Source organism: Melozone crissalis, unplaced genomic scaffold (genome assembly GCF_028551555.1).
Source record: "Melozone crissalis strain CALT ecotype California unplaced genomic scaffold, PUWL_Pcris_2 ptg000060l_1, whole genome shotgun sequence".
Taxonomy (NCBI): domain Eukaryota; kingdom Metazoa; phylum Chordata; class Aves; order Passeriformes; family Passerellidae; genus Melozone; species Melozone crissalis.
In genome coordinates this window covers 1222778-1366956 of record NW_026535838.1, presented here as the reverse complement: position 1 = coordinate 1366956, position 144179 = coordinate 1222778, and the positions used below count along the sequence as shown (strand labels likewise).

The window sequence follows — 144179 nt, the reverse complement described above, 5'->3', positions numbered from 1 at the left end:
GTCACAGAGCCTCTGAGACACAGGAAAAAAATTATTGACAGGCTTTGTGAATCAGTTTCTTAACTGTGTCCAGATTTGCTTGCACCTCCTACAGTAAATTTATTTGTTGTCTTCAGGAGATGTCAGTTGTCTTTGTCAGCATAAGTTTTTCCACTGCAATGAACAGCAAGAATGTAGAGGGTTTTTTTCCATTTTTTTTTTTTAATTAAGTTTGGCCATCTGATCCCCAGGAAAGAGTTCTATTCATATTTTTACATCAATACCATTCCACAGTTATTTCATATTTATACTTTCTTGGAGGGAGAAAAAAAAAAAAAAAAAACAAAAAGATGCATTCCTCTCAGTTATTCATGTGGAGTTAAAAATATGTCAGCATGTAAAAAACAATTGTTCATTTTAGCAGGCTGTTTAGCAGGTGAAGGCCAGCTGGAATAACTAGGCAGATGTTACATATCCATGGAAGAAGAGCTTTTCCTGTATCGTGGAATCATGGAATGGTTTGGGCTGGAAGGGAGCTCAAAGATCATCCAGCTCCCTCATCCCTGAGGGATTAACTCCCTAATTAACTGAATTAACTCCTCTGAGCTTCCCTCTGCAGACTGACTGATACCCTCTCTCCTAAACCCAAAATGTGTGACCAAAAGACAAGCCTACACCAAGACAGAAGGAAAAGGAAAATATTTTGTTCACTCCTACTGCACAATATGCTTTTTTAAAGCCCCTCAATACAATCACAGCACTCTTGGCTGGAAGTGAATTCTGTATCTCCAGCCCTGCTCCAGGGCTCTGCCAGCATTGCCAAACCAGCTGGTCAAACCAAAGTGGCTTTGACCTCTTCCATGCCCATGGAAGGAGATTCCTCAGGGTAACCCACAACAATTCTGAGAGACCCTTCTGGAGGAGAAAACCTCCCTGAGAGCAACCCAGGATGTCTGAAAAGAAAGAAGAAAACTTTCCAAACCCCAGGGTGTTTGTTCCCTCTTGTCTTCTCTGCCAGGGCTGCACCTTCAGGATCCCCCTCAGGAAAAACCTTCAGTTTTGCGCCCCAGTTTTCCCAGTGGGACCTGGACATTTCTTATTGACGCTGGCTGGGGGCTATTAACAGATTACAAACAGGACAGGCTGCTGTGGAACTGCCTGGAGCTGTTTGATTTCCCAGCATCACTCTCAGTCCATGGCTGTGGCAATGGGAAGGTGCCAGCAGCTCACATCCCAGGCAGCAGACACAGAACTCAATGTCACAACTCACTTTATGAGCTTTGTGACCAATCACACAAAGCAAAAGCACACTGACAGTATTTATATCTGTACAGTGTATATTCTATATTGACAGTAGTTCTGTCCAACCACTGTGAGCACAGGTACCTTTGGTTAAACAGTGCTGGCTTATTTCAAATGCAATACCTGCTTGTGAGCCCTCAAACACAATGCACAGAGCTCCGTTATTAAGCTTCAACTTTCCCAATATCTTGCTAGATAAACTTTTCTGCAGCTTAGAGAGTTATTCTAGACAAGCATTAATACACAGACCATTGTTCTATTTGTCCTTACTTTCTACTTTTTAAATAATTTTTCTGCTCACTTATCCCATGGCTACTGCTTAGCTCCAGTCACAGTTCTGCTGTCTCTGAGGCCTGCCTTTTGCAGCTTTCCCAAACTCTCTGATTTTGTGGATTCCCCACTTTTATCACCTGAGAGATTGCTGCCTTTTTTTGCAAACTGGAAATGAACATCAGACAATTATAGTAAGCAGGTATTATAAAAGTGGATCTTTATTTGGAGGCCTTCAGGGGCAGTTATGGAAAGATGTCTACAAAAGCCCCCCCCACAGGGGTGAGTACATTTTACAGGTGTCAGGAAATCAGTATCATTGATAAAAGCACCAATTAGGAGGACAAGTGGTGATGCAACTCCTCACCCCAGGTCCAGCCCCTCTCTGGAGCCCTGCCTTGGCACTGGTGCATTTTGTCCATGACATTATCTCCAAGAGCTGCTCTCAGCCTTGGGAGCCAGGAAAGAGCCAAGAAAGCACAGGGGCTTTGTACCCCTGGGGCTTGGAGCTCTGGAATCTGTGTTCTTCTTCTTCTTTAGGGAAGGGGCTAAGCAGAAGGCCTTTCCCTAAACAAAAAGTGGATTTATTAATGATAAATGTTCAAGATCTACCACTATGGGGTGAAATAGGGGAAAATTACTGGGAAAACTGGTCAGTGATACAATAGGCTACAGAGCTACAAATAAATGTGTGAAGAATACAGAGAACAGAAAAGAAGGGAAAAGAAAAAAAGGGAAAGGGAAAAGGAAAAGAGAGAAGAGAGGAAAGGGGAAGGGGAATGTTGTGGTGTGTTTGAAGGGGAAGGGGAAGGGGAAAGGGAAGGAAAGGAAAGGAAAGGAAAGGAAAGGAAAGGAAAGGAAAGGAAAGGAAAGGAAAGGAAAGGAAAGGAAAGGAAAGGAAAGGAAAGGAAAGGAAAGGAATTAGGCAAAAACTAAATGGTGTCAATGGAGTGATCATCTCTGGTCTGGGGCTGACGTGGAGCCATCGAGAGTCACAGCTGCTGCCTTGACAATACCAGCCTTCCTTCTGGCCATTATTAATTAAGTTGGGCTCTTAATTTCAGCCTCTTCAGACGTGACATCACTGCAGTTTTCAGTGCCATTTCTTCCTACATCAGCAAACACCACAACAGCTCCTAAGCTGAAAGATTCACAGCAGCTACAAAAACAAAATACTGACAAGCGAAAACACTAAAATAGATGTACAACAACACGGATGGATTTTCCCATGAAAGATGAGGCAGAATAAGTCTGGAAAAGGGTTTGGAAGAAAACTCCTGTGATTTTTTTTTTTTTTTTTGGTTTTTTTACTACCACCCCGTTTTTCTAATGACAATAAATTTTCCTCACGATTCAACCATGTGAAAAGTCTCTAGGCAAGCTCATCAAATGGAGCAGTCCCTGAAGTTCCTAAGGGGGAAAAAATAGGAAGAAAACAAAAAGTCTTAAAACTCAATGGGTAGCCACTATTACATTTTACTTAGCATCTGTGATGGTGTTCACAGGGGTCCCAGGATGAGGGAAGAGATGAGGATCTGACCCCGTGTTTCAGAAGGCTTGATTTATTATTTTATGATCTATATTACATTAAAACTATACTAAAAGAATAGAAGAAAAGGTTTCATCGCAAGGCTGGCTAAGAATAGAATAGGAAAGAAATGATAACAAAGGTTTGTGGCTCGGACTCTCTGTCCGAGCCAGCTGGGCTGTGATTGGCCATTAATTGGAAACAACCACGTGAGACCAATCACAGATGCACCTGTTGCATTTCACAGCAGCAGATAACCATTGTTTGCATTTTGTTCCTGAGGCCTCTCAGCTTCTCAGGAGGAAAAATCCCAAGGAAAGGATTTTCCATAAAAGATGTCTGCGACAAGTGGCCAAAGCAGCTCCAAACAGGAGGGGGAAAAACAATTTGCTTTTCATTCCTGGAGCCTGGGAGGTGCCACGCTGATGGATCTCCTGCAGTCAGATCAGTGTGACAGGTCTGTGTGCTTTGCCAGCCCCCCTGGCCCCACAGGGATGCACAAACCCTTCCTGCTCTGCCTTTTGCTGTTTTATCCCCGTGCATTTCATAAACCCCCTGAGACCTTCACCTCTCTGGAGAGGAGCAAAGAACAAACCCAGCAGTTCTCCTGCCTGGGTGATCCACCATCCCTGGCTGGGCTGGCTCTCCAAATGAAGGATGGGACCATTTCTGGGTTAGGATTGAGAGGAATGGTGGCTTTGTCTTCACAGACAAGCTGTGGGTCTGCTGGTGGATAAAACCAGCACTGGGAGAGAAAAGAAACAATGGGAAGGATTCCACTGATTGATGAATGGAAAAATTTGCTTTTACAAATTAACTTTAGGTTGGCTGAGAAATGAAATTAGACATTGAAAGATGAAAGAAACAGTGAGGAAGAAAAACCCCTAAATTCCATAAGAATTAAAAATTAAAAGGGAGGGTTGTGCATTAGAGGGGAATCTTTGGGATCAGGTGTTCTGGGAAGGCTGAACCTCTCAAGTGCCTCAGAAATGGGGAAAGAGAGAAGGGAAATGTGGCTGGGAAATTGGGATAAAAAGAAGGCTGAGTCCTCCAAAAATGTGAGACACCCCAGGGGATGCCCCATGGCCTCTCCCTTTATTGGAATAAAGCCAAAGGACTCCTGTGTCTCCTTTTTAGGCATAAACCTCTGCTGTTTGTGGGTTAATTTTCCTAACAAGATCAATTTATTGTTTAGACCAACATTAGTATCAGATACTATGAGATTTTAAAGTTGTTGGTCAGAGTTTAAGATTCGTCACAAGTTTCTTTGTTATAAGGTAATATATAAATTTTTACTGTAATGAATAGTTGTTATAAGGTTCATTTTGCTTTCTTGACTTATCACTTCTACTTAATTTTTTTATCTTGTGGATGCTTTTATCATTAGATAAAGGTATCCATTAGATAACAAAATTAAGTTCTAATGAGCTTCTGTTTTATGTACAAATATATGCTTCTGTTATAACTTCTAAACTTTTGGCTTTTTCACCACCAGAGGTGACCCAGCTGTGCCCAGCTGTGTCTGGGGCTGAGTGAGAGCACTGATGAACCCAAACACAACCCTGTTTGAGGAGTTTCAGAGATGCCAAATGCTTCTCTTGCTCCCTGGCACTTGTAGTTTATTGTTCTTGCACTAATGTGATGTAACCCCAGTTTTAAATGCAAATATTATATTATTATATATTATATTATACAAATATCCTAGACTTCAATATTTTAGTTACACGCCCATTACACTGCCACAACCACCTCCACGTTCCCTTCTGCACCCGATTTTCCTTAATTTCATCCCAAATGTGTTCCACAGGGAGAACCATGGAAGATGACTGGAGTTTATTCCCAGTTCCAGCAGGGGCTGGGGGGAGCGTGTAGCTGTCAGATTTAAAACCATTCTTGATGTCACTTGGGTTTACCTCATCAGCAAAATAACACCCCGCTTAAGGAAAGATTGCTGTCCTCTTCTTTGCTTAATCTCTTCTCTATTATTTTAGCGTGAAAGTCAGCTGCAGAAGAAAGTGTTTAAATGTGCTATTAAAGAAACTGCCTTCAATTTTCACTGCCACCAAAGTGAAACAAAATGCCCAATCCTGGTTTCATGTATATTTTTCATTTTTGTGACTCAACTGCAGCAATTTTTTATAATTTAACTTTAATGATTCAATTGAAGCTTTTTTTTTTTTTGTTTCCAATTTAGATTGGAAGTGAAAAATTACTTCCAAGGGCACAGAAAGTCACAAGGAAAAGCTGAAAGGATTGGATTGGAAGGACAGTGCTTCTAATGGAAGGACTGATCATCACAGTCCAACTCCTATTAAAGGGCAAATGAAAAACACCAAGGTCCCTCAGATAGAGGAAATTTAGGTGCAGCCATTCCACCACCTCTCCCACAACCACCTTTATTCCACGTTCTCACTCTGATGTCTCCTGTAATGCATTTGGTTTGTTAAAAAACAGAAATGTTCCTAGCTATTAATCCTAAGGATGGGAATTCATTGACATTTCCAACACATTTTAAATAGAAACAGAATCTGCAGACAGACTTTGCTGTCAGTTACAATCCTGGAGTTCAGAGTCAGTGAAACTACTGTCATCTATTTCAGCTTCAGCCCAGGAAGGAGCAGAAACTCATCCAAAATAATGTGCAAAGTATTATTTTTGACGTTCAGTATCATCTGACTTTGCCACCAGTTCCAATCTAATTAATTCAGACTGGCACAAAACAAAAGAATGGGACAAATACAGAGGTCATGCCACAAGACAAAAGCCATGGCCCTCAACACTCATTATTTGTTGTTGCTGTTACCCATAAATGGGTTTTTGTTCCCTAAAATTGTTGATAATCACAGCTATATACACAATTATATGAAATAAAGGAATTAATTAATTCCTCCACATGTTGTCCTTCATTTGCTATCAACATTCTGTTGTTTGGAGCAGAAATCAGTGCCCTGTGATCCAGGATAAATCAGTACAGGGGAGCTGTAGAGATCTACTTCCATCTGCATGGAAACAATTGGCTAAATGCAGTCAAATAAACAACTTTAGGTTATAATTATTACTTAAACAGAGATAAGAGCTCTGTTTTCTTAGGCACTGGAAAAGCACATAACAGTCTTCCTCCTAAAAGCTCTATTATTCCAGCCAAGAGAAGACTATTTATTGACTTAACATTTATTTCTGATTTAACATGCGCCAAAAGACAGCAAATGTAAACCAATTTAAGAGAGTCCACAAAAGGCAATTGAATTGGGACCAGCACGCTCTGGCTGAGTCAGCTGGGCTGGTTCAGAGCTTTCCCCTGGAAGGTGTCACAGCTTCCACTTCCTGAGCACGTCAAAATTAACTGCAGGCCCCTCCAAGGCACCCATGTTCCGCAGTTATTTCCAGGAACATTCAGGACAGCTCCATTATTAAGCTTCAACCTTCCTAATATCTTGCTAGATAAACTTTTCTGTAGCTTAGGGAGTTATTCTAGACAAGCGTTAATACACAGACCATTGTTCTATTTGTCCTTGCTTTTCTACAGTTTCAATAATTTTTCTGCTGACCAATCTCATGGCTGCTGCTTGGCTCCAATCACAGTTCTGCTGTCTCTGAGGCCTGCCTTCTGCAGCTTTCCCAAAACCCTCTGATTTTGTGGATTCCCACAAGTTTCTTCTCTTTTTGGATGCATTTTATCACAGAGGCATTGAACAGGACCTCAAAACATCGCTTGATCCAACTTTCATGAGATCATCCAGCACCCTGTGAGATCATTCCACACCCTGGAAAGTCCCAGTGAGGAGGTGCCCTCTGCTTGATCCTCTCCAGAAATGAGAGTTTCTGGGGTTTCCTCCCCAGAAAAAACCTCAATTCAGAGTCCAGCCCCCAGTGGGAACATCAGTGAGGGACTCCCAAGCATACATCCCTTTCCTCGGGATCATGAAGCCAGAAAAAACCTTCTGGGGCTGGTTTTTTGTCCACCCCAAGGATCGGGTTTGAGAGCAATGCAAAGGGATGTGGGAGATGCACCAAGGTGTGTCTGGGGTTCCAACCCCGAGTGAGCACCCAGCTGCCCTTGGTTTGGCACCTCTGTTGTTTTCTGTCTTTTGGGGACAAAAATCTGCCTGCAAACACAATGTGCTGGGCTGCAGCCATGAGCTCACATGCCCAGTCATGGGATTTGATTTTTTTTTTTTTTTTTTTTTTTTTTGTATTTTTTTTATGCAGAGGGGGCTCTTTCTGGCAATGAGAGAAACCCAATTTGAATATCCAGTAGCCCACCCACCAGAGCATCAGGGCAGAGCTCTGGAGGGGCAGGTAAAGGCAGGGATGCAGAGTCCAGGGCTCCATTCAAACAGTCCCTGCAAGTGAGAATGAACAGAAGGTGTGGGAATCCACAAAACCAGAGGGTTTTGGGAAAGCTGCAAAAGGCAGCCTCAGAGACAGCAGAACTGTGATGGGAGCCAAGCAGCAGCCATGAGATTGGGCAGCAGAAAAATTATTTAAACTGTAGAAAAGCAAGGACAAATAGTGCCAAGATCTGTGTATTAATGCTTGTCTAGAATAACTCTCTAAGCTGCAGAAAAGTTTATCTAGCAAGATATTAGGAAGGTTGAAGCTTAATAACGGAGCTCTGTGCATTGTGTTTGAGGGCTCACAAGCAGCTATTGCATTTGAAATAAGCCAGCACTGTTTAACCAAAGGTACCTGTGCTCACAGTGGTTGGACAGAACTACTGTCAATACAGAATATACACTGTACAGATATAAATACTGTCAGTGTGCTTTTGCTTTGTGTGATTGGTCACAAAGCTCATAAAGTGAGTTGTGACATTGAGTTCTGTGTCTGCTGCCTGGGATGTGAGCTGCTGGCACCTTCCCATTGTCATAACCATGGACTGAGAGTGATGCTGGAAAATCAAACAGCTCCAGGCAGTTCCCAACAGCCTGTCCTGTTTGGGATTTGTGCAGAGACCCTGACCTGTGATAGAAGGGACTGAGAATGGTCGCTCCCATTGATGTCCAAACACCGGGATTTTCCAGGGGCACACCCACCTTGGTGGATTGAGAATGTTTTAAATATTAATAAAATTGCAGGTATTTATGGAAAAGGGAGGAGAGCGCGTTTAAATCACCTTGTTTCAAAGGGATTGCTGCTCGCCCCGGGGTGAATGTGTGCAGCAGAAAATGGGATGTTTGTGGGATTGAGGAGCATCCCACTGACATTTTAAGGAGTGCCTGTGATCCTCCAGGGTGGATTTGGGTGCCTGGAAAAGAGAAAGGTGCCATAAAGGACAAAAATTGTATTTTAAAAGGAAAAAAAAAGAAAGGGAAGGGAAGGGAAGGGAAGGGAAGGGAAGGGAAGGGAAGGGAAGGGAAGGGAAGGGAAGGGAAGGGAAGGGAAGGGAAGGGAAGGGAAGGGAAGGGAAGGGAAGGGAAGGGAAGGGAAGGGAAGGGAAGGGAAGGGAAGGGAAGGGAAGGGAAGGGAGCTCTGCTCCACCTGGAAGTCTCCTGCCCTCTGCACAGACCAGCAGAGCTCTGGAGGAGCAGATAAAGCCAGGGATACAGAGGTATCCTTTTGGTTACAAAAGATGAATCTCTCAGCCAATTTAATACCGTTGTCTTTTTTTTCAGTGATTCACAATCCCATGGTGGGATTCCCAGCAGAGATACAAATACCTCCAGGTTTTTTTTCAGGCGACTTTGCCAGGAGTCTCCAGGATTCACGAAGTTCCATAATTTAACCCCAAACCCTGCCCTCCTTTCCCCTCCTTGGCGGACCAGAAGCTTCAGCTCTGCCCCAGATTTTTAGACCTGGCTTTGGTAAGCCTGGAATGGGTTCCCAAGAGAGATCTTTGCCTGCCTTCAGGCTTTGCTGTCAGGGATGCAGTGGGTTTACTCAAGATTGTAAAAATTCTTGCAACACACTCAATTAGCTTTGAAAAAGTCGTGTCGTCTTTTTTTTTTTTTTTTTGTAACAATGACAAACTACTTCCTGAGCAAAACAATGAGATGTCAGCATATTCACAATATTTCAACATTATGAGCTAATCCATTTGTATCCACAATGATGCTTCTAGACAAAAAAAAAAAAAAAAAAAAAAATAGTAGACCAGAATAGTGCCAAGGCTACTTGGACTTATGTTTTTATTTTTCATCTTTTTCCTTTTTTCTTTTTATTTCTTTTCTTTTTTCTTTCATTTTTTTTCTCTTGTTCAAAATACTGCAGGCCTGCCTCTGTCTTGATAATTGAGAAATGAGACCAATTCAGTCAAAATAAACAAAGATAATATCCATCAGTCCTAAAAAGCACTGCCCATCCTCTGAGAGGAGAAGAACCACATCAGAGCCAAGGATGTAAGCCTTGCCTTTTTTTCTCTGTTCCAGACACTTATCACCTCCCAGTTATTGGAGCCCAAATCTGGGGGATAGATTTATTTTCCCCAAATTTTAGGAGGTATCCATTACCTTATGATTTGCTAGTTACATTAAAACATGAAAGGGTGTCATGAAAATATATTAAAACTGGCCTTTTTCTACTTGGTACCTTACACAAAAGGAACAAATCCAACTAACCAACACACTGGGGAACTGGGCCCATGCGCCAAGAAGAATTATTCTCTTTTGAAGAGTTCCATTTGGGAAAACCTTTCCAGAAAAAAAAAAAAAAAAAAAAAAAAAAAAAAAAAAAAAAAAAAACAAAAACGTGTTTGGGAGAAGGTAATCATGAAAGGAAGAAAGAAGACTCAGCTCAACAATAGGAGCTGGATAATTCCCACAAAAGTTGTTACTGATCCTTGCTTCCAGGGGGGGAAAAAAAATCCCCTCTGGATAAATCCAGCTTTCTGGAAAAGGGTTTAAACTTAACACTTCCATTTTAGTGGTGTTTTGCTTTCCAGAGGAGATAAAAGGTAATGATTGACTGAACGGCACGAAATCTCCACGCTTATCCACACCTCTGGAAAATATGCTGGGCTCCACTTCCTTCCCTTCCCACATTTTCACCCTGACATAATCTTTCCCATGTGTTCAAAAAAAAAAAACCCTGAAGGTTTCTTTGTGTCTGGAGGATAACCAAGCGCTCACATGCCCTGGTGATGTAAAAACCAATTTGTGTCCAAGGGAGTTCTACTGGAATTTAGGAGCAACACCCTGTCCGGCCTGATGAAACACCCCAGAAACCATCAGAAATCCTGAAATCATCGCAAATCTGGGTTTTACCTGAGCACCTCCTCTCAGGTGTGTCACCTGGGGCTCACCGAGCACCCAGGGGGCAGGAGCAGGTCCTGGCAGCCCAAAAGGTGCGAGGGACTCACCTCACCTTGCCATCCTTGTCACCTTGTCACCCTGCAGGCAGAGATGATGCTGAAAAGTCAGGGGAAGTCTGGGGAGAAAAGAATCTTGGTGAGAGCACCAAAGTCAGCAGCATTTGGTGTCTTTTGGGGAAGAGCCTGGACTTGAGGCCTTGTTTGGTGTGATCCTGATGCCTAAAGTTTTTAGCTTTTATATTTTTCAAGTCCTGCACTGCATCAGCGCATGACTCCAAGCTCCATATAGAGTGGTAGTTATTGTCTTCACATTTTGGTCACACAACACAATCCTTCCAGGCCTCAGAACCAAGGTCATCATCACAGCCTCAGGTCCCAAAAGGTACAAATAAAAGGGAGTTGTGGGGGGAGCAAACTGGGGGTAGATGACTTCATTACCCAAAGCTGGAATTGGAGGATTTGATGCCTTGTGAAGGCAGGCCTAGAGCAGAGACCAGACAGAATTACAGAATAAAGCAGGGATTTATTCAAAGGATCTCCTCCATGGATGCACCTTGGGCAGCACCAGAGCCCAGCCAGGGCTGCACCCAAGATGAACCAAAATGGTCACAAAATGAACCCAAAATGGCCCCAAAATGCACGAGTGGGCACGGGGTCTGTCCCTGGGATCAGTTCTGCTCCATTTGCACCTTGCAGTTCATTGTCCCATCCCAGCTTTAGCCCAGGCAGTCCCACCCTGCTTGTTTTTCTCTCTCCAGCCCACGGTGTTTGTGCTCCTGGGCTGAGATTTGGGTCATTTGTTCCCCAGCGAGAGCAGGAATTGTTTTGTCTCCCTGCTCTGTGCACAGAGCTCACCATCCTATAATGTCAACCCAGACCCACACACTAAAGCAGCACAGAATCTGACAAATATCAAAGCTAAAACCTGAGATTAACCGCTGAAATGCGAATGGACCAAACTAATAATTGTGTGAAAACCTCGTGTCCATTGTCCATTTTTGGTGTAGCCTCTGGGAGGCCTCTGACTGCCCAAGCTGCACCTTTTGAAGGCCTCTAATAAGCACCAACTTTATTCTTTTTAAACTCTGTCCACCCTCTATTGCAAGCAGCCCCTCCAAGGCCTCAGTGTCCCACCCCTGGCAGCCCCAGGATGATGCTGGTGCTGGGTTCTGTGCTATGCAGGAGGAGAAATGAGAGAAGCCAAGCATCAGGAGCGCTCCAGGACAGCTGAGGCTCCCACAGCCCCCAGCCCCTGCTGCCCTCAGCTCCTGAGAAAGCAGCCCCCCAGCCTGGCTGGAAATGGAGCTGGTGACAAATGAGATCCTGGGACAGGAAATGTAAGGGCAGGGCTGGTGCCTCTGCGAGCTCCTTTGAACTGTGGAGACATTCAGTTCGCATTTCAGGCACCATTTATTTCACTGGCATGTGTGGTTTTGTCTTCATTTGCTTTCCCTCGCTGAGCATCGCCCTTGTAGTTAAACTATCAGTTTCTGGGGGATTTAGAATCAGAGGAAATGCAAGCATCTTTAAAAAAAAATATGCTAAAACTTGTATATTTTTGCACTGGGTTCAGTATTGTAGCAATGCTCCTCTTTCTCTGCTCTCTGAAATGCAGGAGGAGGAAAGGCAAAGAGGAAACTGCCTCACATCCCTGGGAGTGGGATAAATCTATCACAACAAAGGGTCATGGTCACCACTTTCACTGCCTGAAGAAGAATTTCATTGCCTTTCCTGTGCAAGCCAAGGTTCCTCATGTCTGTATTGATGAAAAAACCTTGCCCTCAGGCTGCAGGAGCACTGCTATTCACCCTGGGGGAACATGGGATGCTGAAATGGGCTGGTTTAATCCTAATTTAGAGGATGTGAAATGCAAGAAGGAGTGTTCACAGCACAGGAAAACGATCCAGTGCTCTTTGTTTCTGTTTTCCCCAGACTCCTTGCTCAGAGCTGTACATGTGGGGCAGATTTCTGAACGTCTCTGTCTGCAGCCATCTTAGAAACCTCCATTTGTGACAAAATCCTTTAAAGGAAACAGCCCAGGCCACAGCGTGGGGGAAAGTTGGCACCACCCAGTGCTGCTCCATCCACTGAACCTTTCCAAAAATCTGAATCCAATTTCCAGGATGCTGGATGGCGACAATGTACCAGCAGCTTCACAAGCTTTTTTGTTTTTGTTTTCCATCAAGAAGCCGGGCTGGCTTTTGGGATTTTGGATGGGAATTAAAACAACCCAGCTCCCTCTTGCTGCTTGCTCATTGTTCAGGGGCTGCTCCCCGTTTGCCCAGCCCATTGTTCCACTGCAAACTCCGTGAGCACAAACTCAAACCACACTGCAAGCAGCACATGGCTTTGTTTAAGCCCCAGCAAAGCCCCAGCAGCACAGCACAGGGAGAGTGACCTGCCCTGCTCATTCTGCCTTTGCACATTGCCCACTCTTTTCCACTACCAGGACGTTGTGTGCCCTGTTTTTAATTTATTTACAAGGAGGATGCATGTTGTATGTGTTTATACGTGTTATATGTGTTGCTTCAATTAAAAAAAAATACAACAAAATTATTAGAAATGGTGCGTCCTCAAAAACAATGCCAGCATAGTTGAGCATTTAGAGAAATAGGTATTACCACCACTGCACCCACAATCATGTGATGCAATCCCTGGTGTATTTTGTAACTGGATGTTACTGAGCGCTGCCAACACAGACACTAAGCTTGTGTTTTTACTGGGGTTTCAACAGTGTTGTTTTTCTACAGCACCCTGGGCAGCACAGAGACCCAACAGGTCTACCAAGTAACATGAGAAGGGTACCCCTAAAATGCTAATAATGGAATTATTTAAATTATTATTTATTAGGAACATTAGGTCAGCCTTAATTATGTTTTTATTATTATTATTATTATTTGTTTTTATATATTTTTTATGCTTCTCAGTGCTAACGCTGTCAGGGTTGTGATGCCTTGCGAAAGCTGCCCTAAAACAGACACCAGGTAGACTTAAAGAATAAATCAAGGATTTATTAAAAGGCCTCAATGGGTGCACCTTGGGCAGCACCAGAGCCCAGCCAGGGCTGCACCCAAGATGAACCAAAATGGCCCCAGAATGAACCCAAAATGAACCCAAATGGTCACAAAATGCACTCAAAATGGCCCCAAAATGCACGGGCAGGCACGGGGTCTCTCCCTGGGATCAGTTCTGCTCCATTTGCACCTTGCAGTTCATTGTCCCATTCCAGCTTTAGCCCAGGCAGTCCCACCCTGCTTGTTTGTCTCTCTCCAGCCCACGGTGTTTGTGCTCCTGGGCTGAGATTTGGGTCGTTTGTTCCCCAGCTAGAGCAGGAATTGTTTTGTCTCCCTGCTCTGTGCACAGAGCTCACCATCCCCTCATATGAGGCTCACACACTAAAGCAGCACAGAACCTGAAAAATGTCAAAGCTAAAACCTGAGGCATCAGTTTCAGGGTGCTCTGAGGGTTTCCATGCACTGGTTAAGGAGGCATTGTCCTGCTGAGCACTGCCAGTGAGCACTCCCCTCATTCCAGCCTCCAAACGCAGGCTGTGGATGCCCTCTGCTGCTCCACCAGCGTCAGTTTAGGGGTTTTTTCTGCCGTTTCTGGAGATGTCCTGCTGTTCCTGCAAAGATTAACCTGCTAGGTAACATTTTCATTCCTAATAAATGCATGTGTGTTGTCAACAGGCTTCTGCAAGGATTGTGCAGCTCAGAAATCTATTAACAGGCAGCAGAACAAAGTTCTCATCGCAGTTTAAGTTGTAGGTTTTCTGCTTTGAAAAGCAAAACTTTTGAAAAGGCGACGTGCTTGGTACTTCAGCAGTCCCTACAGTACCATGGAAAAGGAGAAGGGGGCATTATAATAAAATACCACTTGTTAAAACTCTAATTCCACCAGCTTTTACACACACCACCCTGGTCTGGGAGCAGTGAGGAACCAGGTCAGTGCTCTGACAGTGAGGGGGAAACCACAGCAGCCAGGGGAGCAACTTGGCCTGGTCCAGCAATGGGGAGAGAGTGTTAAAAAGTTAATTTCTGTTTTTTCTGTGGATGAGCATGAGGAGAGCATCCCTGTGCAGCAGCAGCAGCAGCAGCAGCAGGGGGGAGGCTGGCTCTGTGGGGTGACCCCATAGCTCTGTCACCCTTCCAGCAGCCAGCCAGAGCTCAGGGCCAGGCATGCTGTTCCCATTAGACGAAGTAATTGATGAAGAAATCAGATACTTGCCCGATGCACTCCTATTTTTCTCCATTTCCCTTCCCCCATTGTGTTTGAACAGCAGGAGAGATGAGACTTTTCCATTCAGAACTCCAGCGCTTTTTACAGCTAGGACCCTTCCTGAGGATTGCTTCTTACCCTTTTCCTTATGGAAACCGGGTTTGAAAATGTGGCTTTGGCTGGCTGTGCCCCCTCTGTCCCTGGCTTTTCCACCCTCACTGCTCTGGCTGCTCTGCCCCACACATTTTGGTGGGATAATTCCAATTTTTGCCCTTCTGCATCTGCCTGGCTCCTGGCCAGCCCCACACCTGGCCTGCACCTTGTTTCCACCAGCTGGATGGAAAAGAGCTCCCTCAGAGGCCTGGTTTTTTCCCTTTTTTTCCCCAAACAAAGGATGTGCCTCCCCCTCCTCGGGGTGAGATCTCACTCCAGCTGGAGGCCTGAAGAGGCATTCTCTGTCAGCGCTTGGTGCTGGAAATACAGATTCCCTCCTGTTAGCAGGTACTAAATTAAAAGGCAATAACCAGGTGGAGAAAGCAGCATGGGGAGATGATTTCTCCCTCCAGGTGTAAAGAAATCTTCCGCCGCAGGGGAAAAAAAAGGGGGGGGGGGGGGGGAAGTAAAAAGCAAATCTTACAACAAAGCAGGATAAATAAACCTTCCCTCCCTCGTGCACACTACACACAGCTGTAACTTCAGTGCGTTCATGAGGAGGTCAGGGAGTCCATCTGCTAATGGGTTTCCTGCCTGAGGGTATTTACAGGGAGAGCAGGTCGGATGGACAACGGTGAGAAAAAATCAGGGTGAGAGCAGAGAGTGACCAGAGCAGCTGAGATCAGCGTCCTTCAAGGTCGCACAAACACCTTTGGGACACTGTACCCTCCTGGATGAGGCTTTTGGGCAAAGAAAGATGCTTAAGAAATGCATCTGACAAGTCAGAAGTGAGAAGCGCAGCTCGGAGCAGAAATCAGGGAGGCACAGAGGGAGGGAGAAGGGAGCAGCACACACTGGATCATGCCTGTGCCATGGGGAGGAATTCAGCTCAGGAGATGGTTTTCAGGGAAATGAAAGCAGATATGCAAGGAAACTGGGAAAATATGCTAAGATTATGGAAAGAAATAAGGAATTGATGGAGCTTTTATCGATAAAGACATGATAAAACTGAGTTTTATTATCACCCTTCATATTGCAAAGTGCTCAGAGCTAGAACTGTGAACCTTTTTCACATGGAAAAAGTGCACCAAGATTTTTGTCTTTCAAAGCACAGGGGCTGCATACTGTGACCATCACTGGCTCTTGATACTCATGTTATCAACCTCTTCAGCTGCCACTCACCTGAAATTACTCTGATCACTCCCCTCTGTCCTGTGCCCCTGCACCCTAGGGAGCTTACCCAGAATAATTCTGCTTTTGAACCTCATTAAACTGCCAGCCAGGTGTGGAGCTTGCCTGCCTGAGCCTGCCTCCATGCAAACCTCTAGCTGGGCAAAATCCAGCTCTTGGCTTTGCTCCTGCAGCCCCAGCCCAGTGGGAAGCAGTGAAATCCTTGTTGTCCAAGGAGATGTCACTGTCACTCTCTGCTTGGCACATACTTCCAGTCTTTTTCTGTCATTGTTTGCAAAATTGTTTGGTTTGGGGTTTTTTCCCCCCCCCCCGGCAATAAACTCCTGCAGCTGGCAGTTTATTTGCTTTTCTCATGTTTCCCCCCATAGTACAGGCATTGTTCCTGCCTCCTTCTCAGGCCACTCTGTTTCTCATTAGTCTGTGTTTGTCTCCTGCTCCATACGTGACAACCAAGCTCCATTATTATTACACTTTCAGCTTTCATCATCAATTCTTTCCTGCTCTGCTGCTGCACAGAGGGACAGTGTGAGGACTGCATCACCAGCTCCACACCCTGGGTTTTGGTTTTGGTTTGGTTTTTTTTTTGGGTTCTGCCTTTTGCAGCTTTCCCAAAACCCTCCTGTCGAATTTTTGGGGTCCCCAGGATGAAGGAGGAATGATGAATCTGACTCCAGAAGGCTGATTTATTATTATATTATTTATATTATATTATATTATATTATATTATATTATATTATATTATGCTATACTAAACTACACTAAAGAATACACAAAGGATACAGACAGAAGGCTACAAAGATACTAAATTAATCTCATGACTTGACAGTCAATACAGCACAGCTTGACTTTGGTTGGTCATTAACTAAAAACAATTCACATGAAACAAATACAACAATCACCTGTGGGTAAATAATCTTCAAACCACATTCCAAAGCAGCAAAACACAGGAGAAGCAAACGACATGCTATTGTTTTCCTTTTTCTCTGAAGCTTCTCAGCTTCCCAGGAGAAAAATCCTGGGCAAAGGGATTTTTCAGAAAATGTGGGCAGAGGGTGACACCCTCTGATCCTAAGGATTCCCACACATCACCCTCCCAAATGACAGGGACCAGGAGCAGTGTCTGAACCAAGGTGTTTGGTGTTTCTTCAGGGTCTCTGGCCCTGTGTGAGGGCACAGGAGGGTGCTGAGCTGTGGGAGCCTGCAGCAGTTTGGGCTCTGTGATTGTGTCTCATTTTCTGCAGAATGAAAGGGCCCCTAAACTTAGGGGTGTCTCAGGGGACAGGTGGCAAGTTGGAGTGGTGGAAACCATGGGGAAAAAAATAACTGAGACAACCTGTGTGGAAGTGAAAGGGCAAGTTTGGACTCTGATTAATGACTCAAACACTGGACCCAGGCTGGGCAAGCCAGCACTAGGCTCAAACAATCTCTGCTCTGCTGGTGATGCACAGAGCAGCTCCCAGGTGCTGCACCTGGGCTGCACACTGGGTTCCCAGGTAAGGGAAGAGGCTGGTAAGAGTCAAGGTGAGCTGATTTTATCATGGCAGAGCCTCCCTTACGGTCTGACTGCAGAATCTCCGCTCTGAAGCACAGGTAGGATGAAGAGCCTCACCTCTGATGGGCCATGATGGGCTCAGGTACACCTGAGCCTGACCTGGGGGACACCTGCAACCCCTCAGAAGCTGCCAAGGACTCAGGGAACATCCCTGATGCTCCATCCATCACCCAAGTATCCCATGGCCAACGATACTCCAGTGTCTAGTGTGAAACTCCACAGCCTGGGGGGATCCCTGGGTGTTCCCCCCCAAACCTGGGTGAACACAAACTCAGGTTTGTGGTGGGTGTTTTTATTTTTACATTTTTTTTATTATTGTGTATTTTTTAAATATTTTATTGGTTTTTTATTTATTTATTTGAGCAGAGCTTCTGGGAGAATTTTTTTTTTTTATTTTATTTAATTTTTAAACTTTTTATTTTATTTTATTTTATTTTATTTTTTGAAATTTTTATTATTGTGTATTTTTAATTTTTTATTGTTCTTTATTTTTTTATTTATTTATTTGAGCAGAGCTTCTGGGAGAATTTATTTTTTTATTTCATTTTTAAATATTGTATTGTATTGTATTGTATTTTTTGAATTTTTTTATTGGGGTTTTTTAAATTTATTTGAGCAGAGCTTGTGCTCCCTGGATTCTCCCCCTCCACCTCTCAAGGGATGCAGTGTGCAGCCACCAGGAGCACTAGAGGAAGAGGATCAACAGGACTTCATCAGAATCCACACAGTGATGATATTTTTTCTGCTTGGTCTCTTTCTCTGTCATTTTCCTTCTCTCTCCACCGCCCCCCCCCCCTTCCCCTTTTTCTTATCTCCCTCTCACCTTCACATTTACTGCTAAATAATAATCCATATTATTGACTTCAACATATGGTCTCGTTTGCACCTTAATTGGGGCAGAGGCATCTCTCTAGTAATTTTAATAGTCAGATCTTAACAGTGAGGGGCCAGGTAAAATGCCCAGCAGAAGAATTATCAGTGCCCCAGCAGAGAAGAGGTCTTTTCCCTCTTTTATTTTTCAGGCCACCCCTGAACCCAGAGGAGCCAAGAGCCCTTTCCCTGTGCTGATTCAGCCTGACTGGAATTTCACCCGAGCATCTTCTCCTCATCACCAAAACCACCCTGAAGAATGGGGTTCCAGGCAGGTGTTGACACTCGCTCTGCCACACAAATGTCTCAGGTTAAACAATATTGATGGGTTTTGAGTGTTTTCCATTAGCACAGGCTGCTACTGGGCAATGCCATCAATTTTCACAGGAAAAAATAATTTTTTTCGGGAGTGTAAAGGTTGTGTGCAATTTATTACCTCTGTGTGATCACTTATGTGCTTTAAAAACAAAAGCAGCCTGCTGCAATCTCCCACCAGCTGATCTTGGTATCCCAGGCTCAAATGAGACTCTGACCCCTGAGAAAAAATCTGTCCAAAGCACAGTGACTCTGTAGGTATTTTTCCATGGAAAATCTCATTTGTGTAGTGAATAATTATATAATATTCTATAATATCATTATATAACATATATGTTATATATTTTTTAATATATAAATGTATATTTTATAATATATATAATTATATAATAATTATATAATATATATAATCATTTTGAATTTCTTCCCTGTCTATTCCTCTTTGCAAAAGAATGCAACTCCTGCTTGATTTGGAAATTGAAATCATTCAAATTTTAGAAAATTTAAATTCCTCATATTTCAGGATGTTTTTGAGATGGGCAAAAAGCTGTGAGAGGAATTAATTAGAAAAAAAACCCACACAAACAAACAAAAAAAGAAAAAAAAAAGAAAGCATGTGAAATAGATGGGGTTTGGTTTTTCTTTGTCAACACATGTCCCCATATTTACAGAGTCACAGAATCATCAAGGCTGGAAGAGACCTTCAGGATCACCCAATCCCCCTGTCAGCCCAGGACCACCATATCCACCCCAAAAACGTGTCCCCAAGTGCCACATCTGCAGATAATGACCCCACTCTCGGGTCTCTGGTGTTGAGATGACCCCCAGGTGTCAGAAAGTCTCTTTTTCCCAGCCAGGCCGAAGAAGAAGGCAAGATGTATCCGTTCTGCTTTCCAAGGTTGATTATTGTTTTTTATTTATAACATTCTTTCTCTGACCTGCTCAGGTCTGTCTGGCAGGTCGGGTTGTGGCACACTGACCACCTTCAGGGCAGTGTTATCTTTTTATACTAAAAACTACGTGCACTTTATTTACCATAACTTCCCAATACCTATCACCAATGTTAGACAGTGAGTTTCTACCTTAAACCAATCCAAAAGTGCCACCATCCCAGCAGAAGATGGAGGCCAAGAAGAAACAGGAGGAAGGACAGGACAGGCCCAGACTCCTACATCTTGCCTACCGAACCCTCATTCTAAAAACCCCAAAATTCTCCATTTCCACCCTGTGACAAAGTCACTAACATTCTACTCAAACCTTTGTGGCTTGTAAATCTTCACACAAAGTTGGTAATTGTTGTTTCCATGGGTTACAATCAAAGGCACGGGTGTGTCTGACTCCGTGCCAAGGCCTCTGAGGCCCTGCCGGGCTCTGAGGGCAGCCAGAGCCATGTCCTGGGCTCCGACACACCCACCACCTCCCCACGCACCTGATTCCAATGCCTGATCACTCTTTCACTAAAAACCAAATTATCAATATCTACCCTGAACCTCTCATGCTGAACCTGAGCCTCACCTGACGAAACAGGAATGTCCTCATGGAATTCTGCAGCTCTGGTCCTGTGGGATGTCAGATCCTGAGCAAGCTACAAATTCAAAGGGACGCCATGAACTTCAGCTGCCCAGAGGACAGGAAAACCCTCAGACTTCTAAATCAAATGCAAAAAGAGATATCCTGTGCTTGGCCCTTGACATACAGATTTCCTCTTGTTAGCAGGCACTAAATTAAAGGGCAAAACCCGGTGAAGAAAGCAGCATGGGGAGATGATTTCCCCCTCCAGATGTAAAGAAATCTTCTCCTGCACAAATAAAAAAAAATTAAAAACTCTTACAACAAAGTTGATTAAATAAACCTTCCCTCAATTCTGCACACAGCTGTAAGCTCCATGTTTTCTGGAGAAGGTCCTGGAGTCCGTCTGCCAATGGATAACACCACAACAGGCTGAGGAGCAAACCTCCCAAAGCACCAGCAGATGCTGGATGCACTTCAGCTCAGGTCCCTAAGCTCTTTGGTGGGAAAAAAATGGGAATAGTTGTGATTTAGGATCCATGACGCTTGTGGAGTTCTGCTGTGGGAATGTGCTTACCAACTTTTTGAAATGCAAAACTTTAGAGTGGTCGTGAGAGGAATGGTGGATTTGTCTTTCCAAACAAGCTGTGGGTCTGCTGGTGGATAAAACCAGCACTGGGAGAGAAAAGAAACAATGGAAAGGATTCCACTGATTGATGAATGGAAAAAGATATTTGCCTTTACAAATACACTTTAGGTTGGCTGAGAAATGAAATTAGACATTGAAAGGTGAAAGAAACAATGAGGAAGAAAAACCCCTAAATTCCATAAAAATTAAAAATTAAAAGGGAGGGTTGTACATTAGAGGGGAATCTTTGGGATCAGGTGTTCTGGGAAGGCTGAACCTCTCAAGTGCCTCAGAAATGGGGAAAGAGAGAAGGGAAATGTGGCTGGGAAATTGGGATAAAAAGGAGGCTGAGCCCTCCAAAAATGTGAGACACCCCAGGGGAATGCCCCATGGGCTCTCCCTTTATTGGAATAAAGTCAAAGTACTCCTGTGTCTCCTTTCTGGACATAACCCTCTGCTGTTTGTGGGTTAATTTTTCCAACAGTCACAATTTTCCAGCTATACCTTCAGCTGAATTTGCAGTTATCACCTGGGGCCTCCTCCTCAAGGGTGCCCCCCATCACCCTTAAACATTCTCTAATATTTAGTGGCTTCTCTTTAAGACTATTGGTCTGCTGATACATTTTTTTGACCAGAAGGTTAGAAGGGGTTGCTTGCTCTTCACCCAGGCTCTGCTCTGATCCACAATCCACTCATTAATTTTTAAAACTTTTTTCTTTCCAGGACCAACCAGAAGCAGCATTTGGGGGGTAAGAAGAAGAGGAGGTGACTGCGCCACTGTCATGAGCAGTCCTTCAGCCTGGTAGCCTGTGGGAATCCACAAAATCAGAGGGTTTTGGGAAAGCTGCAAAAGGCAGCCTCAGAGGCAGCAGAACTGTGACTGGAGCGAAGCAGCAGCCATGAGATTGGGCAGCAGAAAAATTATTGAAACTGTAGAAAAGCAATGACAAATAGAACAATGGTCTGTGTATTAATGCTTGTCTAGAATAACTCTCTAAGCTACAGAAAAGTTTATCTAGCAAGATATTAGGAAGGGTAAAGCTTAATAATGGAGCTCTGTGCATTGTGTTTGAAGGCTCACAAGCAGGTATTGCATTTGAAATAAGCAAGCACTGTTTAACCAAAAGCTAAACAATGCTTATAATGGTTGGATGGAACTACTGTCAATGTGCTTTTGCTTTGTGTGATTGGTCAAAAAACCTTAAAAGTAAGTTGTAACATTAAGTTCTGGGATGTGAGCTGCTGGCATCTTCCCATTGTCATGACCATGTAATGAGAGTGATGCTGGAAAATCAAACAGCTCAAGGAACGTTCCCAGCAGCCCTGTCCTGTTTGGGATTTGTACAAAGACCCCCAGCCAGCGATAGTGGCCCAAGCACATCCCCAGTGGCCACCACGAGCAGTAAGCAACACCCCAAACTATGCTGGGCTTCCATGGCTGGAGAAAAAAGCTTCTTGTGGCGAGTCCTAGGTGGCCACAGTCATTTCTGTCTGGGGGCAGGCTCCTAATGAGATGCTCAGTGAGGAAACAGCCACGCTGGCCACGCTGTGCCACGTACAGCTTGGTCTTGGAAAGAGTTTATGGCTCAGAACCCAAAAATAGCTCCAGCTGAATGATTCCTTTGTACCTCGTGGAGTTAATAACTGCAAGTTAATAAAGGCTAACTCAATTTTCCTTCAAACGAGAGCGTCAGGTCTGGTTTCAATTTGGGCTGCAGTCTAGACCAGGAATATTGTCTAATTAGAACCCGGATGCAGACAGCGCCGGGGTCGCACTTGCAGGTGAACTTGGAACCACAATTTCCTCTCCTCCTCTTTCCCCCCGCCCGCTCCCCAGCTTTTAACCAGCCTGAGATGAAGGTCTCATTGTAAAAATCACAAACCCTTCAGCCATCCCATGCCAAAATTAAGACAGCAAAAATGGTTTACAGCTTTCTGATCACAGTCCTTTTCACTTGCCCGTGCAGCCAGAGAGGGGCTGCACCAGGGGCTGAGCTGAAAGTGCCAGGATTTTGGTCCTGAGCCAATGACCAGCCTTGTTTTCACTGAGTTTCCCTGAATCAAACACTCAAAGGCTTTTTTAAGAAGGACAGAATTACCCAGGGTGGAGAGAAGGGTTGCATTAGCAATGTGGGTGTGCATATAAACCAAATAATTGGTTTATAAAAATGTGTTGCCTTCACTTGGGTGCAAATCCCTGCCCAGCACAATGCTTGGAACACAAACCTTCCTTTAACTTGAGTGGAGTTCAACTAAGTGCAGATTTAAACCCAAAAATCATACTGGTTTTTAGCCTACCACCATTTCTGCTTCGTGAAACCACCAGTGGAAGTAGAGGGTCAGCGCCTTTCCACTCCTTCATGGTAACAAATGTGTGAAATCATCAATAATTTCCCCACCTTCTTGCTCCTTTTATTATAAAATATGCAATCAGATTATACATCTGCAATTACATATATCAAAAAAGGGAAACTTTTGTAAGTGAGAGAAAATGAAGGGGACCTTGTGTTTTGTTGAGTATTTTTCTTGCAAATCAATTTACTACTTTTCCAATGCTCATCAGACATTCCTAAATTTAAAAAAAAAGAAATAAAAAGAAAAATAAAGATCAAAAAGTGAGCTTTAAATAGAGCTAGCATTAAATTAAAAGCATGACTCAGAAGAACTCAGAAGAGATAATGTGTGCTGCTTGACCTGGTTCACTTGTCATATCTTATACTTCATCAAAAGTGATTTTCATGCAGGCTTTTCCTAGAATCCTTTCTGGTTTTTTTGGTTGATTTTTGTGATTTGGTTGTTTTTTGGGGTTTGTTTTTTTGGTTTTTTGTTTTGGTTTTGGTTTTTTTTGTTTGGTGGGGGGGGAACGAATTGGCTTTTTGAAGGGGTTTTGTTTGGTTTTTTGCTTTGGGGCTGTTTGCTTCATTTTTTGGTGTTGCTGTGGTTATTGTTGAATAAATACAATCTAGAATTCTTAGTCTGAGAAAAATACTAATTTTAACAACACCTTTTGGGTTTTTTTGCTTCCCTATATGCATATAACAATAGCTTCTTTCTCTCTAGCAGAACATAAAATAAAGCAAATACTTCTGTCAACGTGGTAGGACTAGAACCCAGAACTGGGAAATATTTATGTTTATCTCAATGCAGTGCTGTCACTGGTGAACAAAAAGTAAAAGGTGAATCTGCTGATGAATCTGCCCAAAGTTTTCCTTCACCAGTTGCGCAAATAACACAGACAAAAACAAGAAAGCAAACCACACCTGTGACTGCAACCAGGTAAAGCATTCAGGGTATTCCAGAGCGAAGTGAAAAATATGATACCGAGTTTGCATGGTGAATTATGTCTATTTCAGCCAAATATTCTCCTCTCATGGAGCCCTTGGGCTTTGAATCTGCTGGTGGAACTCACTGATGCAAAGGGGCAACCAGATTGTGAAATTGGTGCAGCTGGTGGTGCAATATAGTGATTTAGGCTCTGAGTTTATGTTTCTGTTTCTATGAAATGACACTTGTCCCTTTGAAATTCCTGAAACTTCATAGGGCATGGATGTACATGAGGAAAAGAGGAAGAGGAAAAGGGGAAAAGGGGAAAGGGCAAAGGAGAAAGGAGAAAGGGAAAAGGGGGAAAGGAGAAAAGGGAGAAAATGAGAAAATGAAAAGGAGAGAAGGAGAGAAGGAAAAGGAAAAGGAAAAGGAAAAGGAAAAGGAAAAGGAAAAGGAAAAGGAAAAGGAAAAGGAAAAGGAAAAGGAAAAAAGGGCTCTTCTAGAGAAAAATTAGAGTGACAATCTTTCCAGTGCAAAGAATAATCCCTCTTCGTTCAGATTTCAGCGCCTGTGTGTTGTTCAAACATGGTAACATTCACCCTCCGCATCCTCATCCTCCTCCTGCCTTGGTCACTGGGCTGTGCTTTGTCACCTCCCCTGCACTCTGACACAAAATTCCCCCACCTGTGGCCACATCTATTTAACTCTTAAATTCACCACATAAAATTCTGCCCTCGAACTTGTCCCACTCTTTTTTTTTTCTCATGGTTCCTTTAGTTTCTATAGTTTAAGCACAGAGGCTTTATTTCTGCCAACTTTAACACCGCCCTAGTTTAATCAATACTGACACTGTACATTCATTTGGACTTAAAATTATTGCAGGCTCCTTTAAATTCCTCCTTAACCTCTGCTTTCCCTGTGTTTCTTCACAAAGGGAGCATTCACCCAGGGAGATCTCAACCCTTTCCTTGCAAGAACTCACCTTTTGCAGGGATGGGAGCTCTGCACTGGGCAGCAGAGATTGAAACTGGGGTTAAATCTCCAGAATGTCCCCAGTTCAAGTTCTCCACTTCATCCCCTCACCTCTGAGTGCCTCACAGCTCCCAGTGCCTGAAACTTCAAATCCTTCTACAGCACCCAATTTCTGTCAAAGGAGAATTCACATCCAGACCCAGGCACTGGAAAAATTTCTCCACTTCCCACAGGACTTGAACTACACTGCCTGTGAAAAATGTGTATTTTATGATTGGCTTTTCGCAAATATTAGAATGAATATTATATGTGTTATGTTAGAAAGTGATGCTGTATTAATTGTCTTAAGTAGTGTGTGAAATACAGTTTTAGGTTATAACAAAATGTTAAAATAGAAACTATGCTATGTAGGATACTTTTTTAAAGAAAGGACTCACAGCGAGATGGCAGCCACAGGACACCTGAATCTTTCAGAGAAAGAGAATTTATTGCTCCATTATCAGAAAAAACTAACTTCCCGCCTCGCTCAGTCCTGAAGGCACCGTCAGGATTCAGAGGAAGCAGCTGACAGTGCCCAGACAGAATCCTGTGTTTGAATGGAATTTATGCATCATGGATGAGGTGTATGAATATGCAACAGGCTGTTTTTAAGGGTTAATCCTCTGTTAATGTGGGTCCTTTTTTGGGCTTATTTTGCCCAGAAAGAGATACCCAGATCGTCTGTAACTCTTTCTTTTTATTGTCTCGTATTGTGCTAATCCAAATTGTCCAAATTATTATTACTCTAATTATATTGCTATCTTTGTAACCATTTTACTACTATTAAACTTTTAAAATTTTAAAAACAAGTGATTGGCATTTTCCCAACAATTTCAATTGGCATTCCCCCTCCAACAATTATTTGGGCAACCTCACCTGTACACCCTTGTGGTGGTGTTCGCAGGGGTGCCAGAATGAGGGAAGAGATGAGAATCTTGATTCCATGTTTCAGAACGCCAATTTATTATTTTATTATTTTATTATATTAAAAGAAAATTAAATACTTCAAAAATTTAAGAAAATTAAAGACTACATGAAAGAAAGAGAAAGGAGACATCAGAAGGCAAAGAATGGAATGATAAATAAAATCTTGCGACTGCTCACAGCCTCGACACAGGTGGCTGTCATTGGTCATCAAGTAAAAACAATTCACATGCTGGGTAAACAATTCTCTAAATCACATTCCAGAGCAGCAAAACATGGAGAAGCTGAAGCTTCCCAGCTTCTCTGGACCAAAGATCCCGGCAAAAGGATTTTTCAAAAAATGTGTCTGTGACAAGGAGGCACCAAGCAGCTCCAGAATGCCACAACTGATTTGCACATTGCACACCAATAAAACATCTCAACAAAGCTGCGCAGCCACAGCGGGGATGCCTGGCTGGAGCAGGGCAAACACCAGCTGGGGGTCACTTGTTCAGGCATCCCAAAATGTGCCTGTTGCCCTGATGAGCACAGCAGATCCTCCCCACCATCAAAGGCAGGGAAATGCATCCCCTGGCTTAGCGGGGGAGGCGTCCAGGAGGCAGGTAAGCCATTAATGCTCTTTCATTAAACAGGGATGAGCCCTCATCTGGAACAGCCTTTGCTGCTGAGCCAGCTGTGCTCCAAGAGGAGCTGGGAATGGAAGTGGAGCTGGCTGGATAGCTGGATTGGACAACTGGGGAGGATATGGGAAAGGCTTGCTTAGCATATCAAAGTGAGGGAGCGGGATTGATCTCTAAAAATACACCCGTGGGTAAACCCGGGGCAGGAAGAACAGATCTCAGGATAAATAACAGCCCTGGCAAGGCAACAAAAGGGTGGAAAGCTCATGGGGCTGTACAGCCTCCTCCCAAGGGCAGCACAGGGGCAGCTCCCATCTCTGCTCTGGGACAGGGACAGGGACAGGAGCAGGGCATGGCTGGGGCTGGGGATCTGGGATGGAGATCAGGAAAGGTTCTGCTTCCCCAGAGGGTAACTGCTGGCACTGCCCAGGCTCCCCAGGGAATGGGCACGGCCCCGGGGCTGCCAGAGCTCCAGCAGAGCTTGGACAGTGCTCCAGGGGTGCCCAGGGTGGCATTGCTGGGGCTCTGGGCAGGGCACGGGTGGCACTGGGTGATCCTTGGGTCCCTTCCAGCTCAGAAGATTCTATTCTAGTCAGTTCTTATTCTATTCTATTCTATTCTATTCTATTCTATTCTATTCTATTCTATTCTGTTCTATCCTATTCCATTCCATTCCATTCCATTCCATTCCATTCCATTCCATTCCATTCTATATTTTACTTCTATTATATTCCATTCCATTCCACTTAAATTCTGATGGCTCACACACTAGAACTGGCAGAGGCAGTGAAAGGCAGAAATCAGTGACTTTTAAATAAGCATTTGACAAGTTATTCTTAATTAGACCAAGATAATGATCTAGCCTTGACATGGTAGTCCATCATATCTTCTATTTTTTTTTTTTTTTTACCTTGTTGACTCCCATTAACCATGTCATGTTATTTCTAAATATTACATTTATTCAGGATTTGTTCAGGCTAAGTCTGTAGTGGTGGTTTTGCCTGACTAGTAATATGGGACATTTTTTTATCACAGTTCTCCAAGTTCCTACATATCAATCATCAGCCTTACATCCCATATAAAACTGGGAAGGCTGAGAAGCAAATTCTGCAAGGCAAAAGTGTATGAAATAGCATTTTCCTTAAAAAGCAAAATAAAAATAATTATTTTTCATCTCAGCTTATTGAATACAGTACCACAAATGTCTTTATGATTTAGGAAATCCTTAAGTTCATTTAAATGGCATTTTGTTACCAGAGTATTGCTTGACCCAAACTTTCAATGTTCCAGTCTGAAAAAACTTAATTATTTATTTTGGAATTTTGAAATTTGCCTGAACCTAAGCTCTTTGTTGAATTAATCATAAGCTCACAAAATCTTTGGGTCAATAGAAAATTTGAATTGTCAAATAATGATGCAAAACATTTCAGTCAATCTAATAATGATATTAGATTATACAAATGATATACAAACACTTTTACATGACATAGAGCACTCCAAAAAAAAAAAAAACTAAAAGAAAAGAAAAGAACCCACACATGGAATTCATTAAATGTCAGATTTCTAAGTGTAACTGTAAACAGAAAACCAAAAAACAAGATGGGCTTTTGCTGCAAATTACAGAAATTACTTATTGAGTCTATACCATACAACATATTGTGAATGATCCAGGGTAAATATTTAAAAATGCTACTGGCAGATGGCAGAAAGACTGGGGCAGGAACAAACAAGGAGGCAAGAACAGGACATAACTGACTAATTAAGTCATAAAGACTCCTGATGCTGAATGAAGAATAGAAAAATCTTTATGGACCCTTCTAATCCAAACTTCAGTGGTTCTGGGGGGATTTTGTGGGGATTCTGTGTTACCACCAGCCCCACCTGAGGCCCTATCCCATGGCTGGAAGGTGTCTGCTCCCCCCAAACCCAATTTCCACTGCAGGGAGCCAAAGCCACTCCCCTGAGCAGCCCCTGAGCTCTCACTGTGCTCCAGGCACAGGGAAAAGGGACAGGACACAGGGAGAACCATTCTGGGGCCTTCTACCAAGCCAGCAGTCTGCTTCTGTTTATTTGACCATTTCCATTGATTTAGCTCAAAAAAAATACCTCCAAAAATTCTATTCATAATCAGGGTAAGGAATTCATGGAAATAAACATTTTTGGATGAGTTTCTTGTTTGTTCTTTTTTATCACTGGCCGGGGTCTCTGTACAAATCCCAAACAGAACAGGACTGTTGGGAACTGCCTGGAGCTGTTTGATTTCCCAGCATCACTCTCAGTCCATGGCTATGGCAATGGGAAGGTGCCAGCAGCTCACATCCCAGGCAGCAGACACAGAACTCAATGTCACAACTCACTTTATGAGCTTTGTGACCAACCACACAAAGCAAAAGCACACTGACAGTATTTATATCTGTACAGTGTATATTCTGTATTGACAGTAGTTCTGTCCAACCACTATAAGCACAGGTACCTTTGGTTAAAAATTAATTTTAAAAATAAGTAATATGAGTTATCTGAGAATTAGTAGTTTAAGATGACCCAACAGTGCAGCTGTTGGTACTTTTTGTCTAATTGAAGAAGACTCAGCTGCTTAGAGGAAGTCTGTTCCAAATTTCTGTTTGATCTGGTCCAAACAGAAGCTGCCTTGAAGAGCAAAGTTCTTCCTGAATCCACAGTAAAAATACAAAAGCCTCTGCAGCTTGTGGCATGGAGAAGGTTGAATGAACTGGAAATGGCCTTGACACAAAGTTTGACCTCACATCTTTACATCTGCAGCTGAACCTGCTCACCTCCAAAACAAAGAGTGAGGCTCCACAACCCTGGCACATCACTATTTAAACCAGATTTATTTAGATAAAGGCAAAGTTACCCAGGTAAAAATCAATGGAACAGAAAATAATATAACTAAAAATTAATATAATTTTATATATTCATATATATTTATTTATATTTATAAATATTTTATATATTTATATTTATTTAGTTATAATTATATAAATTATAGATATTTTTATAATTCTTAATAATCTTAATTAAATATAATTCTAGAGATAAATTACTTATATTATAGTATATATTTATAATTATTTTATATATTTATATATTATATGTTATATATATTATATATTGATATATATAATTATATAAATTATACTTATAATTTAATTTTTATATAATTTAACTTAGATTTTATATATTTGTATATATTATATATTTATAAATATTTCATATATTTATATATATTATTCTAAATTAATATAACTTAAAATTAAATGCTCTAAAGCAAAACTTCTTTTGTTCAGAGAACTGCAGAAATGCAGTTACTTTGGTTTTACTACGCCCATGCAAACAACCTTGATCCTGGAGACCTAACACTGGCTACGTTAGATTCAAGAAAATCCACGTATTAACAGGAAAAATCCGTTTTCTGATGTCTAGGTTTGCCCTGAGATCAGCAAACACCAAAATCATCTGGACAGTGAGGTGTTAATTAGTGACCCCTTGAGAAATTTAAGAAACATTGATTTGTACCTAAGAGGGAGGCAGAAAGAGAAGAAACAGCAGATGAAGCTGTTGCCGTTCAGTGTTACTGCTCTTTTAGCACTGGTGCTGCAGTGCTTTAATTTCAAGTAGGCAGCTTCCAACAGGAGCTCCAGTTTGCCAAAGAACCAACAGTTTTTTATTTGCTTTGATGTGGATGTGGCATGAGAGCTCTCAGCTGCCTGAAGAGGCAAAAATAAAAATTGTTTAATAATTTAGAAATTAAATATTAAAATTAAATAAAATTAATATAATAAATATTAAAATGAAATATTTGCATTTTTAATTATTTGATTATTTGATCATAAAATAAATACAATAAATATTAAAAATAAATATTTTAATTTTTTAATTCTTTGATTCTTTGATAATCATAAAATTAATACAATAAATATTAAAATTAAATATTTTGATTTTTAATTCTTTGATCATTAGATCAGATTTTATTAATGTTATTAATAAATCAGATTTTATTAATTTTTTGTTCCATTTTCTCTCTGGACCAAAATAAAATCTAGAGGTTTATCTGGCACATGCCTGCAGTTTGCCAGCATTCTTGGTTTCCTGTTGTGGACAAAGCTAGCACAAAATTTCTCTGCTCCCACCCTCTGGAAGGAGCTTCTGTGCACTCAGTTTTCCATAAATCTTGTGTGGAATTGCTGTACTCCACAGTGTTTCACAACGATAAAGAAATTTAAACGACATTTTGACAAGGGATGCTGCCATCAGTGCACCCTGGGGGGAGACACCTGCTTAATTTTGGGGTTCTCAGAGCTGGTGGTGGGTGCAGGGTCAGCCAGGGAAACTTTAACCAGCCTTTCTCTCCTCAATATTCCCTGCAGTCCTGGAAAAAGTCACAGGGGAATGTAAGACACAGAGAGGGAAATTTATGCAAAACATGGCAGATGCAGTAAATTCTGAATTCCAGCCCCTTGTGTCAGCAAGGGCAAGGCTGGTCCACTGCAAAATAGTATTTGCAGCTGAAAAATAAAATTATATTAATTTTAATTAATATAAAATTATTTATTAAATAATAAAAATTATTTATTTAGAAATAATAATATAGTAAATATATAAATAAATATAGCTTATAATATAATGCAAAAATATAAATATATAAAAGTTTTATATTGAAATATATCATATAAATATATGAATATAAATAAATATATATTTAATGAATATGAATATGTATGTATAAATCATAAAAATATGAATATAAATATATTAATATTTTATATGGTTATATAAAATATTTCTATATTTATATATAGGCATAATCCATCTCCTGCTGAACACACTGCCTGCCTCCCAGCCACCAGGAGTGGAATCAGAGCTGCAATTTGCAAAATTCTCCATAAAACATCCCTCAGAGCAAAACAGGGTCAGTGCCAGGCACAGACCTCAAGGAGGGAGGCTCCTTCACCCTGCTCTGTGATGGAAAATGCTGCCACATCTTCTGGGATCCTTGTGATCACCCTCTGGATAAATGGTCTGGATTTGCCACTCCCAAGGTGTGTTTTCCCATCCTGTCTCTCTTTTCCCTTGTCTTGGGTTGGAAATTCAATATATTCAATTTCCATCTGTCAGAGCTGGGGCAGTTCTCTGCTGTCCATGGGGCAGTTGTTCTTTATTTCTCCCACAGCCAATCCTCCCTCCAGGAGCTCTCTGCTGTCCATGGCCCATTCATTATTAATCACCTCCTGTCCCTGGCCCATTCATTATTAATCACCTCCTGTCCCTGGCCAGGGAGTGTCCCTGCAGGGCTGATCCAATCCCAGCATCCCATGGGGAGATGCCCCGCCCAGGGGAGGAGCCAAGCATTCCTACCTGGATCCAATCTGAGCTTTGGGACGCCCCAGCAGCCTCTGCCCCCTGCACTGCCAGAGGAGCGGCTTTCTGCTGCCCCGCATGGCCAGAGGGAGCCCAGGCCCATCTGCAGCAGCCCTGGAGCTGCAGAGGAAAACTCCCCCCTTGTGCAGGATCCCTGCTGCAGCAGAGCCACAGCTGGCACTGCAGGAGGGCTGAGCCCCCATGGGATGGGGCTGGGACACCGCCCTGACACACAGGGGCAGGGACTGTGATCACTCTGACTCTGGTAGTGGTGTTGTGTATTACTGCACTTTTATTTTAATTTATTGTTACTTTTCCCAGTAAACAACTCTTTTTCCTACTCCCATATCTTTGCCTGAGAGCCCCTTAATTTCAAAATTACAATAATCCAGAGGGAGGATCTCAGGGTCTCTAGCTGGTCAGAGTGACCCTGAGATGTGTGAGAAAGTCTCTTTTTCCCAGCCTGGCTGTTGAAGAAGCAGTCAGAGCTCTTCATTTTCTGGTCTCAAGGTTGTTTGCTGTTCCTTACCTATAAAATTCTTTCTCCTGCCCTGCCCTGGAACACTCAGCAGGACAGACAAAGGCACTCTGCCTGCCCCAGGACAGATTTATCTTTTTATACTAAAAACAACCTGTACAATATTTATAGTTACTTCCCAATATCCATCACCTGTGTTAGACACTGAGCTTCTGCTCTAAACCAATCCCAAAGTGCCAACATCACCCAGAAGATGGAGGCCAAGAAGAAGAAGGAGAAAGGCTGGACACGCCCAGATCCCTCCATCTTGCCCCCTCAACCCCCATTCTAAAAACCCCAAAAAATCTATTTTTAATGATAAATTCACTATCACTCTACTTTAACTTTCGTGGCTTGGAATCCTTCATATAAGGTTGGTAATTGTTTTTTCCGAGGGCTAAATCAAAGGCACAGGGGTCTTGGGCTCTGTGCCAAGGTCTCTGAGCGCCCTGACAGGGTCTCACGTCCTCCAGGGCAGCCAGAGGAATTCCCTGGGTTCCCACAAGGGGTGGGGTTTTGCATTTTCCATTTCACGGGAGGCTCCTGCCTTCCTCTGCAGTCAGCTGTCTTTTCACACCAGGACATCCCTCCCGTCCCCACATCCTGGAGGACACCTGGCTGTCCCTGTCCCCACGTGCAGGGGACACAGAGTCGTCCATCCTGGCCCAGAGCTGAGCAATCCTGAGCCACTCAGCAGCTCTGGCACTGCAGGCAGGGTGTCAGGAGCCTGGCTTGGCAGGAGCTGCCTTTGATATATCATCAACCTGCTGGGAAAGGAATCCTGCAGGGATTCAGAGCAGTTTGTGAATCCAGCTCTGTTAACAAATAACGGTTTTTCCCATGTTGTGCCCTGGAGGAATGTGATTTGGCAGATCCTAAATGTTTCTGGGTCCTTAGCAAAGCCCAGGGAAGGTGTCCCTGCAGCAGGCTGGGCACTGGGGCAGGGTGTGTTTGCAGGATCTGAGAGCAGGGGAAGGTGCAGGAGTGTGGTGGATCAGGCTCTGAGACAGCTGCTCACTGCCACTGTCACATTTCCTGAAAAATCCCTTCGCCAGGATTTCTTCTCCTTGGGAAGCTGAGAAGCCTCAGAGAAAAATGAGAACAATAATTATCTGACTGGTGCTCCTGTGTTTGCTGCTTTGGAATGTGGCTTGGACATTGTTTACCAATAGGTGCATGTTTGATTGGTTCCATGTGAATTGTTTTGACTTAATGACCAATCACCATCAGCTGTGACTGATGAGGAGTCAGCTACAAGGCGATTTTTATTAATCACCAGTTGGTTTTTTTAAATTATTATTCAGTTTTTATTAATTCTTGTTAAGCCTTCTGTCTGTATCCTTCTCTTTCTTTAGTGTAGTTTTAGTATAGCATTCTTTTGTATAATATAAAAACATACCATAATAATAAATTGGCCTTCTGAGAACAAGGAGTCAGATTCTCATCTCTTCACCTTGTCATAGGGACCTCACAAACTCAACAACTCCCAGGGCTTTTCTTCCAGGGCTGGAGTGCCCCTCCCTGGGGTCTCCCAGGAATTCCTGGAGGTGGCACTCGGAGCTCTGGGCTGGGGAAAAGGCGGGGATGGGGCACAGCTGGGACTCCATGGCCTGGGAAGCCTTTTCCAACTTCAGAGATTCTGTGTGTCTGTGATTTGGGCAGCAGCCCAGAGAAAGCTTTCACTGTGGAGCCTCTTGGGGTCTGCAAAGGGACCCAACTCAGATATTTGCAGTGGCAGAAGCAAAACTCACAAGCAGAATCTCCTTACTGTGGGGGATGCCCTTCAGCTGCCCAACACAATGAGGAGGTCACTGCAGCAAGACCCAGGCCCAGGTGCAGCCAGGGGGGCAAAAGGACCCCCAAAAATGGTGCATCCCCACCTGCAGAGCCACAGATCCCCTCTCCTGCTCCACCAGCCCACAGAGACAGCTCCCACCAGAGAAAGGAGGAGGAGAACACCTTGTCATTGTGCTGCACATGAGCACAGCATGGGCACGTCCACGGGGGGCTGAACCCCAGGGCAGCTGGAGGGTCCCAGGTCCTGCAGCTGGAGAATCCCAGGTCCTGCAGCTGAAGAATTCCAGTTCCAACAGCTGGAGAATCCCAAATCCTGCAGCTGGAGAATCCCAGTCCCTGCAGCTGGAGAATTCCAGTTCCAACAGCTGGAGAATCCCAGTTCCTGCAGCTGGAGAATCCCAGTTCCAACAGCTGGAGAATCCCAGTTCCTGCAGCTGGAGGGTCCCAGTTCCAGGAGCTGGAGAATCCCAGTCCCTGCAGCTGGAGAATTCCAGTTCCTGCAGCTGGAGAATTCCAGTTCCAACAGCTGGAGAATCCCAGTTCCTGCAGCTGGAGGATCCCAAATCCTGCAGCTGGAGAATCCCATTTCCCAGCTATTTGGGACACACAAGACAGATGATGGACCTTGGACCTCATTAGCATAAGAGATTTAATAAACAGGATGCCTTAGCAAGAGGAAACAGAACTTGGAGGATTAAACCAAGACTTAGCTGAAGGTTAAATCAGGACTTAAATCAGGAATTAAATCAAAAAAGAAAATTACATCAAGACTTCTGCAAGCAAGAGGTGTTGTAAAATATGTAAGATTTTTAATGTGATGATTAGCCCAATCATTGTAGCAAAATATTACTAGCCTTCCTCAAATAGTACATAAACAAGGGTTGCCCACAATAAATTTGAATTCTTTTGACCATCTCACAGTCTCCCTGTCCCTCTCATCATCAGCAACACCAGTTCCTGCAGGTGAGGCCAGGCAGAGCAGCCCCATCCCTCTGCACCCCTGAAGTACACCTGTGCAAGGCACAAATAAATCCAGACACACAACCCTGCAGAGGGACCCCATCTCCTTAGATTAAAGGGTTTATCTGAGAAAATAAATTAAAAAAAAAAAATTTAAAAAAGCTTGTTTGGCTGTTCTGGCATCTCTGAATAAAATTCTTGGTGCTCTGGTGTTTCCTCCTCCTGTTCAAATTCCCGTGGTAAATATTCCTGGTGAATTTAAAGTTCTCCTCATGTGCTTGGCAGTTTCCACTGCCACACTCCAGACCCTTTCTGCCACACAACAGCCTCCTTTAAAGTGAGACACAATCATCTGCCACGAGGATGTGAGGAGGAAAAAAAACCCATTTCCCACGCCTTTAATTGTGATCAGGCTGGGGCTGTAGTAGAGCTGCCTTCTCCCCAAGCATCTGCATTCCTTTATTAAATGTACTGCCTTCCCCAGACTGGCAAGGCTCATCACAGCTGTGACCTGAGCCTCTCCTGGAAGAGGGAGAAGAGCCTGGGGCTGGTGGCTGCCCCTGTGCCTCGCATCAGCACCAGGAGAAATCACATCTGACAGCAGGCGAAGCTCAGACCCCAAGGAATAAATAAATAAACCTGCAGGAGGGGAGGCTTGTCAAGGATAAACCCACTCAGAGTTCAGGGGAGGTTGGGAGTGTTAGGAAAATTAACCCACAAACAGCAGAGGTTTATGCCCAAAAAGGAGACACAGGAGTCCTTTGGCTTTATTCCAATAAAGGCAGAGGCCATGGGGCATCCCCTGGGGTCTCTCACATTTTTGGAGGATGCAGCCTCCTTTTTATCCCAATTTCCCAGCCACATTTCCCTTCTCTCTTTCCCCATTTCTGAGGCACTTGAGAGGTTCAGCCTTCCCAGAACACCTGATCCCAAAGATTCACCTCTAATGTACAACCCTCCCTTTTCATTTTTAATCCTTATGGAATTTAGGGGCTTTTCTTCCCCACTGTTTCTTTCACCTTTCAATGTCTAATTTCATTTATCAGCAAACCTAAAGCTTGTTTATAAAGGCAAATCTATTTTTCCATTCGTCAATCAGTGGAATTGTTTCTTTTGTTCAATTGTTTCTTTTCTCCCTCAGTGCTGCTTTTATCCACAGTTTGTCTGGAAAGACAAATCCACCATTCCTGTCAGGTGGAAGAGAAGGGGAGGGAAGAGCAGGAGGAAGAGGAGGGAGAATCCTTTGCTGTGCCGTGAGGTGGTGCCCCACAGCTGATGCTGGTGTGTAACTGGTGTGTAACAGGTGTGTAACTGGTGAGCAGCCGCGGAGGAGGCCAGGTAGCCTTGTGAAGGCTGAGCTGGAACAGAGACCAGACAGAGCTGAAGAATAAAGGAGGGATTTATTGAGAGGCCTCAATGGGTGCACCTTGGGATGCACAACCCAAAATGGCCACCAAAAAATGGACAACAGGTCACAGGGTCTTACACTTCTTTTTTGCTAATTTTTTTAAATGGAGTTCATTGTCCCATTCCAGCTTTAGCCCAGGCAGTCCCACCCTGCTTGTTTTTCTCTCTCCACCCCACGGTGTTTGTGCTCCTGGGCTGAGATTGGGATCATTTGTCCTTGGTGCCCAGCTGGAGCAGGAATTGTTTTGTCTCCCTGCTCTGTGCACAGAGCTCACCATCCCCTGATGTGAATCTCATAATTACTCACTAAAGCAGCACAGAACCTGAAAAATACAGAAGCTGGAACCCAAGGCATCAAGGAGTGGCGTGGCAAGGGCAGAAGCAGAAACCAGCAGAGGGAAGGGTGTCACCAGCCCTGTGTGGCAGCAGGGGACAAGGCCACAGGCAGGGATGCTCCAGAATCAGGGCAGGTGCCAATCTTCCTGGGTGACAGCCAGGAGGGGACATCACCGGGCTGAGATGGAACAGAAACGAAGCTTTCCCAGCAAACACAGGGCCAGGGGCTCCTGCTCCTGCTGGAGGGACCCACGGAAGGTGGCACAGAGTGCTGGGGCCACCACAGCTCCCACCTGGTGTCCCCACTGTCCCCCACACTCTGCTGTGACCCCTCCATGCCAGCCCCAAAGCCCACTGGAGAGATCCCCACTGGTTTTCCCAGTATTTCAGTCAGACTCCTGTGTTTTAAACGTGGCCAGAAGTGGTAGGGATAAATTAGGCAAAGCAGCACAAACAGCGTCTCAAATGGTTTGCGCACCAGCTGAGGAGCTGAGCATCCTTTTCTCCAATTTTGATAAAGACAACGATACAGTGAAATTTTGCTGCTCTAATGAGCCCTGAACTGTGACTTAGGCTTGTCAAGCAACAGCTGGTGCTGTCCTTAATATATCAGCATTTGACATCTCCTCAAAAAAAATTTTACCGTTGCAGAGAATATGAGCCAAACACTTCTAGCACAAAATTTCCTAGGGCTCAATGGCATTTGGAGTTGGTTCTACTGGGTCTTGTAAACCTGCAATAAAAAAAATCACACATTTACACTCAAAGATTAACAGAATAAACTGAATTTTATATCTATATATAGAGATAGACAGAATAGCACATATCTACATATAGAAAGATATGTGCATGTAGATATAGAAATACGTCTATATATCTACATATAGAAAGACAGAATGGCATTTCTGGATGGGTTGAATGACAAAAAATATTATAAACATTACTCCTTTATTTCAATCAAGTAAATAAATATATAACTTATTCAGCAGAACAAGGAGTTAATCACAACCAAGCAAAGCTCCTCTGTAAGGCTGGGTATGTTCTGTGTATTGGGGGTTTCATTCTCCATAATTTTCATCTTTCAATTATTACCTGCATTTCCTTCAAAATTCCCAGGCATTTCTCCCAGTGTGTGCTGGGGAACAATGAGATTTTTACTAATTCAGGATAATTCAGGCATTATTAGAATAATTCAGGCCTCATAAAGGACCACCAAGAAAAACCCAACAAACCTCTATTAACCCAACAAACCTCTGCAACTTCAGAGTTTGGAAGGATAGAAGAGAAATTTTTGAGGTCCCAGTGTCAAGTCTAGATCCTGCACGTCTTGCGCATAAAGTGAGAGTTCCCCCTAAAATTTGTTCTGTAGAACAAAGGAGAACAAAAAGAAAATATTGTAAAATATTGCGGCCTAGAAATGTCTTCAGAGGAACAGAACCAAACATATTCAGGCAACATTGGAGAATGATGCTCCGGCTACTTCCACACAAATTGCCACCAGGGATTTATGTAATTCACTAAGCAGATTTTCAGGAGAACTGGAGATTTCCTCATCACTTTAATGACATGGAGAATCTGCCTTTGGAGAGGTTTACACTGTCATTTCCCCTCTGTCGCTGACCCATTAATCTTCCAAAGCCTGCAGCAAGATTATATGTGTAATTCTGTGCCTTTTTGATTTTCCCTGCAGAGATATTTGCAAAATTCCAGAATTTTGCAAAATTCCAGGGGCTCCATGGCCTGCCCTGGGGACAGCAATCCCAAGGGACCTTGGCAGACCATGACTTTCACTGTAACTGTGTTTATGCAAACCATTTCAACCCTTAAAAATCCCCAGGCGAAATTCTGCAACAGCCCTGACACAAAAGGGATTTTAAGAATTTTTTTTCCCTTGTGCTGCACCTAGAGCCAATTGGAATAGATCTGAAAAGGAGGAACATTAATGCTGAGGATGAGCTTATTTGGGAGCAGGTTTAGGGATTTCCACCAAGTATAATTTTGCTGATCAGGGGCAGGATTTGTCACGACCCCACTCTCCATTTCACAGGCTGTGTTTGCAGAGTGGTTGAATGTGGGGATTTTTTCAAGAGGCGAAGTTAAAAATGTCCCTTTCTCTCAAGGCTTCACATCTGTGCAGTTATGGAACAACTGGAACAGAGCTTTTCAGTCTCTTGAAGGGCCTTGATTGATATTTTGTGACAGAAAGCTGCAGCTGGGAGTGAAAAACCTGCTCATTTTTGGTAAGACAAAATGCTGAAAATTCCTTTTCACTGGAAAGACCAGCTTTAGCTTGAAAAAAACAATGGGAAACAGGAGCTGAAAAAACTCAGATTTGGTTTTTGTGTGTGTGGTTTTGGTTTAGCGTTGTTTTTTGGGTTTGTGGTTTTTTGGTTTTGGGTTTCTTTTGTTTGTTTTTTTTGGTTGGTTGGTTGGTTGGTTGGTTGGTTGGTTGGTTTTGGGGGTTTTTTTGTGTTTTTCTTTTTGTTTTGGTTTGGTTTGGTTTGGTTTGGTTTTGGATGCTTATGGGTTTGTTTTGTTTTGTTTTCTGGGGTTTTTTTAATGACAATGAATTCTCTCCACTGCAGACATGTAGAAATGGCAGAAAAGCTGCAGACTGGCTCCAGGACACCTGAGAGGCAGCTCAATGGTGTAAGGGACATCATGGGGCCAAACAAAAAGTGTTGCTTCATTCAGCTGGAAAAACTCCTTTTCCAGCTTCCATCCCAAGTGAAAATTCCTCCATATTCCCAAGCAGTTACATCACAAACCTTCAATTATTTGCAATTACCAGTTCAGATACTGAGGCGGGTAACAGAGCATGCTGATGCACCAGAACCAAGAAACTCTCCCAGAAAAAGCACTTGGACAGAGCTGCAAAATGTTCAGGAAGGCTGTTCCAAAATTTATAGGAACTGAAACTCTTTATAGTAATAAATTATAATTATGTATATTTATAATAATAAATTATAATAATAATAATGTGAGTCATGAGCATATTTACACTACTGACTCAGGAGAAACAAGTTGCAATTTCTGATTTATAATAAGTTATCAGCTTGAAGGGGAAAAAAAGGTGCAAATATATATGTATATATATATATATATATAATTGGGCAATTTCTTCTGATTTCCTACAGGTTTTGCCCTACAACATCAAATTTTGTATTGATTTACTGTATTGTTACAGTGAACACATTAAGGGGTGACATGGGAACCATTAAATCAGATTTCAGGCCTGTCACACACCAGTTAAATGCCATGTCACAAGGCTCCCTGGAGGTGGAGGACACCTCAGAGGGTGTTCAGTAATGGTGAAGAACAGACCCACCCTGAAAATGCCCTCTGAGCTCCTGGGGAAAGTTTCTGAAATGAGAGGTGGCACCCAGATTTTTGGAAATCCTTGATTTAAAAGGAAAACAGCAGAAATACCAAAGCTCCTGGGGCAAGAATCAGTGTTTCAAGGATGAGAGTGAAATGCCACCATTTGAAAACATTGAAGGAAGAAATAAATCTATTTCTCCTGGCTCCCTGGAGCTCAGTGCTGCTTGCCAGCTGGTGGCTCATGGTTTGTCTCCCTGCCTTTGCAGAGACAATGGCTCTGATTATTCCTTGCGCATTTTTAATTAATGCTAAGCCAAAACTCCACCACTTCAGCTCAAGCAACAGTGCTTAATGTGCTGCCTGAAAATTGAGTTTCCTGCTGATGTGAAATCACCAAATATTGGGGTGAGGGGCAATTACACAACATTTTAACTACTGCACATGAAATGTATGAAGAACAAATGCTTTCATTTGTTCAATTCAGCCTTATCACAGTCTGTGAAATTTATCCTGTTTGAGTTAAAGGAAGTGAGACTTTTCCTTTCAGCTCTCAGTGGGAGTGGATGGGACCCTGAATTTGGAACATTGAACTGGTTTTAAAAAGATGCTGTAAGGTATTTGTGTGAGTGAACACATACACATTGGAAAGCCTGAGGTGTTCTCATGCAGAAATGGAATTGTGCATGTGGAAAAACCTTGTATTTTATAAACCAGTCTGTTAGTGCCACTGCATCTTATTTCTGTAGCACACAAATAATTTTAGCTTGAATTTTCCTGTTCAAGGACCAAGGCAGTGGAATGTCTCTTTTGTTCCAAAACGTGCCTTTGATAAGGATTTTTTGGCTCACATTTACTGAAAATGTAAGAATGCACAATTTTGTGTTTTTCAGCCATAGGTGCTTGCTTTTACACGTGGCACCAGGAGACACAAACTACAACTAAGATGATTTTTTGGTGTATTTTCCACCAAAGCATCATTAACTCTTTACAAATACATATATATAAAGGCTCATCCTTCCAGTCCTGTGACCAGCAGTCTATTTCCTGTCTAATTCAATTAGTGTATTTATCCTTTCTAAATCCTTCTGTCATTTGAGTAGAACTGTGATGGCACAGGGGCACAGAAGAATATTATGTGTATTCCTTTCCCCAGGACATCCCAGTCATGTCATGGTTTAGAAAAGCTGATAAACTGAAAGAATTTTTTATTCTTGGTTTTTTGGGGGTTTTTGTTTTGGTTTGGTTTTGGGTTGTTTTTGTGGGTTTTTGTTTGGTTTTGTTTTGTTTTTGTTTGATTGGTTGGTTTGGTTTGGGTTTTTATTGTTGGGGGTTTTTTTACCTCAGAAGTTTTCCTTTTAAGTTATCAGGCACTAATTATTGTCTCGTGTTCATGAGGGGCTGAGAGGGACACACACACACAAACCCTGAAAATCTGCACCCAAAAATCTGTCCTGGCTCATGCTGAAGATTTGCAGTGCTGAGCATCTCGAGCACTCAGCCAGCAGACATCCACCCTGAAAACCAGGGAAAAGCAAAGGGAGCACAGCTGGGCTGGAAAAGGGGGTGAAGAATGAGGGACAGGACCACAGGGAAATTCCCTCATTCCCCATCTCACTCTCGTAGAACCTCTCATAAGAAAGGTGTTGATTTGCCCAGTTAAACCATGCAAGGAAATTAATTATCAGGCCAGATTTATCCTGGCAGCACCATCAGACACCAGCCAGGAGGAGAAATGACCCCTGTGGGAGGAAGAGGCTGCCCTGTGCCTCAAGAACCTCAGGGTTTGGGAAGGGCAGCTCAGCAGGGTGAGGATCTCACACCAGGGACTCACAGTGAATTTGTCAGGCTGCCTCTGAACAGTGCCAGGTTTTATTTCCCCAGCCCCAGGCAGGACAGCTGGCTTGGTTTGGAAAGGCAGGAGTCTGCTAAGGAAGGCAGGAGCCTCCCCTGAAATGGAGAATGTAAAACCCCTCACCCTGAATTGCTATAAATTTTAAATTTAGGGGTTCTCAGGCAAAAATATGGGAGCAGGAAATAACAGCTCTTTAATAGGGAAGAAAAAAAAATAAAAGGATAAAGTAAACAAGGCAGTACACTAGAACAAGACTGCCAGAGTCAGAACCCAACCTGACACCCTGTGGGTCAGGGTGTTGGTGGCAGTCCCATTGGAAATGTGGCTCAGCCCTCCTGCAGTGTCAGGGGTGGTTCTGTTGGAGCAGGGGGATCTGTAGAGAAGGATGTGCTCTTCCTCTGAAGATCCAGTGGGAGGAGAGACAGCTGCTGCTCCTCTGGGGAATCCCGTGGAGAAAGCCGTGCTGGTGTCTCAAAAAACTCTGGATTATATCTGGGTAGCAATGCTTGGCTCCTCCCTCTGGATTATATCTGGGCAGCAATGCTTGGCTCCTCCCTCTGGATTATATCTGGGTAGCAATGCTTGGCTCCTCCCTCTGGATTATATCTGGGTAGCAATGCTTGGCTCCTCCCTCTGGATTATATCTGGGCAGCAATGCTTGGCTCCTCCCTCTGGATTATATCTGGGCAGCAATGCTTGGCTCCTCCCTCTGGATTATATCTGGGCAGCAATTCTTGGCTCCTCTCCCTGGGCGGAGCATCTCACAATGGGATGCTGCAGTTCTTATCAGCCATGCAGGGACACTAAATAACTGTTATCAGCAGGTGTCTCCCCAGATGTGGAAAAGATAAGGAAAACTGCCCACTGAACAGGCAACAACTGCCATACAGATGGCAAACAGAACACAATTTGCTTGGCAATCCAGGACAACAGCCCAGCTCTCCAAAGCACCAGGAACATCTCCTGTGTGGCCCTGGCACCCTGGCACCCTGGTGCCCAGCATCAGCCAGCTCTGTGTGCAGGACAGGGAATGTGGAAAATGAGTATTTTATGATTGGCTTTTCACAAATATTAAAATGAATATTATTTGTGTTGCATTAGAAAGTGATGCTGTATTAATTCTCCTAAGTAGTGTGTTAAATATAGTTTTAGGTTATAAGATAAGGTTAAAATAGAAACTGTGCTATGTAAGGTACTTTTTTCCTAAGGAAAGGACTCGCAGCGAGATAGCAGCCACAGGACACCTGAATCTTTCAGAGAAACAGAATTTATTGCTCCATTATCAAAGGAAATTAACTTCTTCTTACCTTGCTCAACCCTGAAGATGCTCTCAGGATTAAGAGGAAGAAGCTGACACTGCCCAGACAGAATCCTGTGCTTGAATGGGATTTATGCAGCATGGATGAGGTGTATGAATATGTAACAAACGGTTGCTTTTAAGGGTTAATTCTCTGTTAACGTGGGTCCTTTTTCGGGCTTATTTAGCCCAGAAAAGGTAGCCAGACCATCCATAACTCTTTGTTTTTATTGTCTCATATTGTCCTAATCCAAATTGTCCATAACATTATTACCCTAATTGTATTACTAATTGCATAACCATTTTATTACTATCAAACTTTTTCAATTTTTTAAAAACAAGTGATTGGCATTTTTCACAGGGGACTAACCTGGGCAGGGTTTAATTCTCACCTTCTCCTGCCAGCCCCACTCAGACATTCCTGCTTTTGCTTGTTCCCTTCATGGAAAAGATAAAAGTTTGGCAGCAGCTGGCCACAGGCAGTCTTGGCAATTCCTCAAAAGCTTGTCTATGACACCTGGTGATGTGTCAAAGATTTTTTTTCCCCTCTGAAGTGCCTTCCTAGATGAAGTAATCTCTGAGGACTCCACATCTAGTCTGTGTGTCACCTGTACTAATAAACAGAATACATGTGGACATCTCTCAAGGTGTTTAAAGACCTCTGCAGCACCATTTGCAAAGGCTTCAAACAACAAATTAATCCTGTAATCTAAAATTTAAAAAGCCCGTTGCTTGCAAATGTGGTTTTGACTGATTTTCCATCATGCTGTAGTTCCCATTATTTGTAACATAAAAGCACTACAGTGATGAGAACATTGCTGTGACTTGCAGGAAATCAGGGCCAAATTATGGCTAATTTGGAATTCCCAACCTTTGCCCCTAACAGAAGAAAGGATGAGTGGGATGGCAGTATCCTAAACTCTCAGAAGCAGCAGTGAAAATCATAGCACAGTATCCTTTTCACTGCTTGCTGGCACCTTCCACCTCTCTGTTTATTTATATTTGTTTGTTTATATTTATCTGTTATTTCTATTTTCCATAGGGCATTCTCCATTCAGGTAGAAGTCCCGAGGGAGACTGATGGGATTTGGTAGAAAATAAATTTACCTGGAATTACAGCACATAATGCTCCTAATCCATCTCCTGGCACAGAGCTGAGCCACGGGGTAAAGCCTCTGTGAGCAGATGTCTGGTGTTTTCCCATCAGATCCTGGGATAAGCCTCCAGCTTAGACACAGGAAAGCACCAGGATGCTGCTGCCCTGCAGCCACCATTTAATCTGTGCAGTGGATAGAAACACACCTCAAGTGGCCCTGAATATTCCAGAGTGGAAAAAGGAGTTTATGGGGGCAAAAAGGAGGGGGTGTGACTTGGGAAATAAAAAGAAAACACACCCTGAGAAAGAAACTGGTGCTCTTTTGTCAGGACACAGAGCAAATATAAAATGAAGGAAAATTTTTCCTTCTGAAAGAATATGCAAAGAGTTTGGTTTGAGGGTTTTTTTTAACCTTTATTTAATTTCAAAGTGTCCATTACAGATTCTCTCTTCAGGACTTGGTAAACTGGATGAAGCCTCTATTTTGGCTTTTTGCTACAGGAATAAAGTCCCACAACACGAATATCTCTAACTCACAATGGAATTTTTTTGTTCTCACCTTCATTCCCAAGGCATCTTCGAGATGATTACCAGTGAATAATTGGCTAAAACAATCTGTTACCTACTTTTCTTTTCATCAGGTGGTAGAAAAATCTGGACAGACTACATACAACAGTGCCAGCAGAAGAAAACACCTCTTGTTTCACTGAGACACTGCTAAATGTAGATTTTACCAAACTGCTGGTTCCTGAGTTCATAGGACTCATTCCCACTGTTTCTCAGGGGCTCCTTCTCATCTCCCATGTCACTGTCCTTCATCTGTGCAAAATAGGCAGGAGGAGCTTTGCACTCGTAGTGCCTGTCCAGGGATTTCAGGTGGATGAGCATGTGCAGAGCATAGGCCAGGACCAGCAGCAGGATCAGGGACATCACCAAGCCCATCAGGATTGCCGGGGAGAAGAAGGATGCACAGTCCCTGGCGTAGGCAAAATGTCCTTCTTGGATGTTAAAACCTTGAATCTACAGAGAGGACAAGAGGGAACATGTTAAATAAAGTACTGGTGTTTCACTAATTTGTTTTTCATTAACTTGTGTTTCATTAGTTTGCTCCTGATGGCAGTGAGGATTTCTGACTTGAGACCTGCACAAATCAGTGTCTCCCACTGATAGCTGGAGCTAATGCTCAGAGTTTATCCAGGTCAGTCTCCTCAAACTGCCAGCTCTTCTAATCCCCTCCACTCTGCTGCCCAAAGGATTTGCAGCTGTGTTTCAAACAGGACCTTCCACCAAGACTCACTCTTGGTGTCTCAGCAATATTTAACTGCAGGCATGCTACCTTTCATATTAACTGCGCATCTCCAGCATCACTTGCTGAGAGTCCCCAGAGTTTTTGCTTCAGTCTTTTTGCACAAAATCCAACATGACAAACCAGGAAATATTCTCAAATTATTTTCCTATGCCCTAGGACAAGATTTTTCTCACCAGTCCCGCATGGGTGGCACGTGGCAGCCAAACTACAGAAACTACAGGAAGCTGCACCCAGTTATGGAAAACACCAACAGGTTTTATTCCTGGCTTCAGTTCTAATATGGATTTTAGCACTCTGCTTCACTAAATCAGTCCATGGACATTTTTCACACAGTGACAAAAGGTTTTTCCATTCCTTTCTCAGCTCCTCATTCCCCCTGACCAGGTATATAAAGGCACTCTAGTCCTGCCATCTTAGGCTCCCTCATTGTCAAGCGCAGAAGAATTGGCACTTTCAGAAGATTATTAATCTCATCCTAAAATAAGGGCTTAAGATGGGTCAGGGGAATTATCCAGTGGCTTTAGAGGCAGGCTGGGGTGACTATAATCAGGGCACAAGGTTAAAATTCCTATAGGCACCAAAAGTGAAGTGAGATGAATACCGTGCCTGGGTGTGTGGTGCTGTTATTGGTGCTGAGTGTGAGAGCTCAGCTCAAAACGATGTAATGACAAGAAATCAAATTCACTCACCACTAGAGGGAACACAAGCAGAAAGACTACAAAAAACAGCCTTTAATTTCCTTGGACAGCAAAAGTCTTAGTTTCTATTTTGTGCTCCATGTGATGCCTTGGGATTTTAGCTTTTATAATTTTCATGTTTTTGTGATCCTGCAGTTCTTTAGTGTGTAACTCCAAACTCCACATTCAGTGTCAGCTGCTGCCGTCCCATTTTGGGCAGACACAACAATTCCCCTCCAGGCCTGGCAACCAAGGGCACCTCACTGCCTCCAACCAGGGCCCAGAAATGCAAACAAAAGTGAGTTGGGGGGAGAAACTTGTGATAAAGGACTTCATTAGCTGAAGTTGGAATCGTTAGATTAGCCCAAATATGCAAACGGACCAAACATAAAAGTTTGAAAACCTGTGACCCGTGGTCCATTTTTGGGTGTAGCCCCTGAGGGAGGGTTTGCCTGCCCAAAATGTACCTGAAGGCCCTTCAATAAATTTAGCAGCTTTTTATTCCTTTAATTCTGTCTGGTCTCTGGTTTTAGGTAGCCCCAAAAAGGCATAAAAGGTGAAAATACTTTGTGGGTCTGACACAGGCCTGTCAGGCCGGGCCCTGGAGCTGAGCCAGGCCTGTGTCCAGAGGCCATGGGGACACAAATGGAGGCCACATTTGTGGGATGTATCCATTTGCGGGTGTAGCCGCTGAGGGAGGGTTTTGTCTGCCCAAAATGTACCTGAAGAGCCTTCAATAAATATAACCACTTTTTATTTTCTTAATTTTGTCTGGCCTCTCTTTTTAGGTGGCCCAAAAAACATCACAAGGTGAGGCACAAGTGTGTAAACTACGGATGGAAGGCGATAGCCTTTCCCGAGAAGTCCAAAACCTCCCCTCAGCCCATCCATGGCATCCACCTGTCTGAAATCCATGGCTGTTGAAGATTGCAATGCAAGATGTTTTCCATTACCATCTGTATGGCAGATTACCTTTGTCAGGTGGGCAGTTTGCCTTATCTCTCTCTTTGAGTGACCACATTCACACCTCCCTCAGGAGGGGACACCTGCTAATAACAGACTATTGAATGTCACTGCATGACTGATAAACCCTATAACATCCCACTGGGAGATGCTCCGCCCAGGGGGAGGAGCCAAGCATTGCTGCCCAGATATAATCCAGGGGGAGGAGCCAAGCATTGCTGCCCAGATATAATCCAGGGGGAGGAGCCAAGCATTGCTGCCCAGATATAATCCAGAGGTTTTGAGACACCAGCACGGCTTTCTCCACGGGATTCCCCAGAGGAACAGCAGCTGTCTCTCCTCCCATGGGATCTTCAGAGGAAGAACACATCCTTCTCTACAGATCCCCCTGCTCCAACAGAACCACCCCTGACACTGCAGGAGGGCTCAGCCACATTTCCAATGGGACTGCCACCAACACCCTGACCCACAGGGTGTCAGGCTGGGTTCTGACTCTGGCAGTCTTGTTCTAGTGAACTGCATTGTTTACTTTATCCTTTTATTTTTTTTTCTTCTCTATTAAAGAGCTGTTATTTCCTGCTCCCATATTTTTGCCTGAGAGCCCCTAAATTTAAAGTTTACAGCAATTCAGAGGGGTGGGGAGACTTTAGATTCTCCATTTCAGGGGAGGCTCCTGCCTTTCCAAACCAAGACAATGGCATCACCTGGAAGTCGATGAAGGTGACCTCCCAGAGGTGTGAGAGGTCGTCCTCAGAGCTGGGCACCAGCAGAGCATCGTGTCTGTGCAGGCTGCTGACGCGCTGGCAGCGGAATGAGTGTGCGGCAGGCGCGCGGATCCCCGAGGCGTTGAACGTCGCCTGTGCCGAGTGGTTGTATAGCAGCTGCAGCCTCTGCAGGCTGAACCAGCTCTGCACCGACAGCTGGTAGTAGCTGGTGGTCAACAGGAGCCTGGGGAGGCCGTGTTGGAGCGGGGAGAAAGGAGAAAATCAGCCAGAGGGTTGCGGACGCTAAATTCACGCGGTGAGCGACTGCGTCAGAGTCATCAGCGTGATCAGGTTGTATCAGAATTATCGGAGTTATGTGAGGTCTTGCTCCTTCCTTGGAGCCTGGAAAGGGAGAGAGTGGCAGAGCCCTGGAACAGCTACCCAGGGAGGGCCTGGAGTGTCTGGAGACATCCCAGCCTCAGCTTCTCTGCCACCATTCCAGGGGACCCTGCCTGGGCAGGGAATTGTACCAGATCATCTCCAGAGGTCCCTTCAGCCCCAAGTACCCCCAAATACCCTGGGTTCCAGTCCCAAATACCCCCAAATACCCTCAAATACCCCGGGTTCCAGCCCCAAATACCCAAATACCCTGGGTTCCAGCCCCAAATATCCTGGGATTCTGTGCTTTGAAGTTGTTCCCTGTAGCAGCTCAAGGAATTTGGTTTCTCCCACAAAGCAAGAAGAATATGATGGGATTTTGGCTAAATACTTGGAAAAATATGAATGTGACACTGGGATTGTACCCCCCACCACCAAGTGTAGGGAAAGTCAATTCTCTTGAAATGCAGTTCTATCACCAAGAAGCAAACATGAAGTGGTCTGATACCCAGACCATAGTGAACTATCAAAGTTCAGCTAAAATCTCAGACACATGAAGATTCTACACAAAAGAGATGACCCAAACTTTTCCACGAGTAGAAAACCTAATGTAGGAGAAAAAAAAATGCCTTAATAAAACAAGTCAGGTGACAGACATGCTGAATGCAGGTGTTTCAGTTATACAAGTTTCTCTCACATTATTTTTGCTTAAACAAACTCTCTTTAATTCCCCACACAACTGCACAACAATATATTTGTGTTACGTTATTATCTGGTAAGGATTTTATTATATAAACTTACCTGATAACAAGTCCCTTTAGATTGCCAATGTCACCAAACTTCAGGGAAAGCCTAGGTCAAAAAGCAAGTAACATCAGGCTAGGAAAAAAATTCAAAGACCTTCAGAGACAAAAGCACCACAAAAGATTAAGCTCAGTTATACATGGAATTTTTTGCTCAGTCTACCCTTAAAGTTAGTGGGGAAAAAAAAACCTGAAAGGATTAAATCTTCCTCTAATGAAATGTACTCATTCACCTGCTGATTGGAATGAGGCCCAGACCACCCAGAAAGAATAGAAATCCATGCTTAACTTCCAACAAAACTCAATCCCACTGCTTCCCACCCTAGCTGACCATTAGGCTCAGTGGATCTGCTCTCCTCCCCCAGCCACCACATCTCAGTCAAGCATCATCCCTGCCTGTCATTGGAAAGTGCAAACAGACACCTTGTCCCCATCTTTTTAAATAACAGAGCATGAAAGGAAGCAGAGGTGAGAGCTCAGAGTTCCACATTCCTTCCTCACAAACTGCCCTGGCTGTGAGGCTGCTCTGCACTGCCTCGGGCACCTGAAGTTCAATAAGGTGAAAGGCCCTCCCAGGTTAATTAATGCAATACATGATTAGGCTGAATAGATTTTTCTAGCTTAAAAGTAATATTTTGCCTCTTAAAACCTGCATGGAGATTCTCGTTGTTCGAGTAAGACAAAAAGAAAACACAGTGAAAGCACGCAGGTTCTGAAAGGCCTCAAAAATTAAAGTTGAAGATTAATTGAGAAAACAAAAACAAAACAAAACAAAACAAACAAAAATCCAACAAAAATATTTAAAAATAAAAAATAAATTAAAAAAAGTAAAAAACAGCTCCACAATCTCCTAGGGGATCTAGACTTCTTGGGTTACACAGGTCCCCTAAAACAGGGCACTGAACCCAGACCATCCCTTGCTTTATTATAAATGTAAGTCAGAGATAGTTGAGGATTAGACACAGGTAAATGTGCCATTCAACTAAAAATAAAACAAAAATGCAGCTTGGATTATTATATCTGATACCATTCCCTGTGTTCTGAAACCCTTAATTTTGCCTTCGTTTATTTTCTCTTAGAAAAGAAACTCTGTTTATTTCTGTTAAAATATTTACTAATCAGAACAAGATTATTTTCAAATTGTATGCCAGAGGAGAGGAGGGAATGTTTGTTATCACTTTTTTTTTTTATCTTTAACATAAGTTCATTCCATTCTCTACCTCTCCCTGTCAAAAGAGTGCTGGATAAGTTCATGTGCTAATGATGTAATATTCAAACTACCTTGTTGAACTGTGATGCTGGGTTCTTTCTCAATTTTGCTTTTAGCTTTCTGGTAACCTCACCAAAATGTCTGTGCACCTTGTGCTGTAAAATCACAAAGAGGTAACTCCTACTTTGTGATTGTACAGCACAAGGTGCACAGACATTTTTGGTAACCACAGACAAAGAGGTTACCAGAAAGTAGAAGTGAAATTGAAAAAGAACCTTGTGCAGCACTGCTGGTGATGCCTTGGGATTTTAGCTTTTATAATTTTCATGTTTTTGTGATCCTGCAGTTCTTTAGTGTGTAACTCCAAACTCCACATCCAGTGTCAGCTGCTGCTGTCCCATTTTGGGCAGGCACAACAATTCCTCTCCAGGCCTGGCAACCGAGGGCACCTCACTGCCTCAGGGCCCAGAAACGCAAACAAAAGTGAGTTGGGTGGGCAAACTTGGGGTACATTACTTCATTACCTGAGGCAGGAATTGTTAGATTAACCCCCAATATGCAAATGGACTAAACTTATAAAAGTGTGAAAATCCCATGGTCCATTTTTGGGTGTAGCCCCTGAGGGGCTGTGTCTGCCCAAAATGTACAGGAAGTCCCTTCAATAAATAGAACAACTTTTAATACCCTTCATTCTGTTTGCCCCTATTTTTATGTACTCCCAAAAACTCATCACTGGCACACACCCCTTGATAATTAGTCATGCACAGCACCTACGCCCCACATTCAGCACAGGATCCCCTCTCCAACCCCACGAGCAGCTGTGTAAAACAGCTGGAGGCGAGACAGACCAACAGCTTCAGGCCCATAGGCACTGAGAGCAGAGCTGGCTGCCCCAGGAGGGGCTGCAGCACTTTAAAAACTGAATATTGAGTGTCCACAACAGGCTGGGCTTAAACTACACAATCCCTGCTGCCCACAGTGGCAGGACATCATCAGAAAAACCTGGGCCTCTTGATGCCCTGGATCGGCTGCCTAGAACAGGAGCTGGATAAGATTAAAAGAATAAAGTGGGTATTTATTAAAGGCCTTCAATAGTTACACCTTGGGCAGTCAGAAGCCTCCCATGGGCTGCACCCTAGATGGACAATGGTCATGAGTTTTTCACTCAATTATAAGTTTGGTCCATTTGCATGTCAGGGGTGAATTCTTCAATTCCATCTTCATTACCATCAGGTAATGAAGTCCTTTAGCCCCAGTTTGCTCTCCCTCAATTCACTTTTGTTTATACTTTCAGGGCGTGAGGCTGTAGGGTGTTGTCCTGGATTACCAAGCAAATTTTGTTCTGTTTACCATCTGTATGGCAGCTGTCTTATGTTCAGTGGGCAGCTTTCCTTATCTCTTCCACATCTGGGGAGACACCTGCTGATAACCGACTATTGAATGTCACTGCATGGCTGAGAAGAACTACAGCATCCCATTGGGAGATGCTCCGCCCAGGGGGAGGAGCCAAGCATTGCTGCCCAGATATAATCCAGAGGGAGGAGCCAAGCATTGCTACCCAGATACAATCCAGAGGGAGGAGCCAAGCATTGCTGCCCAGATATACTCCAGAGGGAGGAGCCAAGCATTGCTGCCCAGATACAATCCAGAGGGAGGAGCCAAGCATTGCTACCCAGATATAATCCAGAGGGAGGAGCCAAGCATTTCTGCCCAGATATAATCCAGAGGGAGGAGCCAAGCATTGCTGCCCAGATATAATCCAGAGGTTTTTGAGACACCAGCACGGCTTTCTCCACGGGATTCCCCAGAGGAACAGCAGCTGTCTCTCCTCCCACTGGATCTTCAGAGGAAGAACACATCCTTCTCTACAGATCCCCCTGCTCCAACAGAACCACCCCTGACACTGCAGGAGGGCTCAGCCACATTTCCAATGGGACTGCCACCAACACCCTGACCCACAGGGTGTCAGGCTGGGTTCTGACTCTGGCAGTCTTGTTCTAGTGAACTGCATTGTTCATTTTATCTTTTTCTTTTTCTTCTCTATTAAAGTCCTGTTATTGCTGCTCTCATATCTTTGCCTGAGAGCCCCTTAATTTAAAATTTATAGCAATTCAGGGTGAGGGGGTTTACATTTTCCATTTCAGGGGAGGCTCCTGCCTTCCTTAACAGACACCTGTCTGTTTACACCAAGACAGATGTCCTTGAGTGTCGCAGACAACTGTTATGAAAAATCCTTTCCTTAGGATTTTTCCTCAGAGGCCTCAAAAACGAAATGTAAACAATGATTATCTGCTGCTGTGGAATGCAACAGGTGCATCTGGGATTGGCCCATGTTGGATGTTTATAATGAATGGCCAATCACAGTCAGCTGACTCAGACAGAGAGTCCAAGCCACAAACCTTTATTATCATTCTTTGCTATTCTATTCTTAGCTAGCCTTCCGATGAAACCTTTTCTTGTATTCTTTTAGTATAGTTTTAATGTACTATATATCATAAATTAATAAATCAGCCTTCTGAAACATGGAGTCAGATCCTCCTCTCTTCCCTCATCCTAGGATGCCTGTGAACACAGTCACATTTCCGTTTCAGAGGGATTGTGTTGTCTGACCAAAACGTGAAGACAGCAACTAATACTCTATATGGAGCTTAAAGTTATACCCTAAAGCAGCACAGGATTTGAAAAATATAACGACTAAAACCTTAAGGCTCCACTCCCATATTCACTGCCCAGAGTAGCTGCCTGCCCCAGCTCCCCCAGCAGAGCAGAATTCCACTTACGTGGCGCTGTCCTCACTGCAGTTCGAGTCCCCAACATCCACGGTGGCGTGGGCTCCAAAGGTCCTGTCTGTCAGATCCAGCTGGGTGTGGTTCTCCATCCTGATCAGGATCCTCCTGGCCCAGAATAGGATGCAGGGGGTGCCGTTGATGGTGACATTCAGGGGGCTGTGGGGGAGCCCAGGGTGGCTCCAGGGTGCTCCTTGCTGTGGGAATCCACAAAATCAGAGGGATTTGGGAAAGCTGCAAAAGGCCTCAGAGACAGCAGAACTGTGATGGGAGCCAAGCAGCAGCCATGAGATTGGGCAGCAGAAAAATTATTGAAACTGTAGAAAAGCAAGGACAAATAGAACAATGGTCTGTGTTTTAATGCTTGGCTAGAATAACTCCCTAAGCTACAGAAAAGTTTATCTAGCAAGATATTAGGAAGGTTGAAGCTTAATAACGGAGCTCTGTGCATTGTGTTTGAGGGCTCACAAGCAGGTATTGCATTTGAAATAAGCCAGCACTGTTTAACCAAAGGTACCTGTGCTCACAGTGGTTGGACAGAACTACTGTCAATACAGAATATACACTGTACAGATATAAATACTGTCAGTGTGCTTTTGCTTTGTGTGATTGGTCACAAAGCTCATAAAGTGAGTTGTGACATTGAGTTCTGTGTCTGCTGCCTGGGATGTGAGCTGCTGGCACCTTCCCATTGCCATAGCCATGGACTGAGAGTGATGCTGGAAAATCAAACAGCTCCAGGCAGTTCCCAACAGCCCTGTCCTGTTTGTGGTCTGTGATTGGCTTTTGGCAAATATTAAAATGAATATTGTATGTGTTATATTAGAATTAATTCTCTTAAGTAGTGTGTTAAATATAGTTTGAGGTTATAACAAAATGTTAAAATGGAAACTATGCTATGTAAGATACTTTTTTAAAGAAAGAACTTGCAGTGAGACAGCAGCCACAGGACACCTGAATCTTTTAGAGAAACAGAATTTATTGCTCCATTATCAAAAGAAATTAACTTCTTCCTGCCTCGCTCAACCCTGAAGATGCTCTCAGGATTCAGAGGAAGAAGCTGACACTGCCCAGACAGAATCCTGTGTTTGAATGGGATTTATGCACCATGGATGAGGTGTATGAATATGTAACAGGCTGTTGCTTTTAAGGGTTAATCCTCTGTTAATGTGGGTCCTTTTTCGGGCTTATTTTGCCCAGAAAAGCTACCCAGACCATCCATAACTCTTTGTTTTTATTATCTCATATTGTCCTAATTGTCCGAATTATTATTACTCTACTTGTATTACTGTATTTAAGAACCATTTTATTACTATTAAACGTTTGAACTTTTAAAAACAAGTGATTGGCATTTTTCACAATGAGTCACCAGAAGTCGGAGCCAGCCCTGAGGAAGCAGAGGCATGGGCTGTTTCCCCTTCCCACCATGGGGATGGCACCTCACAGATTACCCAGCCCCAGCCCAGAGGGTGCAGATTCTCTACAGCACCTCTAAGAATTGCTTCAGCCCACTGGAAAGGACCCAGGTTGTGCCAAGGACACAGCCCACCGTGCTGGAAGCACTCTGAGCAGCTGCCCAGGTGAGAGAAATATCTGAATTTAACCTACCTGCAGGCAGCTTGGCTCACCGTGGCTTGAAAACAGGGAAACAGCTGCTGCAGAATGGGATGGATCAGGCAGGGATCCCTGCCTTTACAAAACCCAGGGACTGCAGCTTCCGTGTCCTCTGCACGCACCATAAAACTGCCACCCCTTGTGAGCCTAATTTCATAGCCAAATTTCAGCTTTCAAAAAGACAACTTGGCTGTGAGGCAAGACAATTTGACTTAGGGGTGAGAAAGAACTGCAAAAATTAAAAGCCATTCTCAAATTTCACCCCCAGATTTCCAGTGACCACCTCTCTCCTATCCAAATAAGATAACACACACAATGTGCATTTTTACCATTTCATATGACTGCAAGTTCACATTAAAACAGAAATGTTTCACGAGTCCCAGTCATAAACAGCATCTCACCAGGCTCCAGAAGGGGCAGAGTTAAGCCCCAAAGTTTTGTCTTGGCTTAAAGGGAGATGTTTTTGCGTGTGTGCTGTTTAGATTAGCAAATCATAACTCAGCTCAGACCCTGAAAGATACCTTTTGATACTGGACCTTACATATGGCACAAGGATGTTTCAGGATTAAAATTAACAAGCACTGACAGCAACAAGCTGAAAGCAAAGCAAGATGATGGCCAGGAAATGTGCTGAGTGGCTATGAGTGTGTTTATATAAATAGCAGGGCTGTCTCCTCAGAAGCTCATATGAGAGAGATTTATCCAACATGTTCCCAACATTGGAATGCATCACTTTTGGTAAGGAACCCTTTTATGCTCGGTTTTTGACAAGACCTACAGCCTGGTCTCAGGTAAAAAGCTCACACTAAAAATCTCAAGTTTTGCTCCAGCTCTTCCTTCAGCACCAGCTGAAATGAGAACAAGAAATCCCATTGCACAGAAGGTGCATATAAGGAATTTGTCCCAAAACATGGCCAGCCAGCACCAGCAACAGCACCCGAGGTGTCACTGCAGAAAAGCAGAGAATATTTGTGCAAGTGGTGGGACAGAACTGTACCACAATGTTTTACACGGTTCTGTTGGGTGTTTCTGGTGAACAAAGTTAATCCCATTTAATTCAGCATTGTAGTTAAATTGGAAGACCTAAATGTGCTGTGAAAAGACTTCACAGATCCAGCCCTCCAGGCATTACCTGTGCATTTGCCTCTTGATTGAGATTAAACTTTGGCTCCACATGACCATTGTAATGCTGACCTGCAGAAGGAGGAGTGTTATTTCATTATTAGCATATTATAAACACCCATTTATAAACACATTTATAAAAACACACATCTGTAAAAACACACCTTTATAAAAAACACACATCTACAAAATTTTGCACGTTCCTATGCAAAAAACAATTATCCCTGCACAAAATGTGTATGTCAGAATTACTGCTTTTGCCATGGAAAATACTTGACTGGCAGCAAATACTGCCTTCACTACAAGTATTTTCTCATTTACCTTTCTTGTTCACCAAAGTTCCTCTTGTTTTCAGTGGACACCTTGTCACCCTCACTGGGAGGAACTCCAGTGCCCCAAAATTACAGGACTCAGTCTGAATCTGTATTTATGCATCTCAAACACATTAAAAACTGCTTTTTTTCCTCCGTGCAGCAAATTCATCGAAGGGTATGTGCTGAAGAGCCTGGCAAAAGTGTGATAACTGTGCTGGGAACTTTCTCCCTGCCCTGCCAGGGACAGGGAGCTGTGACAAATTCTCTGACATCCCATCTCCTCCTTGCCAGGAGGGTGAAATTTCACAAGCACAGATCCTTTCGTGGGCGCTCTCACAGCCCCATCCTTCAAGCACTTAACTCTGTTTTCATTTGGTTAAAAAAAATTGGTGAAAGATTTTTCATTCCACGTTCTCGCTGCGTCTCAGAGTTGGACAGTGAATTGTTATTTTAACAGGCAAATCCTTTAAAGGGTATTTTTAAAGAGGGTTATGCTTCAACAAAACATGTGACAGAAGAGTCTCTGACATCTGGGGATAAAATCTACCATAACAGAACCAGAATCCAGGGATTCAGCCCCCCAAAAGCCTTACCAGCTCTCTGGAGAGAATCTTGATCTGAAAACTCACGTGAACTAGGAGAGAGCAGAAAAACATTTATTGTGCAGCATCTGAATTCAAAGTGTGCAGCAAGTTTATGGGGAAATCTGTGGCTGCTTCACTCCACAGAACATTCCAAAGGCAGCTCGGGTCCTTGGCTGGTGGAGGCCACAGGAACAGGGCAAAACATCCCAAAGCTGCTGCAGCCTGGCTAAAAATGTCCCATTTTCAGGGATCATTCAGCTGGACGAGCCCTGACGGGCACTCTCATGTCCTCACCACACTGTCCCACTATGCAGGGGCTGGACAAAGCCGAGTTAATAGAAGAAATAACAATTGATGATTTTTGAGTGTATCCATAGCAAGGAAGAAGACAATGCCATCAGCATGGAAACAGGTTAGAAAAGATACATGACAATTTTTGTAAGCTTACTATGTGCATAAGTACATGTGTATGTGTTATTAAATTTCTGTATTTATTTTTTGCATTATTTTGTATTATCTTATTAAACTTCTGTAATTTTTGCCAATTATACTGACGTTAATTACTTTGCACCAATGAATATAATCAGTTATTGTGATGTAGTTAATGACTTAAGATCACGCTTTGTTAAGAGTATATAAGCTGGAGAACACGCAGAATAAAAAACTTTTTTCTTCTTGGACCCTGATCATGTGTGTGTGTCACATGCAACCTAATGGTGACATCTCATCCCATGGGATGCCAGTTTTGGGGTGTGTTGGGAAGGATGAAATTTTGATAAGAAAGTCTCACAGATATGTGTGCCCAGCAGAAAGATTTTTAAATGCAGAGTCTGATGAAGAATAGAGATGGAAGCAAGTTTTGATACAGTAGAAAAGAATTGCTGAGCCAGTCTCACTGGATAACCAACGAGGCAAAGGGTGTGTTAGTTAGAAGGGGTTTTATGGCTCAGAGCAAAGGATAAACCCACCCCAAACAAGAAGATGATTTCACCAAGCAGAAAGAGAGCACAGGCAAACAAGGCAGCCAATGTGGCAAGTGGGAAAAAGGTCTCAGAATTTCCCACTGCAAGAAAACTGAAAAACAACTTCCAGCTTAAACTGTAAAGTACTGACTTTAGTGATTGGAGAACAGCAACATGAATATGGTAATTGCAGTAGTTATGATGGGCTGTAGATAATAGTTAAGGTATGGATTGCTTCTACTGTGTTAAAATGGTCAGCAAAGAACAGTATATAATGCATTGTAACCAAAAAAAGAATATATAATGTATTTGTAACCAAAAGAAAAGTATATAATGCATTGCAACCGAAAGAAAAGTACATGATGCATTGTGACCAAAAGTATATAATGCATTTGTAACCAAAAGAAAAGTCTATAATGCACTGTAACCAAACCCAAAGGGTCTCCAGGCTGCCTGCAGCTGGAGCTGACAGCTGTGGGCACAGCTCTGTCACCCACAGCCCTGGGCTGCTGTGACACCTTGGATGGAATAAACTGCATTTTGTATACAATAAACTGCATTTTGGAGAGCCCCTGCAGTCCCACATCCCTGATTTTGGCTCTTACAGTTCCAGGCAATGACAAATCCCACAGGAGTCACTGCAAGGATAGGCTCAGGTGAGGCATATCTCAAGTGACAACCACCAGGCTCGTGCATTTTACAGCATTTGATTTTCTTCTGAGGCCTAAGTCCTCAGCTGGTGTCAGCAGAATCAATGTGGGAATCCACAAAACCAGAGGGTTTGGGAAAGCTGCAAAAGGCAGCCCCAGAGACAGCAGAACTGTGATGGGAGCCAAGCAGCAGCCATGAGATTGGGCAGCAGAAAAATTATTTAAACTGTAGAAAAGCAAGGACAAATAGAACAATGGTCTGTGTATCAATGCTTGTCTAGAATAACTCCCTAAGCTACAGAAAAGTTTATCTAGCAAGATATTAGGAAGGTTGAAGCTTAATAACGGAGCTCTGTGCATTGTGTTTGAGGGCTCACAAGCAGGTATTGCATTTGAAATAAGCCAGCACTGTTTAACCAAAGGTACCTGTGCTCACAGTGGTTGGACAGAACTACTGTCAATACAGAATATACACTGTACAGATATAAATACTGTCAGTGTGCTTTTGCTTTGTGTGCTTGGTCACAAAGCTCATAAAGTGAGTTGTGACATTGAGTTCTGTGTCTGCTGCCTGGGATGTGAGCTGCTGGCACCTTCCCATTGCCATAGCCATGGACTGAGAGTGATGCTGGGAAATCAAACAGCTCCAGGCAGTTCCCAACAGCCCTGTCCTGTTTGGGATTTGTACATAGCTCCCAGCCAGTGATAAATCAGCTTTTCCCAGCCAGAGACTCAAGCCCAGTGGATTCACAAACTCCAGCAAACACCCAAAGATCAGAGCCCAAGACACCAGGACTGCCTCAGGGCCAGAGTCCTCTCCATGAGTCCATGAACACTTTCAGCATTCCAGCACCTTCCCTGCGACTCCATCCCCCTTCAGGGGATGCATTTGCTCCTGTGATGCCTCTCTCCCCTTCCCCAAGGCTTCCACCATCAGAATTCCCACTTTCCCAGCTGTGACCGTGTTCACAGGGGTCTGAGGATGAGGGAAGAGAGGAGGATCTGACCCCATGTTTCAGAAGGCTGATTTATTATTCTATGATATATATTACATTACAACTATACTAAAAGAATAGAAGAAAAGGTTTCATCAGAAGGCTGGCTAAGGATAGAATAGCAAAGAATGATAACAAAGGCTCTGTCTTGGCTCTCTGTCTGAGCCAGCTGACTGTGATTGGCCATTAATTAGAAACAACCACATGAGACCAATCGTAGATGCACCTGTTGCATTCACAGCAGCAGATAACCATTGTTTGCATTTTGTTCCTGAGGCCTCTCAGCTTCTCAGGAGGAAAAATCCTAAGGAAAGGATTTTCCATTAAAGATGTCTGCGACATCCAGCTATGCACAGACCCTGCACACACTGCCCTTGGTGTCCTGCCTCACCTTCCAAATGGAAACACACTTCCATCTTCCTCCCTCACCCCATTTATTACCATCTTTCCAAACCACCATAGCAGGAAAAAAAAAAAAAAAAAAAAAAAAAAAAAAAAAAGTGGAAATATTTACACTGAAATATTAGGAATTAGAGCAGTTTTCAGTGTTTATGTGCAAACTTCACCACGGGTGAATTATTGGGATGGCAAAGTCAGGGCTCGGCTCTCCAGGGTGAGCCCTATATGTATATATATATATATATAAAAACATATAAGGTAACTATATATATATATATGTATAGTTATGCTTAGCGATACTTGTAGCTCCTCTCCATAATTAAATTAAACACTATTTGGATATATGCATAATTAAGCACTCATATCCATTTACTCCAGCTTGGAAATCACCACCTGGACTACAACATTGATGCTGGAAGAAGAATGTTGTAAAACTCTGCAATTCCTTCCATTCCCTGACAGGTTTCCATGCTGTTTATGGAGGAGGAAAGGTTTATTCTGTTTTTTGTGACTGTCCATTAAGAAAAAGGAATCCTGGCTCCTCCACAGCCGCTGTGGGAGAGATGTCACATCTCTGCTTTCAGCATGAAGGCACTCAAACAGAGATGAATGTGCACAGCTGGTGAAATATTCATGTTTTCATGGGGAATGCAGAGCAGAGAGTGACCCAGGAGCCACCACGGACCTGTGAACATGCTCAGCCCTCAGAGGAATGGTGGATTTGTCTTTCCAAACAAGCTGTGGGTCTGCTGGTGGATAAAACCAGCACTGAGGGAGAAAAGAAACGATGGGGAGAATCCCACTGATGGATGAATGGAAAAAGAGATTTGCCTTTACAAATAAACTTTAGGTTGGCTGAGAAATGAAATTAAACATTGAAAGGTGAAAGAAACAATGGGGGGAAAGCCCCTAAATTCCATAAGGATTATAAATGAAAAGGGAGGGTTGTACATTAGAGGGGAATCTTTGGGATCAGGTGTTCCAGGAAGTCTGAACCTCTCAAGTGCCTCAGAAATGGGGAAAGAGAGAAGGGAAATGTGGCTGGAAAACTGGGATAAAAAGGAGGCTGAGCCCTCCAAAAATGTGAGAGACCCCAGGGGATGCCCCATGGCCTCTCCCTTTATTGGAATAAAGTCAAAGGACTCCTGTGTCTCCTTTTTGGGCATAAACCTCTGCTGTTTGTGGGTTAATTTTCCTGACAGCCCCATGCCAGGCACAGTGAGGGAGGTGCCTCCTGCTAATTACTCTGTTAATTAGCAGTCCTGCAGGAGGCAAGCAGGGCCGTCAGGAAGGGAAATCCATCACTCCCCATGGCACAGCCAGGCTGGCACACAGGGACAATCCCATCCTGGTTTTGGGGATGCCAAAACAGCAGCTTTTCCACCCAAAAAGGGGAATCCGCAGGCAGCAGAGCCCTGTGGCCCTCAGATGGAGGGTGTAGTGGAAATAAAAGCATTGAAAGTGAGAAAAGAGAAAATAGCTGCTAAAAAAATATCAATTCCCTTTTGAGTATAAAAATGGTAATTACGTGTGTAAGAGAAAATAAACTAGCCAGCACTAGAGCATTCTCCACAGCAAATAATTTCCAGCACTTTGGGTTATAGACCCTTTCATCACCCTCTCTTGCTATGAAATTTCAGATTCACTTGATCACAAGTGGAGCATGTTTTGATGAGCCACATTTTCCCTTGCCCACTGGTAAACAGCTCTCCCATGTGCACCCAGGCACGTGTGCTCTACCTTGAATTTACCACACCCAGCATGTTAGGAGCCCACATGAAATTGGATTAGCCCTAATACAAAGCACTGGAGTGACTAGTCAGTATGTAAAACCCAATTAAATGGGATTATAAGTACAAAGAAGTGTAAATTTCCTCTTATCAGATGACATTACCCATCTACATAAGATAACTAAGTCCGGATTGTTTGTCTGCAAAACTGCAGGTCTTGAGGACTAAACAGCATTTCCTCCACTCAGATAACCACGTGGATAATCCTGGCACTCAGTTCTGATAAACTACACCAAATGGGAAAATGCGCTCTGCATCTACAGAAACGTGCTGTGTTGCAAATTACGGAAATTTCAAATTTTCTGTGTTTCCATTACTTCAGGGCCATCTCCCTAAGACTGGCAATCTCCAGCTGCAGAATTCCTCACTGGCTGCTGAACTGGTTACAGCTAATTAACAAAAATCCCATGTGACCTCTCAAACGCACTGAAAATTGAATTATGAAAGGTGAGGAGCACCTGGGGGCAATGCACTGTTTGTGGTCCGAGGGACACTCAACACAAGGAATTGCAGTGAAGTTATTAATGCCATAAATGTGTAAGTTTGGAGAGACCAGATTCAAGGAAAGAGCTGTCTCCTTCCAAGAAAGATCCTGACCAAAAACATCACTGGCTTCTAAATGCCTCTGTGTAAGTTCCACCAATAAGAAATATCTACAAACACCACAACTCCTCTGGTTTTTTTAACGATTTGACACATTTGGCACAGGGAGACAGATTTCCATAAATGTTTCAGAAAGCACTGATTGCTGGGGCTGATTTGCAATTTAATGGGTGTCCAACAAGGTCTGGATCAGAGCAAGATGGATGGATGGATGGATGGATGGATGGATGGATGGATGGATGGATAGATAGATAGATGGATGGATGGATGGATGGAAGCTTGATAGATCAGATCAAGCTTCCATTTTTAACACAAAAAGAGAAACTGAGCTCAGAAAACTTCCAGCAAATTTACGCTGTGCAGGCACAGTCCCCCTCCCAATGAGGCAAAATTCCCATTTGATTCACTGGCATCAGGATCATGACTTCATCTGTTAATATTTATTGCAGTACAGTTCAGGAAATGCTCCACTGCTCGTTATCTGTTGGATTTTGGTCCGATTCAAAGGCAAAGAAGTGAAATTATTTAAGAAGAGCAGCAAGAAATCTGAGAGCTGGCAGAGCAGAGCAGCAAGCAAGCTATTTAATGAAAACATATTGTAGCATTTATCAGTAACTGGCTACCAGATCTCCTAATACAAGCTTAGGCAAATCACCACATGTCCTTCCTGCCTCAAATTTTGCACAGACTTCACTGGCAGCTGCGACCCTCACCAGCAAGTTTGCTCTGTGTTTCTGTCTCTGTTTCTGGTGGCTTTGGGCATCATTCAGCTCACACAGCTCAGGCTGTTCTCACTTTCTCAGTGCTTGGCTCCACAAAGTCCCCTCTTCCCCCTGCTATGATCTGGGCTCACTGTTTGTGTTTCATCAGAGAGTGAAACAGCACCACTAATAATAAACCCAAACCTCCAGTAATTTCTTAAGTTTAATACTCACTTGCAATATTGCATTCACACTTCAGATATTCCACGCAAGCAGAATATTCCCGTGCCTGTGTTTCTTGGAGTAGTTTTCACACCCTTGCTGTCATGCTATTTATAACTCCCTTTTCCCAGGGAATGTCAGTATGGGAGTCAATAAAACATAAATTAAACTTAGGGCGGATGCACAGAAAATGCCCGATTTTAAACAATGTTCACAAAATCGTTGCAAAGTTACATCTCCAACACATCGCCTGCTTAAAAATAATTAATATTTTAATAAAATATATTTTATTAATTTATATATATATAATTGTGATATAGATGTTTATTATATATATGTTTATGATATATATTTATTTATAATAAAATATATTTTTAAAAAAGAAATAATAACACCCTGCAATAGCCCGGGGTGTTTTCAAACCTGGAGGGGAAAGCAGAGCCACGTCCTGGCGTTGTGAACGAAGGGCAGAATTGTTAAAACCCTGCGCTCCGGGTACCGACCTGTTCGCGGCGGGGTTTCGCTCCTCGGAGCGGCCGAGCGCGGTGCTGGCCAGGACCAGCAGCAGCTGCAGGAGCCGCAGGGCAGCGATCCGGTCCATGGGGCGGCCGGGAGCCGCTGCCCGCCCGGCACAGCAGCGCCGGCTCCGGGGGCGGGACAGCGCCGGGGCGGCGGCTGCGGGCGGGGCCGCTGCTGCATCTCCATCGCCGCTCCATCCAGGCTCCATCCCGGCTCCATCGCCGCTCCATCCCCGGCTCCATCCCCGGCTCCATCCCGGCTCCACCCCGGCTCCATCCCCGCTCCATCCCCGGCTCCATCCCCCGCTCCATCCCCGGCTCCATCCCCGGCTCCATCCCGGCTCCATCCCCCGCTCCATCCCCGCTCCATCCCCGGCTCCATCCCGGCTCCATCGCCGCTCCATCCCCGGCTCCATCCCGGCTCCATCCCGGCTCCATCCCCGGCTCCATCCCCGGCTCCATCCCGGCTCCATCCCGGCTCCATCCCCGGCTCCATCCCCGGCTCCATCCCGGCTCCATCCCCGGCTCCATCCCCGGCTCCATCCCGGCTCCATCCCGGCTCCATCCCCGGCTCCATCCCCGCCTCCATCCCCGCCTCCATCCCGGCTCCATCCCCGGCTCCATCCCCGGCTCCATCCCGGCTCCATCCCCCGCTCCATCCCCGGCTCCATCCCCGGCTCCATCCCGGCTCCATCCCCCGCTCCATCCCCGGCTCCATCCCCGGCTCCATCCCCGGCTCCATCCCGGCTCCATCCCCGGCTCCATCCCCGCTCCATCCCCGGCTCCATCCCCGGCTCCATCCCCGGCTCCACCCCGGCTCCATCCCCGGCTCCATCCCCGGCTCCATCCCGGCTCCATCCCGGCTCCATCCCCGGCTCCATCCCGGCTCCATCCCGGCTCCATCCCCGGCTCCATCCCAGCTCCATCCCTGGCTCCATCTCTACTCCATCCCTCACTCCATCCCCGTTCCATTCCTGGCTCCATCTCCTGTCTCACCCTTGCTCCATCCCTGCTCCATCCCCCGTCCCATCCTTGCTCCATCCCCCTCTCCATCCCCGGCTCAATCCCCGCTCCATCACCGCTCCATCCCTGCTCTATGCCTGCTCCATCCTCGGTTCCATTCTTGGCCTCATCTCTGCTCCATTCCTGCTCCATCCCTGGCTCCATCCCCACTCCATCCCCTCTCCTTCCTTTACCCATCCCCGTTTTATCCCCGCTCCATCCCCGCTCCAGCTGCGCTGACATTGCCCTCTGTGTCCTCGCACCTCCCAGGTATCTCCTGAAGAATCATCACTCAGTCTGGGGAAATTGCCCCCGGGGAGAGAGAGCTGCTTGCTCAGGGGGAAGAGGGAACAGGATCAGATGGGCTCCAAAATCACACTCGGGTCACTTCCCAACCCCAACCTTAAAGGGAGGTGAGGGTGATGTTTACAAGCAGCTGGAATTTCTCCTTCTGTTCACAGAAAGAATTGCCTGTATTCTTGAGTCTTATAATATCTTGTGTCACCTAAAGATAATAGAGGTGAGATAGATGTTAGTGTTAAATGATAGATGTTATGTTAAATATCTCCACCTAACTGATGTGAAAGCAAGGCACTGCAAGCTTTGGAGCCCAAATATTTGGAAGCAGTTTCCTTTCTTCAGCACTAATTAATTTCATGCATGTCCAGCTCCCTGGACCAATTGTTTTGGTGCTTTGAATTCTAAAATTACTGAGTGGTTTGGCTTGGGAAGGATCTTAAAAATCACCCAGTTCCACTCCTGCCATGGCAGGGACACCTTCCCCTGTCCCAGTGTCCAGCCTGGCCTCGGGGACTGCCAGGGATGCAGGGGCAGCCCCAGCTGCTCTGGGCACCCTGTGCCAGGGCCTGCCCACCCTGCCAGGGAACAATTCCTCATTGCCAAGATCCCAGCCAGCCCTGCCCTCTGGCACCGGGAAGCTCTAGGCCAGGCCACAGCTGTGAAGTACCCACAGAATTGCAGTTTGGTGTTTCAGATCAATGTTGGGGTCTCTGGCTGCTCACAGTGACCCCGAGATGTGTCACAAAGTCTCTGTTCCCAGCCCGGGGCTCAAAGGAGCAGTCAGAGCTCTTCATTTCTCAGTCTCAAGGTTGTTTATTGTTCTTTGTCTATAAAATTCTTTCTCCTGCCCTGCCCAGGTCCGTCCAGCAGGACAGTCAGAGGCACTCTGCCTGCCCCAGGGCAGTGTTACCTTTTTATACTAAAAACAACCTGTACAATATTTACAGTTACTTCCCAATACCCATCACCTGTGTTAGACACTGAGCTTCTGCTCTAAACCAATCCCTAAGTGCCGACATCACCCAGAAGATGGAGGCCAAGAAGAAGAAAGAGAAAAGCTGGACACGCCCAGATCCCTCCATCTTGCCCCCTGAACCCCCATTCTAAAAACTCCAAAAGTCTGCTTTTCCCCCCTGTGATAAATTCACTGTCATTCTACTTAAACTTTTGTGGCTTGCAGATCTTCATCTGAGGTTGGTAACTTGCTCCATGGGTCATAATCAAACCCACACAGGGGCATTTTGGGCTCTGAGCCAGGGTCTCTGAGCCCCCTGGCAGGGTCTGGGCTGCTCGGGACGGACAGAGGGATGTCCTGGCTCCTGACAGATCAAAACACCAAAGCCCCCACACATCCCTGTGACTGCAGGGGGTTGGCTCTGTCTGGGTCATCCTCAAGAGATTTGTGGGTCACACACACTGGTACCCCTAAGAATGGCTTGGGCTGGAAGGGACCTTGGAGGTCATCTAGTTCCAAAATCTGTGAGAGCTGAAATGAGGGATGTGGGACTGCAGGGGCTCTCCAAAATGCAGTTTGTTCCATCCAAGGTGTCACAGCAGCCCAGGGCTGTGGGTGACAGAGCTGTGCCCACAGCTGTCAGCTCCAGCTGCAGGCAGCCTGGAGACCCTTTGGGTTTGGTTACAGTTATAGGCTTTTCTTTTGGTTACAATGCATTCTATGCTTTCCTTTGCTGAGCATCTTAACCCAGCAGAACCAATCTCTACCTTAACTATTACCTACAGCCCATCATAACTACTGCAATTACCATATTCATGTTGCTGTTCTCCAATCACTAAAGTCAGTACATTACAGTTTAAGCTGGAAGTTGTTTTTCAGTTTTCTTGCAGTGGGAAATTCTGAGACCTTTTTTCCACTTGCCACATTGGCTGCCTTGTTTGCCTGTGCTCTCTTTCTGCTTGGTGAAATCATCTTCTTGTTTGGGGTGGGTTTATCCTTTGCTCTGAGCCATAAAACCCCTTCTAACTAACACACCCTTTGCCTCGTTGGTTATCCAGTGAGCCTGGCTCAGCAATTCTTTTCTTCTGTATCAAAACTTGCTTCCATCTCTATTCCTTCATCAGACTCTACATTTAAAAATCTTTGTGCTGGGCATGCATATCTGTGAGACTTTCTTGTCAAACTTCCATCCTTCCCAACAAAAAATCCTCAAATATCAGGCAGGACACAGCCATAGACCAACCTGCAGACATCAGACCCCCAGCCCTGCCCTGTACCTGCTGATGGCACCACCACAGAGGCTTCACTTGGCTGATTAGGAGCTCCTGCCTGTGGCATTTCAGATATTGGAGAATGACTGGGGCTTTAGCATTATAATCATTAAAAAGGATTTGCCGTCTTAATTCATTTCTCCTTATGGGATGCAGAGGGTATCTGAGAAATCCCCCAACAGCTTGTCCTCAGTTGAGCGGCTTCTATCCAATTTAAGGAGGAGTAAAGATGCTTATGTGACAATCCCAGATTGAAAAATGCGATGAGGGAATGTAGGATTTATCAAACACCACTTGAAGATAGCCCCTAAATTTTCTGAGAAGCACCAGCAATGCATGATGCTGAAATTACAGCAATTACACCAGAATGGGCACAGGGCTCATTTAAAAAAATTTAAGCAGCCCAGGGACAGAATGGAGAGAAGTGTCACACACGTTTCTAAACACTGTGAGGTCACCAGTGTCACTGCCCAATGCCTCAGCACTGCTGGCTCCTAAACAAATGGGGGGAAAGGCACAGAGAGGCGTCCTGGTGGTGCCTGGAGATCTGATCCACGTTCATCCACTCCCCAGGCATTCCTCATCCACTTGGGAGTAAAAGCTAAGAAATAAAAACTCTGAAATACAAACCAGCAGGGGCCAAAAGGAGAAAAAAAAAAAAAAGTGTTCTTTCAGGGCACAGAAAGTGAAAGAAAGTGGCATAAACAATACACGGCAGGCCACAGGTTAATTCAACACAGGTTCATCCCAGGTGAAGATCTGAATGCACCTTTAGCTGCATTTCCACCCACTGTGTTTCCATTTATCAATTCATCAATACTTGCTTTCTTGGACCACCATTTCACATCAGATAAACATATTTCAAATTGGCTAAGAAAAAGTGGGGGGATTGCAGAGAACCCAGAAAACACCTAGCCCCAAACTGCCAGCATAGGTTAAACCAGAATAAATCAGAGAACATACAATAAGTGACTCTTGTTATATATTAATGCTCGGGGTAGTGATAATAAATCAATAATCAGCAATCAGCTGGAGTATTGGTGAAGCAAAGAGCAAGAGTAAAAGCCTTTTCTCACCCCTTGACTCTTGCTGATAGTAACAACAAATCAATATTTTCTTTCTAATGCTGCTTTTCTTATGAAGTTCAAGCATAAAGAAATACACTTGGTACCTGAAAATAAATTAGATCCTCGTTCTGGTGAAGAATGACGACAAAATCAGCATCTCTGAGTTACTGGGGTTTGTAACAAATTCTGAATAGAGCTTTGCACACAGCAGTCCTGACAAGGACGTGGTTGGGGGAGCTCTTGTGATTCCTTTTTTGAATTGCTGTCGCACTTTTGCCTGGTTTTTGTTCAAATACCTATAAGCCTTAAAACACAATGCATAGAATTCCATTATTAAGCTTCAACCTTCCTAATATCTTGCTTGATAAACTTTCCTGCAGCTTAGGGAGTTATTCTAGACAAGCGTTAATACACAGACCATTGCTCTATTTGTCCTTGCTTTTCTACAGTTTAAATAATTTTTCTGCTGCCCAATCTCATGGCTGCTGCTTGGCTCCCATCACAGTTCTGCTGTCTCTGGGGCCTGCCTTTTGCAGCTTTCCCAAAACCCTCTGGTTTTGTGGATTCCCACAGAAATCAACCAGGAAAAGCTTCATCCTTGAACTTTTTGTGGCCACAAATGAACCACCTGTAGGGCAAAGTCAGTGGGAAGTCAGCAGAATCCCAGAATCCCAGGGTCACAGAGGGTGGAAAATCCCTCTCAGATCCTTGAGCCCCAGCTCTGCCCCATCCCCACCCTGTCCCCAGCTCCAGGTGCCACCTGCAGGGCTGGGCACTCCAAACCCCCCTGGGCAATTCCAGTTCCTGAGCCCCCTTTCCATGGGGAAATTCCTGCTGTGCCCACCCTGGCTCAGCCCAAGGCTGCTCCCCCTTGTCCTGCTGTTTGCAGCCTGCAAGATGGGCTGTGCTGGGCTGAAAATGGTCAATGCTGGGCTCAAAAGTGTCCAGCATTCCAAGAAAACTGCTGTTTGTCATCCTTCCCCCCCCAATTTGGAGATGTGGTGTTGGTTGTGGTTACTCCTGATGCAGAACTCCCCCTCTGAGGATCAGCAAGGTGCCACTTGTCTGCTCCCCATCTCCCACCAAGGCCAGACATTCCCTCCTCCTTCTAAAGGCGGCACTGCGGCTCTTATTGTGCTTTAAACAATTATTTGTTGTGTTTTTTTTTTTTTTTTTTAAATCTGCCTCGCAGGAAGTGTGGTTACATTCAGTGGAAGTCAGTGCAAGGCTCCCAGCTCTCTGCCAGGGCTGTGAAGCAGTCAGACAGTGACAGGGCCACCCCCGGTGTGTCCCCGCTGTCCAGCCAGCCCTGTCACACAGAGTGACCAGATGGACACCCACGGAGAGCCCGGGGTGGCAGCTGTGCTGCAGGAGTGGGGCACAGGCTGCGTCGGCACGGCACAAAGATGGATAATTCATCCCTGCGGCTGCGTCTCCTCAGGCACACGCACAGAGCAGAAATCATTTCCAGCTGCTTGCAGTTACCTCCCAGTGCCATTTCAGGTCACCACAAAGCTTCCCAAATTAACCAAAGCGAGAGGTGTCAGCCACTTCAAACATCCCCTTTTTAATCTAACAGATCATCGCTGCTCTGATTCGCAGTGCACTGACAGTGCAAGGAAGCAAGGACAGAAAACTGGCCTTTAAATTCACAAAAATCTTGTCTCAGTTCCAGCACCATCCTCCCTCTGGGAAACTAACCAGGCCAAAAAGCATCCTTTTGGGGTAGGATGCAAAAATTAATCCTTTCACAACTCTTTTCTGCATCCCTGGCAGAGATCCCCTGGATCCCTGGCCGTGCCCAGGGCCAGGCTGGACACTGGGGCTGGGAGCAGACTGGAAGGTGGCCCTGTCACCCTGATATTTCCTAAACAATCCCTTTGCCAGGATTTTTCTCCCAAGAAGCTGAGAATCCTCAGAAAAGAAATGCAAACAATAATTATCTGATTGTTTGGAATGTGGTCTGGAGGTTGTTTATCAACAGGTGCATCTTTGGTTGGTTCCATGTGAATTGTTTTTAATTAATGATCAATCCCAGTCCAGCTGTGTCAGATTCTCTGAGTCTGTCACAGGTTTTTATTATTCATTCTTGTCTAGCCTTCTGATGTCTCCTTTCTCTTTCTTTAGTATAGTTTTAGAATAGAACAAAACAGAATAGAATAGAATAGAATAGAATAGAATAATTATTATATTATATTAAAATATAATATGTTATAATATAATATACTATACTATTATATACTATTCTATTCTATTCTATACTATTATATACTATTCCATTCCATTCCATTCTTTTAATACATATTTTTATATATTTTTACATATTATAGAATTTATTCATATATACATATATATAGATAATTTATCTATAATTTATATATATAATATATGTTATATGTATTTATATATAAAAATATAGTACATATATACAATAATATAAATTATTATATTATATTATATTATATTATTGCATGTTTTATATATTTTCATATATCTATAGTATAATATGTAATATATATTATTATATATTATATTATAAATATATATAAATATATATATTATATCTTTTATATATTATGTATATTTTTATATATAAATATTCTATATAATCAATATTCTATTCTATTCTATATCAGCCTTCTGAGGACTTGGAGTCAATTCTCATCCCTCACCTCATCCTGGGGACCTCACAACAGCACAACAATTAATAACCACATGTCCCTGCCATGGCAGGGGTGGGATTTAAGATTCTATCCAACCCAAAATAGTCTGGGATTCCGGGATTACCTTTTTTTGTCCCCCACAAAAAAACCCCACAAAAATCCCAGTGAGTGTCACAACCCAGCTGTGCAGCGGGATGCCAGGCACCAGGGATCAGATTAGAGCGGCAGTTTCAGGATAAGTGGTGGGATTTTGGGTGGATTTGTCTGCTTGGCCAACCGAGACATTTAATTTTAGCAGCGCTTATCTGGCAGCTCTCTCCAAAGCTGCCCTGAGGGCTTGCCCAGGAGGGGAGATCTGAGAAAAGGAAAGAGACTCAGACTCTCTGTGGGTCCCAGAAAACCAGAATAATTCGGGTTGGACACTAATGGTCATCTTGTTCCCACCCCGTGTGCCTCCAGGGACACACCGTGAGGCCACCTGTGCCTGCACACCTCTCCCCCATCAGCCTGAATATTGACTTCATTCTTATTTGTTGTCTCAAATCAGACATGTGCTCTTAACTGTTGTTTACTTCAGTTAGTAAACTGTTCTTACCTGAACCCATTTTTCGGTACAATTCCCTTCCAGGAATGAGGGAGAGGCTGTGTGGTGTTTAGCTGCAATCTGGTGTTAAAACATGCCCTATTGGATGTAAAAAAAAAAAAAAAAAAACATACTAACAAACAAACAAACAAAAAAAAAACCACCCAACAACCCGAAAACCAACCAAAAAAAAACCCACCAAAAAAAAAAAACCTCTGTAATTTTGAAGAATGTGGTGAAACAAAGAAAATTTGTCTTAACAGAACTGTCCCAAAGTTCTAGTGTAGTTTAAAAGGAAAGAGCAAACCCCATAGCAGCTCCATGGCAAACCATCTCTTTCCCAGATCTTCACCTTTTAATGAATATTTGTCAAATAAATAGCACTTTATCATGGTATATTTATGTTATATTCACCAATTGTCTTCCTAGCCAGCTTTTAAGTATTCCTAGCTTTGTAAAGCAAAGCTGCAGCATTTTCACAAAGACAAAATGGTTTTGAAATACCAAACTACAACTGCATTCCAACGCCGGAACTGCATCTTCAAGAGCTGTCTTTTATAACAGTAATGTTTTCTCCTCAAAGTGTTGATGGGATTGCTTGGGGTTTCTTCTGCAGGGGGAGGTTAGATTTTTTTAATATTTAGAAATTTTTGATTAGTTATTATATAAAGATTGAATGTAAAACCAGGACTATGTAAACACAAACACATAAATACAAAGTAAGTATTTTCCACTTCAGCCACGAGCAAAGGCTGTGTTAAAAATGATGTGTTTATATCTAATTACTGCCTCTTCAGAGTCATTCCCAAAAGGGGAAGGGAACACTCATGATTTGGATGGATGCAGCTTGGCAGCGTGGACTGAAACAGCTTTCAGAAATCAGAAATACGAGTTTGTTTCTGTTACAGGACTTCACTCTGTGCAGATCTGCTCAGGAGCAGTGCAGAAATTAAAAAATCACAATGCCTCTGGATGCCTGGAAGTGTGCAAGGCTAGGTGGGATGGGGCTTGGAGCAGCCTGGGATGGTGGAAAGTGTCCCTGCCCATGGCAGGGCTTGTGGAAACCCAGAGCATCACAGGGAATATTTTCTTTTATTTATATGTAATTATATCTCTGTCTGCTCTGGGGTGCCCTGACCCCCAGGGCAGCACTGGCTCTGACCCTCATCCATGCAGAACGTTTCCCAGACTGCAAGACAGACTGGAACCCACAAAAGTGGGAAACAGATTATAGAGGGCAGGGTGGGTGTGTCACTGGGTGAGAAATTGAGGGTTTGGGGTTTTTAGTGTGTTGTGGATGGCAGCAAGGTGGAGGGCACAGGGTGTCATCCTGGGTTTCTTCTTCATGCTGCTTCTTCCTCTGTCTCCATGGGTTTGGGTGGCATTTTGTAATTGGGCAGAAGAGTCCCCATTGCAGCTCTGTGGGATCAGTTATTGGGTTAAAAGGGAAAGAATCCAGGTGTCAGCTCTTAATTGGATGGTTCAGTCTTAAAAGATCTTATAACAAGAGACTGTTGGCCATTTTGTGCCTTCTAATGAAAAGCTGCTGAACTCAGAGCAGTGAGACTGTTTTACTGCTAAGAAATAATGAACACCTGAGTCAGAACATGAACTACTGTCTCAAGTGCCTTCAATGCAGACCCAGAGAAACCCACAACTGAAACTCCCACAGGGGCTGGCACTGGATGGGATTTAGGGTCCCTCCCAACCCAAACCACTCCAGGACTCCATGAAAAGCTGCAAGCAAGAGCCACAGAGCCAGTGAGGTTGGGAAAGACCCGTGAAACCAGTCAGCCCAACCATCTCCTGTGGGAATCCATAAAACTAGAGGGTTTTGGGGAAGCTGCAAAAGGTAGGCTTTAGAGACAGCAGAACTGTGATTGGAGTTAAGTAGTAGTTATGAGACAGGTTAGCAGAAAAATTATGTACAAAGTAGAAAAGTAAAGACAAATAGAACAATGGTTTGTATATTAACGCTTGTTTAGAATAAGTCTTTAAGCTGTAGAAGAGTATATTCAGTGAGACATTAGGAAGTTTTAAGCTTAATAACGCAGCTCTGTTCATTGTGTTTTAAGGCTTACCAGCAGGTATTGTATTTGAAATGAGTAAGTATTGTTTTAACTGAAGGCATGTGTGTTTGTAGTAGCTGGAATAGAACAACTGTCAATATATTTGTGCTTTGCTTTGTGCTCACAGACCCCGTGAGGGTGGAAAGGACGCATGAAACCATCAGACCAACCATGTCCCAGCACGGCCAAGGCCACCCCACCCATGTCCCCAACCCTGCTTTTGAATCCCCCCAGCGATGGGGACCTGCTGGGGTACCTGTTGTTGATTCCCCGACTTCTGGCACTCAGGCTGGGCCCTCCCAGGGGTGGTTTTGTGTCAGGAAAGAGAGACACGCTGGATTTGTTTGATCTTTAGGTTCTTTTTTTATTTTTATCTTACCTGAAGTTTTGCATGCTGTCCACACTCAGCACACTGGAAAAGCACCACAAAATGGCCAACAATCTCTTGTTCCAAGGTCTTTTAAGACTAAACCGTCCCATTAAGAGCTGACACCTGGATTATTTTCCCTTTTAACCCAATAACTGATCCCACAGAGCTGCAATGGTGACTTTTCTGCCCAATTACAAAATGCCACCCAAACCCATGGAGACAGAGGAAGAAGCAGCATGAAGAAGAAACCCAGGATGACACCCTGTGCCCTCCACCTTGCTGCCATCCACAACACACTAAAAACCCCAAACCCTCAATTTCTCACCCAGTGACACACCCACACTGCCCTCTATAATCTGTTTCCCACTTTTGTGGGTTCCAGTCTGTCTTGCAGTCTGGGAAACGTTCTGCATGGATGAGGGTCAGAGCCAGTGCTGCCCTGGGGGTCAGGGCACCCCAGAGCAGACACAGAAATATTCCCTGTGGTGCCCTGGGTTTGCACAGGGACCCTACCCTGTCCAGGCTGGACAGCCCTTTCCAGGAAGGAATTCTCCCAGTATCCAACCTGAACTTCTCCTGCTGCAACTTTATCCCATTTTCTCTCACCCTGCTGCTTCCTCCCTGGGGGAAGAGCAGAATCCCAGCTCAGCATAGGCTCATTCCAGGCAGAAATCCTGTTTAAGCCCCTCAAGCCCTGGGGACAGTCCCTGCCCAGCCCAGACCCTCCGCAGGACTCGAACCCGAAACCTCTGTGTGAGAAAAACCAATCACTTGTTTTTAAAATTGAAAAAGTGCAATAGTAATAAAATGGTTATAAAAATAGTAATATAATTAGTGTAATGCAAATTTGGACAATTTGGATTAGGACAATACGAGACAATAAAAAGAAAGAATTACGGATAGTCCAGGTACCTCTTTCTGGACAAAATAAGCCTGAGAAAGGACCCACGTGAACAAAGGATTAACCCTTAAAAGCAACAGCCTGTTCCATATTCATACACCTCATCCATGATGCATAAATTCCATTCAAACACAGGATTCTGTCTGGGCAGTGTCAGCTTCTACCTCTGAATCCTGATGGTGTCTCCAGGGCTGAGCGAGGCAGGAAAAGGTCATTTCTCCTGATAATGGAGCAATAAATTCAGTTCCTCTGAAAGATTCAGGTGTCCTGTGGCTGCCATCCCACTGTAAGTCCTTTCTTTTAAAAAAGTATCTTATAGTATAGTTTCTATTTCAACATTTTGTTATAACCTCAAACTATATTTAACACACTACTTAAGAGAATTATTCCAGCATAACTTTCTAACATAACACATATAACATTCAATATATGTGTTGAATATTTATTCAATGCATTTTAATATTTGCCAAAAGCCAATCATAAAACACGCATTTTTCACAAACTTTATGCCATCTTCTCTCACCCTGCTGCTTCCTCCCTGGAGGAAGAGCAGAATCCCAGCTCAGCACAGGCTCATTCCAGGCAGAAATCCTGGTTCAAACCTCACCAGGCCCTGAGGACAGTCCCTGCCCAGCCCAGACCCTACATGGGACTCGAACCTGCGACCTCCGGGACTCCAGCCCTCCATTCCAGGGACGCCCGAAGGCCGCTGTGGAAACAAGGCCCATGCAAAAATAAAACACCAAAAAAAACCCCAAACCCTGCGGTTTTACCTGTCAGTGATAACAATCAGGTGATCTTTTATGGGCAGTTCTGCACACCAGTAGTAACCAGGAGCTCCTCTGAGTGGGTTGGGTACTTGGGTTTGGCAGCAAAGGTAAGCAGGCAGGGCCAGGCCAGACGTCACCTGTGAAAAATGTGCATTTTATGATTGTCATTTGGAAATTATTAAAATCAATATTATCTGTGTTATGTTAGAAAGTTGTGCTGTATTAATTCTCTTGAGTAGTGTGTTAAACATATTTTTAGGTTATAACAAAATGTTAAAATAGAAACTGTGCTGTGTAAGATACTTTTTTTCTAAAGAAAGGACTCGCAGTGAGATAGCAGCCACAGGACACCTGAATCTTTCATAGAAAGGGAATTTATTGCTCCATTATCAGGAGAAACTAACTTATTCCTGCCTTGCTCAGCCCTGAAGATGCTCTCAGGATTCAGAGGTACAACCTGGCACTGGCCAGACAGAATCCTGAGTTTGAATGGGATTTATGTATCATGGATGAGGTGTATGAATATAAAACAGGTTATTATTTTTAAGGGTTAATCCTTTGTTAACGGGGATCCTTTTTCGCGCTTATTTTGCCCAGAAAAAGGTATCCGGACATCCGTAACTCTTTGTTTCTATTGTCTTGTATTGTCCTAATCCTAATTCTCCAAATTATGATTATTCTAATTGTATTGCTATTTTTATAACCATTTTATTACTATTAAACTTCTAAAAATTTAAAAAATAAGTGATTGGCATTTTTCATATCACCTCAGCTCTGTGGCCAAGTGAGGGTGAAAAGAGCTGGAGCACACGTGTGCGTGTGCATTAACAGCTGTGACATTGATTGGCATGTGTAGAAAGCTTTTTAGAAACGGGTGTAAACCCTTTGGAATGAAAAAACACATTTTGTAACAAACTGTATATGATCTACAAAAGCGAGCACCTCGGTGTGAGTAACGGGATGAGAGACACCCCTCACGCAAGCAGTACGGTAATAAATCAACGCTGATTTTCCGTGTCTACCTCTGGTTCCACAATTTTCTTTCCCAATCTTCTGTGAGGCCTGAAGGAACTGGCCGCACCAGGACTCGAACCCGGAGTCCCCAGCGGGAGGGGTCCTCACAGCCCCGCCCTGGCGGGACTCGAACCCACGGCCTTTCTGCTCTCTGCGGGCCGCCCCTCGCGGCGCCGGTGGGTATTTGTGTCAGGCGCGGCGCGGGCAGCCCGCGCGGGTCCTGCCGGGCGCGGCTATAGGCGGCGGGCGCGGATCCTCCTCCCTCTTTTCTCGCTCGGCAGCCGCGCGGAGAAGATGGGTGAGAACCGCTCTGCTCTGGGGCCGGGGCTGGGACCGGGGCTGCGGGATTGCCCGCGGTGCTCCGCAGGCGCTGCCCGCCCCTCCGCAGCCGGCCGTGTGCGGTGCGGGCAGCGCTGCGGGCCGTGAGGCCGCGTCCGCCATTACCCGCCGCATGCCCGCCATAGGCCTCAGGCCGCCTTCCCCTCATGGCTCCCTCCCCGCCTCACATCGGCCCCGTCTCGCCCTGCAGGGAAGTGCCGAGGCCTCCGCACCGCTCGGAAGCTGCGCAGCCACCGCCGGGACCAGAAGTGGCACGACAAGCAGTACAAGAAGGCGCACCTGGGCACGGCGCTGAAGGCCAACCCCTTCGGGGGCGCTTCCCACGCCAAGGGCATCGTCCTGGAGAAAGTGTGGGTGATCCCCCCACATGGAATGGGCGGCCCAGAGCCCCTGGGATGCTGCTCACGCGAAGGATGGGGAAAAACGGGGATTCGGGGTGGTTTTTTTTCAAAAAGGGTGGAGGGGGGGGAAATAAAGATCTTGGGCCAGAATTAGTTTTTTAAAAAAATGGGAGGGGTTGGCACAGCTTACAGCAGAATGAGAAACGTGTGGGGTTTTATCAAAAATTAGGGAAAACCAAGATTTGTGGTAAGACTTAAAATAAATTATTTAAACGTTTAAAAAAAGGGAATTATAGTTGAAAAATCTGAATTTTTTTTTTCCATAGTTAATAATCAGGATTTTTTTGGCACAAATGGAAAGGAAATAATGCTCATGTATCATAGATCCTACCTACTTCTTCCTTCTTTTGCTACTTTTAAATAATTTACAAATGTCATTGGGATGCTGCTGCCGCAGCTCTGGTTTTGAGGCAGTGTTTTTTGATTTCAATTCTGGGATTTCTGTTTCTATTTTTTTTTTTTTTTTTTTTTTTAAGAATTTTACCGAATTAATCTGGAGATCATTTCAGTTTCTGTTTGGCATAGGAAGTGTTATTTTATGGATTCAGGCTTAAATCTAGATTAATATATATTAATTATTAAATCAGTACTTGTAAACTATCTCACAGATGTTGAGTACAATTTACAGTGAACACGAGATAAAAAGGTTGATTTAATTAATGCCCCTCCTGGTGCCCCACACTGATTTCTTTGCTGGCTGGTTTCCTTTGCAGGGGGGTCGAGGCCAAGCAGCCCAACTCTGCCATCAGGAAATGTGTCAGGGTCCAGCTCATTAAGAACGGCAAAAAAATCACAGCTTTTGTCCCCAACGATGGCTGCCTGAACTTCATCGAGGTAATTGCCCAGCACCCTAAAACCTTGTGAGGAGAAGTTTGAAAATCAGATTTATTGCGTTGGCACTGGTTCAGTCTGGCGACGGGCTGGGTTTGGTGGGTTTGGTCGGCACCCTGAGCGTTGCAGGCTGTGCTGGGGCAGGTGCAGCTCGCTCGGGGGGTGTGTGGGGCTGGCTCTGGCGCTCACTGTCCCGTTCTGTCCCTGTCCTGTCCCAGGAGAACGACGAGGTGCTGGTGGCCGGCTTCGGGCGCAAGGGCCACGCCGTGGGGGACATCCCTGGCGTGCGCTTCAAGGTGGTCAAGGTGGCCAACGTGTCCCTGCTGGCCCTCTACAAGGGCAAGAAGGAGAGACCCAGGTCGTAAACGCTCACCGGGCTGACAGGAACACAAATAAAATCTTATTAACATTTTAAAGGAGTTCTCTGCTTCTTATTCGGGGCTTGATGCAGGAGATGGGGCAGGCACAAAAATCTTTTGTTTAAAAAATTTAATTTCTGCCTAGATCTGGCCAAGGAAAAAGCCCAAATCCTAATGTTCTTTTGGAGGTACTAATCAGGAATCAGAATACCCCTCAGGGCGTCACAAACTGCAGGAATTTTAAAGCATAATTGTGACAAGGAGCCTTTCTCACATGAAAAATCATTACTGGAGTTCTGGGAATGGTGTCTGTGGCAGCACTTGCAGCCTCAGGTGTGAGCACAGGCACAGAACACACTGGGTTTGGGCCCTCAAGGGGCGATTGAACCATGGACCCAACCCAGAGAGTTTCACCTCTTGAGTACAAACTAACTCAAATTAACTGTGCTTATTTTGGGGCAAGTCTGTCCAATTTGAAGACACCTGTTGTAGTACAGCAGCACTGTGCTGTGACTTGGGTGGATGAATTTTTACCTGCTTAGCCAGATAAGAAATGCATAATTCAGCAATTTCTTAATGCAGTCAAACCTCGAAATATTTGAAGTCAGAGTGAACAATTCCCTTGCTACAACTGTGTAGTGATGGAAAGGCTCTGATACAAATAATTCACTTATTTATATAGGAATTCATGTGAGAACTCAGCAATTCATATGAAAATGGAGAAGGAATCTAAGAATACGTTCAGAATTCCCCAGAGGTTTGGGTAGTCCAGCTTCTGGGGGGAGGCAGAAGGGAAGGGGACCGTCCCCATGGCGGCTCTGGATCTCCGAATTGCAGAGGGGGAACATTCATCGGGCGCTGTCGTGAGGCCGTGGCGCCACCAGGTGTCGCGACAGGAGCGGGGAGGGGACAGCTGAAACGGAAACGCTCGAGACAAGAACTTGAGTGGGCTGTGACAAAGGAAACGGGGAAATTCGGGCAAACGGGGGCTGCGGAGAGGCTGGAGAGCAGATCCGGGCTGGGCTGAGCAGCCCTGTGGGGCACGGCTGGGACCCCAAAGCCCCGAGCCCGGCCCAGAGCCCCGAGCCCAGAGCCCCGTGCCGGGCCCAGCCCAGCGGGGGCAGCAGGGCAGGGGCCATTCTGCCCCTCTGCCCCTCAGGCAGAGCCCACCTGCAGAGCTGCCCCAGCCCCGGCCCGGCCCAGCAAGGAGCTGCAGCTGCTGCAGCCGGGCCAGAGGAGGCTCCGGCACGGGCACAGGGATGGAGCGGCTCTGCCGGCACCAAAGGCTGCCGCGGCCGCCATCGCTCACCTGGGCACCAGAAGCTCTGGCCTGAGCTCGGGGCGGCCTCGCGGGGCCCGGAGGGGCCGCGGCAAAGACGGACACGGACGATTGCCGAGGGCCGCGGGGACGGCGGCCGGGGAACGGCTCCCGGTGCCAGAGGGCAGGGCTGGCCGGGATCTTGGCAATGAGGAATTGTTCCCTGGCAGGGTGGGCAGGCCCTGGCACAGGGTGCCCGGAGCAGCTGGGGCTGCCCCTGCATCCCTGGCACTGCCCGAGGCCAGGCTGGACACTGGGACAGTGGGAGGTGTCCCTGACACGGCATTGGGGTGACACTGGATGGGCTCCGAGTGCCTTCCCACTCCAGCCATCCTGTGATTCTGAGGTTGTGCCTGTCCCCAGGAATAGTTTGTGTTACCTGGACCCTGCAGGAAGAACTCAGAGAAAGATGAGCTCAGCAAAACGTCACCAAATCACTACTAGAGGGGTTTAGAGTCTAAAAAATACGTGTTACATAACCCAACATCCTCCCAGGCAGAGAGAATCCACAGCTGGCCACGTTTTCCACCTCATCACCAAAACTAATTAATATTTTCACTTATTAAAGCAGCTGGCCAGCCATCTGACACCAGCAACACCTGACTGAACAATACAGCTGGTACAGGAGATGCTGTTTTGTAACACACTAGAGGAAGGTGTTAAGAGGGTGCTCCGTAAATCCATTCTCTGTTCAAACACAGCAGTGAAATCCCCTCTGCCTTAAGTTGAATTTGTCTTCGGGAGGTGACAGCTGCAGCAACCTCTCAAGTGGGGAACTGAAAGCTTCCTCGCGGTGCAGGGTTTTAAAGATTTTCCTGAAATCCAAGAGATAAAAACCTGTGTGACACTTCCCTAATCCTGAGCACTCAATACAGGGTTACTTTTGCAGCTCTCAGCTTCAGAGCTTCAGGCTTTTTTTTTTTTTATTCTAGGTGGTAAGAATTTATTCCTAAAAAATGCACTGAATTCCTTGAAAGACCTTTTAAAAGCCCACATGTTGCTAAAAATAGGTATAAATACCCATACACATGCTGTTCTCTACAAGAGAGTATTTCTGAGGAAATAATTGTAACTTCACCATTCAGAGGGAAGAGCAATCGTCCTGCCTTTGTGCTGGCACTGAATTTATTATACGTGGGCAATATAAATACAGATGTCCAAACAGACTCATGAAACCATCATCATAGCAAAGACAGAGGGGGGGGGGAAGTTTTTGAGAAAGTTTCGCTGAAATTCATGGAGTTGCAGCAAGAATTGATACTGATTACTTGGCTGTATTTTGCTGTAATTAAGTAGCTCCACATTTCCTGCCTGGAAAGGAATGTTCCTGTTAGTGAGCAAAGCCAGGCAACCTCAAATCTCCTGGCAGGGGGTTAAATTCTTACCTGGTCACGCTGACATAAAGGAGGGATTATGTATGTGGCTACCAACTGCACTCCCCAGAAAAACACATTTTTTGGCCTAGGTGAACACATGAAATTAATTCCTCTTGATGATTCTGGCAACCCAGGCAGGTACGAGACTGTTCTCTCTTACAGAAGTCCCCAGAAGTGAAGAACCTCCCTTGATGTGTCTTCCCAGTTCAGCAAAGATGAACAACTGAGCAAATTTACAAATCTAAGCTGGAAATTTTCTCCTTGGTAGGATGCAAGAGTTCAGACAATGCATGTAGACAAAACCCAAGCGCAGTCTAAGGATCTTCAATAGTTTAACTAAATAATGAATCATGACATAAAACATAATCACAAAGCAGTGCCACAATTCGCTTGATTTAAAAAAATATATATATATATATAATTTTCAGGCATAAAAATTCAGTTAAGGTATCCTAAGTCATTAAGGCATAAATGTAAACAGGCAGTTGGTTGCTCACCTCTCACCCCAGGCATTAAAAAGGAGATATCCAAATGGGCTTATTTATCTCCTTGGTCCCAAATATTTATGTTAGCCTCTATTTTTTCTCTATCTAACCTCTGTGTATTTCTACTAACTGAGCTGAATTTTAGTTTTCCAGGCAGATTTCAGGGAAACATTGATACTGATGAGACAAAGCACTTGTCACGTCGTCGTTTGAGCCCAGTGTAATACCCTGGTCAAGTAATCCTTTCTTCATCATTCAAATGGTGAATTAGGGTAGAAAGCAATAGGTGTTGAGACTTGTTCAGTGTAAAATACAAATATTTATTTTCCTTTACATATAAATTCCACATTTTGAAGGCTGAGTGCTTCTACTGTTCCAGGGTATCACAAGTGAAGATGACAGAGGAGGGGTGAACATTTAACAGCTCTTAAACCTGCTGTTACCTCTTTTTGTTGGCTCTTCCTCCTAAGTCTCACTTAGATTTAAAAATGGGCTGTGGATGCAATTATCAAGCATGTGTTACCAAAAGTGTTAAAAAAAAATCAATGTAGCTGCAGGCCATATTTTGTAAATCTTACATGGGGAAAATGGCTTTTCAGGTTGATATGACACAGAACAAAATAAACTATGTGCTTTCATTATTAATTCCAAATGTCTGGCAAACAAATTCTGCGCCCATGGAATTTGAAGGACTGCACTCTCTATTCCCTGTCCACCAATGGCAAGTAATGGAAATTATAATTTGAAAAAAGAGAATCTGGAAATGTGAAATCCCTGCTCTGACATGGCACGCCCTAGACTCTGCGTGCAAGTGACAATTGCTGAATGTGCAGGGTGGAATCTGTGCTCCAGTATCAGCTGCTCAGACTCTGCTTGACACTGCAAACAAAATGGGAGTGGGAGAGAAGCCAGGACGGGTGGTCAGGGAGCTCCTCATCATCTGGCTCCCGTGGCAGCACCACCAGGCAACCCCCAAAGCCCAACAGCTGTCAGGGCACGCAGCAAACCTGTGAACCACCACAGCTACAAGGAGGAACACTGACTGGGAGCAGCAGCAGCTCCCAGGGGCAGCAGCAGAGCAGGGCAGAGCCAGCTGTTCCCACAGGGCTGCTCCAGGCTCCTGAGCTGCAGAGCTGGGCCTGCTCACTCCGTGCAGGCTCCAAGGGCTCTGTGTGTGACAGCCCTGACCCCCTTTGCTCCCTGAGCTGTGATGTGCGGGGATATTCCCGGGATGAGGGTGTTCTGTGTGCTGGGGAACACGGGCTGGAGAAGGTGCCTCCCAGTCCCAGCCCATACCCTGGCTCCACACACTCACACCACGCCCCACAAGCATTTTTCTATGTTGCTTTTTCTGCCCCACAGATGGTGCAGATTTTCTAGAGGTAAGTTCAGTGGATCCAGCGGCTCTGGCTCTGGCTCGTGCATCTGTCTGCAGCCTCAGCAGGAGATGAGTGACTTCAAGGGAGCTCAGGTCTGGGTGGTGCTGGGGAGGTGCTCCCACAGCTGCAGCCAATTCCCACATCCTCAGTGGTGAGCTCTGGCCACAAAAACAGCCATGAGCAACCATTTCCACTCTGGCATGGCTGAGCAGCCAGGGAGGACCCTTCCGTTTCACCCCCAGGGCAGTCTGCAGCAGCTTTATCACAGCCTAACCACTCCCAGTCCTTCAGCTCAGGGCCCTGGAGAGGGGAGAGCAAACACAGAAAAAGGAGTTAATTCAAAATCCTTGCAGCAGTTATGCCAGAGCGCAATCCTGTGCTGGGGGAGGAAACATGAAACACTTCTCCAAACCTGAGAGAGACCCCAGGAGCTCAGGGACACCCTGGACTCATGAAGGGTGTCAGCAATAGGCTAAGCACCTCTCAAATTTTCACTGCAAATCAAGTGAGGCAACAACGCAGGCAGGTAAGCAAAACACTGAAAGGTGAGTCCTAAATTAAGCAAGAGCTTCAAAGGAGGAGGAGATGGTTCTGCCATTTATCCATCTAATCTTTGGAACAGGAGGGTGGAGAGGAAAGGATGATTTCCTTTTCTCTTACCTTTCAGCCACAGCTGTGCTCTGCTCAGGTGCCACTTTTGCATAACTCAAAGGCAGATTCAGGCCCACAACTGGGCCTACAGTACTGAGCCACAGTGTGATGTAATTTGTGTGTCTAGGGGGAAAAAAAACCACAAAAAGCACCATAATTATATTATCCCAGCTTTTTCTGAACTACAGACAGACTAAACAGTCACAAAACAACTTCAGATGGGGCTGTTCCTTCACTTTTCCTATCACAAATGTATTTTAACTTTCAGGCCTGAAGTGACAACACGGAAATCTTATTCTGCTGGCGCTAAGGAAGTAGCTTTGTCCATTTCCACCCTGCAGCTGACTGACCTTACCTGCATTGCAGAAAGCCCAGCAGAGCCCCTCACCTGTGCTGCTCCTGTGAGCCTCTCAGCACAGCAGAGATGAATTCATTGGTTCGACAGGGGTGCAGCACAAAGAAAGGCTGCCCGAGGATGGGGTGCTCCTAAGAGGGAACAGAATTTGCTTTGTCATGGAAGGGAAAAACACAAAACTCATCACGTGCATCTGGAAAAGAACAGGCAGGGTGCAACCAGCCCCTGATGCAACTTCTCTCACTTCAGAATCTCAGCTCACATTGCTCTTCCTAGCACAGTCATGACAAATTAAAATATATTGTATATATTCCACATCAATAACATATATTCTCCTCTGTTGAAAGAGAAATAAGATCAGCAACCAGGCTAGGCCACTATTTTAGTTAAAACGTAATGGTTTGCAGAAGTAACTCAAGTTACTGTATCAGCATTAACTGGCTGCAGAGAGGCAAAGCTATTGTGCAAACCACAGTCTGAGCAAATGTAACACAGAAAACCCATTTCCCTCAGGAAAAAAGGTCTGCAACCACCCTGAGCCCTGGTGCTGGGAAACGCACATGGTTCTGCTTGGAGAGGCAGCAAGAAGGAGAAGGAAGTGCCCTCAAGGTGGCTTCAACTTCCACTTGGTGCTGAAAATGTTCTCATGAGCATCAATCCCTTCATGTCTAAGAGAACTTTAAAGAACTCCCAGAAGCTTCAGAATACACAAAAAAAGGGTGTTCAGAAAGCTTTGTTTCACACTGCAAACAGATAACTTGCATAAGAATGCTACCATCTGCTGTTGTCAAAAGTGAATTCATGCAGTTTTTCTTTAAGAAAGAGTAATATTTTTAATTAAAAACCCCTTTTCATATTCTACTCAAATTAACTTAGGCCTCCAAATAATCCCAGAAAATACATGGATTGTACAAATGGTACACCTCAAAGACACCAAAAAAGTATATAGCTAATAATATTTACAAAGCTATTACACAAAGTAAAAACTGTAATTTGTACAAAAAAATTCAGCAAGCTTCACAAACTCTCAGAAAGAAGAGAGAAGTAACCTGGGTTTAAGTGACTCAGCTCCCTTAAAAAGGCATGAAGATAATTCCCAAAGCTGAATATTCAGCCTAAAGTTACTCTCAACCATCCTGACCCCCAGTTTTTGATTTTTCCCTGCACTCCTTGCTACAGCAAACCACCAGTGAGTGACACATGGAGGCCAGACTTGACCTTTTAAAACAGTTTATTACCTTTACATGCTACATCTCTCCTCTTTTAGTCCTTCCTCTTCTTGCAAGACAAGAGTGACACTGAAAACATTCCCAAACGCAGGAATTTCATGCTACTCAGGACAGGAATGTGACACACACTCCCAGGAAAATCACAGAAGTACAAGGAAAAAGAAATCCTGAGCCAAGAGCCATTAAGGAGCAGCCTTTAAAAAGGGAGAAGGCTGAGGTGGGGATGAGAAGCTTGTGGAGCATCAGGGAAAACACTGTGAGAGCATCAGCTCTGATTCCGTCAACGCTCCCTCCCCAGTCCTGCAGACAACGGCATCATCCTGCGAGGCTCTGCTGTGCACTCAAGGTGAAACCACTGACACAGCAGCTCTGAGCAGGCAGCCTGGGGACGCTGCCAATAAAAATGCAGGGGTTATCAAAGCCCTGCATCATTTCAGCATTGGTAATGGGCTACAGAGCCTCTCAGTGCCAGGCCCCCAGCCTGCCCTGGGAGAGGGTGAGGTGCCTGTGGTGGGATGAACCCCAAGTCCTTCTCAAACACTGTCAGAAGGGTGAAAACAAATCCAAGTTTGTGCTGCATCAGCTTCGTTAGCATTAGCTCACTGCCTGCTGCACTCACCTGGCAGAACGACGACACTCCACATGCACTGAAATATAAACCTGAGCAAAATATGAGGGCAGCAATTCCACCCTTCATCGAGGCTGGTTCTGTGCCAGCTACACCAAAAATACACAGTCCTACTGGGACTTCATGAAGAAAAAACATCAAAACAGTACAAACAATATGTAACAATCATCCATTTCTTGTTTATGATTAATCTTTTTCCAGTCAGTCAGTGTGAGAGTTTCAAGTCAATTCCCACAAGCACTGCAAGAACCCATTTGCAGGTTGCCCACAACTCTTCTGGGCAGTAATACTCTGACACACAGTTTATTTGAAATCAACAGCATTATTTCCTTGGATCTGTCTATGATTTTGGATCTATCCAGCTATGAGGCTGATTTACAGCAGTGCCTGTTCAGCACCACATGCTGGAATCCATCACACATCTGCATATCCCTCTGAGTCTGACCCAGCTGGGATGGGGAAGGAATACTTTCACAGCCAGGCACCAGCTCTGCTGGATTGGGAAGCTCAAAATGTGGCTTCATTTATTTTCTGTGGAAAGACCTCTCTCCTAGGTGATGCAGGAAAGATGTGTGAGGATGTTCTGTGCCTGCTGCTGTAGCTGCTGCCTCAGCCTCTCCCATTAAAAAAAATCTGGGAGATAGAGATGGATGCAAGACACAAAATGTTCCATGGGATAGACTGAAAATTAATAACAGAGTTCTGGAATGGTTTGGGTTGGGAGGTGTCACAGACATATTTTATGAAACATCCTTTTGACAGGATTTTTCTCCTGAGAACTGAGAAGCCTCACAGGAAAAGAAAAACAATAATTATCTGCTGCTGTGGAATGCAACAGGTGCATCTGTGATTGGTCCATGTGAGTTGTTTTTACTTGATGGCCAATCACAGTCCAGCTGTGTTGGGACTCTGGTCAGTCACAAGATTTTATTATCATTCCTTTTCTTTCTTTGCTAGGCTTCTGATGAAATCCCTTTCTTCTATTCTCTTAGTATAGTTTTAGTATATCATTTTCTTTTAATATAATATACATCATAAAATAATAAATCATCCTTCTGAAACACAGAGTCAAGATTCTCATCTCTTCCCTCATCCTGGGACCCCTGTGAACTCCACCATAGGGAGGGGCCTTAAATCTCATCCCATCCCAGCCCTGCCATAGCAGGGACACCTTCCCCTGTCCCCGTGTCCAGCCTGGCCTCGGGCAGTGCCAGGGATGCAGGGGCAGCCCCAGCTGCTCTGGGAATCCCACCCCAGGGCCTGCCCACCCTGCCAGGGAACAATTCCCAACTCCCAATATCCCATCCAGCCCTGCCCTCTGGCAGTGGGAAGCTGTTCCCCCTTGTCCTGACCCTGCTTTGCTCAGGAATGCCAGCCCAGGCTCTGTGCAGGTCCAGGGCTGAGCAGGGAAATGTCTCAGCACTGATCTGAGCAGTGGCAAAGACCGGGCAGATCCCAAGCACAAGTATAATTAAGACTAAACCTCCATCAGATTGGATTAAGTCCTTTTATCAAGCAGTCTCCATGTCGGATTTAAACCAAAAATAAACATTACTTCAGATAAGGGGTAATTGTCTGTAGGTTTCTGTACCGTGCTCGGCTCTCCTCCCCAGCCAGCAGGAATTTTGTTGTCAGTACATCTCTTGTAACAGCACCATTTATTTTCTCTGTCATAACTGGAGCTCTTCCAGGGGTAATGGCTTCTATTTTCTCCAGTGCTACATTAAACTGCCTTCAAGCATCCATCACAACATTTATGGTCTCTCCATTGATGATAGTTCAGGGGATTTGTGCCTGAAACTGCCTCTTCCCCAACGTGGTTTGCATGATGTTGCTTTGCAAAAATAAATTCACACAGGGGTGTCAAAAAGTTCATGCAGGATCCTACCAGCAAACACCACAGCCAGTGCCAATTTATTCCAGACATTTTCCCAGCAGTTTCCAGGTCAGAAAAAGAAGGCAGAATTAATAAAACATGCCCCCCATAATCTCTTCCATTTAGGAAAAGGGAACAGAGATGCAATTAATAAAGAGGATATAGCTTTTTCCCTTTCTTCCAATTTCTGACCACATTTACTGAAACAAACGTCTCAGTTTAAGTAAAAATTCTTCACTCAAGATTATATAAGTAACTTATGTTCTTGAATTCATGGTCTATCTTCTTTTTTATTCCTTATTTTCATACACATCAATAGTAACTTACTTGTTAATATAATCCAAATCCACACATTCAGAAAGCGGGCAGGAATATTTCTCTCTTCAGACTGACCCTGAGTCCCACAGCCAGAACAGCAACTGCACACATGGAACTTCAAACCTGTGCAACTTGAGGTCAAAGGGATTTTCCTCTAATAATGGAATTACTACAATGGAAAATCTATTACCATGGAATCACTATGCTGCAAGCACCACGTTAAGGAACTGCAATGACACAGGGAAGTTTTACAATCCTGACAGAAGGTGTAAATCACACTAATAAAGCTGTTGGTAGCAGAATAATTGTACAGGGCTTCTCCATCCTACTGACTTAGGGTTATGCTGGATTTTGGGAAGGAATTGTTCCCTGGCAGGGTGGGCAGGCCCTGGCACAGGGTGCCCGGAGCAGCTGGGGCTGCCCCTGCATCCCTGGAAGTTGGCTGGACAGGGCTTGGAGGAGCCTGGGACAGTGGGAAGTGTCTCTCCCCATGGCAGGGGTGGAATAGGATGAACTTTCAGGTCCCTCCCAACCCAAACCAAGTCTGGGATTCTGTGACCTGGGACAGATAAAATATATTTATGGTCACTGACTTCAACTCTCAACCAGAAGTGAACTCATCCTGCAGGCATAACTGAGGCAAGTTTCCCCAGCTTTTCAACAAAACAAAACACAGAAACCCCACCAAACCCAGGAGCTGGAGGTGGAACAACCTGTCCTGCCTGTGCCAGTGCTGAGGAATGACCTGGCAAGTGCCACTGGCACTGCTCTCCTGCTTTGCTCAGAAAATCAAAGCAGATCTGCACCGGCATCGAGCAGGGGCAAGCGTGAAGGGACCCTGACAACGCAGAGAAGTGCAAACCAGCCCCGAGAAGCAGATTTCTGTGGTCACTGAGCCTGTCTTTGTGGGGGAGGCTGGCTGGATTTACACCCCAGCTCTCTGCAGGCAGCAGCTGCAGCTGCCCCATGATTTAATGTCCCCGTTCCCGTGTGCTCCCAAAGACCCACAACCAAGCTCAGTGATGATTTTTTATTTACATCTTCACCACTTCCAACACCACGCAGCCAATCTAGCTGGATCCCGTCCTTCTTTCATCAAATACCAAGTCCAAGCTGAAAAGGCAATTAAATGGCTACGTTTCCCTGAGGAAGGCAGAGATGCTTTGGCAGATCCTGCAACACAGAAATACAAGGACACTGAACACAGCCAGAATTTCTCTGAGATGAACCACGCCTACCACTTTGCATCTGCTGCTTCAAATCCATCATGGATCCCAGCAAAGGCGCCTTACAAACCAAACCACTCTCTGACTCTGTAATTCATATTTTATGCCCCAATTATGCCTGATTCTGGAGTATTTACAGTTTTGAAGAGGTGGTGATTATTTTTTAAATTTTATAACTTTATTATTTTATTACATGTTATTATTTTTTAATTAATTTATTAAATAGGTAACAGAAGATGCCTGAAAGGCAGGAGAGGTAATGCAGGGCAAGCAAAACACTAATCAAGAATAGCCAGCAATGCTGGTCCATAATTACTTATTTTATATACGTATAATAAGGTTTGAATTATTAATTTCAAGAACAGGAGGAATCAAAGCAGTAGGTGACACTCAGGCATGTTTCTAAAGCTTAACAAGCTTCATTTAAGGCAGGCTTTAAAGCTTCTCACAAGCACGTAACTTATGCATTTAGGATTTTTCAAGAAAACTTTATACTTAAAAATTGGCAGGTCCATAGCTACATTGTCAAGAAATGGCATCTCAACCATTTTCCTAAGAAAATAAACAGATGATTCTTCTTCCATGCTTGCCAAAAGTAGATTAATTCAGTTGTCACCATTTTAGTTATGTAGCATATAGTCTTAATTAATTACTATTTAAAATCTGTTCTTAAGTTATGAGATTCATCTAAGGTGCAAAACTAAGCGATCCAACAAGCTGTGGAAGTATGGAAAAGACACTGGAGACAGATTTCCTACCCTGATTAAAAAATTATAAGGGGGGAAAAAAACCCAAGAAAACCCACAAAAAAAATTTCTAAGGGGGGAAAAAAACCCAAAAACCCCCAAACCCACACTGGCATTTGACAAAAGTGGCCTGAAAGGGTTCATCCCATAACCCCAGAGATTCCAGAGGATGCCCCAGCAGTGTTTCCTGGGACAGCACAAGCCTGGGCTCCCTCTGTGGTTCACTCCCCCTGCATTGCTCCAGCAGATCTGCACCCCAGGCACTGCAGGACTCACTCCTGCCAGGTAATTTTGCATCCATTTATGGACAAGTGGCCTCATGAATTTGTCTAAATGCTTTTGAACTGCTGACACCATCTGCTGCCACCACTCCAGAGCGCAGGTGCTTAGGTACAAACTGCTTCCTGGTAGCACAGATACCTAACTCCCATTTCAGCGGCACATAAAATGCTTTTCTGCATTAATAAAGTAAAAAAATATATAGTTTACAATGCCCTGTGGCCACTCCATTGGCCTTTCAAATGGATCTGAGTGTGCCACATATGATCCTCACTTCTTTCGTGCTGTGCAGTCAATGGTGGTGTGTAATTTAGGATTTTTCCATAAGGGGGGAATGTTCAGTAGGCAGATTCATTCCAGAAGTGAACAGCCAGCAGTCAAGTGGGGAGAAGGCAGATCAGAATCCACCTCAGCTTACAAGGAGAAATGCCAGACCAGGCAGGGAAGGTGCTCTTACCACTTACTCCAAAAATCCCTGCTTGGGAAGCCCTCTGGAAGCAGAACTGCTGCTAGATAAATTATCTTTAAATGCAATGCACAGCACTGAAACAGGTTTTTCCAAAGAAGTAAAAAATAATCAAGAGAATCAATACTATTACACTGTAAGTTGGTCGATTAATTACGAATCTGCATGGAAAATATTACTGAATTTTCATTTCAGAGCAACTCAAGTAACAATAGCACTGAGACTTGAAAGTGTGTCCTGAATTATGCCCAAGAAAATGGCAAGGAACTCCATACTGCTTTCATCTCTGCATGTAAATTATTATAGAATACTGGAATGGTTTGTGTTGGAGGGAACTCGGAGCCCATCCAGTGTCACCCCAATGCCGTGTCAGGGACCCCTCCCACTGTCCCAGTGTCCAGCCCGGCCTCGGGCACTGCCAGGGATGCAGGGGCAGCCCCAGCTGCTCCGGGCACCCTGTGCCAGGGCCTGCCCACCCTGCCAGGGAACAATTCCTCATTGCCAAGATCCCGGCCAGCCCTGCCCTCTGGCACCGGGAGCCGTTCCCCGGCCGCCGTCCCCGCGGCCCTCGGCAATCGTCCGTGTCCGTCTTTGCCGCGGCCCCTCCGGGCCCCGCGAGGCCGCCCCGAGCTCAGGCCAGAGCTTCTGGTGCCCAGGTGAGCGACGGCGGCCGCGGCAGCCTTTGGTGCCGGCAGAGCCGCTCCATCCCTGTGCCCGTGCCGGAGCCTCCTCTGGCCCGGCTGCAGCAGCTGCAGCTCCTTGCTGGGCCGGGCCGGGGCTGGGGCAGCTCTGCAGGTGGGCTCTGCCTGAGGGGCAGAGGGGCAGAATGGCCCCTGCCCTGCTGCCCCCGCTGGGCTGGGCCCGGCACGGGGCTCTGGGCTCGGGGCTCTGGGCCCGGCACGGGGCTCTGGGCTCTGGGCTCGGGGCTCTGGGCCCGGCACGGGGCTCTGGGCTCGGCACGGGGCTCTGGGCTCTGGGCCTGGCATTGGGCTTTGGGGTCCCAGCCCAGCCCAGGCTTTGGGGTCCCAGCCCTGCCCCACAGCACCCCCAGGGCTCCTCCAGGGCTGCTCCCTCTGCTCAGCCCAGCCTGTGCTGGTGCTTGGGAACACCCTGACCTGGGCCCTGCTGACCCCATGGTGCCACCACTCGTCCCTGGTCTCCACCTGGGCATGGACTCACTGACCCCAGCTGCCCAAGTGTGACCACTCAGCCCCATCCCTCACCCACCCGGGGGTTCATCCACCAAAGCCATGGCTATCCAACTCAGAGACAAGGATGTTATGTCAGACACTGTCAAATGCCTCTCACAAGTCCTGGTACATGCCACCAGCTGCATCTCTGTCAGCTGTTTATCCATTAAACTTCTGTATTTACTCTACATTTAGTTCATTATTTGGTCTTCTCCCTCTATTAAATTAGTTGGACTAGATTATTGTCCATGAAGTCTTATGGGTAAAAGCATGACTAAACTGTAGGGCAGCTGAACATTAATAATCAGTGGCTCAATTAATAATCAGTTTTAAAATAAAACCTCCTTGGTAGCCTGTACAATACTATAGCTTGGTTTAAACCCCAGGAATTCAATACATTGTAGAAGACTTTGGTGGGAAATAAACACCAACCCAGCTTTTCCATCATTGTATCTTCCCCTGTCAAAGAGCTTTCCAGTCTGTACTGGTAAGACTCCCTTTTCTCAGGAAGTTGTACTAATAATTTTCCAAAAATATTAGCAGGGGATCCATAGCAACTGTTGATGCAACTCAAATTCGTTAGGAGCGATCCTAGCAACCTTCTGTTAAGAAATACTGTATACAGCCACCCCCACTTAGCAAAATCCCACAATATGGCAAGAAAGATTTGTGTGTCTAAGAATAGATACCTTACCACATTTTTCAAAATGACTGAGCCGTAATGATTTAAATCCTCCCTATCACATTTTCAGCAAGATGTGCCTCTACAACACTATATCAATGTGTTCTGTTCAGAGTTTTGACTCTTTCTCCTTTTTTAAATCACACTATTAACATCCGTGACATTTTAGAAATAATGTTTATTGATTTTCCTGTTAACACTGCTATAAATTAAGTGATGTAATGGACAGGATTATTGAGGTACTATAAAGAATGTATCCTCCAGATTCCTAACTCCTGGCTGAAAAAGACTCTGGATTAACTCAGAATAGGTGCAGTTCTGTGCTGTGATTTCTGTAGTTTAGGTTTGGTTGAATACTATTGATATGACAGAAAGGACATACTAAAACTACCTGCTAAGTATCAAAAGACAGAAGAAAACCACCTCATTTAGATGAAACTGAGAAATGAATGGTTGAGAAAAAACAGATGCAAAATTCCTGACCACTCACTACTCAGAAATGTAGGATTTTGCCAGTATCAGAGTGGTCTGAGTTACTTTCTCTGCAGCAACAGTAAATGGCTAAACCAGGAAAATGCTGATTTATTGCTGGCAAATCCAGAACCAAGGTGCCACATATGAAATGTGTCCCCTCCCATGCCTGGGAGCACTTTGGTAGCAGAAGTAATTGCATCTGAACAGGGTTGGTTAAAAAAGGAGTCATGTACGGACACATGTGCTCCACAGGTTCCAGAGCCCTTTGGAATCCTGACTCACAGATTAATTTTTTCAGACTATTTCTGCAGGATCTTCAAGTCACCAAGTTTTGCTCTTGTTTTATGGGGTAATTTTTCAGCCCCTGAGCCTCCTGTAATAATGCAATTCGATTTCTACCCTTGGATGTTTGGTTTTACATTCCATCACCACTAAGCATTGATTAAGCCTTAGCACATATTCTTGATTGTGTTTACGACTTTGTTTCCTCAGGGGAAGGTCAGCCTTTATGACAACATCACTCTGTTAAAAACAAAGTTGTTGGTGATGCTACTGACTGTGATCAGCTTCATTCATCAGCTTACAAAACTCTCTTGCTAGTTTGCTTCCACACAGGAAAACATTAAAGGAAGGCACGGATTAGCAGAAGTAACAAAAATCAAAAATGGGCTTGGACACCTGTGTTCATAGAATTAATTACATCAATACTCAGTTTCATCATAGTCTTAAAAACATATCTGTCAGAGTGTTGTCTCTCCCCTTGCTGAAGTCCTTCTGCTTTGTCTACACTTTTGTAAATATCCATCAGGGCAAAAAAGTTACAAAGAATCAGTAGTGCCTTCACCCATTTTTTTTTTCAATCCCTTATTCCACTATAATTAAATTTCAGAAGGTTCTTGAGAAATCAGTGGGCCTCATTTTACATCCTAGTAGGTGACTGTATCCATCAATCCAGCACTCTGTGGAAAAAATACCCGGATGTGAAGGCTACACCAGTGTCCTGGATCTTGATGGAGGCACTTCCAAACAGGTGTGGAGCCCTCAGCCACAGCAGGGTGAAAATTCATGCCCTGACAATGCCTATCCCACACCCATCCTAACAATAAAAGCTTTTCAGTCTTGCACTTCCAACTCCACAGAGAACACCCAATCAGGGCCACACAGCCAGAGGTTCTGGCTATAACCACAGAGTCACCCTCTGCTGCTTCACATCTCCCACCCACCTTCTGAGAGGTTTCCAAAATGATAAAAGGTCCAGTGCAGCTTCTTCAAATTAACTCAGTATTAGTTATCTGTTGTGGTTTTTTTAAATTCCTGGTTCTTACGCCACACACTACTATGTGACAAAGTATGTTCACCTTCATATTGGGGAAGATTTCTCCCCGTTTGTCTCATTTCTGTTTTCCACTCTCTGTTCCTTTTTTTCCTTTTTTTTTTTTTTTAACTTCTTTCCTGTTCTTGTGAAGTTTTATTCTCTCAATTTGCCTCACCATTTAGCATTTGACCATGGCACTTTTGGGCTGCTGCCTTCTTAACTGGCCCATTACATCTGCTATTTATTTTCTTCATTACACACAGAGGGCCCAGTAAGTTTGAGCTGTTTAGACAGTACTACTATGTATTTGTGTATGCTATCTTATAAATAACTAATATAAATATTATACATCATACATATAATATATGTTTATATGGTATTTAAATTACTAATAGACATAAATAACACTAAAAAGCACCCACCAAGTTACAAGTAAACAATTCAGGAGATGGGGCTGCAGTATCTGTAATTCCACTTCTGAATCCTCCTAAAAAGAAGCTGAAAATCACAGTTGGCAACATTTCTGGAAGGCAACAGTAATCCATAAATACTCCTTAATTTTCCTGTCATTGCAGAATTAAGCCACTTCCAGCTCACACAGATCTTACCAGGTGTGCTAAATTGATGTCATTATAAGTCATCAGGAAATACCCACAGAGACCTGTAGCAACATTTGGAAGTTTTGTTAAACAGCTGTGTGTTCTAATTGATTTGTATTATTTAAAACAGCTAAAGCAAGTTATCGCCGGATGTAGAGAAGGGATGACTGAAGACCCCAGGGAGATTTAACTCACAAGAAAGCCAATCACAGGAACTTCATCTGAGCATTTTAAGATTATTACTAGAGGAAGTGCAATTAAATCATCACCATTTATCAATTATCATTATAAAATACTATGCAACCTTATCATGTTAATTTATTTATGAGAAGGTAACTAGTTGACTTCTGCTTTTTGCAGTAATCTAGTCAGGAAAAATATTTCAGCATGCTTTCTCTGGAAACAAGCATAGCTTTCCAACATCATCAAAAATAACTATAAAAGTCCAAATCTTACCTAAAATCTGCACATGTCAAATATCTCCACTCTTTGCAGCTTGTCTCAGTTCCTGAGATGTATTTCATTATAGATGTATTCTATCACAGGGAGTATACACCAAAATGTAGTTGTATCAGAAATGTGCACAGGTCTGACACCCTCATTTCAAAAATATATGGGAAAAAAAGTCCCAAAAAGTCAGTAAGCCTTTCTTTTCCTGGCCTGCCAATCACAGTGCACATCAGCTAGCTCTAGTTAAAAGTTAAGTAACATACATGTTACCCTTGGCAAACTCAATTTTTCTTCCCAGTGGTGGAGTGCTTGTAGCATCTAAAATTTGTATCTCTTTTGGATTAAAATCCTAAACCATTTTTTATTCTGCTGCTCATGTGCATTGAGTGCTCAAGCCTGATTTGATGAGTTTGCCCAGTGACTTGCATTATAGGATCTGTGTCCCTGCAGGCAAAGCCTAACCCACATAACAAAATGGGTCAGCAGAAAAGCAGCAAGGCAAGACAAAACTCTGTATTTCAGTTCAGAACCCTGATTCATTTGACAGAGAAAAGCAGTTTTTTTTCTTGTAGACCTGACTCTTGCTTTGATCTGAGGCTTGCAGGCTAGTTTTCATTATCTTCCATAATCTCCTTATTTCACAGAAAGTCACACTTTGCAGCTGTTAACTCCGCTAATTTCTCCAAAATGTTCCTCCTGTGTTTGTCAGTGCACTCGCAGCTGACTGTACCACCTCTGGAGAGTGTCCCAGAACCAGACTCATCACTCCACACATTCTGCCACCCAAAACTCCCGTTTCTGCAGGAATTTGTGTGTAAGTATCCCACACACACCTCCAGTTATTAGATGCAGGACAGTTTTTACTTTACTGTCCCTTAAGAAGCAAAAATAATCCCCGTGTGGGAGTGACCTGAATTTCCTTTTGGCTTCCACAACTCCGATTTCACACATCCCAAACATCCCGTTTATGCTTTATTCTCAGTAGTGCTGCATTATTACATTAAGCTATCAAAACCCAGTTTCCTCATCTTCATTCACAGACAAAGCAGGTAATTAATGCTCCATGTGAAAAGTGTGTATTATAGGAAGCTGCCAGCTCACAACTGGAATTCATACATGCACAGCAATCACCAGAACACCCATGGCTTGGTAGCTTCTCAGGAAGCTGCTATAAGATAAATAATAGTCTGTGGCTGCAAAAAACAAGAATTCTGCTTGTGTTCCCATGGCTGAGCACCATCTACAAACAGGCATCCTGTAATTAAACTGTGTTATTTGAATTAAGAGAGCACCTGTAGGACCTGGTGGATGTCACATCTTTGTCATGCTGCTGTGGCAGGAGACCTGAGTGCCTGGAAACAGCTGAAATAAAAAAATCAAGCAAGGGAAGGGGAGGGAGAAAAGACACATTAGTATCTTGGTCTGATGGGGAAAAAATTCACACCTGGAGAGTCTCAATTCTTTGTCAGGTTTGTTCATGAAACCTGGAGCAAAGGGAAGACACCAGAACAACCAGCTCAGCTCTGAGCTATTAGACAGCACCAGCTTATTTTAGGATAGAAAACCAATTTTCTCTTGTTCAATCCTGAAGACTGCAAGTCTATTTAAAACTGAAAATTACATACAGTCTTTTTTGGTAATTTGATTACCAGACAATCCGAGAAATGTTACACTGATATGTTTTATTTACATAAACAAGTCTGCTTTTGTATTTACCCAAATTCACAATTACTCAGAAACTGCCTGAATTTTTGAGGACTGGCTTTGGAGAAGTATTTTAAATGTGAGATACTGTCAAAGCAAGCCTTAAATGGTGAACACTTACATATCCTTCAAAATCCAGGACTGAAACTATTGCTGGTAAATGGTTCAGCATGACATGATATAGACATATTTTTTTTTTATTATTTTATTTTTTTCCCTTCTATGCAAGAGAGGAGTAAGACCACTGAGGATCAAGGCATATATTTCATTCCCCCACTTCATGAAGGACCAGAGGATTCTCACCTGCTGTGTGATAGTGTCCCAGGGCCCCTCCTGCAGACGAGCCTGGTAGGATGCATGAACACTCCCCCATATTTCATCCAGAGTTAAAGGCCTTCCATCTGGAGGAAGAAACAACCACCTTTAGCCAAAGCTCTTGGGCATGCTGTGTCTTTAATACAGAACAGCAAAATTAAAACTGAAATCTGTTCAAATCCTGGCTGAAGGTGCACACAGAACCACCCTAAATTCCCTGTTTGGTTTTCTTCTCTGTCACCTGAGAGTAACAACTCACTGTGCTGATTGTAAGGTGTGAAGTGTAACTGGCTTTGTAAAACAAAGCTTTGGTAAGGTGGATTTAAAACCACAAAATAACATAATGAAGAATCATCTATTGTAAATATATGCAACTCATAGTGAGAGAGTGAAGAAAATCTAAGGAACAAAATTCTGCAGATAAAAGTTTTTGTGTGTCCACAATGTTTTCTTGAGCTGCTTTTATATAGCTTTACTTCATCAGGTTTTTAGCTGTGATGCTAGAATTATGCCAAGATATTAGTGTCAAGCACTTAGAAAATAAGCATGTCTATTTTAATGAATATTTGTTTATGGCAAACAGAGTATTTGATAGACTTTCAATAAGTAGCTTCATCTTGGCATTTGTCAGGTGTCAGAAACCATCATCCTCCGATATTCAGTTTTATTCAACTGACATTTGTATGTCTGTAAAATGAAAAAGATTTATTCACACAATTAATATTTGAATGCCATGTTTAGACACAAGTTCAAACCAGCTGCCTACAGCCTCTGTTTTATTTTCTGCACATATATATAAAAAAACCCAGGAAGTTCTTAAGCACCATATAGTAGAATCACATGGCAAATTAAGTATCTAAGGGGGTAACAGCATATTAATCAGCTTTTCCACGCTATTTTCATGAAGGTAAGACTTGTTAGACCATCACATCTGCTGCCTTGTGGTGACAGATACCAGAGTTGGGCTGGGGACAGTCTAACATTCACAAAGAAATTTGCTACAACAGCATAAATTTTTTTCAGAAGGGTGTATTTACACTCAGATCACCTGTGTGCAGGTGATATGAAACGCCATGCATATCTGCAATTTTGTTCTCAGCAGAGAAAGCCCAAGTGTAAAATCTGCAATAACATTTGTTCTAGTGCAACACCTGATTTGCCACTCTAGACGTGCTCTGTACACCTTTCTCTAAGAATTTTTATACTAACACTGAGCAGATTCACGTACACATGCAATGGATTACTCTGACTCTGTTAGTCCCATTTTTATAAATTATCAGAATTTACTGAAATATTAACCATGTTATAGGTAAAAACAAGTTTTGCCTTTACCACATGGCAAATTCATTCTGTTCACAAGCTCCCGGCCGTGCTCTAAACACAGATCTGTATTCTTTGGGCTCTCTTACCCCCTTCTTCCCCCTTGTGACAGGTTTAGCAGCCCTGTTACACGTTCTTACAACCACTGAGACCTCAAACATCCAGCTGGTCTGACAGAGCAGGCAGTAATTGTTGCTGCTGGCAACAAGGGCCCACTGTGGCACCTGCTGAGCCAGGCAGCCTCTTGCCTTCCCTGGGATGGAGCTGAGCTGGGAAGTTCAGCCAGAACCTGAAGGAAACAGCAGCGCCAAGCCAAGAGAAGGGGCACGAGAAGAAGGTGAAAGCTCCAGATTCACACACCCATGCATTTATTTAGTCACCATCCAGCCACAAGGACACAGCTTGCTGTGTGTCCCAAGGCTTATCCCAAGTTCAGCTGGGATAGTTTTATTATTTACACTGTTTAGGCTACAACAAACTTTTCTGAGACAAGCTTCTTGACTGCCCAGCTGGGGTTAACTCAATCACATCCTCACAAATAAGAAATAGTTAAAGGCAGAATACTGAGTGCCCTCTCACAGCAGCGAGGTGAGGCTGTCAGACCACACAGGAACAGCATTCTCAGCTGGATCTTAATTTCTGCAAAGAGCAGAAATTCTTTAGGCAGACAGAATTCCATATTTATTTTCATAGAAAATTTTCAGGCTTCCCAAGTCACTGTATTCTATTTTCTTCATGTGTAGTGAGGGCTTTTAGTAATTTCAGAGATTCCCAATTAAAAGCTTTTAACAATTTCTAAGATTTTCAGTTAAAGGTTATTTGACGCTTTGGGTGAAATGGTGCAGAAATTGTTGAGGCTTCATTTTGATGTATTTTATAAAGAAACAATATTAAAAACCACTACCAAATGAGAAAAAAAAAAAAAACTCCTACAGCTGAAGAGAATATATGATCACAGAAATTATTCAATTTCAGTTATGTCCAAAGCCACAATAAAAGCAGTTCTTACAGGATATAGTCTTTAGAGCAGCTGTGTTTCTGAGAAAGGACATGGTGGTTACATGTTTTTGAGCTCAGGAAGTAAATCTGTATTCTGGAAAGCACTTCAGTCAGGCTCAATGTGGTTGTGAATACAGAAAGTCATGCCTTCAGGGTTGGAGGAAGTTGCCCTATCTCAGAAGCTCCCTCTCTCTAACCACTGATTAGCATGGTTTTTATTGGCAGGGATTTAGCTGCCACTGAGCTGACAGTGTTTTGAGCAGGTCAGCCTGAAAACCTCATTCCTTTTCTCTTCTCTAGAGGAGTGAGGGTGCAGTCCTTGTTGACTCCCATTAGTCCTGCTCTTTCTTTTCAGTGTTTAGCCAGCTTTCCTGCTGCTTCCTCTGCCTTTGCAGGACAAAGGAGAACTGTGAGACAAGCCATTATTTTCCCTACACACGGGATGATTCCTGAATGGTGCCTGTGCTCACCTGTGCTGCTGATACCTCACTGTGGGCTTTTTAATGTATGGCAAGAGGGTTCTGAATGCCTGGCTTCAGACGGGGATGGTTCAGGAAAAGACTGAAGCTCCTTGACATCTTAAAGAGTAGGAAAAGAGGAAAATACTCTGCTGATTAAAGAAAGCTTACTGGACCTAGCTCAGCCCATCTGGCTGATGCCAGCATTGAAGGGGAAGGATAATTGCCTACACCATCTGTCTCCAAGAGGGCTAATTGCTGACATCAGATATCAGCAGGGGTTCATGCATTTCTTCAACTACCTATTTGGTAGTCTCAGAAGCCAGGGGAAGAAAGAAGGGCTCTGTTTCTGGATGGTATGGCAGGCACACGGCTGATTTTGGAGAAATTAGCCTCTGCCCTGAGCTCCTGACACTTGACTGTGACTTCAGCAGGTCTGAAATTAGGAATAAATACCACGTGGCAAGTATCATGAGGCAGTGAAAAATGTTTCTTATGTATATACACACTGCCTAAAAATATCTTCTTGTACCCTATAATGTTCCCAAACACCTTTCCAGACAGTCTCATCATGCTTAATCACTATTTTCAACGGAAGTATTTGTCCTTGCACAGAACAGATCTTCCCTGTAAATCCATCCCCTGAGATTATAAGAAAGTTTAGATGTCTCTCAAAATGTTTTATTTCTGTTGCAATCAAAATTTCAAACCTTACCTTGCACCACCTTATGTAGCAAACTTTATCTCACAAACAACAAAAAAAGATCAAAAGACGAGTTAAAAGAAAATAAGTTATTTAATCCAATTTAGACAGCAAGGGCAAGGATATAACACAACTTTTTTTCCCTTCTGCAGAAGAAGTGGTCTGTAATGCCTGAACATCAGTTCTAGCAGAGAGGAGTGAGAACTGGATGTCTTCATTGGCACAAGCTCCTGAGGATGCCAACCAAGCTGGAGATCACAGGAAAATCCCCCCAGCAACTCCATGGGGAGCCTTTTTCCTAGGAGGGGCTGAGAGACCAGGTAAATGGAAGCTGCACTCACATGCAGCAGGAGAAAGGCAGGATTTCATTGTTTCCAGCATTCTAGAGAAGTTTGTAAAGCGTCTGCTGGAGCGCAGATTTGGACAGGCTGGCATCAGCTGCTGTTATACAAAGGGAGGAGGTGAATGCTGCAAAAGCCTCAGCCAGGCTGAACAGAGGAATCATTGTCTCCCAGGTGTGATGGGCATTGCAGACACTGCCAGGGAGGAAGCAGAGCTCTGAATTCCAGCTCTGTGCCCTGTGCTGGGGAAGGCAAGACAGGGCAGGGCTGTGGAACCACTGGAAGGATTACAGAAGCCAGCTCTAATTAGCACGGGGATCAGTATGGGCAGGATCCCAGGGGAACCAGGAGCAGCTCACAGGAGACTTGTGAGGAACCCTTCCTCTTACTGAGCCTACAAACAATGGTAGGAATTTAGACTGGGAAATTGAGGTATGTCTTGGGGAGATTGTTCCTTGATTAGTGCAGGTGAGCAATGCAGTGAGCATTGCTGATTGTCTGACAGACAAAGTGAGAAGCCCATCAAGTGGACTATCACCTCAAGAGAAAAAAAACTCAGGGGATTTTCCAGAGTTTTCCTCACAGCAGGTTTGGGACAAGACAAAGGAGACTCTGCTCAGGTATCTCAAGTGATTATGTGCCAGCTGTACATTTCCAAAAATCCCACTTTGGGACCTTCAGACAGCACAGCACAGGCAGACCAACAACGTGCAGAGAAGACAGAATTCTTCATTTTCAAAAGTAAGCTGCCCATAATTAAAATCAGAGAATACCAGCTGGTAACACTGTAGGAAACACACTTACTGCCAGCATTTAGTATCCTGCTCCCTTCAAGAGTCAGATATTGTTATAATTTAAAAGAGAATGCAAAATGCTGAAGAGAACCCAGGTGACCTTCGGAAGAATCTAAAAAAAGCCCTTGTTTTCCATAGTAAAAGGTTCCCAAGAAGTGTTTTAAAGGATAATTGTACTTGTAGGAGCAATTACAGTTCTGTACTGCAAGGGGAGCTGTTGGCACATAATACCATGATTGTGCATTAGATCATCCACTGGCTCCTGTAATATCCACTTCCAGCTATAAGGAGTCATGTTTCAACACCTCCGATTCCCTGGTGCTGACAAGCTAAACAACTTGTTTTGTCTCTGTGAGCTCTTCTCTGGTGATTAACTGCTTATGGTGAATACTAATTACATGGAAGTACAGTACAGTAGAGATACTGTCCTACTTCCTCTACCTGCACCATCTCCGTCCTCTTCTGTAGAGACACTGCGCTATAAATTCAGCAAAAATCAAGAAGATGACATTTTTCAGGACCACAAATAGGCTAACCCGTCTCTCACAGCAAAACTACCTTCATCTTCCTGTCTGCACAATAAGTTCAAAGGCAAAAGCACTGCACGTTTGTAAATGCCTGTAATAATGCTGGAAATAAATTTGCAACAGGATGTGTGCAAATGAGTTTTGGTGGTGGTAAAGGCAGAGCAATGTCCCCAGTTCCCCATGTCCCACTCTGAAAATTTACCCCAAATTATCCATTCCTGAAACTGCACCTCAGACTAAAATCTTTCCACCAGGGAGCCTAAGAGAATCTGTTCTTCAATTTTGAATCTGAAGTGCTTTTCGAAACGCTAACACTGCAAAATTAGAAACCATTAAACAATATAAGGCAGAGAGTGATTAAATCTACCAAACACATTCAAAGCAGCTTAAGCTACTTTTTAATTAAAAAGGAAAAGATATCACTGGCAACATTCAGACATCTTTATCTAGATAAAGTTAAGATATTATTCAAAACACAGAAGATGCTGATCACAGAATCATTTAGGTTGGAAAAGAGCTGTAAAATGGTTGAGTCCAAGACTTAACCCAACACAGCCATGCTCATCACTCAACATTGTCCCCAGGTGCCACAAGCTGGTCCTGCTGGCCACACCACTGCAGGCACAAGCCAGGTGCCCCTGGAGCACAGGTACACAGGCTTGGGGCACAGAGCACAGCCAGGGCTGCGGGGTGATCACTCTGTGCCCGCTGATTAAAGAAGTGACACCAACAGTGGCCTCCATGGGAGGCTGAGTGTCCCTCCTTCCTCCCCTGACAGGATGGGGGCTGAAATCACAGTGGTACAGCCACAGAGCTGTGGGTAGCAAGATAAACATACCAGGGAGGGGACAGGATCAGACTGTTCCAAGTGCCAGCTTCAATACAAAACAAAAAGTCAATATCCTATTGGTATTATTTTATTTTCCCCTAAGCAGCAAATTTAAACAGAAAACAGCATACATTTTAAAAGACACATTTAGACCCCAGCCTTGTGGCTCAAGCACTGTGGTTATGTCCGCTGATTGCCCAGCCCAGTTTAAACCTGCAGCACTAAGTTTTTGTAGTCATTTCAAGAAAAGAACAAGAAAAATGACCGGCAGTTTCAGTCAACCACAGGCAAGATGCCAGGAGCCAAAGATCAGCCTCCCTCGGGCTGAGATGATATCATCTCCTCCACGGTCCTGCAGCTCTGAGTCCAGAGCACTGAAAAACCCTCTGGTGAGCAGCCTCACCTCTTGGTTTCTTAATACATCTCTTCCTCAACTTAGGACGAGGTTCCCAACACCCAGTGCACGCAGCACGTGGGGTGTGTGCTGGCCTTACCCAAGAAGCAGGCTCTGAAATACAGCACAGGCACCTGGTAGCTGCTGGAGTAGAGGACGTGGTACTCGTAGCGAACCACTTCTTGTGCGCCGCACACGCCGGCGGCCTGGCACTCATCCGAGGGCTCCTGCAACGACACACGAGGCCACAGCAGCACGTCAGCCCCTGCTGCTGTGCCCGGGGAAATTGTCATGGGCTCAGTAAATGTGCGCAACAGAAACAACGGCGGCCAGCGCTTCCACTGCGCTGCTCGTGCAAACCCACAAGGGAATTTTCCAACGCTAGCAAGAAAATCAGAGAGGTCTGAAACCTACAGACATCTTACACACTCCCTTCCACAAACTCTCTGCAAGCCCTTCCAGAATTGAGATCTTTCTAAGCTGCTCTCTCTAAAATCTTCATGGCACAGGAACTGGCACAATAAGGGGACTACAGCTGTACCTGTCCTCATTACATTCAGTAAGACCATTTTAGAAGTGTATCCTTAAATAATCCGGTTTTGCTTGCCAAAAGACAAATCAAATGTATCCACCAAAAATCCTCTGATCTACTTTCTTTAAAGGCTTTTTGCCAGGAGTTGCTTTTACTAATAATATAAAATGTATCATATAATGTAGTTATAATAATAACATAAAATGTAATAATAAAACTGAGAACGTTTTTTTCCCCCTGTTAGTGTATATTCCAGGTGTAAAGTACTAAAGTTTATGGTAGATTTGAAACAAATCAAAATAAATGAAACTAATTGCATTGAGAGATACCACAGCTGCAGCACGAATTTCACAACATTTCAAATTAATATTCCAACAGTGCTAAGCACGCAGTTGTTTGGACTTTTCTAAAAGCTGTCATAACTCAATGTCTCTGAAAATGTAACCATTAAATTAATAATGACATTAAGATTAAACATAAGAACAAAGTTTCCAAGAAGACACTCTGGGTGTGGACTTGTTCAGTGCTCAAACCCCCAAATTTACATGCATGAACTAAGCAACCATAATGCCCCACAGGTTGGGTGTGCATTTCATGACTTGGCTATTGCCAAGCAACCCTGAATATTGGCTAATGGTATCTGTCCAAGCAAAACAGAAAAAGACTGAGCAGAAAAGAAGAACCAGCATCCTCTCAACATTATGCTCATACAACACACCAGAAATTTGAAGATATTTTGCATTTTTATCTCACATCCTTTATCAAGTCAGCAATGGATGAATTGATATATGAAAAAAATATAAAAACTGATAAACTTTAACAGTAACGACACTCAAGATACTTTCAGGCTTTTTTCCTGATGTGACTTTCCCCAGATTTAATGTATTGGGCACCCAGATGCTGCTGAGGCAGAGGCACACAAGTCCACAAGTGAAAGCCCAGACCTTGGGGAGCTGCACACCAAGGAACGGCCCAAACGCTTCTGGACACAAAGTGAGAAGATCACAGATGGCCACGGAGCAGAGGTTCCCTGGTAAATCCCAGATGCCTGCAGGGAAACGGCTGATTTTTGCTTATGGGGAAACAAGTGCCTAAAGCACTAAATGGGAATGTTTGAAAACATGCTCTTCTGGGTTAACCTAGTTTTAAAAACTGTACGTGAAGAAGTCAACCTGCCAGAAGGACAGTGTTGATTGCTGCTCCTGATGCCACAGGCCAGACAAAGACAGGTATGACATTCCCAGTTCCCACATTCATGAGTGACAGACCAAGAAGGGATGCTCTTTCCCACCTCACACAAGTCATACCCAGTGGTTATATGTAAAATACAGCTTAAAAAAAAAAATTCTTCTCTATATAACACTGAACCTTCTTTAAAACTGATTAATGCTTCAGTAAGAATAGCAAAAGAGACCACCAGCAGCCTGTGGGAAAAGAAAACAAAAAAACCAAACCCAGGTACAGTCAGGGTGGGGAAGAGAAGGAGTCTGTGCTCAGAGCTGAGCCTACATGGTGCTTCTCAGGTATTAATGTTTCATCAGATACCACGGCCTTGCCTCCTGCTTAGTCACCAGCTTACCCTGCCCTAAAAGATACTTCTGGAAATGGCAACCCTACCTGTTCCTGTGTTAAATACCACTGTGCTACAAAAAAGACTGCCTGCATACACTGCATTCTGTATATAATGGTAAAATGACTAATTTGTGACTATTTTAGATCTGCACACAAAAGCAAATAGCTGAATCCTTCTCAGGGCTACTCTAATCCCCCTTCCTCTCAGGAAACAGCAATTTCACGTTTTCTGATTTAAAAAGACACATCACTGATGTGCAATCGTGCTCTTTACAGTCTCTGCAAGTACAGCCCACAGTATTTTTGCAGGCAAAGTACATTTTGTAGCCTACAAGTTTCGATGGTATCTCTGTAGCTGATGAGATGAACTTTGCTGATGAGATGAATAAAACGAGTACAGTCATTTTAGGTGATCTTTGAAACAGCTAAAAATCTACAAATGGGTCACTAGGACCAAGGAGCCTCAGACAGCTTTATATCAGCCCACAAGACCTCATTTTCACTCTTTAACCAGGTACTGATAAAGCCATAAATACAAAACACAGGTGTAACTTATTTTTAAAAAGCAAAGCTGACACTTTATTTTTACATATGTCATGACAGCCGATTTTAATGCTTTCTCTGAATAATTGTTCTCATTTTTTTCCTATTTATATTGTTGTTCCGACTCTTTTAGAGCTGATGCTGAATTGTAGTTGCTGCACTGGACAACACTGAAATAAAATTTAAATTGGATGGTTTTGTAACTGCTGCAAAACATTCACATGTACAGACACCACAAAAGAAAAAACAAACATCAGCCTTAAAAAATGTCATATACAACACTAACCAAAAAAGGCATTGTAACCAAACTGCAAAAATTATTAAAAATTATTTGAAATTAAAAATTATATTAAGAAACTTGTTTCTCAATTTTTTTGTTTCTGATTTTCAAATTTACTTGCATGCCTGCCATGCTTCAAGTTAAAACTGTGAATCCAGGACTGACTGGCTGTTTCCTAAATAAACTGGGAAGCTGTCATCAGGAAGCATCTGCTCCTCTATTGCTCTCAGGTAAAATCACTCCTCTGCTATCATAATGGACTATTGAGCAGATGTTTAAAAGCAATGTATGTATTAGAAAGAAGATAAGCAGCAACTATCTAATTAATTACATTAGTTCCATCATAAATGAATTACCACTGATTTTAATTGATATAAAATTGTCCTCAACCTTTAAGTATCCCCAAAACAAATTAAGTTGATTTGTTCCTTTTAAAATGCTAAATTATTTAAATCAATAGGTAACAAACATTGCCAGGTGTCATTCTGAAGGCAAAATAACATATTTGTACTATTTCTATTCCTCCTGATGAGGAAGGCAAGTTTAAAACCTGGGGTAACAAGTTAATTTGACAGCAGGAGAGAGTTAATTGTGGTTTTGGGTAGTTTAGTGGCAGCAGGGAGGTGTGGGTTAAAGTGCCTTTGGAGGGAGACCAAGAAGGAAAGGGAAGGCAGACAGGGTAAGCTGGGAAGGTGACAGAATCACCTAAAAAATGGATTTCCTTCCTGACACCAAACATTTTCCCATCTCCACCTCACCTTCAGAGGCCCACTGAGCCAGACCTCCTTGCTCAGGCCTGAATTCCCTTAAAAATTAAGAAGCAGGCCCCCTTTTGGGGGAAAAGATAGGAGAAGTGGCGCAAATGAACATTTCTCCTGGACGTCCAGACACTGTTGCCCTTTCCCCAGTTCCCACATTCCACGTCTCCTTTCTTGCTGCCGTGGCCTCTGTTTGCTCCTGCCTTGTCCAGGCTCCTGGGAGATGCTCCTGCAGGAACACAGCAGGACTGGGAAGAGGTGACACAGGCACAGGTACTGGTAATGCTGCTTTGAGAGTGAGGCGGGGAAAAAGGAGACGCAACCCAGATTAATAGGCAAATTTGCCTTCATTGCCTGGAATGCATTTAGATCTAATTTCATTTCAGCCTCTAAAGTTGAAAGTCTATCATTCTTCCTCTCTCTTCAGAGGTGCAGAGCCACCACTGAAACACAACAACTTTCAGGAGCAGCTCTTTCAACACTCCTCCCCTGGCAAACAGGGAGATTTGAACATGGAAACTGAACGGGAGGACAGTGTTCATCAGGGAGAATTAAAGCAGGCCGATGAGCAGGGCGTGGCCACGTGGTGAGATGTTATCTCCGTTCTCCTCCCGGCTGTTCTCCCAAGCATCCAAACTCCCAGATCCGGTTCTTGCTGCTGCCCCTGCAGGTCCAGTCTCTGCGGGACATTTTCCTGCAGGTTTTGGTCCCTCCTGTGCAGAATTCTAAACTCAAACGAGACCTCCAGACCTTGTGGGGCCTTTGCCACCACTGGTCACTGGCCATGCAGTGTGGGGTCACAGTGGTCAGCAAGGTGACCCTGCCTGGGGAGGGGACACTGAGTGCATTTACTTACTGTCACTGTTTTTCATCACTACTAAATGCTCACACTGTGCTCAAATTTACAGGCTCTAATCAAAAGTAGCCTACTCTACCACAGCCTATAAAAATGCAGGTATCTCCCTGAAGAATTTCCGTGTAATATGGATGTTGTACAAAACCCTTTACCACCAGCTGCACCATTTTTATGACCATTGATAAACTGCTCTCTTAAGTGAAGAGCACATGGGGAATCCAACTACCTCCAGGTGCTTTCTATTGCTGACATCACCAGTGACAGACGAGGAAAACACAAGGAAAGCAGAAGTGGTCTGAAGCATAACGAAGTTATCTTATGGATTTATCTTCCGCGTGCAGCTAGAAAATCCTCCCCACTGTCTAAGGCTTCTTACAATTTAGTCATCCAAGTGAAGAACCTGGTTAAATACTCAATAACAGAGAAAGAAAGTGGCTCTTAAATCATTTGGTGATGCCTAAAATACTGTGTGCAAGGAGCCTTCTTTTGCAAGACACAGCTACCCTGAAAAGCCACTATGTCACCAGTAGAGTCAAGGTAAACAGGTAGTGGATCCCTGAAATACGTTATTTTCGAAAGGGAAATCTTTTGACTGAACTCAGCACCCTGGCCATGACACTGTGAAAGCATCCAGTCATTTTCAAAATAACTTTTTCCCACAAAAAGTTCCCCCCTAACCCCAACCCTTCTGTTATTCACGGCATACCAAAACACCAAAACCAAGACTTCCATCCCAAAAAGACATGGCACATAACACTGCAGTAGTTCCTCATGCATGAACAATCATTTCTAACAGCTGGAAATTAGATTTGTCTTTTGATTGCTTCAAAACCACTATCACAAGTGAAAGCAAAGCCTTTTCAAGCAAAAGAAGCAACGGACCGTGAAAATGGAACAGTTGTGAATTTTGTCTTCATATAAAGGTGGGGAGCTGTTACAAAATCACTCCTCATTCTTCCTGACTTGTCATATATAAAATGTAGAATTTGGTGGCTTTTCTCCTCCCACAGAAGAAACATTTTCTCTTGTTTTCATGTAGAGAGTACAAGGCTGGAACAGAGGCACGGTGTGTTCGGAAACCTCTTCTGGTGGGAATGACAAGAAATCTGGGAAATGAGGCAAAGAAATCCAAGGAGACAGAGGCACACAGCTTATCTGCTGAGGGAAGATGGACCAACCCAAACTAACTACAACTCCTGAAGGGAAGCTCTCCCTGAAGCTGTGGACAGACCTTACAGAGGATCAGAGCAGCCCTGCCTGGAACCACCTCCACTGCCCCCCACCAATGTTCTATGCCAGTGTTATTCCTCAGACTGAGGAATTCACAGCAGCCTTCTTTCCATGGCATTATGGTGGGATAAGGAGCAGTGAGCGGGAGATGGAGGTGCCTGTCCCCACTCATCTTTGCCACCTGCCTTCCAGGAACAATCACAACATCTCAGGATCACTGAGGGTGGAATATCCATCTCAGACACTGAGTCCCAGCTGTGCCCAGTCCCCACCTTGTCCCCAGCCCAGAGCTCCGAGTGCCACCTCCAGGTGCCACCTGCAGGGCTGGGCACTCCAAGCCCCCCTGGGCAGTGCCAAGGCAGCTCCTGAGCCCCCTTTCCATGGGGAAATTCCTGCTGCGCCCACCCTGAGCTGCCCTGGCCCAGCCTGAGGCCGTTCCCTCTGCTCCTGTCCCCGTTCCCCCCGGCTGTGCCCTCCTGGCAGGAGCTGTGCAGAGCCACAAGGGCCCCCTGAGCCTCCTTCTGAAGGATTTTCCCATCATTTTTGTCATTATCTTCCATTTGCACAAACTGGAGTAAGCTGCTGCTTTGAGGTTAAGTACTATTCCACAAGATTATTGCTTCTTCGGAACTGAAGTGCTTCCAGGACAGGGCTCTGTGCTTTACAACAGGCAAAAAAGGGGGAAAAAAGTGCTACACTAGAAGACAACAGTAGCAGTTCAGCTGTATTTTAGGTCAGCTTTATTTTTTTAGAACAAGGATTATTATTTCTGCTTTGTGAATCACAGCAGCAACCCAGTTTTGGCCACGCTTAATTCAACAGGGAGACTGACAGCAAATGCCTACAAACCTTTACTTTTTAGAAGACAAACTCAAATCCTCATTAATTTCTCAGATGGGAAACTGTATGAAAACGATGCCAAGACTGACAGACAGTGTTTAACAGTAATTCTGGTGAAAAAGTTACAGACAGAAATGCTCAAATTATCACAAAATCTGGCGCTGTAAAAACAAGGCATTTGAAATTAAGGGTTGCAATTAGAAATGGCTGCACTGTGCCCACCCAGGACTCTCAAAGGGAGCAGCTCTGACACCAGGACAGTGACTTACTGCTAGAAATAAAACAATTGGATGCTGACCACTTGAAAAAGGAAATGGCATCTGATTAAGTTAATATCTGACAAAATGATACATCTTGAAAGTTACTTGAGATGCTAACCTAAGCTTGGCCATAGACTCTATTAGATAAGCACAACCATTAGAAACAATAATCATAAACAATGTGGCTTAATTAGAACTGGCTTATTTGGATGTGAGAGATCCAATCCTATTACCTACATGTTAGGGCTAAAGCACATGTGTTATTCTCTTATTAAGAAAACACAAAGATAATAATAAATTATAATGATCTATTTCACATTTAAAATAGCATGAATTCAAAAATTTTAGCTATCACTAAAAATAATTACAAAATTACTCCAAATAGTTGTGAAGTTACTCCTAAAATCTCCAAAAGAAAACTTGAATTTGTTCCTACACTTAGACAAAAAATGACAGCACTTTAAGATCCAGTGATTGTATTTAGAAACATCCAAGTATAATAACTACATTTTTAAACAGAACAGGGGCAGACCTTACCAAGTTAAGTATGTTCAGCTTTGGCTCACTCTTAAAACCTATTTATTGTATTCATAAATGATACAATAAGGATGCATTTAACTTCAACTCTGTAATCACTGCTACAAAGAAAATACAAAACTCTGAACTCAGACTGGAGCAGGTCAAAAGCCCTTAAGTTCATTTTCAAACACAATATTCTGTAAGAATATTCTAAACAGTAACAAACACAAAGTTATCAAATGTCACTGATCACAAACACACCAAATGTATATATTGGAGACATACACAGTGGCTTCTGGAGATACTTCCTTTATTAATCTGATCTCAAAGGAAAACTGCCATGGAGTCTTACATGGTCTTTTCAATTTCCAGAAATGTGGTACATAATAAGTCTTGATGCAAACTTAAACCACTTTGAATTTGCTTTACACTTCTTTAAAGCCAAGCAGAAAATCTGCATGAATTATTGACAATGTTTTTGTCTGGAATGACAATGACTCTTCCAACAGTCTCCATTCAAACTGTGTTTTATTTGACAAGAAAGCCCAGTACAGAATTAAGAATACCCAAATATTTCCACTGCTGTATGTGGTGGGAAACAGGGGGTGGACAGCACCCACAAAAACAATGACCAGACAACACCACTGTGGCAGTAGGGTTAAAAACGCCAAGAAATGGTACATAACTGCACTTGGCCAAGCTCATGGATTCTTACCAAATAAATCAGCATAATGGCTGAATTGTTAAATAAATTAATCTCATTTCAAGGAATTTTTCTTGTAGTTGAATTGCTCAGAACTAGGCGGAGGGACCTCAAGAAACTGTTCTGTATACAACTGTTCAATAAACATATCAAATTTTCCCTTCAAACTTTATAAATAACCTACATAAAATACTTCAAGCAATTAGCAAGTTGTTCCAAAAAACGTTCAAACTCATTATCCCACAGGATGGGAAACAAGAAGCAAGGAAAGAGCCACTAATTGTACACATGTGCAGAGAAGGAGCCAGAATGTGGCTCTGACTGTTGGGACATTTTATCTGCTCTCATTTCCCTCAAAAGCTGCTCTATAATTTATTCCTTCCATTTGATTAAGGTATCTCAGGGATTATTCCATATATTTATCCCTATTTTCAGCTAACTGAAATCATAGCTAAGACAATGAAGTACAGACTTGGTTAAATTCCTCTTGCTTCTCCAAATTGAGATATTCCAAGTGTCCTGAAGGCATTCAATTCCAAAACAGGAAGCCAGAGAGGAGAGCACTCAGTAATTCTAATCATGTGCAGATCTCTTGGAAAGTATTTTCCTAAACATTTGCTGCAAGAACCTTTAATTGTACTGCATGCTGCTGCTTGTACCCCAAACAGGGTCCCACAGCAAGATATTTACTACTTAAATTGTCTCTGGTAATGTAAAGGAATCAACTGGAGACAACGAGGACCATGCATCCCTAAATATTAAACTTCAGCCAAGTGCAAAACCAGGGAATTTGGGGAAGAAAAAGCAATTAAAAATATGTTAATATATTTTTAACATCCCATACAATGGCTTAATTCATAAAGCACAGGCTACAAATGGTAGTGTTGCACTAAAATCAAAGACAAGTTAATTGATTTTTTTTTCTAACTTCAGTTTATAGGTTTCTGCATCTCAACTGCAATCCCTGAACGAATACTTTTAGAAAAAAGGCTTGGTGTCCATATGATATTTCAAACAGTACTGCTGGAGTCCCTACTCCATCATGTTTCAGGTAACAGAGGAGTTTCTCACTTAGCTGAGAGTGGAAGTAACACGTCAGTGGATCAGGAATTAACGACTGCAGAAACCAGCTACCAGGGTCCTTCATAAACTGAATTCCAGGGGACTCCACCCAATTTACAGAAAAAAGGCCAATGATGCCTTTTTATATCAATTCGCTTCTTTTTGTAAACATCTACACACTCATGCACAGCGTGAGTGCAGGTATGTGGAACTCTCCTTTACAGCAGACTTTTTTTCCAGAGGAAAGAAGCTCTGGATTTTGCCTTTGGATTTTGTAGAATTATGGAACCATTTAGGCTGGCAAAGACCTCTAAAACCATCGAGTCCAAATGCTGATAGGCATTCACAAAAAACTGACCTCTCTCAATAAAAAGACCCCATGGGCACTCATATTTACAGGACCCTGGTACAGTTAGAGTTTTAAAACAGGAAAGTGCAAGACACTGCCTGTTACCTAAACAGAATAAAAGCACAGATAAAGAAATAGCATAATATAAATTAAAAAATTAAAAAAAAAAAAAATTTAAAAAACCAAGCCAAAAAAAACCCCACAAAAACAAACTGCAGGAAATTATGTTTTTAGTGGTTTTGGATGCAATGTTGGTATTATTTCTTCACCTAAATTTCCTGAATTAACAAACAAAAATATTTTTATGTGGATTACCGAAGTTCTAAGATAATTACAGGATAGCTGCTTACATAAAATAAATCTGACTAAAGATCACAATTACATACAAGTAAAAATACATGAAGATAAGTGCATACATGATATTGAGTTTATCTGACTGCTGGGTCTTGCTCAATCTCTCAAAAACAACCAACTGCAAGACACCAAGTCAGGTGGGAATCTCATCTGCCATCAGACCGGCAGAGATTATTGAAATTTTAATGTCTTGAATGGAAAATCAAGAGCGTGCTCTGCTTTCTAGGATCAGACAGGAATTTTACAAGTTCAAGAAGAGGCAGTCAGGATTTTGTAACAGATCTTTGTATGGTGGAGAGGGAAATGTGTTCTGGCCTGCCATGGTGACCACAGAACCACAGAAGAGGCATTTCATGGGTCCTCCTGCACTCAGCATCTGTTCAGAAACTGCCCATGATAAGCTTTCTAAATCTATGTTTAGATTTTTTTAAATATTTGAGAAATAAGGGAGATCATGAGTTAAAGCAGAAAAATTTAAATGGGAAAGGACTAGAATTTGGAAGAGGCTTAAATTTATTTAAATCACAGATACAAAAACTTCCTAAAATGTTCACCCTGAACTATATATACTATATATATAGGTAAAACTGCAGATCTGAGTGAACAACCACCTCACAAACAATACCAAGAGTATGAAAAGAAAACCCCTACAGAGAACAAAAAAGAGGTATGGCAAGCAAAAAAACCCTACTTCTTGAAGCGTAACTTTGAAGAAGAAAGTAAGAACTGCCAAAATTCAAGTGGTACTTATAAATGGCAAAAGGGATTAGAACAATTTCTGAAGGAAAGAACAATTCATCATACAGAGCTACGTAGAAATTGGATTAAAACTTAACATTGGTTTGTCAAAGAAAGAGCAAGCCAAAGGAACCTGATACCTTCCCTTGATAAGATAACTGAATTAGTGGGCAAGGAAATGCAGGAGATTCAATCTGGCTGGATGCAGTAAAATATTTGATATCAGGCCAAATGGGAAGCAGTTCTTTAAAGCGCAGAAGATGGGGATTATGTTCAAAATGTAATACACAAGTAAGTGGGGAAAGGGAGAGAATAACATGAAAAGCTAAAAAGAGAATTATTGACCAGGAGACAGCTGACTAACAAAGCACCTCCACAGCTGGGCTGAAAAGTAATCTTAGTTACAATATTCCTCCACAGCCTGCGCACAAAAGCAGGAGATTGTTGACAAATTCTGCTGATGATACAAAGCTGGGCAGCACAGTCGATAGAGCAGGAGATGGAAACCGTGGCAGGAAATGGAGTTTATAACACCAGCCCTGCCACGCTGGGCCTGCCCACGAGCTGATCTCAGCCCTGCTCTCCCTCCCCTGTCACACCACTACTGACAGGGCCAACAAATCACAAGACGAATGCCCCTCATTCCCTGCTGCCACCAGGGATCCCACACACACTGCACAGAGCTCACTGCCTCGGCCGTGATTTACACCCAGAAATGCGGAGATTCGCCCAAACGCCGCCGTTTCCACCGCGTGACAAACCCCGGGATTTTAACATTTGTCTTTTTCTTTAATCAATACAGAAGTTAAATATGAGCACCTTTCACAGGACAAAAACCTTCTGGTCTGAGGTGGTAAATATTAAAATAGAAAATGTCAGAATTTCCAAATTAAAGTGTGCCACACAAATCTGAGCTGGCTCGCTCGGAACCAGCTGGACATTCAGTTTGATAATCCTGGTAGTGTGCATTAGGGCATTAGTGGGAAAAGATTTTAAAAATACAGCTCTGCTGGGCAATGCAGCAGATTATTAAACTTGCTAAAAAGAAAACTTTCAGAAAAGTTTAAAGCCTTGTCACATTTTCATCGGATCCTAGATGAACGAATTCATTTGTCTAACCAGAAAATGAAGTTCCTGAAAAGAAATATGAGTTTGTAGAAAATTGATTTTCTACACAAAAATTCTCTTGACACCTTCACCTGTAGTCCAGTACCCACACAGCACTTAGCAAAAGAAAAGTGAATGTTCATTAAAACTGCAGTCATAACTCTGAAAAAAGAGAAAAATAATGCCACTTCACAGTCACAGAAAATCCATGTAACATTAAGCTAGACAGAAATTTAACCCCAGTTTGCTTGTTTTCATTATCAACCAATTTTAGGATGGCAGAGGAATGCAGACCACTACACTGATTATACACAGTTCTGATGTGACCAAAGTTTGTTCTAACTTTCAAGGATAGTTGACCATCTGTATCACAAATATTAAACAGTCCTGAGGTTTTTTGTCCTCAAAAACAGTCTTTAGTGATATGAGTTTTAAGCTGCACCGTGTTTGCTTATCTTACAGCTCCACCCTTACAAGCCGTTAGGCAAAATTTTCAGCAATAAACCCAAGAAGACCAAGACACAACAGGAAAGGCAAAGTCTTAAATAGCTTTTTTTGCCGTTTAACACAGGGATAGCTGAAAGGAAAGTAAACATTAATTCAAGGTAAAGTTCTTGCCTTAATGGTTTCATTGAATATTTTAAGAAGGTTTTCCAATACAAAGTGACAATACAGAGCTCACTGAATATTCTACATCAAGATTACTTTTACGAAGTTATTTCATTCTGTTTGCTTCTACCCCCTACAAGCAAGAGCTACTCTGTGAAAACAGAGACAAAGTAGTGAAAAGTTTTGATCAAATGTACATTTCAAAATCACAACAGAACAGGGAGTATAATTGAGTTATCCTGATCCCTACTGCCAAAATGCTGAGTATTTCCAAACACTACAAAAACCCCTACACAAAAAAACCCCACCCCTAATTTGTGACTTCACAGCTCACTATTTCAGTAAAATAACTTCAAAATTGATTCTTTTGTTTAGGAACATCACCAACTTTTAAAACAAGTGATGGCAGTAAGGTACTCAACAAATCTTTTAGATATCTTTGTTTTCAAATCCAAACATTCCAAAATTTAAATCAAATATTGATGGGTAATCATTCCGTAGTAAAATACCTATATATTTTAAAAGTCCTTTTAGTTTAATTTTACAATTGAAAATGGTAAAAAACATGCTGGATGCTCCACCACAGGTGAGGAGCACCTCTAATTACAGGACAATATCACCATGCTTCAGACAGCCTTGGAACACACCCCGGCACCTTCACAGCTTTAGGAACTGTAAAAACTGTGTTTGAAACAATCTAACAAATCACTTTCTGAGGAATAACCACTCTCTGTGCTAAACATTTATTTAAAAACAAAATCATTGCCAATCAACTATTAGACATCTCTTCAAAGCATGGAGACCCTCACATCAGAAAGAATTCCATTTCCAGCAACCTTGACGAACATAATGAAATTATACCCAAATTAGCAAACACCAAAATTTATTCATTTCTTCAGGTGGTGCAAGATTTTTAGAGATATCACCCAGGAAAACACTATAACTGTGTCTGTAGAATTAACAATATTACCATGCCAGCAAGTAACTTCCAGTGTAAACCCAGCTCTCTAGAGAAGCAACAGTAAATGCAAAATTTGTTTTTATCTTTAACTTGAAAATGTAATTTCAACACTAGGAGGGTTAATACTTTTGAAAATTTAAACAAAGCATTAATCACAGAAACAGGTGCCAAAAGCATACTTAAAACACATCTGAACATACTCTTTTCCCACATTTTCCTCTGTGGAAGAAAATACCAATTCTTTATATAGTCTTTGGAGGAAAGACAAACACAGGAAAGAAAAAAGAAATATGAATTTTACAACAAAAACTAAAAATGCATATATTTCCTTAAAATCATGAAGGATGATGAGTGGGTTACATAGCTTTTCAAAACTAGCTGACCAGCTATGATGTATTTGCTTTGCTACATGGTTCAATAGAACTTCTGTGTCTTTCATCCCTTTAATTTTAGGTGGTTTCAAAATAACTACTTTTTTTCCATTTATCTCTTAATCACACAGGCATTAAAGGAATTGTTGTAAGTAATTAAGTATTAAGAAACAGACATAGAACCAAGCCAAATTTGGAATGGGCAAAGGAAAAAATGAGATGCTAGATAGAAACATGTAACTTTGCGAACCTAAAATAGGAAAAAAAAATTAGTAGTATTGAATTCTTAGTTATGGAGATAAGCCTGAATAAAAAGCATATGCCATGTCGGGAAGTGAAAAAAAGTTATTACAGATTTTAATTTGGTTTTAAGGTGTAAGGTTAGAATCTGATTGCCAACGTTTAGCACAACTTAATGCCCATTCTATTTTAAATTTACATTTCCCTCCACCTAAGTCTTTTGCCTCCAATATTTTACACAATAACTTCTTTAGTCCCATGAACTTGTTCCTTTGAACAAAAGCAGCGCAATCCCATCTGAACCTGTGCAGAAAAGAAACAATTATGCTGTCTGCTCTGAGCCCTGCCATTTCAATGAGGAAACATGAGAGTGTTCATATCATTGCCTTTGGTTGCCAATCACGACTGGGAACTGTCTGAGTCACTCAGACAAAATCAACCTAAAAAGAGCATATTAATATTAGATTTTATCACATAAAATTACAATTCTGTCATCAGGGTTAGCCTCTTTTTTTTTCAGTGTAAACCTCAACCAAGGCACTCTGTAGAGATGGTGCCAGGGTGTTTTTCTCCCACCTGAGAGACTTCAGGGGCTCATGTGGACCCCTCCAGTGCTCCAGAAAATCCCAAACTTATCTCAAGTTCTGCATCCCTGCTGCTTTCCTGTTACACATCCTCCTTGGAGAAGACTGTCTGTCAGTTCTGGTCCTTTTAACAGCAAATGACTGAAAAATGAAAACAAATTCCACCCAGGAAAGGAAAATACTATGTTCTCGGTAACAGAGCTGGAAAAGAGATTACCAAGAAAAAGGTAAAAATCTAAAGCTATGAATAATCTAAAATTGTGTGTCGTTAATAATCGCATTTTTAAAGACCAGAGTGCTTCTCTGCTCCAAGACAAAGGTGAAATAATTGACTAACCTTGCAGCATTTCTCTTCTTTAATCCATCAGGACATCAAAGAAGAAACTCCTAGCTGAACTTCACATGAAAACAGAACTTGGGAGACAGCTTTTAAAAAGAATAAAATCTGAGGGATTTTGAGGATCACACACTCTCAGAATCAGATCCCAGGCTTTCAGGACCCTTTATCTAGGCCAAAAGTGAAAATCTCTCTCACAGAGCTATGTAAAGATGAGGGTCCTGTTTCACACAGGGAAAATATTCGCTCTTGTGCAATCTCTGCTTTGATTTCCTTGCTCTCCAAGCAGCCTTGCAGAATCTGATTTTACATATAAACAAAGGCATTAACTCTAAATGTGCATCCTGCACTGCAGCCACAGATTACACAAATGAGCAAAGATCTATAAAATAGGAGGCTAAGGGACCTCCTTATGTGATGAAGTTCAGTATCTCGTTACCACAGGTATCAAACATCACAGAATGCCTTCTTCTAGATTTATATACTTTTATCTGCAAACTAACTGACTTCAGGATACTATTGCTTCTTTTGGAAAGCTATTTTAGCATCCCACATCTCTGATTCTACTGCATGCTTATCCAAGTTCAGTTTATAACTGTAAATTCTCATGGCAACGTGACAGTTTGGTTTAAGGAGCTTTTTTTTCATTCCTTGGCATTTCAAACCTTTTTTGCCCAAACTATTAACACAGATAAACCATATTTCCTTTCAGGCTTTCTTTTTTTAACACTAAGCAAGAATTCTTCTAGTCTTTTCTCTTTTCCCTATCTGATTGTTCCAATCAACATAAAAACCCCATTATATTTCAATTCTCTTTATTTGTTGTTTCAGTAGCTGTAATTAAACATACAACATGACAGACAAGTGCTCAACATCCCTGTTTAATACCAATTCCATCAGAGAGCAACAGCCAGACAGAACCTAAACCTGTCTTTATTTCATGCCCACGAGCAGCTCACAGTAATCCTATGCTCAACTAAAACACCCATTTATTTCTCCTCCTCAGTCATCTCCAACTAATGAGCCTCAAGCTTCTGAAGCAGCATTACCTCACCCCTGCTCCCCAAGTACGTGACCTTGAACTTTGCACCACTAAATTTCATCCTGGCTCTGTTGTGCCAGTCCTGGATGTCCTCTGGCTCTCTCTTACCTTCTGCTGTATTGACAATGCCTCCAGATATTCTGACATCAGCAAATTTCATTAACCCTCTCCAACTCCCTGTCCTGAAATTGCAACTTAAAACATGAGATTTGTCTGAGGGTGAATTTTTTGTGGTATTATCACACAGCTCTGCTTTCCTGTGGTCCATTGATAAACAGTTTTACTAAACTCTACAATAATTAGGAGCACTGAATTGTCTTTGTCCAGTCACTCAGTTATTTTGCCAGATCGTAGATAATGGTTCAATACATCCACTACCTTCTTAACATCATCTTGCCTTCCATCCTATTTCCATATTCAACCTTTACTTAAATCTCCTTTAAGGATTTCTTCAAAAACTCTGAATACCACTGATGCCAGACTAATGAATATATAGCTTTTTGCCTTTTGAAACTGAAAAAACCCAAAAACCCAACAGATTCCTGACACCTGACAGAAATTCTAGGGTAGAAGTTATCTCCTACTTTCTTCTGCATGATCTCCTTTCAAAAAATTTTTCCCCCTTGATTGAAGCATCTACTATCTACAGTAGTTACTCATCAGACCCATCCTCACCAGACATCCTGCCTCATCTGAAATAATCTTTACTGGAAATAGGAATTTATTTCCATTTGCCTGGTGAACAACGTAAAATATAATTTTGTCTGCAATCTTTTCCCTGGGCTTATTTCTCCTTTTTTACTACTGCTATATGCGGAGTTAAATAATCTTCTGGTATTTGTCTCAGCATCTTTTCAGACCTATTTTCCATATGTAAAGCAGGTTCTCTTTCTGAAAATTCTTGACTCTAAATAAGCCAAAACTGTATTTTTATGCCGTTCCTAAGTGTTGAGGATTTTTTCCTAATGGTCTTGGTACAATGGCTGCTTCTTAAACTATCCTGCTCATCTCACTGAAGAAAGGTGAAGCATGCCTCAGTCAAAACTATAAAACCTCTTCCAGAATTTAAAATTTGCCCTTTGGAAATTAAGAAACATAAACACTCAAGTTGTCCATCTATTTGTTTCAAACAGAATCAATTAATGATATGTCCTTTTGAGCCTGTTTTCTCAGGCCAGATGTTCTGTAATTCTTACTACATGCTAAAACCAATTCTGAAGGAGTTTCAGGTTTTGCTCATTAAGAAACACAATTCTGAGCTGTTACATACCACAGACCCTTACAATTTTTAGAAATAATAACCAGAATAGTAATTTATTTTAATAATGCCATAGTTATCAACAAGCCACTTGCAACACAATAGTGCGAAAAAATAATTCTACAAGTCTGACTTCAAATCCAATTAGCGACGTACTCAAAACTTGTTTCAAGTGTTTTTTTTAACTAAGAAGTTGTAGAACCCCTCAAACTGACTTATAGTCACACAACAAGTATCCCTAAGCTATTTTTTGAGAGAAGTGTTGAAGAAGCTTTCGGTATTTTTCTTATTATTTAAGAACAAATATTTCATTTCAGGACTAACTGAAAACAGCTGTATCTACTCTACAGAGAAAATAAATTTTTTAGTATCAGGTTTCTTGTAGTGGTAGGGGAAAATTTAAGTAAAATACAATTCAAAAAATGGACAGGGATAAACAAAAAAAAAAAAAAAAAAAAGGGCAGGGAAAACCCACCCTTGTGCTCTCCTGCTGCTGAAAATTAAACTATTTGCTATCGCATTTATGGCATTATGAAGCTACCAAAAAAAAAAGTCTGTAAAATACTAGAATGGGCCCATCCCCTTCCTTACCAAAGTATTACATCAGCTCACTTCCCTCCTACTCTAAACACTTCTTTCTATTCATCCATTCACTCCCTCCCTCTATGACTACAAATTATTATTAAGTTCAGCTCAGTGTCAAGTTTTCAGTTCTTAATATTTATTATTTTAAAAACTTTGAAGCACTTGATTCCGATTTGATTTGCTTCAGCACTTTGTTGTATTACTCATGCATGTCCATTAAATGTTGTTCAACCACTAAAGAAAACTGATAATGCTTTTAAATTACGTATTATTTACATCTTTGAGGAGGGCTGTCCTTTATGAAGGGCCTCACATATGTAAGGGAACAGCTCACCACAGCAAGATTCCCAGACATGACTGAAAAAAGAGATGATGGAACACCTGCCTCAGCTGTTTACACACGGCAACAAGGCCTGTGATCCAGAGCTGCCTTGGAAAAACAACAGGTAAAAGGGAATTCTCAGGAACAGTTTAAAATACAAATGGACAAAATCTGAAAGTACCAGCTAATTGAAATAGTGTGAGAACACCTTCCAGAAAACTAAGTGTACCAGAACAGGGATTACAATTTAAGGTAATGAAGTACATTAACAGAGAAAGATCACCAACCACCCCACTCAAGTTATTTTTCTATTTCTTCTTTTTCACCAAGATTTCTGTCACAGTATTATTTCAGCAGTTTTCAGAAAGACGTTTTTTAAAAAGGACATTAAAGTCTAGTTATTTTTAGAGGTATTTCTAGAGATGGGTTTCAAGTAAAATTCTATAATGAGACCCTACTGTGGCAGCAGAGACAAAGAGAATCAGTAGAGCTGGCAGATGAGGTAAAAAGCCTGGCACAGGCAATAAAGTCCAATACCACAAATCTGGTTAACAGTGGAGAAAGAAATACCTTGCCAAGGTGTTCTCACTGTTCAGAAGGATTCAAACCTGCCATTCACCGGGACAAATGTTGTATCAGCTACAGTTAAGCTGGGCTCCCCCAAAGAATGCAATGTTTTAATATCCATGTACTTTGCGTATTGTTCCAGGAATACAACGGTGCCTTTACTCACATTCCATCAAATGCACTCTCTGTCTTCCCAAAGCACAGGCACTTGAGGAAAGAGGGGGGGGAAAATCAATAGCAAAAAGGCAGCCTCTTTTTTTATACAAGCATAGTTCATTAATCAATTCATATTTATTATTTTGTATTGCCTCAAATTCAGATGACAAAATATTTTCAAATTGCTTATCAAGTTGCTTGCTAAGTACTGCAAGCCCAGAATTACCTGGGATTACTTTGAAATGTTTAGTGTGGCTGATTTTTCTATCCTTCAGATCTGCATCAAGTGTTAGGCCCAAGGAAGGAGAGGGCTCTTGCCCCAGCTGGGACATTTACAAAGGCCTTGGTCCTGTGGATTCCCTGGCACACAGTAAATTACCTCAGGCACAGAACTTTCATGGCCTGTCCTCCACTCACCCACTTGCCTCCATAAAACTTGCAGGAGCTTAATTATCTTTAAAACCCTTTACTTTGCTCAAATGGGGTTAGCATCACTCCACAGAAAGAAGAATTTCTGACGAGGGGCAAGGGCAGAGAGTGAAGCACACATCACAGAAAAACAGATCAAAACAGGTTTTCTAACACAATCCAAAGGAAAGTGTTATACCTTGCTAACCATGGTGTAGCAGACCTTTTGCAGTCTCATCTTTCCAATGTTTAACATTTTTCTCAGAATTCAAATTTGTGCAGTTCTGGTTTACACAAAAACTACATCTGAACTTATACAGCAAATGTGTTTCTATCCTCCTAAAATATAGGACAGAAACTGGGGAGTATGGAATTTAAGCATCTAACAATGGGCAGCAATTAGAAATATTTTAAAATTACAAACTTATGAGATAGTCTGCCATTTACATTTGTATTTAAATGGACAGTAGTAATCATAGCAGTGGTAATACTGTTTTTTTCTGAGTGCTAAACATTTCTAGCTTATACCAGACCATGGGATCAAAATTTTGATTCTATATTCTCTTCAATTTTTAACTACACTTCAGCATCTTAAACACTGGACTAATTAAATATACATTTACATGTATTAGAACACACGCTGTGACTGTGCTGAAAGACAGGAATCCTGCAAAGGAGATGTTTAAATATATTCCATGCATCCTGCTAGGTTTCAGGATTTCACACAGGAAGTTTTTCTAGCTCTTGTGCTCTTCCTTGTAAACCTGTGCAGCTGAACTTTGCCTTACCTTCGAAATCTTGGACAACACCGTCAAAATCAGAGATTCTCATTCAGATTGGCTCTGCTCTCTTTAAGTGCCTATGTGGCTTGATTTTCCCAAGCATTTGTGCTCAGAAGCTTCTGCTGAAGAGAGGCAAAGAACCCAGTGCTGCCAAGGTCCAGGTCAGCTCAGCTTCCACAACTACTGGAAATTGTATGGCCCAGGTAACAAAATTTAGTTCTTCTGACACATCTCCCTTCCAAAAAGATCAGTATTACCTACCAGCATCCCAAAGTATGGATTTTATTGAGTATGTAGGAGGGAAAAAAAAGTTACACAAGCACTAACTGAAGTACTAACAAAGCTTGAAGATGGAATTCAGTTTGCTTAAGCTAGACACTTAAATCATTAAATCACATTCATCATTAAATCATTAAATCATATTCAGGGCTAAAGTTCCAAGCTAGTTGATGAAGAAATAACTGGTTTTGAAGGTCACCATAACCATCTATCCCTATCTGCAGTGGCTGCTGCCTGAACTCAAGCAGATAATATCTTAATTTACAGATACTCAAAAGCACAAAACAACCTCAAGAGTACACTGTGGTGACAAACAGAATCTTAATCCCCAGAGCATTTCCAAAGGAATTGAGTTAAATCCAGGCACAAGCACTGGCTCCCACATACCTGCCCTATGAGAGCTAAGCTTTCATCCTAAAAGCCCTGAGGCCCTCAAGAGCAGACCTGGTGGCTGGTGTTTGAGAACTGCACCTGCAGCACGTGGAAATACAGCAGTGCCAGACCTCACACACAATACAGGCAGCACCAAGCCCTTCCAGAAATTAAAAAAAAAGCTGAAAAAGACAAAGGCACATCATACAGCGCCTGAAAATTCACATATAGTGCAATTCATGTTTCCAAGGTCATCTCAACATACCCCAATACTGCTCACAATTTCTGAAATCAACATCAAGATTTACATAAATGTATATCATTACATAATATTTGACTGAAATAAGCAGAATGCTGGGAATTTCTGTAATACTTCCAGGAAAACTATTAATAAATTAATCCACCTGGTCAACACTGCAGGACTGAAGAGACTAATTTAAGTTCTGGGACAGGATAAGGTATGACAGGTGATGGATAACCCTTCTTGCTGCAAACACATCACCAAAGACTACTGCTGTATGAACACAGTGGCCTTAGATGTTCAGGGATGACCAAGAGTTGGACACTTCTGAGTGGTTTGTGCTCAGAAATTATATATGAATTCCTTTATCTCACGGTCTGGCAATAAGAAACGTGTCTTCACTTGCTTTAGCTCCTTACACCATTCCTCCCTCTCAGAGTGACACCTTCCACTCAGTTGCTACCTCACCTTCCTGAAAATTAACCAGTCCAGATGCAACAAAGAAGATAACCCCCAAGATCCCAGGAAAAGAAGGAAAACCAAGGCTGTAATGTTAGCTAACACAAGCCAGGAAATTTAAAGCGGAAATTGAAATTTCAGCCTGAGATAGACGTTTTGGCACAGACATTGCATGATTTTCCTTTGAGTATTGTCAGTCAAGATCCTCGCTCCTGGGACTACACCTTCACAGCACATTCCAAATATACACAACATGCGGAGAGGCTTTGAGAGTTGATGGTATTTGCATTTGGACTGACATCTCCTTGTAATATGTTTGACACTGAGCACTTCTGCAACAAAGAACCAAGCCGCTTTCAACCCAAGTCCTTTCCAAAGAATAACGGGCAACTACACAAGAATGAATAAGTGAACAGTTTGCTACAGCAGCGAATGCCTCCGAAAACAGCAAGTTTGCAGGCACCAGATGGAAGAGAACATTATTGCAATTCCTGCATCCCATCGTGTAACAGCCAACAGAGCCGTTAACGCTTTCGGGTGATTTCTGAGCTTTTTAATGTGCTTTCCTTTGAAGGTGGGGGGTTTTTCTGTGCCCTGTCAGTCTGCAAAGCTAGGTTCAGCTGTCTGGGAAAGAAATTTTATTGGCAAGCTATCAAATAGGGAAAAACACAAAATACAGATGGAAACACTAATGATCATATTACAAAAATCACTAGATGGACACAAAGCTTATGTTATAAAGTACGACCTACAGCACAAGTCTTTTGTCTCTCAGCTTTCTCTCTCCCATACTAGACACGTCTGCCTTTCCACAACTTCATTGATCACTAATCCCAGAAAAATGTCTATCTCATGATCTCAGCGAGTTCTTACACTTTATTGTTTTCCTCTTCAAACAGCAAACTTAAATCTTCTTTAGTGTACGACATTATATCTTCCTCAGAACTCAGAGAAAAATGGTGGTAAGAGATGTCTGAGTCAACACAAATAACTCATTTTCATTGCTACCACCACAGATCATCGTGAGAAAGCCACCCATTAAGCAAAATGCTCCCAGTTACATCCATTCAGGCCAAGAAGAGTATTTTCCACTCCCAAGCATTAATGTCCCCTGTGTTCAGGATGTGCTCTCAGTATCTTGCACTCAGGAGAAGTGAGTGTCTCATTTAAGAAGTCAGCAAGCATGTCCAAGTGCTGCCTGAACTAGTCCCTGGCAAACCAGGGCAGAAAGATTACACAACACTAACAAACCTAATTCAAGTGAAAAAAAAAAAACCCTGCTCTGTATTAAAAATCTATTGTCTTGCTCATTTAGGAAAACACCTGTATCATGGAAGTTGACAGAACCAAATTAATTTCTGCCATATACTAGAATAGAAATTTTGGAATTGGGGCATTCATAATCACGTTAGTACCAAATTTTAGCACTCTGCATTGGCAGCATTATGTTGAGTACCACTGCAGTACGAAAAAAGTCTTATGTTATTTACACACTTTATATATAGACATGTTTTTAAAGTATATATATTAAGTCTTGACTCCTACAAGGTAAAAAAGAAGTGTCTTCTCTCTGTGTGTTGGTCTATATGGGGAAAAATAAAGATATTTTTATGATTCATGAAAAATAATTTGTAACTCTAGAACACATTTTCCTGCACAAGTTCCTAAGTTTCAGTGAACGCCAATGCTCTTTAGTTATATCTAGAAAGGACCCGACCTCAAAATCACACACTGATTACACAATGTAAGTCTATAATGTTCTCAAGAAACACCACATTCTGACCTCAAGAAAAAAGCTGAATTGCTTTATTTACAGTATTAACACAAACCCACAGTGGCTGCTTCTTAATTAATAAGGCTAACAAAAAGATTTATAGTAAAGAAATCTTATCATGCAGGGGGGAAAAGAAAATATGAGACTGCATCTTTTTCAAGGGCAGAAAACTGCAACCATTCTTTGTAACAAAGGGGAGAAGAGTATTTTTTCATGTATCTTGAGATGGTGTTGGGAAGGAAACAAAACTCACAGTTGGACCTCACAGCTAAAAGGACAAAACCATGAATTTTCCACAAAGCAGCAACATATGGAAGTTTGGCCATTTAGCCTGGCTCTCAGGAAGCCACTCTGAGGCCCTAAATCTGCAATGTTCACTCTGAGCCAACACGACCTGTGTGCTGCAGGCAAGCAATCCAAACACACTGAAAGATAATCATATGACACTGCTAAAAACACAGGCACTTGGCCAAAATTAAAACATTGTTCCAATACAGATGAGCATCATCATCCCCAGAAAATTAGAGCATAACATTGAACCAGTACAATTTAATTTAAGAGAAACAAAAGCAGGCATATATGCATGACTGGAAACATGAAGTGTTTTGAGGTTCACCATTAAAAGTAAAATGCTAACAATTGACCAGATTGTGATTTTGTTTCTATTGTGGTAAAACAGTATTGACAAACACTACAGTGCCGTGCCTCCCCTTTGTGAATTAATGTCATTAAGTATTTGAAAATGCATATTTATCTACAAAATTTACCCACACCTGGCATGGTCAGGTTGTTACAAACGTACTGGAGATTTCCTTTCAGGAATGCAAGAATGTTAACATTAATCTTTCTGTGATATTAAACGTCACATCCCAATGCATGTGCTTGGAGCCAAATCCTTCTGCAATGTGTGTATTTCAATGATTAAAAAACTGTGAGTAACTATGACCAATATGAATCATGTTCCACTGCATCCTAAAGTGTCTTGATATCAAAACTGCATAAAAGTTGGGGAATTTAGATCCCCACCAAAGCCTTCATTCCTGTTATCCCCAGGCTCACAGCACTGCTTAGGAACTGTCACAGTGGTACCGTGTTACAACATGCATTAGCCCGATATATTAAATAAAAGGAAGCCAAACTGTGGCCAAATGTGCCAACATGAGCACTGTTGGTATGGCCATCAGTTCAGTATCTCCTCCATTCATGGCATTTTGTACATTCTTTGCAGAGAAAAAAAGAGGGAGAGAGAGAAGATGAACAGTACAAGAAAGGAAAAAAGTCTTTTTTTCAAAACTGTCTCTCCTATTAAGACCACAGCAGTAATATTTTTTAAATTGGAAACAGAAAAACAGATTTTAATTTCTCACAAGCCTTTCCACTGATAAAACTGCAGAAGCTGGGATCTCTTGATGTTTTGCCCAGCTATCAAGGCATGCCACGCATCAAAACATTTGATGGAAGAGCCACCAAGACTTGTAAAAAATCATATTAATTCAGCAAGTTGAGAGGGGAGGCACACAGTCCACGAAGGTGAGTGACTGTGTGGCCTACATATCTCTGATACTGCTGGTGTATATGAAATTACACACAGTTCTAAGGTAAATTAAAATAATTTACTGTGTGAAGACAACCACAGTTCAAGTCTGCTCTGGCACAAATTTTAAAAACTATTTTTTACAACCTCATAATAATAAATTACTGTACAAAGAAACCCCAGCAAAATGTACATTTATGACATTAAATCAAACCAGAACTATTTCATTAACTTTTAACTTGAAGAATTAAAAAAGTGTAAATACCTTACTCTGATTTTGATCTAAAAGCACTGTAAAGGTTTTTCAAAACACCTTTCCACACTTCATGAGAAAATGCACTAAATGGAAACAAAACAACACCCATTCTTGATATCTAAAACACAGGAGCACCAGGACAAAAGGGTGAGCTGATAAATAGTTCTGTCTCTGGCATTGCTACTCTCTCAAAATTCAGATTCTGGGAAAATCCCCTTCACTCCCCACAGCCTCAGAGCGTGTTCCACAGGAAATTAAGGTTTATTTACTTCAGAAGAAAGACATTGTGCTGGAATGACATCATGCCTTCAACCAGGCTGACTCCAACTCAACTGTCACATTCAGTTACCAAACCTTAATTAGAGCATCTTTTCCTGTGTCTGATGTAGCATTTTTTTCTAATATTAAGTGACAGCTCTGAATACCAAGATGGCAGATAAAAAGCTGAAATCACTCCATGCTAACATCTAAACAGAAAATTAATCACTTTTGGGGGTCATACAAAGTCCTCCTTCAGCTCTCCAAAAAGCATCATAATTAGCTTATATACTTGCTTTTGATACATCTCCTAAGATTTGTGGAAAGTTATTAGTGGGTAAAACAGAACAGCAATCAGAGAATGTGCAAGATAGAGAATTCAGATCAGGGTCCCACCACCCTCAACGACAGTCAAGCCAACAGCATGTCATCAAAGCTGTTGGAAACTAAATGTAACTACTGCTAACAAGATTTGCCAGGATTCCAACGTGACATGCAGAAAATGATGCACAAAGGTCTGTGTGTGGGAGACAAAAACCCCCCGTGCCTCCAGAACTTTACAGGAGCATTTAAACTTCCTCCTTGAAGGACTCAGGCATCGCAGCACAGAAGGAGCCCCAAAGCAGGACTGGGACTCAGGTGCCTTCTGCCTGAGGAATTCTGCTTTTTCTGAAGGCTCTCCAGCTCAAGGAAGGCGTGCAATGCCTCCACCAAAGTTCCTTCCAGCCCTGATATTTCTAAACAATGCCTTTATTTTGCTAAGCCTTTCCATACAGAGAACAGTTAATAAAATCCACACTGGAACATTTTCCTGTGGTTTAATAAAGGCTAATTCCACTTTCAGATTAATAGATTTTTAAGCAAAATCACGAGGATCTTCACTGTGTTTTTGTAACACGCTTTAGAACTCTTCTGCATAAGTGGTTTCTTGATTTATTTCTTACAGGTCTCCATTTGGGTTTCATTTCTGTGACATTTGAAAACAGTGCTGGTACACGACCAACTTCATTGCTCTTGAGCCCGACACATTTACTACAAACTGATGGTTTGGGTGTGCAATACTTGATTTTCTTCCTCTTTACTAAGGTACTTCCATTATTTCCTGCAGTGAATGCTGGATTCTATTAAATGTATTTACATTTTTCTCCTTAAGCACTGTTTGCTGGGTTTTCACTTAACCATCCAACAAATACTGTGGTTATGCAAATGTTTACACTGTGTTCATCTTATTTATTTTTGCACAGAAAAAACAAAAAGGACCTGTTCCTAATTGTAAAAATACTGGATTTGTTTAGAGAAAAAAATTATCAATAATTGCTAAAAATTGTAGTTTTCTATTTTCTACAATCTTAAAAGCACAGCTGAACAGCAAATCATGGAATCGGGACTTTTAAGAAAGATGTCAGACTCATTTCCACATCCCCCATCAGGCAGAACCTCACCAACACTCAAGAACCGCTGCCAGTAAAGGTGGAGCCCACAATGCAGCAAATGCACAACTTCATCAGTTTTTGCTGGGGCTCAGTGCTCATTTTCCAAAGGCAGTATCAGGTATGAACAGACCTTCAGCACTCCCAACCTGCCCGCTCCTTTATAAAGTGGCAGTGGCTCCAGCTCCAGGAATGGTTCCATGCTGACTCACTTCTTCTGCAATACCCAGAGGAGCTGAGACAAACCACACACTGAGAATTATTACTCCAAGTTATTGCTTCCCTTGGGCTATTTGAATAACAAACAAAGGGAATGCATAAAGTGAATCCAGATTTTCCCATTTTACTCGTTTAGAGTATAAGCTCTTTGAGGCAGGAGAACTACCTTCACTTTGAATCTTGTACAGTATTTTTCACCTTATCAACAATTCATGCAATAATGCATGTCCCTGTTCTGTCCTTGCTAGAAAAGAAGACACAGTCCCATGTTCACTGATAAAGACCCTGACAGATGTCCTGGGAGGACAGATTTGATTTGGATCAAGAAAGAATACATACTGAAGATTGTTGTTGAATTAGCCAGAACGCTTTATGGTGGTTACACAAGATTTATGCTGTCTGTGGAAAAGTACAGATGACACTCAGCTGGCATAAAGTCAGAACAGCTCAGAAAGGCAATGACTGATTCAATAAAAATTTAACCAGAACAAAATGGCAACTTAAAAATTTTCAAATGGCGCCCATGTGTTCCTATCTGTCCCCTACTTTGCATCTCAGGCTATTTTTATTCTTTCGGAAGAGACTCTAAAAGGTTTATGACTCTTCAGCTCATATCCAAGGGACTGAATCTCATCTCACTGGTCTGAAGAGCATCCTTCACCAACTTGGCCTGAAGTTTATTATCAGTCACAATGCCATTAGTAGTTTCTGTTTACCAATCAGAATGTTGAAATAAACATCTCGATTAAACTAAAACCACAAAAAACAGAGGATGGCATTCCAGAAGAGCAGTGTGAATCCTTCTCCAGGAGGAAGGAAAAATGGAAAAATAGGGTCTGCCTAACACAGGATCCCCAGGCACCTCATTAAGATAAACAGCTTGACAACTGAGACACTGCCAAGTACAAAAAGACAAACTTCCTTAAACTGTCTTTAAGTTGCTACTTCACAAAACACAACCCTCAGCTAAGTATGAGCTCCACCATGAGAGTGAAATCTCAGCTCCAGTGAAGTCACCAGCACAAATTGCCAGTGCTGTGAGGAGCCCAGAGCCACCTTTTGTTGTAGGGGGCTCACATGACAACATGCAGGCATCTACAGCCATGTAGCTTAACCTTGATCACCCCTGAGGAAAAACACTCACTTTTAGACTCATCCTCTCTTAGAGGAGACACCTAAAATAGGTCAACTGATTTATACCCAAAAATGCTTTTTTACCTCCTCAGGCTGAAAGAAAGATTTAAGTGACAAGCTCTATATTGCAGATATCTAAAATAAGCAGAAAGAAACCCACATAGAATTTTATTCTTGGTTTTCAGATGAAAACACAACTTGTATAAAAGGAACCAGCACATAATACAGACTGCTCTGTGGAAAAGACCAGAATACAAAGTTATTCATCACTCCTTCACCAGGAAGGCTCCTGATATTTAGACACCAATCAATGAGATGGAAGGCTGGAAACATTAACCCTCCATGCTAATCAATGAAGTGACACAAACTCCAAGTAAAATGGTCAGGTTTCCAGTAGATCCCATAAGATTAGCACATTTTTGAAACTGCGATAACTGATAATTGATTTTCTATTTGAATGAAGTTACTTCAGGCTATTTGTGTATTTTCTTTATCATATCATTAGGTTTGTGTGTCTCTTCACAGACTAAAAATGAGTAGAACAACGATAATTTTGCCCCCCTGCAGTTTTAACATCTAAATGTACCCCACTACAACAGGATATATTTATGATTTATTCTACATCACCTCCTCCCTGATGTGTCTTGGGTTCAATCCCTTACACAGGAGTTAAATCCTCGCTATGAATAACTTTCCCATAACTTCACTTCAAAAACCGCTCTTCTGATTTTCCTCCAAAATTTCACCTTGTCTGCCAAAACAGATGTTCTATTTCTAGCCTTTGAACTGGATTTCCAGGATGAGGGGAGGAAAATCTTCTGGCCTCTTATGCCCTTGCATATTCCACAGCACATTCTTTATTTGTGTCAACACTGATGGTTCCTAACAATGAAGGTTGATTACTCAGAGCTTAATTTCCTTATTTTTCCTTTCTTACTGTTCCTGGTTAATTATATTATTATATGCCCATGCATCGTATCTACCACACCTTGGAGGAGATCAGATTAGTCAGATGGAAATATTCCAATAAGATACAAATAACAGAGACACAATATAGAGAAATCATAACAGTAACTCTGGAACTGAAAATTATGAAATATCAACTATCAGTGAATGGCTGGTTTTATTTACGAAATAAATTTTATTTCCTATTTAGAGCTTTTTAAAGCTCCAAATATATAAAAATTAAAATTTTTAATTAAAAAAAAGAGTAAATATTGAATGCATAGAGGCAGAAGAAACCTTTCCATTCTCCACCAAGATCACAACTTTTGCTTTTCATCAGAATGTATTTCAGTAACTTACTCAAACAGATTGCAGTAATTCCATTACACCATGTGATTTATGGGTACAACATATATTAAAACTAAAAAAAAAAAAAAAAAAAAACCAAAACCTAACACCTATTTAAATAACAGATTGTTATTAAGAGTGGAATTGGTCTCTAGCACTCAATATCTGTGAAAAAGAACATGCATCTTACACGGGAACTACTGTGCCTAAGAAAATGTAACCTCTCTACAGTCACCATTTTCATATTTCTTAGTGTTAAACACACAGCTTTACTGTACATATCCAAAGCAAATTTCATTTTCCTATTTGATAGATTAAATAACCTTAACAGTCTGGTAACCCTTCAGCTCAATGTAGAATGTAAATTTTACATCATATCTATTAGGCATTGAATATTTTGGAGAAGAAAGTAAATTATTTTTCTTATGGTCTTATAACCTCCATAATTTTCTGAGACCTTCCTCTTGTTTCACTCTTCATCTTTACACGACAGGTAAAAAGGCTCCTTCTCCAAGAGGGTCCACCTGCACATTACTGTGGCTCAAAACAAAGAAATCTTTCCAAATATCTCAAGGACTGCTCACTTCAGTGTCTTGATAAATCACAAAACTTGGCCTGGAATCGTATTTCAGTATATTATTTATTATAATATTTCGGTGTATTTAACATTTCAGTGTGTTAGAGACTCTGAAGTCTCTTTTGTTTTATGATATTTTCTGTAACTGACACCAGAAAAGGACTCAATAGCTTTTTACAGGTGTTCTTTTACAATGCACTCTATAACGAAGACTTGCTTCATTATTTAAGGGAAAAAAAAAAGGTCACAATAATCAAAAGCAATTTTCAATATAAACAGTAATCTGTTGTTACAAGTCAGGGCTGAAGTACACAAACACTGTTGTTAATGACAATTAAATAACAACCCCTGAAGCACTGATACCCACCTTCTTTCTACAAAATACGAGAATACAATTTAAAGAAAAGCTTGAAAAATGCCTCAGCTATTCGTTAAATGACTTGGATATCTATCCCTCTTTAAAATGCAGCTGAAATCTGTGAGTGAGCTCAAAAATCAGTAGAAATGACTGTATCACAGTCTAATAGCACAATTGTTTTAAGTGCCATTTTCTTCAGAAACCAGGCCAAAAGAATACTCATTTCAAACCAGAAAAGTCTTAAATGTACCAGAGTCTCAGTGGGGAAAAAAAATGCAATCAGAGTGCTGATGAAAAAAGGAAAGGAATTGCAGAAAAAGGTAACTGCAAAGTTTACCACATCCACCTATTCAACAGCTTATAGCATACACAATACATTGCTTTCAGTCTATTATAATCCAAGATTTATTTTCTTTTTTATGGTAACAACACAACAAGGGAGGGAATCCCTGTCATTTATATCCTGATTAGTCAATAATCTGGAGCTCTAATGAAAACTCAAGCAAGCAAATAATTATTCACATCAGTCCAACCAGAGTTTTCATTTTCTGGAAGAAAGACATTTATTCTCCTTCAGGAACACCTCATTACCACCCACCAGTTTCAAAAAATTGCTCAGTCTTTAAGTCTGAGGCTACTTTTTATACTCAATGGCTACTTTTCTACAGTTCCACAGTAGAAAAGTAGCCATTGAGTATAAAAGTCTTATTCAATAAACATCACTTCAAGTGAGTATTAACCTCAAAGTACCCTTTATTCTTTTAACTATCATTTACCTCTAAGATAAATAAATGTTGATGATTAACCTTTTTCCAAACACACACACACACAAAAAAAAAAGTTTCTTTAATGTTATTGAATAAAAATGCCAAGAAATATTATCCTATGAGGAGAACACCTACACAAAGGATGCTGGAATCTTTTTCATTTCTTCCCAATTTTCATCACCAATACTCAATGAGGTGTATTAATTAGTTTTTCTATAACTGTATGACAACTAATTAAAAGCCACTGGTAACTTCAGATCTGAAGTCTTGCTGGAACGACTTACTAGCATAGTGGATTTTATTTTTATTACTTATTTTATAAACACATAAATTCAAAAATGTGTACTTACTTCTACATGTGCAAATAATATTTGTTCAGCGTTATCATTGTTTTTCTCCTTGAGGTCTGGTGGGATGTGTCTGTTTCTTACTTGGAAATGTGTCTTACTAAGATAACCATCACCAAGGTCCTGCATTCAGAAAAAGAGAAAGAAAAAAAAAGACATTTTCTGTAACCAAAATGGTAAATGCCTTCACTGTTCCAGAAAATAAACAGAGCATGGTATTTAGGCACAGGCTCCAAGTCTTTTTATAGGCACTGATGACTGCAGTGCTCCTCAGCACCTTCTCACGGATGGTTTACACCAGCTCTTGGTGTTGAAGGAAGTCAAAGACCTCAACAGCAAAAACAAAGTTTAATACAGCTATTAAGGGAATAAGACAACTGCACCCTGTGGATCAGGATAAGTGCCAAGGAACGGGAAGGCAGTGCACCAAGGCGATGAAGAGATGAGGAGCTATAAACGATTTTGACCTATTTCAATGCATTCATGCCAGGATTAACGTCCCAACTCTTGCGAGGCTGGTTTGGTTTTGCTCTGTTTCCCCCTCTAACTTTACAAAGTTCTGAAAACAAAACAAAACAAAACCACTTCAGAATTTATGTATGCAGAGTCACAACTTGTTTCCTATCTTAATCACCTCTGAGGTGAAATGTAAGAGAAAACAGACGAAGCTGTGCCTTCTCCCAGTTCCCATTTCATCATTGTGCTTCCCAGGCCACACAGCCCACAATTGTTATGTGCCCTTGAACAATCCCAGAGTGGCAGAAGAAAGGTTTCGGAGTTTTCCTGCATTACTGGCCTGCCTACCTGCACATTTTATTTTTCCTAATTAGGGACAAGAGGAGAGAAAATGCTTAATAATAGGTACACTGAAAGGAAGAAAGCAAGTACAGAACACAAAGAACAGTAGTTGCACGTTGAGGATTTACTCCTCAAAGGAAACAAATAAATTGGGAGTTTATTAGCTGTTTCATTACATTTTATTTTAGACAAACAGCATATGCACAACATCTGATGAAAAAGGATTCTATTCAAAACAGTCTCACTACAAAATTCATTAACATAGCACTAAATTTTTAGACAAGACTGCAAATTTAACTATGATTTAACTCTTTGGTTAATTTGTCATTGCTGACACAGTTTATGCCATTTATTTTTACCTTTAAACCACCACAGGTTTTATACTGACACACTAGTTCTCTCTTTCCAAAGACATTGTACATTAAACATACCTCCAAAACCTATTATGAGCTACTTGTTTACTTTGTTCTGATCAAGTTTCACACATTAAAAAAAGGGTAATGCACTCTACGTGTACTTTTCCCATTGATTTTTAAGCATGAATAACAGTATAGCCAATTACATTGCTCACTTCTTCTACTTTACGCCTTATTTTCTCAACAAATCTCATTAAGAGCACAAACCCACCAAACCTTCCTGCGAGCCCTGGCTGCAGAGCCAAGTGCAGCCTGTGCAGGGAGGAACCCAGTGTGCAGAGAATGGTGAAAGAAAAGCTAAACCTAAACTGGTGATGGAAAATCCATTCCTCCCACTCTCAACTCCCTCTCAAGCATCTCCTCGTTCCTCTCAAGTGTCTGCTCGTGGAGCTTCCCAGCAGCGCCAGCAGGAGGAAAGATCCCTGCACAGGGATTTGTCCCACCAAGAGCAGCAGAGGGGAAATGCCCCATGGCACAGTGAGCTGTGCCAGAGCAGGGCTGCACTGAGCCTCCTCCTCCTCCCTGAACCGCTTCTCCCCCCAGCAGAGTGCAGGCAAACTTCACAGCCCTCGCACTCTGTGAGTGCCACGAGAAAACTGGAGGATGGATGGATGGATGGATGGATGGATGGATGGATGGATGGATGATGGATGGATGGATGGATGGGTGGATGGATGATGGGTGGATGGATGATGGATGGATGGATGGATGGATGGATGGATGGCTGGATGGATGGATGATGGATGGATGGATGGATGGATGGATGGATGGATGGATGGATGGATGATGGATGGATGATGGATGGATGATGGATGGATGGATGGATGATGGATGGATGATGGATGGATGGATGCATGGATGGATGATGGATGGATGATGGGTGGATGGATGGATGATGGATGGATGGATGGATGGATGGATGGATGATGGATGGATGGATGGATGGATGGATGATGGATGGATGGATGGATGGATGGATAGATGATGGATGGATGATGGATGGATGAATGGATGGATGGATGGATGATGGATGATGGATGGATGGATGGATGATGGATGGATGGATGGATGGATGCATGGATGGATAGATGGATGATGGATGGATGGATGGATGGATGGGTGGATGGATGATGGGTGGATGGATGATGGATGGATGGATGGATGGATGGATGGCTGGATGGATGGATGATGGATGGATGGATGGATGGATGGATGATGGATGGATGATGGATGGATGGATGCATGGATGGATGATGGATGGATGATGGGTGGATGGATGGATGATGGATGGATGGATGGATGGATGGATGGATGATGGATGGATGGATGGATGGATGGATGGATAGATGATGGATGGATGATGGATGGATGGATGGATGGATGGATGGATGGATGATGGATGGATGGATGGATGGATGGATGGATGATGGATGATGGATGGATGAATGGATGGATGGATGGATGATGGATGATGGATGGATGGATGGATGATGGATGGATGGATGGATGGATGCATGGATGGATGGATGGATAGATGGATGGATGGATGGATGGATGATGGATGGATGGATGGATGATGGATGGATGATGGATGGATGATGGATGGATGGATGGATGGATGATGGATGGATGAATGGATGGATGATGGATGGATGATGGATGGATGGATGGATGGATGATGGATGGATGGATAGATGGATGGATGGATAGATGGATGGATGGATGGATGGATGGATGGATGGATGGATGGAGCCAGCAGTCTGTGGCAGCATCCCTCCTGCTGCACGTGGTGTTCTGCACTCTTCTATACCCCTATAAATTACGACTGTAGCCAGAACCCTGATCCCACGAATGTGCTAAGGCAGTCCCTTCCTCCTGCAGCTGTACCAAAAGCCAAAGGGAACTAATGCAGCTTTTGGTATGATTACCTGGATTAACCTCACCAAATATGAAACAAGCACAAAGCAGAGAGCAAACAGGGCCTTGTTTTCCTCAGCTAAATCTCGACCTCCACAGCAAGATTTAACCATTCATCTTAACAGCAGCACCCAAGCTCAGCTCCACCAGCTCCTGCAGGAGAGGTGCTCTTGGCTTTTTTTACAGCTTTCTTCCAGTGGAAAAAAAACTCCAAACCAAGAAAACACATTATAAAAATAACATCATTTGGAACATTTCACTTACAGCTATAAATACAGGGTTCTGCCTGGGCCATGTGAGCTCTTGCACCAAGAGCCAGCTCCACGAGAACAATGAGTATTTCATCATCTAAATTTAATCTCCACAGAAAACACAGGAACACAGCTCTACCAGCCTGGCTCACTTGTGTGGTCTCACTGCTATCAATGGGTCTATTCACGTGAGTCGGGAATGAGGAATGGGATCCAAGTGCCTTACATCAGCAAAATTAAGAGTGCTCCAAACTTCCTACAACACATATACTGGTATAAAAAAAAAAAAGGGCAAAAAAGACAATGAGACATCTTGTTGAGGAAAAGCTTTCTTCTCGGACTCCACACTGTAAATGGATGGTCTCCATGGCCAGGTTTTTATCACACACTGAAATCACAGAGTCACCAACTTGGCCCATTAAAAAAAGAAAACAACCCTCTTAGAATTTTTTTATATGAGAACAAAAATCTATCTCATTCTGCTATTTCCAGCAAAGCTTCTTATTTCACAGAAAGTTCAGACTTTGACCCACGTATTAAATTCCCAGTAGAGGCTCAGAGCATCTTTCTTTGTTGAATAAATCCTCACAAATATAGCCTTGAACTGAAATCTAAAGTTTCAAATGGTTTTCTGTAAGAAAGGGTGCATTGTAACACTTGGCTAATATTTGCACTCTTATAAAAACTCCTCAATAGAACAAATCTAAGTCCAAGGTCCTCCCTCTTCTCCCTCTTACTGAAATTCTGATTGTCTGTGATGGAAGGGTTACAATATTAATGTACAACTACACACGTAAAAACAATGGCATACATTGAAAAAGCATGACTTTTCTCCAAAAAAATTCTTGAAAACATGGGAAAACACTGAAGCCAAAAAACTCTAAAAAAACAAAACAAAACAAAACAAAACCTAGAGTAGCAGATTTTCTACAATAGAAAGATAGAATACACAAATAATAGAACATGAAAACCTACATGCTGGAGAAAGCAAGCATGTATCAATGCATCCTCATATACTGTAACAATAAATTTTTATATAGGCATCAATATATATTTATACACTATAATACATATACTAGATAACTTGTGTACCTATACACATATTAGTTTGACATTATCCTGAGCAAAACAACAAAAGTCATATAGAACTCAGTAAATGAAAAAATATGCATAGCAAAAACATTCTTCTTAAAGAAAACAGAATTTGTCAGTGTAATTTCAGAAGACATGTTTGGTTGATAAACATACAAGTTGGAACAATGCATGCTCAGAATTTCCTAAGATATCTGTGGATTCCACAGGTGGAAATTTAAAATAATTAAAACAATTCCACACTGATCTTACACATGCTAGAGGATGAAAATTTATTAATTCACAGATCTCAAAGTGTAACTTAACAAATGGGTAAATCATCACAAAATAAGTGATTCTAATGGGGTCCTTTGGGATTAGTCTTAGCCCTGTGCTATTTAAAATTTTGATTAATGACCTAGAAACAATATGTAGTTATTATTGCAGAGGTTTGAAAGTTATGGAGTAGCAGCAAATAATGAGAATTGATCATTAATACTGGCAGGTATTTCTGGTTGCTGTATGCAACTGACAGATATTGTAATGAAAGCACTAAGCCAAGGATCTAGAACAAAGACCACGTGCTATTTCAGCCTGAAGGGTTAAAGTGAACCTTGGATATAAAACCACACACAGTTACCCAGAGCAGGAGGGATTGAATTTCACAGTGACACCACATTCATTGTCTGATTCTGCCCCGAGCTGAAAAAGGGGCAGGACTCAGAGATCCACAGCCCTGTTCAATACCTGCCCTGGCCCAAGCCCTCACCTCAACACACCCGTGCAGTTAAAGGCTGTTTCAGGTTGTGGTGGCTCAAAAAGCCCACCAAGAGTCTCTAGAAGCCAACACTGTGATTGCTTTACCTTGCTAGTTCTCCACTCCCAGCCATCTCCTATCTGTTGTGAATGCTTAACAAACTCTTCACAGAACTGCCTGAATCTCTTCTCCTCCAAAAAGAAGTCTTCTTCACCTGCCATGCCACAGGATACCTGCAGAGCAAACCAAAGGTCAGTGCTGGCAGATCACCAAGAAATTTCACTAATTTACAGCAGCTGAATAGCAAAATAACAAGGCATAGGGAAAAAAAAAACTATTCCTTTAAATAAGACAAAGACTTTTCTTCAATTCCATCAGGGAATCATGGATCAGCAGAACAGCTGAGGCTGGAAGAGACCTTTGGTCCATTCCCCCTGGTCTCAGCAGTGTCAACTGCAGCAGGTTGCTCAGGTTTGTTTCCATCTGGGTTTTGGTTATCTCCAAGGATGCAGAAGCCACAGCCTCTCTGGGGAACCTGTTTCACTGCTCAATTACCACAGCAGGGAATATTTTTGTCTTCTATTTAACTCGAAGCATTTACCCATCAGTTTGTGCTTGTTGCCTCTTGTGTTGCCTCGACTGAAGAAGGTCTGGCTCCATCTTCTTTATTCCCTCCCACCACATATTTATGGGCATTCAGAAGATCCCAGTGACCCCTTCTCTCCTCCAGGCTCATTCCTCCCAGCTCTCTCAGCCTTGCCTCACCAAACACCCTTAATCATCTCTGGGGCTCTTTGCTAGACTGGTTCCAGTGTTGTGGTGTCTTCCCTCTACTGGGCAGCCCAGAGCTGCACTTTTCAACATGTATTTCCTTAGCAGTGCAGTGCAGCCCAAAAATGTGGCTTCAAAACCTTCCCTGTCCCTCAAAGGGTTTTCTCACAGGGTTTTGAAGATGAAATTTTTCTCTTTGGTCATTTTTGCTTGCCCCCCCCTTGCCCATTTCAATGAGGATGTGTCTCAAACAGAGTTGGTTCAATGTGTTCATGGACATCAGGCAGCACCACAAACCACTGAATCACAGAATGGTTTGGATGGAAAGAACCATAAAATCATCTTGTTCCATGGGCAGGGACACCTTTCACTGTCCCAGGCTGCTTCCAGCCCCAGTGTCCAGCCTGGCCTTGGGCACTGCCAGGGATGCAGGGGCAGCCCCAGCTGCTCTGGGCACCCTGTGCCAGGGCCTGCCCACCCTGCCAGGGAAGGATTTCTTCCCATCGTTTACTCCAAACCTATTTTTTTCCAATTTTAAAGCCATTCACCTTGTCCCGTTAGTGGCTGTCACAACAATAACCTGTAACTATTACAACCAGATCACACCTCTCCTTAACAAGGAGTACAAGTGACACAGCATGTCACACAATGCTCATTATTTTTCAGTATCTGACCCTGAGCCACATCATCATCCTGCCTGCCCACGACAAAAGTTATTTATTAGCACTTGAAACACATTAGTCTCAGCAGCAGTTAACCCAAGGCTCTGTGCCTCCTGGATGCCAGGAAAGGGGAAAAGCAGGAAACAGACAGTGCAGGTGTTTCTGCAATTCCCCAAGTGCCCCAGCCCTGATGAAGGGATGCAAACCGCCCTCATTGAAAAACGTACAGAGCGCACAGCTCCCTCACAGGGTTGAAACTGCGTGCTTCTGGAAAATCCATCTGTGAGGAATCACCGAATCCCACATCCCTGGTGCTGGAATGTCCCTGTGGAGCTCCCAGCCCAGCCCTGCCCAGGCAGGGTGCCCTGGTGCATCCCACAGGAAGGTGCCCAGCTGGGGCTGGGATGGCTCCACACAGGGACACTCCAGGCCCTCCCTGGGCAGCTGCTCCAGGGCTCTGCTGTCCCTCCATGCACACCAGTTCTCCCTCCTGCTGCCCTTTCTTTGATGGCCGCTGCTGCTGCTGCTGGCACCGGCAGCACCGAGCAGAGCCCGGCCCGTGCTCTGGCAGCCCCTGCAGATGTTGGGGGGCATTGATGGCACCCTTGGCAGCGTTCCCTTTTCCAGACTCCGTGAAGGAGCCCCGAGCCACCCGCACGGGCCCGTCCCGCTCGGACACGGGCCAGGCCGGCTGCTTGGAGGCCAGGCGAGCCCCGCATAGATTTTTTCCTTTTCCTCCTTTCCACGGTCTTCCCGGCCCCGGGCGGACAGGGCCGGGGAGAGCGGGAGGGACCAGCCCCGCTCGCCGCCCCTCACGTACCGTGCGCTCCTCCTCCTTTTTCCTTTTCCTCCTCTTTTTCCTCCTTCTCCTCCTCCTCCTCCCGCCGCTCCCGGCGCGCGCCGGCCCCGCCCCCGCCGCGCATGCGCGGCCCCGCCGCTCCGGGGGCTGGCGGGGGCCGACTGCGCGTGCGTGCGGGCCGGTGGGGGTGGGAATGCGGGCGTGAAGGCATGAGGGGGATGAGGGAATGAAGGAATGAGGGAATGAAGGAATAAAGGACTGAGGGGGATAAAGGAGTGAGGGAATGGGATGAAGGCATGAGGGAATGGGGGAATGAGGAAATAGGGGAATGAGAGAGATGAGGGAATGGAGGGATGAAGGAATGAGGTGATGAGGGAATGAAGGAGTGAGGGGGATAAAGGAGTGAGGGAGTGGGAGGATGAAGGAATGAAGGGATGAAGGAAGGAGGGGATGAGGGAATGAAGGAGCAAGAGGGATAAAGGAGAGGGAATGGAGTGAAGGAATGACAATGTGAGGGATGAGGGAATGAGAGAGATGAGGGAATGAAGGAGTGAGGGGGATAAAGGCATGAGGGGATAAAGGAGTGAGGGAATGTGAGGGATGAGGGAATGAAGGAGCAAGGGGGATGATAGGGATGATGGAATGGCGGGACGCCGAGAACGAAAGGGATATGAGGGGATAAAGGGAATGAGAGGAATGAAGGAAAAGAGATGGGTGAGGGAATGAGGGGCTCTAGGGGGTGAAGGCTGAGGGGGCTGCAGGGTTGAGGGGGACAAGTGGGGTGAGGGTGGCGGAGACGAGGGGCAGCAGGGCTGGAGGGGATGAAGGGCTGGATGGGCAGCGGGAATTGAGGGATGAGGGGCTGGGAGCCATGAGGGAGGGACGGGGCGGAGGCGCCTGCGGGGTGTGGAGGCCCTGAGGGCCGTGAGGGAGCCTGGGGGCTGCGGCCCGGTGAGCGGTGCGGGTGCCCAGCCAGCCCTCCATGCAGCCCTCCCAGGTTGTTTTAACACCAAGACCTCAGCTGTAGCAGGCCTAGTCACCTTCTTGTCCCCACTGTATAAATATATAATGTTACTCCTTGAGGAGGAGGTGGTGTGGAGTTAACATGGCAGGGGGGTCACCTGAGCACTTCCTAGGCCATTCCTATGCTATTTCCAGGAGGTGCCAGCATGTATTCCAGCGTTCCTTTCATTACCCAGCTGTGCTGTTTCTGTAATTGCCTGCAGGTCTGAGGATTTGGGAGGAGCATTGAAGCCGTTCTGCTATGCAAATGCTGTTGGAATTATTTTTAAATTAAAGAGTCTATTAAAACATATTTTCCAGCGGTAACGTCTTGCCTGGCACAGC

At 43.2% G+C, this 144179-nt stretch overlaps 3 protein-coding genes across 3 annotated transcripts; 1 reads left to right on the top strand and 2 right to left on the bottom strand.

Moving 5' to 3' along the window:
* Positions 1 to 44950: 44950 nt before the first annotated feature.
* Positions 44951 to 63965, bottom strand: LOC128944373 (V-type proton ATPase subunit S1-like protein). The gene is made up of 7 exons (XM_054287583.1): positions 63832 to 63965; positions 57016 to 57056; positions 56119 to 56180; positions 53367 to 53569; positions 49375 to 49425; positions 48196 to 48439; positions 44951 to 45562 (listed from the first exon to the last, which is right to left on the bottom strand). The coding sequence occupies exons 1-7, from the start codon at positions 63927 to 63929 to the stop codon at positions 45260 to 45262; spliced, it is 1002 nt and encodes a 333-aa protein (XP_054143558.1). The 5' UTR covers positions 63930 to 63965; the 3' UTR covers positions 44951 to 45259.
* Positions 63966 to 77029: 13064 nt separating this feature from the next.
* On the top strand, positions 77030 to 78798 carry RPS23 (ribosomal protein S23). The gene is made up of 4 exons (XM_054287628.1): positions 77030 to 77109; positions 77341 to 77500; positions 78265 to 78385; positions 78601 to 78798. Exons 1-4 carry the CDS (start codon positions 77106 to 77108, stop codon positions 78745 to 78747), a joined length of 432 nt encoding a protein of 143 aa, XP_054143603.1. The 5' UTR covers positions 77030 to 77105; the 3' UTR covers positions 78748 to 78798.
* Positions 78799 to 82992: 4194 nt separating this feature from the next.
* ATG10 (autophagy related 10) lies at positions 82993 to 142909 on the bottom strand. The gene is made up of 8 exons (XM_054287627.1): positions 142854 to 142909; positions 140708 to 140833; positions 135394 to 135513; positions 104268 to 104394; positions 97791 to 97888; positions 84339 to 84436; positions 83960 to 84073; positions 82993 to 83599 (listed from the first exon to the last, which is right to left on the bottom strand). Exons 2-8 carry the CDS (start codon positions 140819 to 140821, stop codon positions 83587 to 83589), a joined length of 684 nt encoding a protein of 227 aa, XP_054143602.1. The 5' UTR covers positions 140822 to 140833; positions 142854 to 142909; the 3' UTR covers positions 82993 to 83586.
* Positions 142910 to 144179: the final 1270 nt, after the last annotated feature.

Excerpts from the sequence above, each read along its gene's own strand:
- LOC128944373 (XM_054287583.1), bottom strand. The coding sequence starts at position 63,929 with ATGGACCGGATCGCTGCCCTGCGGCTCCTGCAGCTGCTGCTGGTCCTG. Across the intron at positions 49,426-53,366 it reads TGCAGTGAGGACAGCGCCAC|GCTTTCCCTGAAGTTTGGTG; the intron begins GTAAGTGGAATT and ends TTTTTGACCTAG. Across the intron at positions 48,440-49,374 it reads CTAAAGGGACTTGTTATCAG|GCTCCTGTTGACCACCAGCT; the intron begins GTAAGTTTATAT and ends CGGCCTCCCCAG.
- RPS23 (XM_054287628.1), top strand. Across the intron at positions 77,501-78,264 it reads GGCATCGTCCTGGAGAAAGT|GGGGGTCGAGGCCAAGCAGC; the intron begins GTGGGTGATCCC and ends TTTCCTTTGCAG. Across the intron at positions 78,386-78,600 it reads GCTGCCTGAACTTCATCGAG|GAGAACGACGAGGTGCTGGT; the intron begins GTAATTGCCCAG and ends GTCCTGTCCCAG.
- ATG10 (XM_054287627.1), bottom strand. The coding sequence starts at position 140,821 with ATGGCAGGTGAAGAAGACTTCTTTTTGGAGGAGAAGAGATTCAGGCAG. Across the intron at positions 135,514-140,707 it reads GGGAGTGGAGAACTAGCAAG|GACCTTGGTGATGGTTATCT; the intron begins GTAAAGCAATCA and ends TTCTGAATGCAG. Across the intron at positions 84,074-84,338 it reads GGCTCACAGGAGCAGCACAG|ACACACAAATTACATCACAC; the intron begins GTGAGGGGCTCT and ends TTTTCCCCCTAG.